Raw genomic sequence first — 138,714 nt, forward strand, 5'->3', positions numbered from 1 at the left:
CTGAATTGGAAATCCTGTACTTCAGCTTTCAGATAACCATTAAAACTTCCAGCTATAATTCCTCCTCTCTGTAGCTATACTACATTTAAATGAATACCTTGAATCAGTGGATCTCCTTTTGATGTAGTTATCAGGCACTTTTACAGGTCCAAGGCATAATCAGCAAGTTTGTTTCTGTCAGAAGGAAATGGTGTCCTTTTGAACAGAAGGGTCTTTCCTGTGCTGGGTCCTGCACTTGGGTCACCACAACCCCATGCAGTGCTCCAGGCTGGGGCAGAGTAGCTGGAAAGTTGCCAGTTAGGAAAGGCCCTGGGGGTGTTGGTCAACAGCAGCTGCACATGAGACCAGGTGTGCCCAGGTGAGCAAGAAGGCCAAGGGGACCTGGCCTGTACCCACAGTGGTGTGTCCAGCAGGACCAGGGCACTGATTGTCCCTCTGTACTGGGCACTGGTGAGGCACCTCCAGTCCTGGGGTCAGTTCTGGGCTCCTCACTACAAGGGCATTGAAGTGCTGGAGCACGTCCAGAGACGGCAACAGAGCTGGGGAAGGGTCTGGAGCACCAGGAGCAGCTGAGGGATCTGCAGGGCCTAAGCCTGGAGAAAAGGAGGCTCGGGGGGAACCTTCTCACTCTCCACAACTCCCTGACAGGACAGTCGAGCCAGGTGGGCTCCCAGGGAACAAGGGACAGGACAAGAGAAAATGGCCTCAAGTTTCCAACAGCACCAGGGGAGGTTTAGATGAGGTATTACGAAAAAAGGGTTGTCCAGCTTTGGAATAGGTTTCTCAGGGAAGTGGCCAAGTCAGTATTCCTGGAAGTGTTCAGTACCCACGTGGATACAGCATTTGAGGACATTGTTTAATAGTGAACAGGGAGGTGATGCTGGGTTGATGGTTGGACCAGAGGATCTTAGAGGTCTTTTCCAACCTTAACAGTTCCATGATTCAAGGCATGCTCTTACTGTCCTGAAATCTTCTGGGCAGTAGCGTGGTGACTGTATTCCCTTTTACAAGGAGGATACTACTATGGAGTAATCTAGATGAAGAGTACTCATCCATGAAAAGGTATTAAGGTATCTGCCTTCAGATCAGCCACTGACCTTGCAAAGAAGTAATATAGAATAACCAAAGTGATGAAACAGAGGCAATGCTGGAGTTTTAGGTAGCATCAATAACTATGAAACAATACAGCTTGTTCCCTACTGTCTTTTCAGTTAGACCTTTTCGATAACAGTTTTAAATCCCTTCCATTCTCTCCTACTCAAAAGCTCAAGGAATTTCTCCTCTCAAAGACCAGCATCACCTGTTAAAAATATAGACTTCAGTTATCAACAGCTAAAAATCTAAAAAAATAGCTGTTGAGGTACAGCCAGTTGAGCATGCTACAAACTCAGCATCTGAAAATTTATACTACTAATTTCTAAAAGTTTATCACACACAGGAAGAGACAGCAATCCAGAGACTTACAGAGATTGACAAAATTTATTTATTTATTCCCCACTTTTACTGACTTTTCAAAGAAACCCACCACAAATACCATCCAAGCTGGAATATACTAGTATGCTACCACTGTTAAAAAAAAAAAGGCATGAAAAAAATGTATAGTTGAAGGCTATTAAATTCTGATGCATCTGCATGTTCACTTAAGAGTCCTTATTATTCTAGGACAGTGGAAGTACAGTGGACATTCAGTGATAGCTATTTTGCCAGCTCATGAAGACAAACAAGGACTGATCAGTGTGTCTGCCTTCCCTTTAAAAGCCAATCAGCAATAAATAGATGGTGTCATTCAATGTCATGCAGGAATGATTGTAGTCTCTCTACTTAGTGAGGCTTCTGGGGTTTCATTATTTTAGGCTACTGGATGGTTGAGGAGTTTTGGGAAAAAGAAACTTTGAAAGGTGAAAATTCAGTTTATTACAACAGGCTATTTTTAAATTTTATGCTTTAACAGATTATCAGCATAGTTTCATGCCTTAATGTCTAACAGCAACAACATTCTTTTTTTCCCCCATAAAAGGGGCTATTATGAATGCATTATAATCAAAAATCTTTATACCACCTATGTTATACTCAGATGTCATATTAAGAGATATCATCTGGGTCAATTACATAACACCATGTTAGAATATGCCTAAAATAAGAGGTTTTAATCAACTATGCTGTGGCTTAAACACCACTTTCTAGACATAACTCTGCATTATTTCTGAAATTTTTAATATATCTTAAAAATATACCAATTAAAATAAATTATTGTTATATATTTCTTTATATCAAAGAAGAATCTTCAAACTTACAAAAAGCCAGTCCAGAGGTAAATATGTGTCATACTCCACTAGTGAAGAATTTAAAGTAACTGACATTATTTCCAAATAGTCTACTTCTTTCAACATACAGTTTATTGCCTGCTCTTTATTTGTTATTTAGCTCACAGAAAGAAGAAAGAGCATTTTGTTTCACAAGAATGTCTCTCGACAGAGCGGACAGGTGGATTTGTTGCTGGATGAAAACCATTTGTACTGAAAAAGAGAAATACAGCTGTTTAATATACAAAGGCAAGCTGAGTATCAGAAACACTGGCAGATCATCAATAATAACCATTATTGCCAGGGATCTGTGTCATTAAGCTGCACATGGGGAGGTTTATACTGGACATTAGGAAGAAGTTCTTCACAGAAGGAGTGATTGGGCATTGGACTGGGCTGCCCAGGGAGGTGGTCGAGTCACTGTCCCTGGAGATATTTAAGAAAAGACTGGATGTGGCACTTAGTGTCATGGTCTAGCTGACAGGGAGGTGTTAGGTCATAGGTAGGACTTGATGATCTCAAAGGTCTGTTCTGACCTAGTTAATTCTGTGATTCTGTGAATGTAACTATCAAAACATTAACTATACTTTAAAAAACCCAGCAAGAAACAGTAAAAAAACCCTTTTCACTTGTGCATGTATGCATGTGTATATGTACATATGTATTTGCATACACACATATTAGACACACATCGTGTAGCAGCTCCTCCCTCATTACCTGCCCTTATATCCTAGTACAAAATCGACAGAAATAATTTATGAGTTCAGATAATCCCAGATACTCCAATGACAAAGGGGAAAATTGTTGGTACTACAGTAGAAGTTTCTGGTTTAAACTATATGGACAGCCAGGCTGGATGGGGCTTGGAGCAACCTGGTCTAATGGAAGGTGCCCCTGCCCATAGCAGGGGGTGGGAACAGATCAGCTTTAAGGTTCCTTGCAATCCAAACTGCTCTACGATTCTATGATATTTTGCGTACTTAAAAAGATTTACTCCAGGTACTTACCAAGCAAGCTGAATGAAACTTCTTCTTGCATGTTCTGCAAGCTTTTTTGGGAAGAGAATAGTTTGAACCATGAATGACTGAAAAACAGATCATGCAATCTTCAACGCCTTCAAAACGTTTATCCACATTATTTTTCCACAAAGATAAGCCTTCCATAATACTTCCATTCTAACAGAGGAAAAAGAGCTGTTAATACCATAGAATTCCTTTGGACTATTCCTGTTGTAGTCATAAAAACATGAAGGAAACAAAGCCTGAAGGGTTTATAATCTGAAATTACATGCAATACATGCAGTGCATAATTCATAATACTCTGATCTATAGAAATGGAAGTATTCATCAGAGCAGGAAGAGTGTATTCAGGAGAACTTAAAAAGGGATTTTGAAATTTTCAATCACTGCTTTATTTTGTTCTAACCACAGATGATGCAATTTCAGCAATCATTAGTCTTTTAGAGAATTCTATGGACTGGGTTTTTGGTTTGACTTTTATTGGTGGTGGTGGTGGTTCTTTTTTTGAGTTTCTTTTCAAATTAGAGTTGACATGGTACTGCCACACAGGACAAACACTGGCCCACATCTTAAGAGATATAAATTTTCATCTTGGGCCCTGGATTTATCAGGACCTTATAGGCTGATCATTTTACCTCTGTTTATGTATCTGGAGAAAAGCAGATGATAAGAGTGACCCAATTCTATGAAGGCCTTTGCGATCTACTGATGAGGTCTGTTACACAGATCTATACAGTACTGCATTACTAGGAATATCTTTCTGCTATAAGGACTTTTTCAGTTTTCAAAACTAGGAGCTTTCTTTAAATTCACCTGATGTGTAAGATACGTGCTTAACTGTAGCATCCAATTGCGCCACTGCTGTACAGCCACACCAACCCTCTTTCCACTCTCAACTGTTATGGATCCCAGTGGATAATTTGATGGAAGCTGTATTATTAGTTCAATAAAGATATCATCAACGGAATAAGTTGCAATGACCTCTCGTGCTGCAGACCGAGCTTTTACCTTTGAAAAAAATACACGTATTAAAAAAATGCCACAGAGAGATACTCACCATCTCCAGTCTTTGTGTGTGTGTGTGTATATATATATATATATATATATAAACTATAAATACATTACTATACACATGAAATTATTTTCTTAGATCAGCGTTGGGGTTTTAATAGATCTAGTTTTTTTTTCTCTTAAAGGAATTTTCCCCCATTCTGTTACTAAGATACAAATCGCTGGGTGCTTAAGAGAAGACAAAAGACCTGGCTACTCTTTTGTTTCACCTGGGTGTGGGGTCAGTTCGCTCTCGGGGAGAGGAGCCTGGTTCTTTTCAGGCGTTTTTCTTTCTGCGGAGAAAGATCCCAGGACCCCCAGCCCACCTTCCCTGCCCCGCTGGAGGCCGGGCTGTGGCCGCCCTGCCCCGCTGCTGCTTCGAGCCTTCACTATGTTGTAGTCGTGCTCGCCCTGCCTGCCTAGACCTCCCGGGGGTTCCCCGCTTGGATACATCGCATCTGCCACCCGGGATTTGTGCTCATCCCTGCCGCTTCAGCTTGCCGCTCCAGCCCGCCATTCCAGCCTGCCGCTCCAGCCTGCTGTTCCCGAGGCTCCAGCCGGACACCGAGGCCAGCCGTCTGGGGTTTGTGAAGCCTTTGTTCCATCCTTCCCCGGGGTCCCGGGCCGCCGGTGCCGCGTGCTCCCCGAGCTTGCTCCGGAGCGCCCCCTGCGGCTGCGGGGGAACCATCGCACCTGCCCTGCTCACCGGGAGCCGCCAGCGCCCCTGCCGGCTGCGAGCGGAACTGCACCCGAGGGGAAAGGGCCTGACAGCCAAGAAGGCTGGGACTGGGTTTGTGATTGTTCACTGTTACTGCCATAGTTATTGTTGTTTGTTTGACTGGATATATATATAATAGTAAAGAACTGTTATTCCTATTTCCCACATCTTTGCCTAAAAGCCCTTGATTTCAAAACTATAATAACTCGGAGGGAAAGCGGTTACATCTGCCACTTCAAGGGAGGCTTCTGCCTTCCTTAGCAGACACCTGTCTTTCAAAACCAAGACAATCAGGTAAACATTTTTTCAAAGAAAACAAAAATCTACTCATATCTTGGCAAACTAAAAGAAATTACCAGCCAGTTTTCAATCTACTGATTACATTTTTTAATAAAACAAAAAAAATAGTATATTGATAGCAGTACCTTCCACTTCCTTCCTCAACTTCTCCAACATCTTAAAACCCATTCTTTCTGTTTTTTTCTAAGCAGAATATTAATAAACATCAATTTAATATATTGATACCAAGCAGAATTATGTTTAATCAGTCATTTAGAACAACAAATTTGCAATCGTATAAAACACTCAGAACTACAGTCCGGTTCTGAAAAGCAAAATTTCTTGAAACATTTGCAAAAAACCCAAGCAAATAAAAAGTAAGGACAAAAAGTCTTACTCACTGTCATGCCGTTAAATAACTGTGTGCTAGTCTGAACGGAAGATATTTCCTGGGAGGAGAGCACACTGCTGACATATTTGCTTGTGAATTTATCCACAACATTGAAGACACGCTTCTCACAGCTATTCCACCACAGCCTCACCATGGCTGGCAGGTCTTTCAGCGTTATATGGTACACAGAGCAGGCCAAGTGTGGGATCTGGGATGACAGCACCCCTGTCCCTGGGAGGGAAAGAAAAGGTGGTGAAATACTCTTAGTACATTAGTCACGGATGATGGTGCCTCCACACCACATACAAAAATTCTGATTCCAGTATAATTGTGGTAACTGGAATTTCATGTACATGTTCCTATTATTGCTATTCTAAGGGCTTGTTTGACTCAGCCCTTCTTCACCAGGCTGGGTTTTTTGCTCCTTAGCATGACAGTCCACACCTTGGAACTCACCTTCTAATTTAGAGACTTAACTCCAAATGGACACCAGAAATCAACCATAATTTTATATTGTAGAAATCAAAAAACATTCACTTTGGAGCACACAAACAATAAGATGTTTGGAGGACAGCTGAGCTTTGCAGGCATGTATAGAAATGGCCTCAAGCTCCCCTAATAGAGGTTCAGGTTGGATATTAGGAAAAAATTCTTTGCTGAAGGAGTGGAAAAGCACTGGAACAGACTTCCCAGGAAAGTGGTGGAGTCACCATCCCTGGAGGTGTTCAAAAAACAAGCAGACAGGGCACTTTGTGATATGGTTTAGAGGGCACAGTGGTGTTCAGTCAAAAGGTGAACTTGGATGATTCCATAGGTCTATTCCACCTTAATGATTCTATGATGAGACAAGGGAAATCTTTCCCTTGGGATGTCATGTTAGTAATTCTTTCTTACTGTTACGCAGATAAATTGTTCTGCAACATACAGTGATGTCCAAGAAAAAAATTAAGAAATGGAAACTCCATTTCCTTGCTTATACCTGCATAGCTACATTAAAAAAAAAAAATAATGAAGGGACTTTAAAAACATTCTTTTTTTTCATGTTTCTCAGCTAAAGAAAGCAGCATATCTTCTCTCATCATCACTGATTAACTGGGTCTTCTGAACAGCATGACAAAAACAACACACAATTTAACATCTCAAACATTTAAAAATATATACTAAAATATTTTCTAATATTTTGAATTTCTATATTGAAATACAAGAAAATACAGAAATTTTATTTAGTATTAAAAAATATATATAGAAGCAATGGTCCTAGAATAGATCCCACATTTTTAGTGTTTTGGAATCTTCACGTTCAGGATTCAATAGTAGTAATGTATTATCCCTGGGTTTTGTTTTTCTTGGTTTCTCTGACAAACATGTCAACTTTGGTTAAGTTTCATATCGGGAGTGTTAGCCAAAGATTTTTAAACACAGGTATGTATTTGTCTCTCTGTGTATTTGTTTTATAGGTAAGATTTTCTAAGTAAGTATTTTTAAGCAAAAAAGCGTATTTAAATATAACTCTCTCAAATGCACAAATATAACCTTTACTAACCTTTGACATCTAAATGAAGCTCTTCAGTAAAGAAGGTTTTTGTGTCCTTATTTGGAACTTCTGAAGTTGGCCCAGAAAAGACAGGGTTTTCAGGCATAAGCCTGAACAAGTGATAAAGTAGTTTATTCAAGCTTTTAGTTCTTCTAAGGTATTGTGAGTAGAGAACTCGCAGCTGGTAGCATTAAAAAAAAATCACAAAAAAACCACAACACAGTAAATACAGCTTACTCTGTAAATAATACAAATATATCCTTGCAGGGAGGAAGAACAACACTGTGATTCAGAACTAGTGTTTAGAAGAGAAGTTTAGTGCTCTGCACCATTTTGAATGATTAGAAGATTATAATATGTACCAAGCTTGTTTGAAAATGCAAAAAAGAGTCATCTTTTAATGAATCTTACTTCTTCATTGCTCTAATTTTACCATCCTCAACAACAGTGGTGCAGAAGTCTAAGTCTATTGATGCTTTCAGAATTCCACTAATTTCACAAAAACAAGGAATAAGAAGTTACATAATTAAAAGAATAAAAAGGCTGGATGAAACTTCAAAATTGAAACTAAGTAAGTAGGTTAAGAAATTCAGTTAAAAAGAAATTACTCTGAATATATACCTGAGAAGAAGCTGCTTTAAAGAAAGCTAATGTTAACTTCCAAGTGAGAAGATATCCTAGAACAAGGCAGAACTCATCGCTCAGGGGTTGAATAACTGCAAATTCTCCAACTGGAATGCATTCCAGGATGTTTTCTAGCAAGAGTTCTTGAGTGGCCAGGATAGACATAAGAGCTGCTGGAGGTGATCTGTGGAAAAATGTTATCTGGAATAGTAAACTCAAATCTTGTGCACAGCATGAACTGAATTTATGTTCATAGCCTTCCTAAAACATCATGAAAGTAAAGCCATGCACATAGAACATAAAATGAGCCTTTCACTACAGGAAAATTTACTCTTTTTAATTTTTTTTTTCCCCTGAAAGAGGTAGTTGGTGTTTTCACCTTCTTAGAAGACAAATTTAAACTGAATGCTGATCACTTCATCTGGAAGTGGTCTATGGCTGAGCTCATTTAACCTACACCATGGATAGCTGCTTTGCTTGTTTTTTCTGGAGTCACACCAACAAAGGAGCAACTGAACAATGATCTCCTAATCACTGTTGGCTCTGGGTTGAAAAGCCTTTTGCAGCTCTGCAGTTAGGAAAGGTATTAATCATTGGGCTGAGGTTAAAAAGGAATTTTAACCAATTACCACATTCCCTCTTCAAACTACAGGCTTCACTGGATTCAAGTTGTATAAAACACACAAGGTGATTTTGTTCAGTTTCAAGTAAGTGAAGTTAACTGTGCAGATGGACACATTCTGAATACAAGCAAAAATCTGCACTTGGTCCAGCAACTGCACCTAAACATAACTGCAAATACTGTCTCCAGTTTTAGTGCAAAGGCAGATAAAACCAAAATATTTAACATTTTAAGTATTTATAACCTTATTGTCATAGCCATGCAATTTTTTTTCTTTTAACATCTCCTGGCTGACAGCTACTCTGCTGCAAATTTCAATCTTAATAAAAACACATTTTAAAAATATGGAAAACAGTATTATAAAAAGTGAGGGGAAAAATACACACAGTGCCAACTCCTCCTCTTCATCACCATAGGACTTGAGATCTTCATCATCAAATTTAGGCAATTCAGGCATTAATCTGTAGAAATATGGAAAGGAAATCAGGTTTAATTTTTAAATAATTTTTAATAAACAATTTTAATATATGTGATGCATCGTTCTTTGCTTATCAATGTCAACATTACTGACAGGCAATAAAATAATGGCAGTTATTCTATAACAACACAGAATCTTTAAGACATATGTCACCATTGCAAAGATGGGTCATGAGTGACAGCCAACGAGCATGTATCTTTGCTCACTTCTCTTTCCAGACCTCTTACTTTTCCTGAGTCATGCTGAAATAAAATTCTCTATCAGAATAAAGTTATTGCAACTTTATGCCTCAGTGTAAGTGAAAGATAATGGTGGCTGGCTTAAGCCACCTGCCTTGCACTCTGCATTTTGGAGAGTCAAATGCACATACTATTTTTCAAATTCTGTATTGTCTCTTTAGGTATCAGAAATATGCAAGAAGTTCACAATGATATTACCTATTTATATTCACTTTCTTACCTAAATTAGTGAAAATAAAAACATCATACTAATTAATGGTAGTGCCAGGCCCAGATCAAACCTGGAATATTTCTGTTTACATTTTAGGATTCTATGAGTGCTAAAATAAGGGCTAAAAATAAACACCTTTATTAAGTCTACTAATACAATTAACTTTAGCATTCATAGTTTTATATAGTGTCCTCCAAAAAGAACACAAATTGTCCAGCTAAGGATTTTCTCCCATAATGGAACATGATTTTGCTACAAGTGCATATTCTACAATACATTTAAAAAAAAAAGAGGCAGGAAGGTTGAGAGGTGACAGGAGTGAGAAATGTGTTGCTTCTTACTTATGCAGCATATGGTAGACAGAAACCTGTACAGGTCGAGCCCGGAAAAGCAACAACGGACAGAGTGTGTTCAGCAGAGTCTGGAGTTTATCTGGAAGATTTGTCTTCTGGCCTGCAACAAACTTCGGTGGCAGCTTATGGTTTAACAACTGGTCCTTTGAGATGTAAGTTAGAGCTTCACCCAAAGATGTTAACACAGAGGTCTGAAAAGAGCCGCCTGATGCATTTTTGGTTTCTCCTATTTAAAAGAAGACAAGCTGTGATGCAGAACGTATGGATGATACCATAAACAAGCTCTGCTGGAAACAGCTCAAGATTGCACTTGGCAGGTTCCATCTTATCTTAACAATCTCTATGTTACATGCAATTACTTTACTAATTAGCATGTAAGTGTTAAAAAAACGGAGTTGTTATAAACTCCATTTACATAATATTCCTGTAAATTCAAAAATGTGGTCTGTTCAGTTCTATTTCAGAATAGCCTGGCTGTTATCCCCTTGTCATATACTTGCCTGTGATTTTCACCAACAAAGGTAGCAGCAAATTGTGAATTCCCTCAGAAAAGAATTCTTGCCACTCGCTGATCAAGTTCCTAGGAAGATTTGCAGCACTGTCAGGAGTTGCAGCCTCAAAGTAAGCGCTAAGGGCAGATGCCAAGTCACAACTGACACAAGCAAAAATCTGCACATGTGGGACATGGTAAAGCAAACGGCTTTCACTTGTTGTCTAGGAGGAAATAAACAAAGAGGAAGATTCCTTAGCCATAAATTTGCTTTAAAATATGTTTCACATTTCCATCTACACCAGTAAGCGTAATTTCAAAGACTATTCAATTGCAAGAACTATTTGAAAATTATTTGGGGCAGAGACATGTTTAAAAATAGGATTTGTACTTTAATAGGACTTCCTGAAATGAATTTCCAAGTGTCACCAATACTTAGAACCATGGATTGTTTCCTTACAATGACAAAAAGAAAATTCAATTGACAACATGCTACTCAAAACTGGAAATTATTGAAGTGGCTGTCAGGAGAACATTTCCTCTCCCCCAACATAGCTGCTTTCTTTTTATTTTTGTTCTAACTAGTTGCCTCAGAAAGGAGTATCATTATCAATTAAAAATATTCCCTACTTAGTCTACACAATAGGATTTTCTTAAAAGTTTGTTGGTTTTTTTGTTTTAAATAAAATACATAGTTCTGAGGCACATTAGGTAAGATTAATCCTGAGACCAAGAAAGGTCACATGAAGTTTCCAGCCTGCCCTTCTAAGTGCATAGGTGACAGAGAGTGAGAGATTCTGTATCTTTATTTGATTAATCAGGAAGTAGTCAGCTGACTACTGACACTACTGACCTATTTCCTAACAGCATTAGGATATAACTTTGATGTGATCAGTTAGATACTGAAATGCAGACACTGCTTTTTATTCAGTTAATTTTGATGTATCATGTTAGACTGTGTCTTGAAGGAATATAATTTTTCAACATAGAGACCTACAGCAGATATATTTCAGAATTATTCTCCAATTACCAGTGCCATTATTAAATATCATATTACTTGAAGAGTGAGCTGATTTTATCTCCAAACACAAAAAGAAACAGGACAGTATTATTGCTTGTGCTTTTAAACCACATTTGACCTTTCTCCAAAGTCCAACATAAACAGGATTTTGTGCAATTCTTTTTAACATTGTGTCAAGTATTTGGTATGCTGAGATTACTACAGTGTCCATGTGATATACAGGGAATAATCAAGAAGGTAAGTACATTAAAAGTGAAAATGCTTCCATATTACCTCTAACCAAGCCAGCATGGAGCACATCAGAAAGTCCCACTCGTTATCAGCCAAAGGAGCTGTGGAGTATTTCAGCAACAAGGGAAAGTAACGCATCATCTCAATGTTGAAACCAAGCAATTGAGCACTTGTTTCTTTCAGATTGCTGTAATAAAAATACAACCAAAGCTTATATAGCTAGATGTTGTAGACATGAGTATTTATATTCTTTCCTTCACTCCTCCTCACAGGACAAATTTGTCTGGAACCACCACGCTCTGCCCTATGCGCTTTTGATTTTCTGTCTTTCAAAGGCAGAGTTAGCTGCCAAGTTGAAGTAAGATTCCTAAACTATAGATTCATAAATTTGTACAACTTACACATTTGTTCGAGCAATATACTTACATAAACTACAAAATTTAGCAATTTTAATTAAATCAATGCAAGAAAAATAATCATTTTAAGTTAGTGATTTAGGAAAAAATATTAGCCCTCAAGTGTTCAAATATTATACATTATAGGTTTAGATTAGTAGGAAGAAATTCTTCCCTGTGAGGGAGGTGAGGCCTTGGCACAGGTTGCCAGAGGAGCTGTGGCTGCCCCAACCCTGGAAGCGTTGAAGGCCAAGCTGGATGGAACTCGGAGCAACTTCATCTAGTGGAAGGTGATCCTGCCCATGGCAGGGGGTGGAACTGGATGAGCTTTGAGGTCCCTTTCAACCCAGACCACTCTACAGTTTTATGATTATTTTGAAACTTTGTTGCCTGGATTTTTCTCACTATAGTCAAGACAAATAAATCTCAGTATATTTTCACTCCTTGCTCGAAGATTTACAAGTTACATTTTTAGGTCCAGAATTTTAAAAGACAGACGCTTAAGTTTGGTATGCAAGTTTTCTTCCTGCTGCCAAAATAAGCAATCAGAACTTGGAACTGAATATCCAGCAACAGCTACAAAAGTTGGTCTGTTCTGAATGCATTTGAAAACAGCTGACATCTTTCAAAAGCATTTATAAAGCTCCTTAGTTTCCCAGCCTTCAACCACCAGGTAATTTTCTGCAGCATGAGTTAGTAAATACCTAATAACAGAGATATTAAAACCATGGGTCCTACAAAAGCTTAAATATGTAATATTAGAGGAGTAGACAGCAGTTGTATAGATTGATTTTGTTTTAATGAATTACTAGTCTGTATTTTTTAAACTTTTGTCTTAGAAATTTAAAAAAAAGTCAAATTATCTCAAAGTTGCACCCACCAGCTAAAGAGAAAGCTGTCCTCATTATCATTTTTCCAAGATATTATGATTTTCAGTATTGCAGGTAGTAGATGATCACAATCAATACTTCTATCCTTCAAGCAGGAGTTCAAAATGGAAAGACACCCAAATGCTCCTATGACATAATAAAAACGTATACTTCATAGTCTTAATTATCAAGACAAAAGAAAATAGTAGAATGTGTGTCAACAGAACTTAACTTTAATATCATAGGACAGTTTGGATAATACCTAAGGTTTCTTCTTTGAACACTTAACCCACAGATGTCATTGTTAAAATATAATAATATATCAAATCCAAACTTTTAAAAAAAACCACCTAGTATAAGATAAAGTGATAGTTCATAAAATTTTAAAAAAGGAAAAATACCTGCTAAGATTGGAATTTCTTTGTGCTATTAAAAATACAGCATGCTAAGCAATAATTTGGACAGATAATTAAGACAATGCAACTGAAAGTTGTGAATTCTAATATTATTGGAATGTTAATTGGAGTCCTAGCTGGAATGTTAATTTTTACTTTTAGAGTGGAGTACAACTGTTGCATTAGTACTGTTTTCCATTTTTAAGAAGAACTGTATTTATCTAGATTTCTTGAAGAAAATGAACATTGCCAAACAAGCACATTGACAAAGAAATAAGGTAAAGTATCACATATGCATAGCAAAACCAACCGAAGCCCTGCTTCACTTAAACAACTTTAGCAGCATTTTCCCAACCTGAAAAGAAAGAGACCATTGGAATCGTAAGCCTACAACCTACATCCTACTTAATGTGAATTTGGACATACATATTCTGCTCAGGAATCCCTAGAAAACTGAGAAGTAGTAGAAGGGAAATGCCGATTACAAAGAAAAGGCCTCCACAACAGAGGAGGAGTGGGGATTCTTCCATTTTCTTCTGCTTAAAGTTTCAGAGACACATTTGTTTGCCTCACTGGTTCACTTAAAAAGCCAGGAGTTTCCATCTCTTTCAACTACGATGAAAGAGTAGGAAACTATCACAGTAGAGATTTTTAAGATTCCTCTCAATTGCCGCATGACACTAACACTGACAATTTTCATACCTGAAGAACACCCATTTGAAGAACTCATCTGAAATCCTGAGAACACTGCCAAGGGACAGATGCCCACAGTTTAAAGTAACCAAATATGGTCTTTTTCAATTTAAGTACACACAGTTCTGTTACAAAACCTACACTTCAGTTTTCATATAGACTGATCAATAAGAGTGTGTGCAAGAACATACAAAAGCAGTAAGAGACAAAAACAGAAACTACTTTCCTCTTAAATGGCATCTAATTCATACAGATAGAAGGACTGTGTGTGAGCATTTCCAAATAATTTTCTTGAAAAGCAGCAAGTTTGTGAAATTAAGTGGCTATAGTTAAAGTAATATTATCATACATCTCAATTACCTCTTAAGTAATTTTCCACAGCTGCAGACAGTTAATCTACTGCAGTTTTCAGTTGGAGGAGCTACTCAAAAATTATATGTAAACTGTGAAAGAATTCTTGGCAAGGCATCTAAAGACAATCATGAGCAGTTGACAATAGTAATATTTTTGCATGCTGTAGCCTAAATGGTTCATGGAAAACTTTCGTATTTACAGATGTGCTTATATAAGATAGATCAAACTAGAAGTAGAGCAACATCAAGATGCTTTTAATAATATCAGCCTAAATCTTTTAGTTCTAATTTTGTACCTGGCAGCAGAGCTTGTACTCTCTGAATGACACAGAAAACTACTATGCCAAACAGTCTAGAAGAAATAGGCAAACTGAGAAAGCATTTCTTTCTAGGAAAAGCAATATTTATAGTAAATATGTTTTATCTAAAAGCAAACATTATTACAAACAAATGTTCTTAAATTCTAATGAACTAGACTGACGTAAGAATATACTCACCATCAGTGCTGGAAAGCTCTGTCTGTGTACATGTCATAAGTTTGGCCACACAATGGAAGACAAGTTCTCTCTTTTCTTCCTCAATTAAGAAAGGTGATAAACACTGAAGTGTATGCAATCTGCCCTCTGTTAATGGAAGGAACCTATTCATGCAAGCAAAACATCAAGAATGAAAGGCACCCAAAAACTGAACTAGGAAACAAAGTATCAGTTAGTTCATAAAGATGTAATATCCTCTGACATAACTAATCCCACATGCTAAACTGAGTCTGACTTTCACATGCCTTAGGCATGTATCACTTCATTTTCAGCCTTCAGCTGTCATTGGTCAGAATCAGGATCATTTCACACTACCAACATTTGCAACAAACCGCACGTTTATAGGCAACAGTATTAAGATACCCTTCTGTTGTCTTGAAAAGTTCTTTCCTCTCCCAGGATACAGCATTCTCAGCACGAATCACTTTGGCCATGGTTAAGGACCAGAGTCTTCCATGTGCCTCTGATCTTCAAAGAAGAAGAAAGACTCTGGTTAATATACACAGATGCTCAGGGTTCACCACAAAAACATCTGGATGCATTCTGAATCAACACACAGATGGAAATACAGTGGCACTCTATACAATACAAACTGTGAAGACACAGCTAGGAGTTGTTTCGCTCATTCTCACATACCTGTCAAATACAGTTTGCTGCAGGCTAGCTGTACTACTCAGAGTACTGAACTCCTCATATGTGATGTGCATCTCTTCTAACATATGAAGATATTCCAGAAGCAAATAAGGAGGATTCTCCAATTCTTCAATCCATTGTAATGAGTACAGCAGTTCTGCAACTAATTAAACAATAGCTGTTGTTTATAAATGACTACTGACTTGCATAAGCAGGAAGTCTCAGGTCAAGTTTTTGTTGGGTTTTTTTAATATGTTTTTAATGCATTAAGGATATTATTTTTACATGAAATCTCAGGCGCTTCAGAGCATGAACTGCATATTTGCCATACAAGAAAAAAAAGGCTACAGTAATCTATTCTAGATATTCAAGAAATTTTAAAGCAAATTAAGCATGATATGACTCCTCTCTGTTCTCTCCCTTTTTTCAATATATATTTCTTGAAGACAAGGCAATCAATATCTAAGTCCAGAAGAAAACCAAGCAAATTTGTTAAGAGCTAGCATGCAGTTCCTTCATTAGCTTAAAAAGACCAACATTAAACAATTACACTTTTCATCATGGTGAGATTTTTGGAGATATAATTGTTAATTTGATAATGCTGCATTTAATTTGAGCATTCTAAAAATAAAAGGAAACTAGATTACACCTCATGGAGTTAAGAAAAATTGTTGTCCCAAACTATCTTTACATAATGGTTAAACCCTAAAGGGAGGGATACAGTTCTTATTGCTCACTCATGCCAGTGCACAGTCTGTTTTGGCAATGAACAAATCTGAAGTTCATCAAAAATTCATACTTCTCCCAGTTCAAAGTTCTGTTGTGATAGGATGTATATAACCAAAAGAGGTCCAGGAATAACACTACATTTGTGCACACTTTTAAAGGAGACCTGAACAAAAAAAAAATAAAGAGCAACAAAAGGTAAAAGAATAATTTCTCATACCTGTATGCCAAACTTTAACTATACATTTCTAATTTTCAATTCAGGTTACAACTACTACAAAATAAGATTCCTTTAAGTTTTACCATTGTAACTTACTTATATTATCAATTTTCTTTCTTTCAGCATCATCATTTCCATGGACTACACCATTTTTCAACTGAAGTAGTACCATTTTACTTAATAAGGCTGAAGTACACAGATGGCCTGGAAGTTTAGTTGTGCCACACAGCTTGACACTTGATCCCAGAGGTTCACAATTCATACTAAGCCTTCCTTCCAAAAGAGGCTTGTGCATCCACTGTAACATGTGCATAAAAAGAGTTTGAAAAAATACTTTTATCTGTTTAACCTTGAAAATTCAGAATTATTAAGAAATAAGCATGTGTCACGGGTTAGCATAGCTACAGAAGTGATTCTTTTGCAAAAAGGTGCTTACAGCCTCCTCTATGATCTGGCAGAACCTATCAACTGGCTAGTTTGAATATTGGCAACTTTTTAAGCCACTTAAAGAGCTTGACACGCCTCTGTGGTCCACATTTAAGAATGAACAAACCCTGGGAAAGCTCTCTCTTGCTTCCGGCCTTGGGACAGTTAACTGGGGGGGAGCCATGTGGCCCAGTGCAGCCGGGCCAGGTCAGCCATGGCGCGGCCCTGTTCCATCTGCGACCCTCCCCCCACAGCCCTGCTCTGTGCAGGCAGCCCCTGGTGCGGCCGGGGCTCATCTGAGACCGCTGCTCTGCTGTCCGGCAAAGATCATGTGACCAACAGCAATAAGTAAACTCCAGCTGCAGGGCCTAGGTGAGATTAAAACTTTTTTTAGTGCTGTAAGTTTCCTCCAGAACAGATGAAACCTGCAGACATTAATCCTCTTGCGAGTCTGAGGAAGAGGGAAGGTGAAGAAAACACCATAGAGACACCAAAGTCAGTGAAGAAGGAAGAGCTGAAACCCTGAGGGAGGAGAAAGAGCAGATGCTTAGAAGCTGAAATTCTGTTGTAATGCTATGGTGGTGATGGACTATGATATATCAGAGTACCAGTTGTAATTTCAAGAAAGCATGGGGGTTGGAGCATTCAAATGGTAATTGTGAGCAGAAGTACCTATGCTGAAACAAGCAAATGCTGAAGCAGCTGTAATTTGATGAGAAGTTTGAACAGGGAGAGATGGAAGTGATGAGGACTCTTGCTCCAAATCGGAAGGAGAAGACTTCTGTTCCTAGAGATGCTCCCAGAGACAGTCCTAGAGATGATGATGAGGACCCTTTTGCTCCCAGGGAAGGGGGAGGGCCTCTATTCCTAGAGATGAAGATGCTCCCAGAGATGGGTGAAGAGAACTTTTGTTTTTGAACAGCTCAACCTTAAAATGGTACTCCAGTAGCTCAAGATTGGACCCTCAAAAGAAGTTGTGGGAAAAGCTGTAAGTCGAGGGAAGGGACTTGCACATGCAAGCAGAGAACCAACCCGTGTGGCTGTCTCGTTGTGATACTGAATCCATGAGAGAACTTCTCGTGGAGATGTCTCCATAGCATGAGCAAGAGAGACTCTTCTCCCTAAGTGAACTGAACAAGGTTATTATAGAAGTGGTAAACTGACTGAAAATCTCAAGGGTTGTCTTTTTACATTGCCAGTGGGAGAAGGGAGAAAGGTGGGGGAAGGAGAAGAGTTCTGAAGGTTTGGTCTGATTTTTTTTTTCTTTCTTTTATGTCTGTTAATAAACTTCTTTATATTCTTTTAAGTTTTGTGCCTGCTTTGCATTCTCCTAATTCTTATCTCACAGAAAGTAAATAAGTAAGTAATGAGTATTTTGGACCAAACCACTACACCATGAAACATACACATTGACAACAAAAGCACAATGGTGAGGATGACCCACTCCAGTGTATTAAAAACCTGATTGCAAAGCAGCAATTTGGAACTGCACTGCTGCCTCAGAAACAAATACATTTCTTTACATATACATAACTCTACATATTTTACAAGAAATTCTAGGGCTACTGAAGATTGGTGGCTGGACAGGAAATTTATGTCGTTCCCCACTCTCTACTCTATGTATGTCAGTATTTTGTTGATAGTTAGTACAGCACATTCCTCTGCAGAAATTGGTGTCTTTCACAAAATTAATCTTTATGAAGAAATAACTTAGAGATAAGAACATCTTCATAATATAAACTCTGTCAGATAAAATTCCTGAATTGTAAAGCAAGTTGCTGGTGCTCCATGCAGAAGAGGTAATTTCATGGATTTTGAATTTTGGGTCCATAAATACAGAGATTTTGTCCTCTTTATGGACAGAGGCTGAAAAGAACCTCTGCACAAACGTGGTATTCATAAGTGCAGTCTTCCAGTCAAAAGGAAGACTGCTTACCACCCTAGGGGACAGAGGCTTGAGGAAAGATTGACCACCCTGTGCCATCCATTATCATTTCCATACCTCAGAGCACAGAGACTCGTGCAATTTCCCCCACTCAGTTTTGTTTGGTGTGACATGCTCATCATAAGCTCTCACAAGATATCCAGACTGTCCATCAGCTTCCATGAGCTTCAACAACAGATCACTGACTGCAGAAATCAAAACCTGAAGACTGAGAAAAGGAGAAAACGCTGCAAACAAGTTTGGCACTATTCATTAACAGCCACCTGTAAATTTTCCACTGATACAATGCTCCATACATGCTGTACCAGGGGTGGTTTTAAGTTCTGCTCTACCCACTGCCTCCAACAGGCTGAAAAGTCTCTCAGTAATACAGATGTCAATTAAGTAAAGGCTGGTATAGCACTGATCCTGGTTTGTTTTGGAGAATGACATATTATGGAACAGACATGTGCATCCTAATTACCTTTTAACGTCCAAGGAGGAAGACTGAACTTGGTTCTTGACCCACAGGGCAGCTTTAAGCAAAAAGGTGCTCTGTTTCTGAGTGCTCTGAAGCTGATGCACAAGTGAATTTACACCAGACATCCAAGTGTGTTTTAATTTGCATACAAGTAAATCTATTGTAGGGAAAAGAAAAAAGAAAACAAAACAACAACAAATGGACAAGCAAAACCACCACACACAGGTAAACTCTACTTACAACCTACAGCATACAGCAACAATCACATGTCTAAAGATCCTAGAGTAGGAAAACAATTCTCTTTTCTGTGGTTATATGCAAAACTTATCAGGGGCACACACACAGCTTTCTTGTTGCAGAGCAATTTTAAATGAACTCTGACACACAGGTAAGATTTAATTTAATTGAGAATAACAGTGATGTTCCTGTTTTCTGCTACCATATGTCCATACAGTCTTTAAAACCACAGATCTTTCTACCCAAATACTGAACATTCACAACATCAAGAGCCATTTATAAAGCAGCAGTGGTTTCCAAGCTAGTACTGTCTTACTTCACTTCTATGACAACACTAAAACATTGTATTTATTTGTATTAATGTCAATAAGTGCATGTACCAAATTAACACTCTCAAATTCTGCATTCGAAGAATATAAATCATGATCTCAGCCTGAACATGAGACACAATGTCTTGGGGTGACTTTATGATGTGTATCCCATATCGCTGCCCTATGCCCAGAAATTAATTTTTGTGCCTTTCTATGCCTTTAAACTGAGCCTGAGAGGGGGGAGGAAAAACTGAGCAAAATTTTTTCAAAGCAGTTTGCAGCTTGTTCAAGGTCACACAGAGATAGGGACTTTTTTCAACTGCAGCAGGAGAGCGAGATGGAAGGGAAGCACCCGGCTTGCTTTTCTTTCCAGCCAGCTTTCGGCAGCTTTTTTTCCCCAGCTCCTTTTCCTCCAGAGAGTTGAACTTTTGTCTTCCTGGGACTTCAGTTTTTTTTCCCTTTTCTCTGCTGGACAGTTTCAACATCAGAATACATTGGGAGGACTTTCCACCGAGGCCTTGGCCCTGGAGATGGGCCCACCATCTTGTCCCAGCTCCAAGGAGGGAGAGAGAGAGAGACTACAGAGGGACTCTGAAATTTCCCCAAGTTTCTCTCAGCAGAGCAAGAGGTTTTATTATTTAGCATCATAATCCCTTTTCCTGTGTGTTTGTTAAATAAATGGTTTTTATCTCTTTCACTTTCCTTTGAGGAAAATTTATTTTTTCCTGAACCTGGTGGGGGAGGGGTGGTTGTAGCCTGCCTTCTCTCAGAGGATATATTTCTAGATTTGGCCAAACTGGAACACACTGGTATAGAGAGGCATGGATCACAATTTGTCTGGGCAACTTGGCCAATAAAAATGGTTTCAGAATAAATACATGTTATCTGTAATGAAGCGATTGCACATATTTTTTCATAGACGCCCCAGACTGCAAAATGAACAAAATATGTTCATTTGTTTTATTTCATAGACTTTAAATAACTTCTGTAACACTCCCAAAAAGTGTGCAATATCACAGCCTCCAAGTTAGCTGATACTAATATCAAACTTCAAAATCCTCATAAAGATGCACAGGACTTGATGCTTAGCAGTAACTATGGGCATTGTAAATGGAAAGACAGATTTTTATGTCAGTTACAGCTGCAAATGCTTAATGTATGTGAACTCAGTATTCTATCACATGATTCTGTTTCATGAAAAGGAAGAATTTAGATGTAATCATCACCTACGAAAAAGCTCGGCTGAAGTTCTTTTTCCAGATTACCTGTCAAGTGTGTTCCATCCTGCCTCTGAGCACACAGCTGGAAGATGGTAAGGAGCAAGTCTTCTGAGGATGGCATCAGCAAACACCCTTTCACTGAGCTGAAAAAGCTTGAGGCCACATCGCAGATGAAAGATACTGATGGTTCAGTATTTCCAGCTTCAGAAAGATCCTTTGCTTTAGACAGAGCTGCTTGAAGTTTATCAATAATCCTTTCAACAAAAGTTTCACCAATCAGTGATTCTATTGGGCAGAGGAAAAAGACAGTATGCTTTGAATACTTGATGAACATGACCATGCAAAGATGTCATATTAATATGGACCAATTTGATTACTAATTTTGAATTCAAAATAAAGTGCAAAGCAGTTTCAGGCTAATGGATCACTAAATCTCTTATTTCACAGACACCAGCCAACGTTTCACACTGCCAAGCATCTTTTCTCCAAACCAGCTGAAGCAGCTTTGAAAAAGGTATATAAAATAGAGCAAGTGCAGAGTAATCCCTCCCCCTTTTATTCCTTCCTAGCTTCTGGCATCCAACTGTGAGCCCAAGATTTCACTGGACTATTGCATATAGCCATGAATATGCTTAGTTCCTTTTTCATGGGATACAAGCAAGCCAATTCCATTTATCCTCAAACTCCATAGTATCCTGTGGCAATGAGTTCCATTATTTAATTATAAACTGTATGAAGAAGTGTACTTTTCTCATCCCTCAAGACTGCTATCTAAGCATCTGTTAGAAACTCAGGTCCTTCCACTGAAAGAAACAATGATAAATTTCTCACTATTTGCATTTTCTATACAAATTATGATTTTATGGCTCTTAAGCACAACCCCATCCCCAATCACTTCCACTACAACCTGACAAATTCAAGTCTGTTTTCTTGCCCCTACAAGCAGAAGCCACTGTTTGTCTAACCATCCCTGCCAGATTTCTTTGGGCATATTCTAATTCTATTACACATTTTTCAAAAGCATATAGGTGAACAAGAATATTGCAGCGACCAAAACTACATGCAGTATTCCAGATACTGACTACATATTCAGTGTATTTACTACATGCTATAATAATTTTCATTTGTCCTCTGTTTTTTTTACAGCAGCTCCTAATAACCTGCATTACTCCTTTTTTACTGCTTTTTTACAAACTGTTGCTTACAGGGAAAAACCCCAATGACTGCAGATCTCTTTGGAGTTTTAACAGCTCAGAGCCTATCATTGAACTGATACAGTTACAACTGTGTTCTTCCCATGTATACTTGCAATACTTATTGGCTTTGTATTTCTTTTGTAATCTTTTGTAATCTTTTGTATCAGTTAAGCATTCAGTATCAAAACACACTGCTACGGGTCTGTGAAGTTTCAGGTCTGATGACCATTAATAATTTATCAGAAACAATTATCTTCCTCTCAGTATTTATCCTTTTTTCCCTTTAATTCCTATCATCATAGGCTACTGATCCATGAAAGGCTTGTCTATTTCCTCCGTGACAATTTACCTTAAAAAACTTGTAAGAGATCTCATTAAAAAAATCCTTTTGGAAGTTCACATACCCTATTTCAGCTTGAATGACTAAGTCAAGAACCACCATAGCTCCTTAAAATCTCTTAGGCTTTATCCAATATGAATTAAAAACAGGTCACTCAGCACCCAGCAGAAAATGAACTCAGGAGTGCCTCCAGCTCTAGAGTCAAAAAGCAAAGTCACTGGATGATCAGCCCTAGAACATTACTGACTCACAAGCACATTTGTTGGACTCTCTATGGAGAGAGGAGACAGGTTTTCCTGATGGTCCTTTACATCAAAAATTCCAGTAACAGAAAAAATAATCTTAGGACACCTTCAGGATGCCTTGTCTAAGAACATCCACCACGGTGAGTTGCCTGTGTGCATCTTTGAAACTTGAAAGCACCATTAATGTGCACAGCATCCACTGACACTGAAACATGTCACCTCAGGGATCAAAGCAAATGCTGAGTTTACGTGGAAAACATGAAGAAAGCTGAACTCCCCTAGAAGTCTATATCAGATACGAAAAATGCAAGGAATAAATTAAATAGGATGCTATTAATAAAAAAAATCAGATTACACACACAGCATAAGAGCACACACAGAGTTTTTAAAAGACATGAAACTAACTGGAAATGGCTCAAAACAATTCAAAGGTCCCGTAACAAGGCATTATTAAAACACACATGGGTCCATAACAATTGACTTTGTATTCTAGTTTTGAAGGTAAATTTCACACAGTATGGTTTAAAAATTCGTATTATTTTACAGCACATCAGCTAATAGATCAAGCTTACTTAAATTTTCTTCAATTTTTCAAAACTTGCAAATCTGAATCTTCTCTTTAAACACTGCCCGCATTTAGCAATGTGGACCAAAAAAATGGCAGTTGCTACAAGTTAGCGTTTATAAAATTAAATTGGATGTAGTAAACTGGCTCAGGTACAAAAAAAGCCCAAAACAAAGAAATAAAAACCCCAACAAAAACCAACTAATCAACAAAAAACTACCAGGAGAAAGCCTAAATGCTCTACATGAAGTATTTCGGAAGATCCCAAATTCCTTTCAACCTTACGCAAAGTCTAAGTGCAACATTTACACTTCACAAACTCCAAGGATTACTTATGCTCACCACTTTTAACATGCTGCGACAACACCAAGCTCAGGAGGGTCCACCTTTCTGAAGAGGCTGATTCTGATGAGGCTGCTCTAGGTTTTAAACCCAGGTGACACAGATCATCTGCCAGCATTACTAGTCTTTCTCCAAGCGTGTCTCCTTTCAGCCAGTCAGAGACTAAGGAAAGTTTCGTTGTGCTTGAGCATGCCTGGATCGTAAGAAAAAAATTCCAAGAACCTTTTGACGGTATAGAATAATAGAATGGTTTGGGTTGGAAGGGACCTTAAAGATCATCTTCCAAGTTCCAGTTTAAGTACCAACCCCCTGCCATGGGCAGGGACACTTTCCACTAGATCTGGTTGCTCCAAGCCCCAACCAACCTGGCCTTGAACACTTCCAGGGATGGGGCAGCCACAGCTTCTCTGGGTAACCTGTTATTAACTTTTATTACTAAGTGTAAGATTAATATGTCAAACTTGCACACACAGAGTGGGAACTATATCATCTGCCACAAACAGTCTTTAAATTTTATATCTGCAACAACACCCCCAACTTTCTTTTTGTCAGAGACAGCAACTTATGGCTGAGTCAGATCTCTACTGCAGAGTGAAATAAGTCACCTTCTCAAAATGCTTCCATTACCTTTGTCCTCCAACTATAGAGCCCAGGAAATTCCTACACAGGAATTAGAAAAATAACTTCTGGATGACCAAGTTGGCTGAAATAAAATCTATTTACAACATAAAAATACTGTTTACAGCACCTGAATTTCTTTAAGAAGAAATAGAAGGTCACAAGTTAAAAATGTTATTTTGCTGATGAGCTACTGTAAGTTACAAAATCATAAAAACTGAGTATTCCTAAATTATACAGCATATGTGAGAGAAGATCCTGAGGTCTGTGCACTGGACTGTAAGTCATGTGCTATGAGTTTTTGTCCAAAAATTTGTCATACACTTCGTATTTCATCCCATGCAATCACTTAAATGTCAGTTTGTCAACATTCAGTGTGAAAAAATGTAATACTACCTTTTCCTCATAAGCACCTTGTAAAGATGATGACATAAATAATCATTTCAATTATTGGTCTAACCCCCAGCTCCATTCTCTCCAGCTTAGAAGAGATGATCAACAAATCAGGAATCCCTCTGACTCAAAAAGCAAGCTGACCAAAACCAGAAGGGACAAATACTCTTTTGTTTTGGCATCATCATTTCATTTTTAAGATGGTTTCCAGATTTAAGTGCATTTAAAACAAACACTACTCTGAAACTGTAAGATTTTCAAACTATGGAAATTATCACTACAAACACATGTGAGTCTTAAAGCTAACATCAGAGGATTATTAAAAACATTGCATAACAGGAACAAAAAAAACCTTAAGAGGTACCTTTTGAATTATCTGGAGAAAAATAACCCATTTCAGGTCCATCTGAAAAGAAAAAACAAAATTCCCCAATATTTAATAAAAATCTTTGCTGAACAGGAAGCAATAATGCCATTTTAACAGTTCTGTAGGGTGTAAGTAGAAGCTGCTAAAATTCAGTAACAAAGTTATTGACTACACCATTTTTGTCTTCCAAATCTTTTTCTACAACAAAATAAGGGACTGTATTTATACAAAAGGCTACCAGTGACTACTATAAAAGTACACTGTATAAAGAAGCAAGAGCAGAGAAATTCTGATGTTACTTTTTAAAAATTATTTATACCCCACAGAAAGGGACAGAACCTTTCACCCCAACACTATCATGTCAAACTTTCCTAAAACTACCTTCCTTATGCTGAACTTAACCCAAATTCATGTAGAATTATCTTCCATGTGACAGTGCCAAAGGAAGATTATTAATGAACCACAGCCCACAAAAACAGTAATGACTTTGATAAAAATTAATAACATAATGTACAAGTCATACCTTTGCTAAATCATCAAGAATGACTTTCTTTTCATCATTATTGTTGCAACAATGAAGTACACTGTATAAAATATCAACCAGGAAATGGGTGTCTTTTCTCCAGTCTTCTTTCAGCCAAGCTATTAAATTCATATACAGAAATTGTACAGCTGGACTTCGGTTATGAGCTTTCATTTCATTTTGGGATTCAGCCTGAGCAGGGCTTACATCATTTCCCTGCTCTAAAAGTACTTGGAAAACTCTGTTTGAGGAAAAAGAGTTGAGCAGGGCAGAGAGAAATTTCAAATGCAGTTCTGACTTCTGTTCATTGACATACACAATGCTCAGCTCAGCAAGGTTGCAGACTAAGTTCTCTAGAGGTTCTTTCCTTAGACGTGAAGTTTGCTGCAATTCAGCCTGAATTTCAGAGTCACCATTTCTCATTTCCGTGAGCTTTCGATTCTCTGTGTTCCTTTCAGATTCATCTTCGTCTGTAAATCGGATTTTGAGAGATTTTCTATTGTTTGGTTTCGTAGCACTCTTTGGATTCTGAAGAATTTCTAGCATATCAGATATGGCAAACAATGATTTATCATCAGCATCCAACTTATCAACATGAAGTATACACATTTTTAAAAGATGGTCCCAAAATTCAGACAACAGTTTCTGGAAAAGTTCATCTGTGCCATCATCACTGGAGAGTTCTGCTTTAGCTTCCCAGGAACTCAGCATTTCTGCTATTTGATAAAATAATGGTCCACTCTGTAACTTGGACTCCTTAAGTACAGCACTGGTAAAAGGAATTAGCTATAAAGACAAAAAAACAGTATTAAAGAACAGTGATCCAATTTATAAAATCATTTTATTCTTTATAATGCCAAGAAATTATATAATCTGAAAAGCCTTCTGGAAGCAGTTCTGCAAATATCAGAATTACTTATGCTTGAACACATCACAAAAATATACAGGGTGGGAGGCACTTTTTTCCCTTAAATATAACTTAAATTGCACAGTAAAAGGATGATTTCATAGGAAGAAAAAAAAAAACTAAATTCAGTACCATTACTTTTGTTACATGTTGCTCTCTACAACTCCCTGAAAGGAGGTGAGGATGGGTCTCTTCTGCCATGTCTCAAGTGAAAGGATGAGAAGGAATGGCCTTAAATCGCAGCAGGGGAAATTCAGACCAGGCAGTAGAAAAAAAAAAAAATCACTGGAAGTGTGGTCAGGCATTGGAATAAGTTGCCCAGTGAGGTGGTGGAGCCACCACCTCTGGAAGTGCTTAAGAGATGCCTGGATGAGGCACTTGGGGACATGGTCTAGGGGCTATTTTTGTGGTGCTGGGCTGACAGTGGGACTGGATGATCTCAAAGGTCTTTTTCAACCTTGACAATTCTGTGTGATTTTTTTCATAAAGTCTAGAGAAACTCTCAACAGAGAAGTAAATCCTCACCTAAAACTCACATTTTTCTTTCATTTTGAATTATTAAATGTACATACAACAATATTCAGTATTTCTGATGAATACCTGGTCACATATAAGCATTTGATGAATTTGGTTTTGGTCGTCTTCTTCTCTTTTCTGTAGTACAGCAAAGCACAGACACTCCATAAATGCAGTTATAATTGCTGAACTTTCTGAAGGGCTGGCTATTGTCCTCTCACTTGACAACCTGTAAGAGGACACACAGTCAGCTGTGCTTCCAAGAAACCCAGTATGAATGTCATCAATGTACCCTCAGTTACGCTGTTCTGATCCAGACAACACCAGTATGAGAATACAGGATCATAGAATCATTTATAGGAGTCAGATCAAAATAAATTCAATTTAAAAAGTCAATAAACCCAGGCATTTAATAGAACCTACATCAAAATAACTTCTTTATCCAGTCTTAGCATTCAGAAAAAAAAGATCTATGTAAACAGAGAAACCATATACAGTCAAGCACACTGTCTCATGTTTCAGATGGCTGTCAAAACTCCTTTGCAATCTTACACACACACTACAGAGGTTCCGAAAGCGTCACTTTCTGTCATTACAGGGAAAAAAAAGAAAAAAAAGAAGGAAAAAAAAGAGAAAAAAAAGAAAAGAGCCACCTAAAGACAGTTTCACAAGTTCTGAGTCTGAAAAACTGCAATTTTTTTGCTTTTTAATAAATATTAGGTCACATAAACTATCATAGAAATATTACAATCATTTTACTACTTGTAATAAAATTCTATACACTTTTCAATCAAACCCCTACATAACTCTCTTCCCCAAGACCTCCGGTAATTGCCACACCAACATCAGTTGAGAACTGATTTTTGTTTAAATAAATGAAATTTCAGTATTTCATAAAATAATTTCTATATGCTTTTGAGTACACAATGCACAGGTGCACATTTAAATTACATTTGATAGAAAGTTGGCTTTGAGGTATTTTAAAGGCACACAGCAAAAGCAGTTTCAATCCTTTAAAAAGCAGTATCACAAGAATTACAGTTCCTGCGTAAAGGAAATGTCACTATCACAAGGCTAATCCCCTCTGTAAGAATTACCCACTGGTGAGAAGAACCTGATTCTTAAGAGTCACCCTTAATTATAATTGATTTTCCATTTTCAGACTGGTCATGGAATAAACACAAAGCTTGGACAAGGAAAGATAAGAATGCTTCATGTAAGGAAGATGTAATGAAATCAAAAGGAAAGCTGAAGATTTAAGACAACAGGAATAGCCACAAAGGACTGACTCCAGTTTTGGATATTGAAAACAATTTTTAAAGTATGATTCCCATTCATCTTTAAATTCTTAAAGATCAGTTTATTTCCAAATGTAAAATAGACTGATTCCGAATAAATAAATTTGTGGTCCATACCCTTGAACTATAGAGCTGAAAAAAACTCTGAAGTATTCCAGCTTCGGTTCCACAACGTCAGGAGGCACCTTGCTAATGAAGGGCAGGAGGTTTGGGTAGATAACAGTGGCTAATCCTCGCCCACCTTCTCGAAGCACTGTCCAGAGCTTTGGCAGAACTCCTTTTTTGGCATTTACATGACTCCAACAGCCCTACAGAAAGAAACTCACTTACTATAAATTAAACAACAATATGTTGCCTCAGAAGAACTCCCAAGCTAGCCATTTAACCCACCTCCCTGTATTGTAACTGAAACAAGTTATTGTGAAATTTAAATTCTGTTAAGTTACTCACTTGCCAGTATTCTTTAAAATCACTTTCTCCCTATTTCGGCTTGTGAATTTAAGAAGTTAACATGATAAAACTATTTATGCATTGTTTAAAATCGATTGACCTTCCTTGTTAGCCAACTGCAATTAAATTGCAGTTTCTCTTTAATAATGCTTTCATGATGCTTCATAGAAATCACTATTTAATTAGACCTGTATTTAATTTTAAGTTCTCATCATCAAGACCAACCAGTAACTGACTTTAGAAGTATCACTAACTTCAAAACTCTCTTCAAAAATTTTCTGATGGTTAGGAGATGCTTTGGCACTTTCCCCTCCCTAAAATTTTTTGTCACCTGATCTATTTTATTTCTTATAATATTTGTTATAGTTCAAGGTACCTATATTTATAACAAGCTGAACAAAGACTGTTTAGGGGCTTTTCTTCATGAAAACTTGTTACAGTTCATTCCAGCAGTTGCAAAAGGGATCTGCAGCATTAAACCCTCAAAGCATCCCAGTCTATGGCAACACCTCATCCTGCTAGTAAAAGCAAAGCTGGTGTTTCACTTAAAATTTTAAAAAAATAAAAAGCTCTAGAACCTTTACATTTGAAGGGGAAACAAACTAACCAAAAACACACTGCAGGTCATTTTTCTAACTGTCTTTAACAAAGAAAAAGGTTTTAAGCACTATTTGACTTACTAGTAACTACATTTAATGAAAGGGTTTCAGGTTAATTAAATTAAATTCATAACACAACTCTAATTTTCAGATATGCTAAACACGATATATTTGAAAGTTACACTGAAAGAAGGAGGATGCAGCCTTAAGGAGTTCCTGTTATTAATCATAAAGAGAACCCAGACAAGCCTGTCTTCCTAATTCTACACGGAGAACAACACCACTTAGTGAAAAGTTAAATTTCATGAAAGTATCTGCCCCTTAGGCTTCCCACATTACCTCAATAGTGGTGATAGTATAAAGCACTGCTTCCCAAAGAGCAGGACACACCACTGCATCACTGTCATCAATGCTGAGAAGAACAGCAGGGCAAACTCTTGGTGCTTCAGCTCTCACCACCTCAGGCAAATGCTGGCAAAAAGCAGAAATCAGCTCAAAGAAAGCTGAGCGAACCTGACAGAGGCCACAGAAGAAAAAACACAATTTGTCACTACATGTAGTTTATAAAACTCCTTTTAAAGTCAACAAAACCTTACAACATGCCATCCCCATATTTCATCCTATTAACAAAGGGTAAAATATTATTAAAAACGAAGAAAAACAAAGCAGTTATTCAACAGTCTTATCAAATATTTTAACATAATTTGTTTAGTGATAAAATGCTTATCAAAAGTTGTATTTTTACATACTTCTCAAAAGGCATTTTTTCCCAAAAGCAACTTAAAACTTTTAAACAAAATACTATTGCATGAATACATCACTCTATGCACTGCTGGTCTTGGCAGACTAAAGACCAGTAACATGGTTTAAAAAATGAAAATCCCAAGGCACTAAGAACACATGCTGTGAGCTGACAGAGTTTGTACCTTATACATGAATTTTTTTTTGGCAAATTGCCAAAAGGTAGATCATGATAATCTGAAAATAAAAATTTAGCTTACTGGACAAATTTTCAAGCAATATTGTCTATATTGAGTTTGGGGGTTTTTTAACATTGTCTGGTCAGATATTAGTCCTAGATCAAAAAGATTTATAATTATGTAAACTGAACAGCCTCTTTAGCCTTTCTGGAATCTACCTAGAAACCAGAAGGCTGTTTCAAACCTAAGCAAAGTACAAAGTTCATAGCTGTAGAATACAAGTAACTAATACTTCCTTAGGTGAAGTGCATTACCTTTTACAAAAACCAAGCAAAATAAAGAAGAAATTTAAAAGTTACCTGTGATACGCTGTGTTTGCTGTATTTCCAAAATTTGTTTTGGGACAGAAGTGACATTAACTTCTCCTCCAATGAATGCATCTCTTTCTTTGGCAACATGCTGAGCAACTTTTTTAAAGCTAACAAGGAACAGGTCAGAATCCGGAAAAATTTGGCTTCCCTTTCTTCTTCTGGTACAGTTCTCAGAAAGCAAATCAAACAAAAAAGTCAAAGTGAACTGCAAATAAACCAGCAGGCATCCCAAGCTTTTCTTAACTAAACTGTCTTCAATTCTTTTGTATTGTTCTTTTGATTTCAGGTGACAGCAATGTTCCATAGGTTCTAAATTACATTATAAAGTGTTAGAAAAGAAAGAGTTTCAAGTCATCTCATCTTCCAGCTACTCACAAATGCTATTCTTAAAAGAGGTGAAACAAGAATTAGACAACTGATAATACTTTCAAAACCATTTATACTTAAGTTCCAAACAAAGTTGCTGGGATCTGGACTCAAATAATTATTCTATCTCTTGAAACAAAACTAAAATCACTACCTCCAGGGACAGAGAACCCAATACAGACCAAAATTTAAGGACTTAAATATACATTAAAGCAGGCAGACATACTGAGGGTCACTGAGTGTATCAGCTGTTTCTTTCAGAAGGTGATCTTGAAGTACCTATGGGGGAAAAAACAATACATATAAACATGAAGAAATCTAATATTTATATGTGAACAATACAGTCCATACATTACTTAGACACAGCCCTACAATAAAATTCCACAACCTCTGAGTTGTCTTTCTAGTATTTTTAGACATGCTAGTAAACATGCTAGAAAAGAATTTGACTCATGCCGAACATAGTAGCTGTGGTACTGTTTGAATTAAGTCTTCATAATACTTAGTAAATTACAGCCCTATACCAATGTGCCCCAGCTAAAAAGAAGCCAAACTGAGGCAAATCAAAATAGTTAGGTTTGCATATGATCGGCCAGCAATGCAATATTTTACCTTTTTTTAATTCAGTCAATTCAGTATCATATCTGACTGGCAGAAGAGTATAAACCTTGGTGAGAACTAAACTTGTAGATGCTGAAACACTGCTCAGCATTCTTCATCCCTTGTTCACTGCAGCTAAACTACTCCAGCATTATTACTCCCTCTGTCAGCAACATTATGTGTTGACTGAGCATCATTACATGGGAATCCACACAAGGAAATTCACTAGTCATTCCTTTGGTTCCAGTCATTCTCATCTCAAGTCCAAAAAAACAGATGTATTTTTTTCTCTGCATTCTTTATTATTTTTCTTTTTTATATTTCCTTACAGAAGAAATTTTTCCCTGTGATGGTGATGGTGCCCTGGCACAGGCTGCCCAGAAAAGCTGTGGCTGCCCCATCCCTTGGAAGTGTTCAAGGCCAGGTTGGACAGGGCTTGGACGAACCCGGTCTAGTGGAAGGTGTCCCTGCCCATGGCAGGGGGTGGAACATGAACCTTTTGAAAGTCCCTTCCAATCCAAACCGTTCTATGATTCTCTTCACAGGAGCAAAGTTTCAGGTGAGAAAGAAATTTAACTGTGAAGAATAGATGGGGGAATAGAAGTTTACATATACAAAGCCTTAAAGAAATATAAAACTATAAACTCACATTGAGAATTTCATCCTTACAGAATACTAAGGCTTCAGGTTGTTTGCTTGAAGGAAAAGCTTTTTCAAAAGCTACTTTTGCAGCAGAAGCAGCAGGGGAGTAAGTGTCACACTGAGCAATCAGCCAGTAACCCATGATAGTTTTTAAGTAAGGAGCTAAGTGTTTTTTTACTTTAAGAATCAGTTGCTCAAAAGATTGCTGAGTTGCTTCTCGAACACGGCGATCATGATCCTGTTAAACAAAAAAAGAAAGAAGAGAAAGGTTTATTGGTTTAAGAAATGTACCTTTGATTTCAGGTACTTCAAAGCAAAAAGGGTGATTAAAAAGCCATGTTTGCAGTTAATTGGATTTGAAACATAAATTTGAGAATACACACCACCAACAAAAAAGTTTTGGTATCCCAAGGTATGGGGAGAGTCCTAATTTAGTAGCATCGTACTCCCAAAGTGTTGTACACTCAGAATTGCAACCTTTCTCTGATATCCCTAACTACAGTTTTTGTTTCCAATTTATACAAACATTTTACAGACAGAGAAGAGGCAGGAGAAACAGGAAGCCTTGAAGACATCTTTTGAATTAGAACTACCATAAAGCTGTGCATCATTATCCTTTATTTGCATATGAATTTACAACATCATGATTTTCCACACTCTTGACTCCAGAAAGAAATGTTAGGAATTACTCTAATGGGTAAGAATAGTGATTCATTTTGTCCCATATCATGTTTCCAACAGTAGCCATTCCAGAGAGCTTGGAAATACAGTAAATATATAAAAAAACGTATTGCTAATCTGACTACAATGGTCTTTCATATTTGGGTTTGGGGTTTTCTTTTAGTGTTAAGTCTAGTCAAGTATTAGCCTTAGATCAAGAAGATTAACTGAATGGACTCTCTAGCCTTTCTGGAGTCTTTCTGGAATCTGGAATAAAAGAACTTTTCCTAAGAAATATAGTACCATCTTTTAAACATAAAGTCTAACAGACCTATCAAGGAAGTACAGCCCAGACATCAACAGTTCAAGATTCCACCCACTGCCAATACTGAAATACATCCAAAAAAAAAAGAACAGTATTTTCCTTCAACTTGATGTTTGTCCTAGAACAAGTCAGTAATTCCAACAAAGGTAGATAGGTCAACAGTGACCACCTCAGAGGTAGTCACAGGAAGTACATGGTAAGTTTTTAATTTAAATACTTCAATACTTACTAGTGAAATTTTACAGTAAATTCTCGGCCAGTAAGGAAGAACGCCTTTAACAACTTCCGCTTCTCTTTCCTTGCACATTGTCCCAAACTCCTGCATAGCCTAAAATCAAAATATCAAGAGCATGACTTAAGAAGTCAGATAGATATGTTCTGCAATTTACCAGTCTATATCTGAAACTACAACTCCCTTTTCCAAAAATCAATTCATTTCTTGCAACTGAGCATCTATAGAGATAATTGCATCATGGAGATTGCTACAGGTTATCCAAGCTATCTTCTGGATTGCAGTTCTAGCAAATCCACCAAAGTGAAATTAGTGTTAGTTACATCCTCTTCCACCCTTAAGAAAACTGTATTATTCTCCAGATAAAAACAAATAAATTAGGGGGGGATAAAGGATACACCTACTTTTAACTTGGTTGTGATATCCCTTTTAGAAAGTTTTCGCAACACCATTCGGAAATCAGCATCCACAAGGCTGTCTATTTCCTCTGCTCCTTGAATTGCAGGAACATATCCTAGATCACTCTGAGATGTTCCAAAGCCGATAAACCCAGGCACTGTTCCACGTTCTTTGGCAAGGAGCTCTGCAGCTCGGCCACTGCTAGAAGGCTGACAAAAAACAGGGACAGGAGTCAATGACCTATTTCATTTTATTTTGCACATATCATGCATTTGAAGATATGATCCTATTTATATTGTATAATTAACCTTCTAATTAAAAGAAGGTCTCAGAAAGAGAAGTCCACCTGTGCTTTAAACATAGAAATTTGACCTAGAAAATGATTCTTCTCTTTAGGATCAGGCTGAGAAAGTTCGGACTGATCAGCCTGGAAAAGAAAAGGTTCCAGGGAGCCCTCAGTATCCTTCCACGGAGCCTAAAAGGAAGCTGGAGAGAACACTTCATCAGGAACTGTAGTGATAGGACAAAGAGGAATGACTTCAAACTGAAACAAAGTAGGTTTAGATTAAATATGAAATTCTTGCCTGTGAGGGAGGAGAATTCCTGGTACAGGCTGCCCAGAGAAGCTGTGGCTGCCCCATCCCTGGAAGTGTTCAAAGCCAGGTTGGATGGGGCTTGAAGCAGCCTGATCTAGCAGAAGGCATCCCCACCCATGGCAGGGGGTGGGACTGGATGAGCTTTAAAGTCCCTTCCAACCCCAACATTTCTGAGTCTATTCTATGATTCTGCAAATCAGCATTCTCTTTTCTCATAACGCATAAATACTTACGGAAAATTTTACTGATTTTATTGCTTTTATTGCTTCTTATTGCTTTTTTTGCTATACAAAAAGCCTAATAGAAAACTCCTTCTGCAAGCAAACAATTTATTAAGAAACTATTTATCCTCCTTCGCTACTTCTGGTTTTCCTGGTTCTTATCATGGGCCAATACAGCTCCCAGGGAATGCTCCTTGTATCTCTGAACAAATAAAAACACACAGACAAAACAAAGGATTCTCCCACCAACCAAATGGCCAAAAATTATTTAGAGGAATGGAGCAAAAACATGCATATGTAACAAGTATAACAAATACCATCACACAGTTGTGTTTTGGAGCTCAGCACCTCTTCTAGTTCACCCCATTTGCTAGTCGTATCATTGGCTCAGGTTTGTTTCAACCACTCTCTTTTGGAAAGACTGCCCCAAAACCGACTGATGTTTTAATGTCCTCTGGGACATTTTCTAATTTCTAATTAGAAAGCTAATCTTTTATTTTCTAATGACAGCAGCAATTTTGTGAGCTTGTGGGGTTTAAATCACCTTTTCTGCATGTGAGCTGTTACTGACACGCTGCTTTGCGTTCCCTAGTCTTCCCTAAATCCAGGGAGGAAATAGGGAACCTGAACACCAGACTTCTCCCACATCTTGAGTGATAGGACAGATGTCACATCACCTCTGGCCTTGTGGCAAGAGTATTCTAAGACTCTGCACAGAAAAACACACCAAATGTACCACCGGTACCTTGCTGAATCTACACCCGCGGTGATTTCGCTGCCCCTCTCCGTACAAATACCACAGCAGCAGCAGTCAAACTCGCCTAAAGTAAGACTCAGGCCAAGAGGCGCCAGATACCACAACCGGGCGGAAGATCGCGCTGCCCCGCCGTGGGAGCCGGGCTCCGGCGGCCCGCAGCCCCCCGCCCAGGGCACCCGGAGGTGCCGGAACCGCGAGGCCCCGAGGCCTGGGCCCGGCCCCGCCACCCTCCTCGGCCCCGCGGGCCGCGCTCACCCGCAGGTTGCCCTTGGTTCGCTGCTTGTTCTTGCCCCCCATGGCGGCGGCGGCGGCGGCACCGGGGCCCGGCCGCAGCCACCGCGGGCAGCGCGACAGTTCCGGGGCGGGGCCCGGCGGCCGCGAGCACCGAGGCGCCGCCAGGGGGCGCGCGGCGCGGGAGGGAACCCGCTTGGTGAGGCCTTAAGCTCAACCCCATCCTTAGAAGAAAAAAAATAAAATCCATCGATCTTCAACTTCGAGCGGCCTTATGGAGCCGCGGCGCTCTTGTACACTTACAAGGACTTTGGATTTGGGAAAGTTTCACCCGCACTTGTCCAATGACATCGCTGTGAAGTATCCCTACAAAAGATGTTCCAAGTCCATACTAGAGATCTGAATGTTAGCGATTTTACTGGATGTGTACAGAAACATTAATACAGTATTTAATAAAAATATTTAATCCAAAGAAACCAATGTCTGGTTTTTTTACCATGGGGTTTAGATACAATATCCACAAAATTAGCATTCACTGATACAACTTTGTTGAAACCCAACTCAAAAACACAGGCGGATAATGCATTTCATATTACAGGACTGAAAATTTGTGAACTCAGAAGGTTGAGGATCGTTTCAGAGTTTTGGAGCATGCTATAAGGGAGCCCTATCCTTGCTAAACTGCTGCTTTTTCTCAAACCAAAATAACACATAGTGGAGCCACCATGGTATCTCTCTAGTAAAAAGTGTATAAAGAAGTGTATAAAGCATTCATATAGTCATTTTCATTATTCGGGATTTCACTGGATATTTGTTTTCATTGAAAACTGGATTCATCACATAAATCATGAAATATTAATTCCTTCCCTGGTCAACTGTTGCAGAAAAGCTAAGGAATCTGTTATGAGGATTAAATTAGAAATGTAGGTGCTGGGGCCTGTGCTGATCTTCAACCCCTTCAATGCCCTTCAACCCCAAAGTACATTTGAAATATGTCAGCACATCCTTTTTCTTCTAAAAAATGATATAGTTGCCCCAAATCCATATGATTTCCCCTGGCACCATGTGCATCAAAACATTTTTCTTCCAAAGTGGGGAACTTTCGTTGCTTCTGTATCTCAGCATGTCCTCCACCTTCCAAAGAAACATCTTCTCTGTGCCGAATAAGAATTCTTTTCCATGTTAATCTTCTTACCCTGAAAGCAATTGGAGAAATATTAATCTACCTATAAAATGAAGTCTGTTTTAGGAAATACTATGGAATAACTACTATCACAAAAGTCAATAAATTCTATTTGTGTATATATATGGACAGAGATAATGGTTCATGACCCGGTGATAGAAATACTACCTATTCACATGCAAACACCTTCATAAGCAGGAGCTTGGTTTTTTATATCTCAGGACTGAAAAACTTTAATGTTATTCCTCACAACATAATTAATGAAGATGTGGTTTCCATTTCAGAGCTCACTTCTGCCTTCCCCGTGCTAAGAATTCTCACACACTCTTAGCTGATACAATTGAATTACAATGCTTATTTAGTCTGCACCACCCAGAAGGATAAATGATGGGAGCAGAATAAAACACAAATGTAAAGTGATATAACAGCACACATATCTAACACAACTGGGGTACTGCAGTCCATCTCTGTAAAAGTGAAACAGAGGAAAATAAAACAGAAATAAATGTGCACCATGCAGTACTGGTTGTTTTGACTGTTGCAACCAACAGTACAGTGGATATTCCGAGCTGTACATGCATTATAAACACAAATACTTTGCAGATCTTCACAGGCTGGCAGGCGGTTGGATTTCCCACCTTCTGGCCACACGTACAACATGACAACATGCAATATTCTAACTGCTAATGGCATTTAAGTACAAAGAAAAACTAACCTTGACCAGAACTCTTCACAACTACTTTGTAAACCTTCTACACAAACAACACCTGGTTTCCCTGGCATGCAAAACCCTGACAGAGAGAGCTCCTTGGCCCAGTCAATAATATTCTTTCTTTTTTGCTTGTTGTAAATGTGATGACTGTAGATCCACAATCGAGTGAACGTGGTGACTTGTGGCTGCGTGGCATCTGAGGCTGTCATTGAGGAAGATGAAAGATCTTTGTCGATGTAAGCAGCTGCGTGGTCCTTAACCCATTCTCTCGCATTCAGCATGCAGGGCTCGCCACTGAAGTTTTGCATCAAATATGTTTTTAGATCAGAGTTCAGGAGAATCTGCTGAGAGCGGCTTAGTAATGATGACCTAAAGAAAAATATAAATGTGTATAAATATATATGTGTTTACAATTTAGCATGGTTTTAGAAAGACATAATAACAGAATCCTTAGGATTGGGAAAGACCTCCAAGATCATGTCCAACTTTTGAGCGATGATCACCTTGTCAACCAAACCAGTGCACTGAGTGCCACATCCAGTCGTGCACTGAGCACCTCCAGGGAGGGAACTCCAACACCTCCCTGGGCAGCTCCTTTCAATGACTGACCACCCTTTCCATGAAGAAATTCTTCCTGATGTCCAACCTGAACCTCCCCTGGCACAGCTTAAGGCCATTTCCTCTCTTGTCCTGTCACTGGTTCCCTGGGAGAAGAGGCCAATCTCCACCTGTCTAAAACCTCCTTTCAGATAGTTCTGGAGAGTGGTAAGGTCTCCCCTGAGTCCCCTTTTCTCCAGGCTAAACAACCCCAGCTCCCTCAGCTGCTTGTCATAGAACTCCAGACCCTTCCCCAGCTTCATAACTCTTCAAATGTTTTGCTTCAAGCTGCCAAGAAAATCAGGCATAGTTAGATAATATGCACTTGCTATTGCTCTTCAAGTCATATTAGGTATGAAGACATCTTAATTAGTATTTAATTGGTGTGCTAACTCTTGAATTCACAAACAGGACTACCAATCTGTAAAACAAAATCAAGAAAAAGGTACTTGAAAAGTAAGTATGGTGGAGAACTAATTTTGTAATACACAAGCCTACTTCTTTAAACAGAAATAAAAAATATCAGAAGGCTGGAAGAAATAGGATTGTGACAAGGGAAAAATAAGACCTTTGACTATCTTTTCACCCCTTTAGTTAGTGGTAAGCTTTATCAAAACAGAGAAGTGTCTCTTCTTGAGCATCAGACCTATGAACAGTATCTACATGTAACCCTTCTGTAAAGGCGATGGCTCCTTCACACTTTTTCCCTTTTCCTCACTTATTTGCTGTGCACACCAGAGAAATCATAAGCTTGTATATTTGTTTTTCCTTCAGCACTGTTGTCCACCTGGCTTAATTTGGCAGTAAATCATAAAAAAAAGAACTGTTTTCTCTGATCATAACTGTACTTGTGCAACACACTCTAACTTATAGATGTTTTTATTAGCAGTCGTACCTCACAGTAATTTCTGGGAGAACAGTCGGATATTTAAATGGTAAAGCACAGGCCATAGAGAATTCCACCTAAAAATAAATAAGCAAATGTTTAGTTCAAGTAAGCGGTAAAATCCCACAAAGTAATAAAATAATTTTTTAAAAAAAAAAGTGTTCACAGTACCATAGAGGCATTAGGCACCTCTGCCTTTATGTTCAGTATGAACTGAACTTTTGACGACGGCACCTCTGCAGACTCATTTTCAACATAGTGTTTCAGTTCAGCTAGAGCCAGTTGGTCTGTCACAGCAAACTCTTCCTCATAAGGAAACATGCTAGAGAGTAAATCTATCTCTGAAATTTGTATCTCTGCTTCTTCTTGGTTGGCCATTTCTGTTGTTCCCTGAGCAAAGAAAAAATCACGGAAGAAAAACACGGCTTGAATAGGGGACAAAGTCCATTAACTACTCCTATGCAAATCAAGTTATAGAATCATAGAATAAGCTGAGTTGGAAGGGACTCACAAGGATCATCGACTCCGCCTCCTGGCCCTGCACAAGACAATCTCAAGAGTCACACCCTGTGCCTGAAAGCATTGTCCAAACGCTTCTTGGGCTCTGTGAGGCCGGTGCTATGGCCACTTTCCCGGGGAGGCTGTTCCAGTTCCCAACCACCCTCTGCGGAGAACCTTTTTTTTTAATACCCAACCTAAACCTCCCCCGACACAGTTTCATGTCCTGCTCTCGGATCCTGTCACTGGTCGCCAGAGAGTGCCTGCTCCTCCACGTCCCCTCATGAGGAAGTTGGAGACTTTATGTATATTAATAGTTATGAACAAGCCCATCATAACCGGTTCGTGTCTGCCGGGGAGCCTGGATCACGCACATACAAATAGCCCACGCGGTTTCCATTGCCCTGAGATGGGACAGGACCCACTGGTGTGTCGCCAAACCAACGTCTGCCACAGACGGCTGCTGTGGTGGCCGCTCTCAAGTGTCGTGAGAGCGGGGAGCCTCCGCTGCCCCTCGAACACACCGCTCCCGCTCCCGCCCCCCTCGCCCGGCGCTTCCACGCTCCCGTCAGACTACAGGGGAGCAAAAAGTGACGCGGCCTAGCGACCGCGCATGCGCGTATACGTCCCTGTCCCCACCCCCCGCGACGGCCCCACAATGCAGCGCGCCGGAAGCGCGCATGGCAGCCGGTGACCGCCGCCCCGCCACCCACCCGTGATTGAGGTGAGAGGTTGCCGCCTGCCCTGCCTGGTGGAGTCATGCGCCACCAAGTTGTTCGCCTCGCCGCATTGGCAGGTGAGGGACGGGAGCCCCCCGGGGCTGCTGCCGCATTCCTACCGCCGTAGCCGCTCTCCTCCCAGTCCGGGGCTCGCTCCGCCGGCGCGCTGCAGCCGCCGCTCCGGCCGGCACACGCGGAGCTTCTGATTGGCTGCGGTAGCTGTCAGTCATGGTGCCCGCCAATCGGAAGCAGGCGGGGTCGGGGCACGGGGGTGGCCCAGCCGCGGGACGGGCGGAGCGGGCCGAGCTAGCCGGGGGGCTGCGGGCCGGGCGCCGCTCGGCTCGGCTCGGCTCGGCTCGGCTCGGCTCGGCTCGGCTCGGCTCGGGGCTCACCTGCTGCGCACGGGACGGGAAGTGCTGGCTGGCGACAGGGTCCGGCCTGCTGCCCGCCGCGCCTCCGGGGGTTCCTCAGGCGAGCCTCTGAGCGCATTTTTCCAGGGTGTCTGTCAAACGCAGGTGCACGTTTGGTCGTTGAAACACCGCTTTATCTTATCTTAAAAACCATAAAATGCTTCGGTCGTTTAGGTTATGCATTTCCTCGTGAGGGCTGCGCCGTGGAAAGGCTGCTGCAGAGCCTGTCGGACAAGTCTGCCCAGGCACAGCGTGGGTTAAGTTAGCAACCCCACATGTTGATGCTGTCCTGCCTTCCCGGCAGGAGCAAGGACAGTTTGGAAACGGTTTTATCAATTAAAAGTTGTTCGTACAAGATCAAGTCTTGTAGCTTTTTGCAGAAAAATGTGCTGCAGAGGAAGGTTGTTGGATGAACAGTTATTTCTTACTCTGAACAAATTGAATGCTAAGTTGCAAAAGTTGATAATTTTGCTCTCGATGAAGTGGCTGCCAACCAGCCATCAACAACTGGGTCATCTGCTCTACGAGTATGCTCATGCAAACTTGCTCTTGTTTGTAAATGGCTTTTCATACAAAACGTGGTCTGTGAGTATCATGCCTAAGCACTCCCCAGCTTAAGTTTTCTCTCTAGTTCTCTTGGTCCGGCTTAATTTTTTGGCTGTGACAGCTCCAAGCAGGCAGTTGTGCTCTGGGGCTGGTGTGCTGCCATGTACAAGCAAAGAAATGGATTTGGAAATGTGGATCGATACAGGTCAGATTTAGTGCTGGTTGTGTTTACATGAAGGGTGGGCAGCAGGGTTAAGCTAGCCTGCAAAGATTGCAGAGACTCGATTTTGAACCATTTTTGCTTCCTTGTTTTCATTGTATAGCATATAGAGTTTCATTGTATAGCATAGTTTTAAGTTTATCTGAGGTTTTTGGATGATCTTTTGTCAGGTAAGGCACAGGGGCTACAGACTAGAAACTAAAAATGTTCTATCACATCTGCAGTAGCCACCTATCTGAAGCCAAGCAATTGGCTTAAGACTCTGTAGTGGTAGATCACTCTTGTCAAGAAGGATCCACAGGTATAGTGAGTAACAGACCCATCTGAATTATTTGATTGATATGTGGGGAAGGTGATGATAAATTTTCCCCAGTAAAGAAATTGAAAAATCAGAATTCCGATTGTCTGTATATTTTCAAGTATGTTAAGAGTATCTTACCTGTGTCAGACTTCATCAAAAACACAGGGAATTTACAGTAAACAAAACAAAAAGGTTGCAAATGCAAATAACTTCAAGTTTTAATTGGGACAAAACCAATTCTTTTTCATAAAATCCCTGTGGTGTTAGTTAAAGTCCTTAAGGTTTATAGGAATTTTTGATACTAGAGTTTTCAGTTTTGTTATTTTGTGCAATGCTTTTGATTTAACATTTTAAATCATTTGGGTTGTGTAATTCACACTGTGATCTTGTCTATATAACAGTTACAATTGTTTCATGTTAAAATATTATTAATATTTTTTTGGTTTGAAAATGTCAAAACAAGTTAATTCACCTCAAGGGACACAGCTTGGTCACTCCAATAATTCTTGTAGCAATGAACAAGGAAAACCAAGACTACCTTCTAATTTTACTGTTTTTCTTTGTTAGGTCACTGTTCCTTTTAGGAAAAATTACAGAGTACAAGTATGGGAAAGAAACGCATCAAAGGCAAAACTGCACAGTCTGATGAGTCTCCGGATATACTGAGTATGTTTCCTTGGAGAAGTTTGTGGACCTAATGTTTCTTTTAACCTCAAAGAAGGCTTGGAAGCTGATTAACATTAGAAGGCCTTTACACTAGTCACTGGCTTGAAGTCTCATTTACAAAATCTGGATTTTTTTAATTGAAACTCAAGTCTAGCAAGAAATATTGGTGTCGTGACTTTTCTAACTACGCTAGAAAATAATAATCCTGTCTTGAAAACTGAGATTAGTTTCCGGTTTTCAGGAAACTCAGGCACACAGTTCTTTACTGATACAGATTGTGTAAAATTACTCAGAATATAAAGGGTTTGTGGAGTCAGCTGCTAAGCTTAAGTTGCATTTTCCTAGTGAAAATTTTGTTGCAGAAGATTCTTGCTTTAACAGTAAAAGCTGTGATTAAAATACTTTTTGTGAAGCAATTTGCCTTTATTCTAGCTGCTAATTTGGTTCTGACCCTGGGCATTTCAGCTCTCATAGTGTATTTTGGTTAAAACCTCTTCTTTCTGTTCTTCTGATCCTAATAGTTCCTAATCCCAAATACTAAATTTTATTCTCCTAGCTCCACTGGATCTCACCTCTGCTGAATTTTTTTTTTTTTTTAATCTTGTTTACCCTGGTTATTGTAGTTTTAGTTTTTACTTGTATTGTGTAGCATTCTCTCCTACCACCTTATCTGCCAGGTCACAGATTGTGTCTTTCCCATCTTTTTTGTTGATCGCAGCTGGGGAAGTGAGTTGAACCAGGTTAATTTAGTTGGGAGAGAGAGCACTTAGAGTTTGAGGAGGCTTGGTGGGATGGCCTGTTTAAGTCTACTCTACTTTCGTTTCCTGATTGTCCTGGTCTTCTTGTGTTAGCTTCTGTCTCTAATGGATGCCTTTTTTAGCTGCTTTTGTCTGGTTTGGTTGTTGGGGGTGTTGGGGGCTTTTTTGTTTCCTGGAGTCAGGGTCAATGTCTGCTGTAACTGTTCCTCTTTTTCTCCTGCAAAGAGATCAGTTATGTTCTAGCTGCTGGTGGCATCTCACTTTTTTGCCTATACAATGACAAATTCTTATAAAGCCACAAATGAAACTAAGACTGATCATGGTGAATAAGTCCACTGTAACAGTAGTTGCTAATGTACAAAATTTTTTTGTTTGTTTTTTAAATGACAATTTTGAGGTTGTAGATGAAGCTCATGTTTTTCAGAAAGTTAAAAGAATGCTTCTGAATATCTCTGTTTGCACTTTGATAAAATCCTGGAATCTTGGACAGGAACAGAACTGTAGGTACAAAAATTTGCACTGGTTTCAGCTTATGCCAATAGAAGTTTGCAATCTCAGGGCTATAATCTTGCCTCAACAAAGATGGATTCAGAGCTGTCATACTATCTGAGCAATAAAAACACCTCAAAGTAAAGTTTAGGATGCAGCAACAGTATACCCAGATTGTAAATGGTGGTAACAATAGGTTTCTTTCTGATGCTCTTATAAATTGTCAGTGTTTCCTTGGCTCTAGAAAGACTATCTTAGCTTCTGGATTGCTGCCTGTGTCTTCAATACTTGCATTCATTATGCTGCCTACATCCTTCTTGTGCTTCTTAATTTGTAGAACCTGTGTGCAAGCATATTCGTAAAGGACTGGACCAAGGGCATCTGAGAAAAGCACTGCAGAGTGTGGAATGGCATGTTTGTCAGGACTGCAAGGCAGACAGTAAGACACAAGAGAAGGCTGAGGAGGAGGAGACTGATGAAGGCACTTCGATATGGTTATGCCTAAAATGTGGCCATAGGGTATCTTTTTTGTTGTTAATTTGTCTTAATACCTTTCAGTATCTCATAGTGGAACAAGAGAGTTTCTAATTAAACTCTTATAGTGCGTCTTTTTTTATTGTAAAGGTGGTGCTACCTAGATGACTTTATATACTGTAGAGTGTGATTTTAAAATGCTTGCTCTGAATGTCAAATGAAGTACTTGGAAGATGGCCCAAAGGCATTTAGCAGGCTTAAGGCCAAAACATCATCTTGAGGACTTGTTTCCTAGAAAGTTTGAATTATTTTGCTGAGAAAATAAAAATGCTCCTAATCTATGATTTTTTCAGGATTTAATGCTCATGTTAGTTCATGAAACTTGGAACTCTGCGTGCTGAAGAGGTTTTTGTTCTGTTTCGTTCTTTCAGGTGTTCAAACTGGAATTTGTTCATTAAACGTTCAGTCCCAGAGCACCTTTATTCTGCACCCAGTAAATTATCTATCTGCAGAACTAAGTATTTTGAAATAGATAGCTATCTGTTGATTCCAATTAGTTGAATGTGATTGAACAGTTTTCATTTTAATACTTTGTGATCTGACTTTATGTATGTTTCACTGACAGTCAAGTGGATTTTGTGACACTTGTGGTTATCGATATTGTAGGGCTGTGACAGAAATTCTCCAGACCAGCATGCTTTAAAGCATTATGAAACACCAAGATCAGATCCCCACTGTTTGGTTCTCAGTTTGGACAACTGGAGAGTGTGGTGAGTTTGTCAGGCAACACAAGACAGGAGCTGGAGAGCAACAGAGGCTGATATAATTTGTCCTTTTTCTGTGAATTCTGAGATTTCTCTCTAGGCATATATTAAAATGTTACATTAACATGTTACATTTCTCTCTAGGCATATATTAAAATATTACATTAACATGTAATTCCCAGCAGTCTTTGCTGAGATTTGCAGAATAAGTATTATTTTCTTGTAAAATTTATGATCAGAATATTTTAATAATTAAGGTTGAACTTGACCAACTAGTAAATGTGGTTGACTTCATATTTTACTGCTTTTAGTTGGTCAGAATAGTGACACATGAAAACAAATGTTGATCTGTAGCTCTAAATCTTAAGTTTCGACCTTGGGAGAAGGTTCTTTCTGATGTGCACTTAGTGGCAACCTTACCTTTATCTTTATGGTAAATATAATTCTTCAATACCACATGTAGACAGGAAGCGCAGCTAGAATTACAAGATGCTACTGGATCAAGCAATACAAAATCCATGTCCCTGCTAGTTTTTGCTTCTCTCAAAAGTAATTACACACTTCTGTATATAAGGGGGAACCCTAATTTTCTAAACTATGATATACAGCAATACTGTACTTGGCATAAAGTTTTTGTTTTGCTTAGTAATAGTGTTTTGTAACTTAGTGTCTGTCATTATGTTCATTATATATAACAGTATCTATTTACTTGATCATACTTAGCACTTACGTGTAATGACCACTACTTTTAATGAATTCTAGAATGGAAATGGACATTATTAATAACATTATTACTAATGAACTAGTGAACTTCTCTTTGTGAATTTAAATTAGTGTTAAAATTGTGGGTTTGAAGTGCTTTATATTCCCTGGTTTTTAATCAAAATATTTGCAAATGAGAGGAAGTTGTCAAAGTAAGATGTTTTGGCTTCCTTCTAGAATTTCTAGAATTCAATTGCCCAATAAGTTAACCAAAGATTGATATATTGGCTATAAATGAGTTATAAATCAAAACCCACAGTCAAGAACCGTACTTCACAGTGGGCCTAGTACAAAAATTCTGATCAAAACTGCTTTTGCTTTTATTAATTATATGAATGTGCGACTAAATCTCTTTATGGTGTGCATGCAAAAGTGGTTCAAATTGGATATAAGTAATAACTGTGAACAGTTTAAAGACATGTTTTGGAGAGGAAACAATTCTAGGAATTCACTAAGTTCTGCTCTTTTGAGTTTACAGGTGCTGTTGTACACATTTTCAGTGCTGGTCAAACAGCCATCCCTAACAAAACTTTTTCCAATCCCTTGATTCTTTCAAGGTTGTCTACGATTTTTTTCACATGTAGAAGGTTCTGGTGTTAAAACACACCATGGAAGTAACTACCCTTTGTTATTCCAGGAGTGAGATGCCTATTTTTATGATTAACCAGATAGACAATAGATAAACAATCAGGGATCCAAAAGCTGAGCCAGTTTTTCTAATGAGATGCGAAGAAATGTGATGATTATAGCTAATGCCAGGGATGCTAGAGTTTTGGGGAAACATTTTACTGCAGACTTCTTCTGCTTTTAATATCCGAAAGTTGAGTCTGACTTATGGTAATCCTGAAGTCTGCCTGAGAACTGTAATTGGTGTTTTCCAAAATGCAGAAGTATCAGTACCTTTTGCCACTTCTTCAAGGAGTTGATTGGGTGAAACTACAAAATTGGTACGTGTAAAACTCTTTCTGCTGTGTATGTTCTGTCAGCACTTTACCTTTCTTGAGCCTTTATGACTGCAGCTTCTCCCACAATTTTGTCTAAAGCAGATTACTGGTATAACCATACACTTCTTTACTCACAAAGAGACAAATAGAGTTTGTATCAGCAGTAGAAGAGCAAATAAAAGTCAGCAGGTTTAATGGTGAACCCTTGAATTATTTCTTATGCAACTTAAATACAATTAAGTATTTGCTTGGCTAGAATATTGAAAATATTTTTCCATGCCATAATATTCATGAGTCATTTCCTTTAGGGCCTGATATCTTAAATCTTCTTGATTTTTGGCAAAAACTTCCCAGCTTTTATTTTTCTTGCAGCAAGGTTTCTAAGCGTGTCTGTTAAGAGTCTAATTTATATTTGTAAATTGCAGCTGCCAGTCACTAAAATAATTTACTAAAGAAAATTTTTAAGTGTTTTATTTTTGTGATAAGTAGATTGGATTCTTCCCTAAGATTTCTAAATCTTACACTAAACCTTGTAATTTTATAACTTTGTGTAATGAATTGCATCAAGCAAGCAAATAGTTTAGGATTTTTAAATAATAGAAAAAAAATAGGATTAATTGTTTTCTTTTGGGGGCGGCGGAGACAGGTGCTACCTATGTGATAATGAAGTTCCATATAAAACTTCAACCCTTTTGGGCCAGACTGTGGATTTTGTTAGAAAACAAGTTGGTATTGACTCATCACATGCAGGTAAGTAATTATAGTATAGACACAGTAAATCAGAAGGTCTCCTAAGTGTTGGAGACAGTACTTTAAATCCAGAATTTACACTAAATTGGATTTAGCACCTTATGGTAAAGGGAAAAACTAATTTCTCCCCTTTTTTTATCTTTTTTTGTCACAAATCTGATAGCATAAGTAATGTTCTAGCCTGTTGATCTAATTAGATCAGGATTTTGCTCACCATCCCCTAAACTTATACAGACAAGACAAACAAGAACAGGAGAAAAAAAAGACAGTTTTACTGTGACTTTTTAAAAAATGTGACATTCAGTTTTTCTGCAAATAGGCAATTGACTTTCAGTACTTAGGGTGCTGTGTTTATTCATCAGTGTTGCTCAGTCTGTCTTGAGATCTAAAGAAAAATTGTCATTGCTTAAGGATAATTTGATTTGATTTTTTTAAAGTATTTTTGTGGGTGTTTGTGAATGTATCAGGAATGACTAAATCTCCAGTAATGGAAGGAGTATACAGAGGTTTTGTCACTGGGTCTGTACACTTAGTATAGGCAGCTGCAGTGCTCTTAGAACTCTAAAATACTGTGTTCAGCCTGCAGTCTGTCTGTAAAATATGATTGTTTAAAAGAAAACAAACGCAGCAAAACCACCTAGTTTCCACAATAGCAAAACTGGTTTTGTACAAGGCATTTCCACTAGAAAAATTGGAAGAATTTGCATATAAAAATAAATGCTATAACAAATGACTGTCAGAAATTGCAACCCTTGAGTGAAATCACAGGCCCTGCGGGAAATGGAACACAAACATACAGCAATGCCACGTGGCTGTCTCTGAATTCAATTTGTTCAGAAAGCAGCTGAGGTTTTCCCATGGAGAGCAGAGTGTTCTGAGTGGTCAGTCTTTCCCAGATACACAGTTACTCTACATCTAATATTTGAACTTCATATCAGTTGCCAAAATTTTCTTCTCAGTTTTGAACTGGAAAACCAATGAATACCTGTGTGCAGTTGTTGCCTATTTCATGTGCTCTGTTGTGTTGTTGTCCATCCATCTGTTTCTTGTCCAAAGATTGTCTGTTTTCTTTGCTTTCTTTGAACTGGTGTTACTTGATTTTAAAGTTAGTATTAGCTCACAGCCCTATTTACCAGAAGCCTAATCAATAGCTGACTGCCAAACTGGCAGAATAAGTGTGGGTGTTATTTTGAAAACTGCCTGTAACTCCCTTATGGCTTTATTAAACAGGTCATTGAAATTTTCAGCAATACGCCAAAATAATTTGGGGGAAAATATTATTAACTTGTCTTGAAGACTATAAACCTTTCAGTATCCTCTGTTTAGGTACATGAAATGAATATGAGAATGCTTTGACGGTGGGAGCCTGTTGGATGTTGTAGAAAGCCCTCACATAGGTGATTTTGACACAGCAATAAAATTAGAGATAACACTTGAAGAATTTCAGAGGATGTTAGCATGAATGACTTGTGGGCCAAGAGATGTTTAATTTACATGCTGATTTGAAATGCTATTTCAGGGGGTTCTTAATTTGTTGTTTTTGTTGTTTTATTCTGTTTATCTTTTAACTTCTGTTACCTAGACAATTTAAGAACCTAAACCAGTAGTTTTATATTTAAAAATTAAAGAATTAATTATCATATGTATAATATCTAAACATCATAGATTGCTGCTGACTGTAATAATCTTTCCTAGCCTATACCCTGTTACTATGTTAATATGTGGTATGTTTTTATTATTTCAGTAGAAAAACAACAAGAGAACAAAGAAGTTGAAAATAAAAAAGTAGAAAAAGACAGCAAAAATGAACAAGAAAAAGAAGTTTCACTTAAAGAAGAAAATTCTCATTCAGCTGCTAATGGAGAAGTCACTGTGAAAGGACTTAGTAACTTGGGGAATACATGTTTCTTTAATGCAGTGATGCAGGTACAGGACTTGTTGCTGTTTTTAGAAAAACTTTGAATAAGAAAGAAGCCACAAACAAAATGAAAAACAGCCCACAACAGCCTTGCCCCCAGCATTTTACAGTGACACAATTAGAACGTGATTTGTTTATCTGCCAGGAATGATGGCTTCTTTCTAAAAATAGTGTGTTGGCCCAGAGAAATCCGAAGAAATGGAGCTGCAGGTTCAGACTTGCTCTAAGGGGAAATACAATAAACTGCCTTGTCCTTGAGGGAGGGCATTTTTCACTGACATAAAATTAGCATGCCAACTTCTAGTTATTTTTTAAAAATATGAAATAGTCTGACACATCACCCTTTTGGCTTCTTAGACTGTAAGAGATGAGTACTCAAAGACTATGGGTGTTTATTGCAATAAAAATGTCTCAGCTACAGAAAGTCAAAAGTTAATATTGGATGAAAAAAACAGGATGAGCATGTTGCAGCCATTGCCATCTGGTGTGACTTCTTCACCTGAGAAGCGTAGAATAAACTTGTTCTTTCATGTGTATTGAAACTGACATGTGATCTTGTTCTCTGTGGCACTTGATACTGAGGTTTTTACTCAAACAAAATTCCCACTGTACTTGCAGATTTTAGTAAACTGCTTTTGATTTACTTATAAACACTTTTTAAACCAAGCAAATACCCACACTGCATTTTATCTTTTGATGTTTTTGAAACAGACCCTAGTAAATACACTTGTCAAAAGATCAGTCTGTTGAAGAATAATATATTTAGGGTTTCTGCAATCTGAAGTAATGTTTATAGAGGGCATTGGAAGTCCCCATTAGCTGTATGAAATTCACCTTTAAGTCTTAAACACAGATGGAGATTCTAGAGTGGTAGTTAACCACGTTAGTTCTGTGTTTGGGAAAATAAATTGCTGCTAAACTGGCTGCTACAAATTCCATGACTAGCAGAGTTCCGCTGCCCTTCCTGTTGTCCCCATTTTCCAATCTCTTTGTCTTTTATATTCTACAGAATTTATCACAAACTCCAGTCCTGAGGGAGCTGCTTAAAGAAGCTAAAATGCCTGGCACAACAGTTAAAATTGAGTCACCTGAGATATGCATGGTAATATGCTTTGACCTCTGTAGTGTGTGCTCACCTTCCAGTTAAGGAAACAAGCAATATTTATCTCTCGATTTTAAAGCTGTTCCAGCTAAATACTAACAAGATTAAGATGCAAAAGTCAGCAGGAACTTCACCACTGATTTCCATAAAGCTGCTTCTGAAGTCAGTGGAGGTATTTTGTTCACAATGTAAGAGCAGTGATTCAATACTCTGTTGTAGAAGGAGTGCTTGCATTATGATGATGTTATATAAAGGATGAAAATGTGTAACTCTTGCTATAGTATCACTTGTCTAAATGCAAAATAGGAAACTAGAGGATGTCTGTAGCACTAACTTAAATAACACACCTGTCACTACAGTGAGAGATTTGGATGCACAATTCCTTTATCAGAAATCGGGGTTTTTTCCTAGTAAAGGCTAAAAATCCAGACTTTGAACTGAACAATAAATAACTGAGTTTTGCTGTCATTTCATGATAAGCCATGCATTGTTTTTGTCAGGTTAACTTACTGCCATTTTGGAATTTTGTGTATTCTATTTGACAATAATGTTTTCAGGAACTGAAAAGGAAAAACTTACTGCTGAAGAATCTGTCACTGAATTAAGGCAAAACAGCTCTGTTGCTTTTCTTTCAAACAGGAACCTCAGCTAATAAAACTAGATCAGCCAGGTCCTTTAACACTAGCCATGCATCAGTTCATGACAGAAATGCAAGAGACAAAAAAAGGGGTAGTGACTCCTAAGGAACTTTTTGCTCAGGTTTGTAAAAAGTGAGTATCTGTACAATTGTATGTCATAGTGAGTATGAAAAACTTTATTGTTGGAAAGACTGTCAGTTTTTCCTCTTTTTTTTATCTCTAGCTCAGAACACAGCATATAAAATTTGTAGAATACTTGACAATTTTTGAAAGAAGAGTAAAATATAAATGAATAGCAGTAAAATGAAAGATACTTAGTGACATACTGATGAGCTGGCTTCATATTTTTAGAAAATAGTATATGTAGACACGTGTTGCTTTTGTATACATACATTCTGGAGACTTTGTCCATGTGTGTTTGGTGTGAGTTGTTTTTGCTGTGTTTATCTCTGAGTTCAGTTATACCTTACAATTTCATTTAACAGAGCAATACGATTTAAAGGTTATCAGCCGCAAGACAGTCATGAATTGCTTCGTTACTTACTTGATGGAATGAGAACAGAAGAAATTCAGGTGAGTGCTAAAGTCATAGTTGTGCATACCTTTCTTCTTCGTACCCCAGACCCAGCCTCTTTCTCCTGCTGAGGGGAGAAAAAGCATACTTTCTGAGATATGTCAGCCTCCGTAGAGTGGTTGTGCTGCCCATAGCACTTAACTTGAAGCATATTAGCAAAGAGAACCTGCAGAAAAAGTGGGTGTGGAGTATATGTAGTCACCCTAAAGAATGTCCTTATGTCTTCATTTCTGAATGCACTTGTAGAAATTCCATGGGCTTTTTTTGCCAGTTTTAATTTGGGCAATCCTTAGACTGATTTTCTTACATACTAATTGGAACATTATGGTTGCACCTTGTTTCCAGTTGATTTTTTTTCTGTTATCTACAGGAACTATTGTGTAGTTCTACAGGTATTTGTGTTGTTTGTATTGATTCTCTTAATTGATGAAGATTATACTTTTTCCTCCATCTGAAACACATTGTAAAATGAAGTCGTTAAGTGAATTAGTTAGGAAATTTTACGGAGTGTATTTGTTTTGAAAATTTCAGCAAATAAGTGTTGGAATACTAAAGGCGATGAGTGACTCTAACAAAGAAAATGAAGAAGAACTTAAAAAGAAAATTAAAGGTAAAATAAATCATCACAGCATCAGTAACTTGTAAAATCTCGCTTTTGTTGAAGTATATAAAGTAACATTAATAGAATCAACTAAAAGATACATGTCTAATTGTACAACTTTTTGCCACCTCTTGAACATGTGTGCATCTAGAATAAGAGGCTCAATAGTTTTAGTCTATATTTAAATGTCTTGCTGAATGCCACTTGGTGGCATTTCCTTCTTAACAGAATAAGAGAGAGTTGATTCTGTAGACATCATACATTAAAATATGTTTGGGCAGTGATTGATCATTCAAACATGTAAGAAGTTAAAATACCAGCATGTGAATATAATTTATGCAGCTGCTAATAGTCCATTGTTACTTAAAAGTGGTATAAAAAAATTTAAATAATGAACAGAGAAATTTTTAAACTTTTCAATGTGACTTAGGAGGTGAGTTGCCAATTTAAATTCAGACTACGTGTTATTCTGAAATTACAACTTGAGGAAATTGGTTTTGTTTGTCAGACAAAAGTTGGTGCTTGTTTTTTTAAGTTCAGATAGTTGTTTTAGTCCTGAGAGAAAACGAGTTCTTACTGAGATGCAGTACTTCTGAGAAAATAGGGAAATGCATTTGAGCAGAGAAAGTGGTAGGGTATCGTTTAACCAAGCTGTCTTCTGCAAATGTGTTTTCTCCCCACTCTTTTGATACACAAAAGATTCTTAATTTAAGAGTCTTGCTGTACTTGCTATCCTGAGGAAACCAGAACAGGCCAACATGTTCCATCATACATCTTGCATGTTATATTCTCCTTTTTTTATTTGTTTTGCGGTAATGATATTGGTTGCTAGTGTATTGTATGTAATATTATTAATTTTACTATGTGCTTTTTGAATTCTCAGAATATGAAAAGAAAAATGGAATACGAAGTTTTGTAGATCGAATCTTTGGTGGAGAATTAACCAGCACAATTATGTGTGAGGAATGCAGAACTGTAAGTAAACTGCCTGCTCTGAATAACCTAGAGTGTAATGTCCTGTAATCTGCAGGAGAACCCCAAAGCGACTGTATGTAGAAATAAGACTTGACTAGCTGCGTGCTTTTCAAAAAGCAGCATTATTTGGCTGGAATCTTACTTCCCTTGTTAATCTTTCAGTTCCTTTCAAAAGCCTTCCAGAAAAACAGGTCAGCAGCAAGCTGCCTCTGCCAGAATTCCCTCCTAGATTCTCAGTGAACACCTTCCAGTGGTACAGATCGTAGAGCAAATTAATTGTTATGGGGCCCTTTCCTTTTTTATTCAGGGGGTTACATTGTCCCCTTTCCCACAATGAAAAGACCATGGAATTGCCAGGAGGACAGTGAAGAAAGCACTGCTGCTGGGATAATATATCCTGAGAATGAAGTAATTGAGTGTATTAGCAAGTGGGCTAGTTGGATATCATGATAGATTACAGCTATGAGTCTCTTAGGCCTTAAGGTGCAGTATCACTAGATAACTAAAATTCATAAAAATATTTCCTGCTCATTTCTATGGTAATGGGACTGCTGGATTTTAGTCAGTGGAAGCTATTTGTGGAGGTAAATGAGCTGTGTTTTACAGTTGTGGGCACAAGTGAAAGCAGGCCTTGAATGTAAACATGCAAATACACCTATTGACAGCAAGCCAGCTGCTTCCAAACAAACTTAAATCGGACTCTTGATAATTCATTTAAAGGTATCCTTGGTCCATGAGCCTTTCCTTGATTTGTCACTTCCCATACTAGATGTTCAGGTAAGAAATAGTACTTTATGGCCTATATTTTTTTTGTTTATATGGAAACACTTATTATACAATCATTAGGAACAGCATTTAAGCATCTTTCTAAAAGTCTCTTTTGCAAATCAAAATTGCACAGAAAGATAAAGAATAAGATTTTTCATGAGAGTCATTCCTGTAAGTTGTGGTTCATAAATTGTCTCTGGAAAATCACACAGGTTGTTTGAGTTCTTTGGGGGTTTTTTGTCACTTTTTTCGTCCATTTTCCTGCACTGAGTCCAAGAACACTTCTAATATTCAGGGTATGGAATAAAGTTAAGAAATGTTGATAGGATAGTATGTGAATACTTATTTGATCGATCTCCAGACACTCAAAGTATGTGATTTGCTTTGTGTTTTGTATTGATAATCTGTATATGTAATATTTCACATTTGTGTAGTAGCACTGCTTACTCATAAATAAGCCAAAAGGATCACGACTTCTGCCACAAACAAGTTTCATTTTAGCAGAAGCAAAAAAATTCTGTGGCAGGACATTCAACTGAAAATGTCTCTGCTTGTGTAAAACATGACTCTTCAATGCATTTAATGAGATCGGTTAGAGGCAAAGGTGATGTTGCCCCTTTACACGTTCAGAATTTGGCCATCAATAGCCTTGCTCTTACAGGCTGTTTCATTCCACAAGTCCTTGTTTCATACGGACTCTGTGGAGTGAGACACTCCTTCCATTAACACCAGGGTGTGAGTTAGTTGCATGTTACATCATTAAAATGTTATATTTGAGCTGAAAACTCAGATAACATCTCTATTTCTGTGGTTGTTCTGTGGCTTTTTGGGTTTTGTAGAAAGTGAAAATTACAAAGAGAGAAAACATTAAAGAAAACAAAGAAAAGGAATCCGAAGATGAAGAGGATAAAATCAATGACCATTACCTTAAGCAGAAAGATGAGCCCCCTGGTATAAGTAAGCACCTTCAGAAGAAAGTGAAGAAGCAGGCCAGAAAACAAGCCAAGGTTGGTTTGGATAGGTATTTCACTTTGTGCTTGCTATTTCTGTTAAAATATATTGGTTTTGTTTCCTTAGTTTACATGAAGGAGGAGACAGCTTAAAATTTCTCCTCCTTCAAATGCACAACTGAAAAGACTTAATTACACCCATGTCTTTGCTGTTAAGATGTTCTGTTGAGCATTGGTTTGTAGGAATAATATAGTATCCAGCAGAATTTGTTGCTTGTCTGAAGTAGCCTTAATCTGTATCAGACTGTTTTCCAGTCATTGATTGCAAGAATATTCACAAAACTTTAGAATGCAGACATAAGAAAGGATCAGGAAGATAGCAAGGGAACAATTAGCTGTATTTTGATGATACTGCTTAACAAGGAGCAACAGGAACTATGTCTGAGTGAGGGTAAGTTCCGTATTAGTGGAACTGATCACCTCTGATCATTAAATCATAGATTATTCTTCCCTCTCTTGCCTTATGCATCTGCATCTATGGTATGCAACAAACATTCTGATAAAGAAGTGGTAAGAAATGCTGAATATAATTCATACTTACTTTGTGTTTTGTACTCTTGTTTCTATGTATTCAAATGTGCAGAGCCAGCGCCGGCAGCAAAAACTTCAAGGAAAGATGCTTCACTTGTCAGATCTCTGTGCAACTGAACAGCCAGAGATAGATGCTGAGTACAAGCAAGAATCAGAGACTGAAATGAGCTCTGAAACTCTTGATAAGAAGCAAGAAGAGGAATCATCACATGAGTGCCAAGATCACTGCTTAACTCAGAAAGACTTGAGTATACAGGGAAATAGTACAGAAATTCAGAGCAGGCATGAAAATACAGGAAAGCCGGAACAAGAGTGTGAAGAAAACGAGTCTCTCACAGATCTCTCTATGGAAGGCTTAGATTCTCCTATGAAGTTTGTCAATGGCCTTGACAACCTGTCTTTGAAAGAGGAGGATGATGACAATGAAGATGAGGAAGAGCTTGCTATGGACTTTTCAAAACTCCACTTGAGTGCCAGTGAATCAGACATGAGTACCATGGATGGCCTTCAGCCTGTTCCTAGCAAGACGTGTGAAGTATCTACAGATGACCCTGAAACAGCATTTTGTACTCTGGCGAACAGGGAAGAGCTGAACCCAGAGGAAGGTTCAATCCATCACTGTTTGTATCAATTTACCCGTAATGAAACACTTACCGAGACCAATAAACTACTGTGTGATGTGTGTACACAAAGGCGTTGTGGACCAAAGAACAACATAAAAAGTATGACAAACTTTTTTAAAAGAAAACTTTAAATATATCCCTATGTGCTTCTTGAGTGGGTAAAGGTGGGGGGATTATCCCTGAAGTGGTATTTGTATAACTTTGCCTACTTTCATTCATCATATTAAAGGGAAATGCTCAGCTTCTCAGTTCTTGTAGTAGATGACATTGTAACAGTTTAAATAGTGAAAATAAATTCCTGCTGTAACATTTGTTTTGATATAAAACACTTGTTTTAATCTTGCTGGTTTTTCTTTTCTGCAGGTGAAAAGAAGTTTATTTATACTAATGCCAAAAAGCAGATGCTCATCTCTCTAGCTCCTCCAATTTTAACCCTTCACTTAAAGAGGTTTCAGCATGTAAGTAGCAAGCTGATACATGTATATAGCCTCAAGTGAATATGTATATATGTGTACATATGCATGTTGTACTAGCTTAACTTGAAAACATGCTAACGTTACTTTTTTTTCCTATAAAACTAGTTTGGTTTTCTTTCCCAAAGTTTGGCAGGCATTTGTGTGCGGCATTGTGTTTTGTGTTCTTCGAGGCATTGAGGAGTGTTTTTCTGAAAGAATATTCCCTTAATTAACTGGAAAACACTGTTTTGTGAGCATATTCACAACATATTCCCTCATTATTCTTACTGTTTACTGTATTAAGTGGAATCTTAGCATTAATGGTTTCCTACTATTACAGCTGTTCATGGGCTCATGCGTTTCAGTAAGTACAGGTAAATAGGATCCCTTACGAGTAACAAATAAGTAACAATTTAGCAGAAGTGGAAAAGAGGATTCTGAGCCTTGTGGGGGAGAAGGAAGCATGAAAGGAAAGCAAAGTAATTTAAGTTTTATTTACAGACACTGACGTAAAGTCACTCACCTCTTTATTCCCAAATTGTAGAAAAATTTTTAACTCAGGCCTTTAGCTTTTCAAGAGAGAAGGAGGAAAGGAAAGGGAGGCAGTACTGCCTCTTCTAAATTTAAACCCATTTGGTGTTTAGGTCAAGATACTTGAAAAATAAGGGAGGCAACTTTAATTAGATGAAAACCAATTTCATATAGAAAATGGAAATATGTAGCCTATTCCAAGAGACTGAAATATGAAGAAAATAACTTCTACCATCATCTCCTTTTGTTTTTATGTGATTATTACAATTATGTGATTATGGTGGGAGCACAATTTGCATCAGTTTGGATGCTCTAAGATCAGATCCTCAGGCATGTTCCAGTATCTGGGAAGCTAAGAGTTGTCCTCATAGTTACTGAAGTGCATTAGAGATGATTCTTTTTCCACTTTTGCTACCATTACGTTAATGTACGAGTGAGCTGAAGAGCCATCTTAACTTGTGCTCCAGTGCAGCATGTGGGAACAAGGAAATAATGCTGGAATACTGGACATCAGAGAAAAAAAAGTTTGCTTTTTCCCGGTTTTGCGTAATGTAAAACTAATTTTGTATTGTTGAAACTTTAACCTGAAACATAGAGTAACTAAGCATGGTTTTAATATGCTCCATTTTAATATTATGGGGTTTTCCTCTACTTTGGTTGTTTAAGGCTGGATTTAATCTGCGGAAGGTTAACAGGCATATCAAGTTCCCAGAAGTGATAGACTTGGCTCCTTTCTGTACAGCTAAATGTAAAGTAAGTGGGAAAACAATCAGATTCTCCTTTCCCATGTTCTAATGTGCTTTCATAATAAAGCTGCATAGCAAAATCTTTGTAGAACGCTTATCAAGCCTGTTACTTTGTGTGATAACTTGTACTTCACTGCTCATAACTGTATTGCTTGCATGAATTTCTAATAACCGGTTTCCATTTCATCAGCAAACAAATCAAAGAGTTTACATTCTTCAAAACTCAGCACCTGGCTGACATAACCTGACAAACTTGTGGTTTTCTAGAATGTGGCTGAAGGGAATACAAAGGTCTTGTACTCTCTCTATGGAGTTGTCGAACACAGCGGAACAATGAGGTTTGGGCACTACACTGCCTATGTTAAAATGAGAGCTATGAACAGCCACCTCTCTGATCTTGTCCTTCGAGGACAATCTCAAGGTAAGTCATTAGAAATATTTTACAAATTATCACAAAATGGTTTGGGTTGGAAAAGGCCTTAAAGATCATGTAGTTCCAACATCCTGCCATGGCAGATAAGTTCTCTGAGAAGGGCAATGAAGCTGGTGAAATCCTATAAGGAGCAGCTGAGAGAGCTGGGAGGGCTCAGCCTGGAGAAAAGGAGGCTCAGGGGAGACCTTACCAGTTTCCAAAACTGCCTGAAAGGAGGGTGGAGCCAGGTGGGGGTCAGGCTCTGCTCCCAGGTAACAAGTGACAGGACAAGAGGAAATGGCCTCAAGCTGGGCCAGGGAAGGTTCAGGTTGGACATTAGGAAGACATGAAGACAAAATGGTGGTTAAGCATTGGAAGGGGCTGCCCAAGGATGTGGTGACATCCCCATCCCTGGAGGTGTTCGGGGAACAACCAGATGTAGCATTCAGTGCTGTGGTCTGGTTGACAAGGCAGCGATCAGTCACAGGTTGGACTCGATCTTGGAGGTCTTTTCCAACTCAGTGATTCTATGATTGTACTCCATGATTCTTACTGAAGAGCACTAATAGAACTGATTGCTTCAATTCTTTGTAATAACTTTTACTCCTAAATTTTTCCTTTCACAGCTTTAGAAACTGAGCCAGTCAAAGGTCAGTGGTTTCACATCAGCGATACACACGTACAACCTGTCTCTGTGTCCAAAGTGCTGAGCTCCCAAGCCTATCTTCTGTTCTATGAGCGGCTGCTGTAACTCTTCAGAAGAGCCTTCTTGTGTGTGCAGCCACCTTCTTCAGAGGTGTGAGAGAAGCAGACTTGCAAATCATGTTAACATGTTGGAGCTACTGTATAACAGGAATTCACTTTATGCATTTTAGACACACTGACAAGCAGTTAACTTATACTTTTTCCAGTGTTTCCACTACTTTTCAATAAAAAGTTTTTTTCAAAATTACAGCTTGGAGTTTTTGGTGAGTAATTTGGGTAGATATAGATCTTGAGCAGCAGCTTTTTCACTTTAAAGCAACCAGCTCTACTTTTGAACTATAGTTAATCTTGGCTATCATGCGTTCCCATGTGTTTTTTAGACCTGGGTTCCAAGCATAAGAAGCTGTTTCTTCCTCCACAAGAGCCAAGACAATTGCAGCTTCAGCTCTCTTTCCACTATTGGTTTATGTCCAATAGAAGAGCCCTCAAGTTTCAAAATGTTCCAGGAATTCTTCTGCTGGTGCTTTGGCAAGGCTGAGTGCTTGGCTCACTCTTATTACAGGTAGTCCCACGTAGTCTTTCCACACAACAGGCATAAGACCAGTAGTCCTGCAGTGACTTGTAACTTTGAAGTTCTCCACAAGCTTCATGTTGACTTTCATGTAAATAAAATCTTGGCTCTGCCATGCTAGAGCAGCAGCTGCTTACATTCAGTGCATTTTTTGCTACAACCTTACTAAGAAAATGGGCATCTTGTTCTTGTAACCCTTAGAGCCATCAGCGGTAGCCCTCGTGCAGCTGACTAAAGCAGTACGCCAACCCTTCTGAAAACGTGCTGAGTTTATTTTTCAGCCTCACCAACAACTGACTATTAAGCCAGCATTAATAGAGCAGCCTTATTTAGGCATAAGATAGTTCCAGACTTGATTTAGCCTTCCACTCCCTTCTGGTTGTGAGATAAGAGTAGTGCTGGCAAGAGTAGTAAAAGGATTAATTATTGAAGTGGCTTGGATTTCAAGCGCAGTTCTCCTTTCAAGCTACTTGGAGACACATAAGCTGTTTACTTCCCAAGATTAATCTTAACAGGGGGCTTCAGCTGAAAGATTCCAGCACTCTGCATCATGCTGGCTAGTGCTGCTCAGCATTTATTTTTAAGGTCATTAGAATGTGATGCAGTTCACTGCTGTCAGGCTGCCCTTTTGAGAGCATGGGGACTTAAAAGGGTGAGGAGAGAGATGTATGTAAAAAAAAAAAAGAATCATAGAATCATAGAATGGTTTGTGTTATAAAGGACCTTAAAGCTCATCCAGTTCCAACCCCTGCCATGCCCTCCCACTAGATGAGGTTTTTCAGAGCCCTGTACAACCTGGTCTTAAACACTTCCAGGGATGGGCCAGCCACAGCTTCTCTGGGCAACCTGTGTCATGGCCTCACCACTCTCACAGGGGAGGAGTTCTGTGTACCTACCGTAAATTTCCCCTATTTGAGTTTGAAGGCATTCCCCTTTGTCCTGTCACTGTATTTCCTCATGCAGAGTCCCTCTCCAGCTTCCCTGTAGCCCCTTCAGACACTGGAAGGTGCTGTGAGGTCTCCACCCAACCTTCTCCAAGCAGAACAGCCCCAACTTTGCCCATCTCCATAGGGCAGGTGCTCGGTCCCCTTATCAACTTGGTAACCCTCCTCTGGACTCGCTCTTAACAGTTCTTTGTCTTTCTTATGTTTGGGGCACCACATCTGTACACAGTGCTCCAAGTGGGGTCTCAGGAGAGGGGCTACTGAATGCAGGGACCACAGACCTGCTGCCAACACTTAATTATTTCGACATTCATTTGACTGTTTACACTCAAGTACTGGCCAAGGAGCACAAATAAGAGCACAAAGAGCCACAACAATTGTGGATTATGAGCTCCCTGTAGCAGGCTCATGGTCAGCCTCCCTGCACATTAAGTCTGTTGTGCCTGCAACAGGAATTGGTATGTGATCTCCCCCTCTTTATCTCAGCCCCTGAGAAGTTCTGCTTCCTTCCTCACCAGGAGAGTGTCAGGCAGCCAGCCAAGGGTCAGCCCATCACACCCACACAGTGTCATTTATCCCTACACATTCACAGATTGGGAACAACCATGTCATGCTGGCTCCAAATGAAGTAAGTCCACGCTTTAACAGTGAGTACGTTTATTGAGGTGTCTGAAGTTCTGCACTCCATTGGACACTGTTCATAATTTAAAGGCAAGAGCAAAACATTGTGACAGGCTCCAACTGGGATATTAAAAAACACACAAAGTCATGTCACTTAAGAAATAGTTAAACTGTTCAATCATTTTGGTCTTCATCCCAGTCTTTCTTTCCTGATGGAGGTTTTGGGCCACCAGCTGGTTTTGCCATAATGATCTTGAAGAAAACAGAGAAATAAAAAAAGCTGATGTTAAAATCAGGCTCGTACCCTACTCTTAACAGCCACATGATGCTGACTGCTAGCATTCACTACATTCATGCAGTTTCCCCACTCTGAACCTAAGCCAGTAAATATTACTATGCATCTAACTGAGATATTAACAACTTTCTTTTTTTTCTTTAGAATGGTAGAAGCTGACCCCGATACAGTAAAAAAAGTATTTTACTTCATTTTTGCATGCAAAGTAAGACTTCAGTTAGTCTACAGAAAGTGAGTGCTTAAACAGACCAACAGCAGACTAGTTTACAGAGCGCACACTACAGAAAGGAGGATTATCAAAGCTACTGTTCTCAATTATTGTCTCTAAGTATCACACTTTAGAACCATGAAGTCCGTGTTAAAGCACATTCTCTGCACTGCCTATATGGACAAGTAAGGTAAAACTGAACCTGCACTTGTCATCCCTTCCATGAAAATTTGGATTTAGGAGCAGAATTCGTTTGCGAAGGCACAAATACAAGATGTAGCAATCAGCACACAGCAAACAACAGCAGTGTTATGTGTTCTCAAGGAGAATACAATCTGCCATGTGCTTGTCAATGAACTCATGCATGCACTCACACAGATACCTCTCTGCTAGAAAAACAGAGCTTACTGCACACTAGTTTTCAGGCTCATCTTTCCAGTGATCCTTATCCCAATGTCCTTGTTGCTTAGGGGCTTTTGGACCGCCTGCTGTTTTTGCCATAATGATCTACAGAAATTTTACATGCAAATTCATTTTTGCTGAAGCTTCACAAAATAATAAAAGATTTCTATCAGACGGTAATCTCTATCTTTCCTAAAAATGGGATTTTCATGTAACAATATATGACATAGGCTTCTTCTATTGAAGCTTGTTCCTACAGAAGTTAGGGTTAACTCTCTGGATACAAATATCAGCTGTCTTTAAAATATCAACAAAATCTTTTTTAAAAAATCCTAAACCCAACAAACATTAATAGTACTGCTATAGTAAAGCAGCCACATTCCAGATTACAAGGTCTTGAACAAATGATTTCCTGGCTTTCAGAAATGAACAAACCACATTCTCAAGTAGCATTATTTTTATGTCTTCCATTTCCAGGAGATTCCACCTATTTGCATGAGGGTTCTGCCAGGTTTTAACTCAGCACCCAAATGACACATAAGCTTACCTGATCAACCCTTAGGACAGTTACTGCTGCATTTGTAGCTAGCTTGATACCCCAGAATTTTCCAAGATAGGTGTCTAACACACCAGCTTCCAACATGTCCTTCACTGCAGCAGCTTCAGCCTGTCAGATGGGCAAAAAACATTATTGAAAACTTTCTCATGCTTTTACCCAGCAAGGTGGTATCACTTTTCTGATCTCCTCTCTTTGGAAAACCTTCATTCCTAACCCATTAGCAGGAAGACAAAGTCAGTAATTACTGAAGACTTACTCCCTGTCGCATTAGTTCAGTATCCCACTCCACCTCTGACCTAAGGCCACTATACTATACTGAATAGAACTGCTTGCTGATAAAAAAAGAACATTTAACTATTTCAATTCCAATAAATTATTATTCTAGGCTGTGCAAAACAGAGCTTCCAACAATTTAAAATAATCTATAAATACTTCATACTGATAGAAGTACTATTAGGTATAACCCTGCACTGCAGGGCAACAAGTAACATGAAAGACTATTTACCTCAATATCAAATCCAACATTTTTCTTCCCTTCCTGATGCACGGCATAAAGTTTGGAGATGACCTCATTAGCCTTTACTCCAGAGTTTTCTGCCAGTGCTCTAGGAATGGCTTCAAATGCCTCAGCAAACTTCTTGATGGCATATTGGTCAAGTCCAGGACAAGTCTAAAGTGAAGTTGAAAAACCATGTCAGCATTTCAAAAACGTAAGATAGGGAAGCATTTCCTCCCACACTTGTTTTTAATACACAACTATATATGTTGGTATAAAATAGTATTTGTGGTTTTTTGTAAGATGTGTGTGAAGACAAAAAACCAAGAAGCCTGTTTGCTGTACCTCTCCATACGATGTGATCTGCTTGGCTAATTCAATCTCTGTTGCACCACCTCCAGGAACAAGACGTTTATCCTGTGGAAAGACCACACCAAAACACAGTGTTTTGCTTAAAGCATCTATTACTTTTTATTGGTTTTGGATTTTTCTAGTATATCAAGAATGCAGCAGAAATTTATTCCACACAGACTTAGTAAGAATCGGAACAAACACGCATTATAAGGGAAATCTGCTAGAATTTTCTCATTCATTCCAATGTCTTTGAAGAAAAACAGCTTCTTTTGTAAAAAGCAAAATAATAATGCAGTGGGGGTTTTCTGTCTGGGATTTTTTGGCTTTTTTGTAAAAACTTCAATTCATGGCTAACTGTAACAGTATTCCTAAATTTTCTCATCTTTTCTATTATTTTGGTGGGAACTATCATACAGGAAACCAATCTACTGTACACTAAGTTTAATATGTCAACAGGTACCACAAAGTGTTGGGAGTTTTTGTTTTGTTTTCTTTCACTTTAAATTAAGCATTTTGTACATCCTTTGGCAAACCAGAATTTTCTTAATAACTCTGGTCTTTTAACCCACAAAGTAACCATCATAAATCTTAAAACAGGATAACTCCTGGAGATAATCATAAATGCACAGCATTTCTGTACTCTAAATCAATATCCATGTCTTGGTATGTAGAAGAGATTAACAGTTTTAACAATTTTTGCATGCCGTTTTCCAAGTAAATACAAGAACATTTCCTTTTGTATAAAAAGAGGAAAAATGAAATAATAATATTTAAGACCACACAAGCTGCTCACAAAAAAAAATCCTCTGTAAGACTGAGTTCTTCCATCCATAAAAACCTATCTGTGTTATGTGGAGGAAGCATGAGTTACCACCAATGAACTAGAAATTGAGTCTCCAACCTATCAGTTTCTCCTGATCCCAAGTGACAAAGCTATCTAGCTTTTCTTCTGTGCCTGGTTTCCAAAGAACATTACAAAACTTCTACAGAGTAAGTCAAGAAAGAGCTGGCTGTCTTTAGAAAGTAGTAAAGCTAATCTGCTTTCAAGAACTCACTCATTACTGGAAAATTGAGTGAAGTCCATGTTGAGCACCACCTTTCTTGTACCCTATGTTCACAATGGCAATCTTCTCTACACAGCCCTCCACATCTCAGTATTACACAGCCATCTCCCCAACTCCAGAAGGCACCTAAGCAGATTAATATCTACAGCCTTTGTAGCAACGAGCACAGGGCAGGCTCAAGTCTTGCCTCAAACTGATCCACTTCTCACTTTGATAACTCAAGTGTTCTTATTACTCACCCTCGTGAGTACTTTGAAAGTATTGACACCATCATCCACTGCTCTCTCTATGTCATCCATCAGATTGTCTGTAGATCCACGAATGAGAATAGTAGAAATGGCACCATCCTCCTTTTCTGTTCAGAGACATGCATTACTGAATTAATTCATTAATCTTATATCTAAAACACATACAAACACACAAACACAACAGCAATGTCAGAAGTTCTACAGAACATACATACCATGCTTAAACACCACAACCTGTGTATCCCCAACCTCTGATAAATACACGCTATTGCAGTGACCCATTTCTTCAAGAGTAGGGGGAGTCTGGAAAGAAAAACATGAGTTAAGAATTGAACCTGCTCATCAGTTCTCACCCTCCTGGCACCTCATTTGGGAGGTACATACCAGTCTGGGTAGGGCTGTTGCACCAACAGTTTTGCACAGTCTTCTCAGGTCCCACTTGGAGTTCAGCCTTTAAAAACAAGTTTCCATAACAATGTTAACACATACAAGAGTATTCTCTTAATTTGGCAGCATTTTGTAAACCACTGGCAAGATCAAAATTTACTGCATCAAGTATCAAGCATCCACTCAATTATTTTTTTGCGTTATAAGTATCAGTTTTCAAGGATAGTGTGCAAATTTTAAAACAAATAAAGAGTTTCAAACACGTGGAATCACCAAACTTCATCCACTATTGCAAAAGATTTGAATTGATCTTTAAAATGCCTCTGTAATAATAATCCTTCTTTGTTATACAACATTACAGTATCACACTCCATTTCCAGAAGTACAGACTTTTTGGACAGCACCAATAAATTTACAGCTTTCAACAAAGGACCACTTATCTGTGTGAGATGGTGAGAGCTGCTGCTAAGTATATCTGACTTTATGTGATGCAGGATATATTCTGAAGATGTACAAACATGATTTATAGGAAAAAAGACAAACAGAGCAGAAAAATGACAGAAAAGTGTTAAGAATTTCCATCTATAAATACATTAGTGATACACGGAGGCATCTCATCATTTCTAAATCATCACATGAGGACTGTGAAGAGGGAAAACCATTGTGGAATAGTCTCACATGCCTTTGAGACCATATCCCTCTTTACCAGAGCCACAAATTTTGATATTCTGGATTTTGACTGTGCTGTAGAAACACTTAAACCAAAATAACAGTATATACACTACACTGTAGATATAACCAATATACAGAAGTTACTCCCCAGTTAGCTGTCAGAAGTGAAATTCTATCAAGAAACTTAAGATATGAAACAACCAAGTTGAAGGTCAGATTTTGGCTTACTAGAAGAACACATAATCTGCAGGATTTTGCTGGTAATTAATTTAAGAGCTAAGAGACAAGATGGCAAGTCCATTTCATAAATCTGGTAGACCAAATGTTTTCGTGCTCTCCTAGTACTTACCTGACTAACATAAGATTGTATTTGTTGGCATAATGAAGAGCCATATCTGCCACTTTGCCACCTGTTACTACTACGTTTGCACCACTATCAGCAATAGCTTTGACTTGCAAATCCATTAGATTTTCTTCTCCTTTACTGAAATTCATCAATTCTTCAGCATTCTTTATTAGGACGGTGCCCTAGTAAAACATATACACTGTTACAGTTTACCATTAAACCACATGCCTACAAGTTTCTGACAAACCATTTTGTCTCCCAACCTAACTATAACCCTCAAGTCATTCTATTTTGCAATACTGACACCCTCCCCAGGCAACAGGGTAAAATAAGAGGAAAAAAATAGGAAACCACCAGGGAATTCTAGACAACCTTGAGGTTCAGAAATTCAAGCTGTAGTTTGGCTCACATAACCCAACAAAACCAACGCCATTTCCCATATCTCAAAAACCCTGTGAAGCAATCAAGGTTCAAAACTTTTCTATTAACTTTTTTAAACTAACAAAATCAATATTCAAAATATCTCAATCACCAAGTGTTGAGAATATTTATAGCCAAGTCTAAAAATAAGAGCACATAAGCATAAACAGAGATGTAACTTATTTTGAGCTTTAACATACCTTAGTTTCAGTTATCATACCATCAAAAGGGCAGGAATACACAGCTATTTTTGCATCTTTGACAGAAGTAACATCTCCTTCAGTTTCTTTTTTAAAAACCATGCCATGCAGTACTGAGGAAGCAGAAATACCAGCACCCTGAAAGGAAATAAATGGAATCTGAGACTTTTTACAAGGGCAGTAGTGATGGGACAAGGGAGAATGGCTTCCCACTGAAAGAAACTAAGTCTAGATTAAATACCAGGAAAAAATTCTTCCGTGTGAGGGTGGTGAGGCCCTGGCACAGGTTGCCCAGAGAAACTGTGGCTGGCCCTATACCTGGAAGTGTTCAAGGCCAGGTTGGACAGGGTTTGGAGCAGCCTGGTCTAGTGGAAGGTGTCCCTGCCCATGGTAGGGGGCTGGAACTGAGGGATCTTTAAGACACATTCCAACCCAAACCACTCTTTGGTTCTATGAATGGGGGAACATCATATTACTGACCTTTTATTGTCAGAAAGCTGCACTACTCTGCCTGAAAAGCAGACCTTACAATCATTTGGATGGAACGCCCTAAATGTAAGACTTTAGCTTATTCAGCAACAAAAACATTGTCTAACAAGTTCCCATTTTAGATTACTTTCAGTATTAATGATTTTTGTTTCTGACTGTTTCTACTGGCCACTAAACAAGAGAAGTAAAGACTAATTTCCAAAATTTACTACACATGCCACAACAAAATTAGGAAAGACTCTTTGGAAGTTCAAAGATTAACCTTCATTACACTGTTTACCTTAATAATCACAGCAAAGACAGCTACTTCAAACTTACCACAATTTTGCACACTCTGATATTATCAACGTTGAAATGACCAGAATCAGGAAGAATAGAAACTGGCAAAAAAGAAAAAAAAAAAAAAAAAAATTAGTATGTTTTGCCTAGTGAATAAAGTAGAACAATGACATGACAGCATAAATAATGCCTGCAATTTTTCTGAACTACTAAATTTCAGTGGTTTGAAATACCTGCTTAAATTCAAGACAATTATAACCTGCTAATAACTGGCATAAAGAGAAACAGAAATTTTGTTTTTATAAAGTAATAATCAGAAAGAAATATTTATTCAGACTGCTTAGTTAATTAAGTTTAAATATGCACTCATACAGGTAGAGTCAAGAGACAAGTCTGACCCAGAGTATTTAGAGCAAACACTGGAACTAAAAATGAAGGTTTTTTCCTGGAAATCTAAAGGGAGAACAACTCAACAGAACTACAGTCTTGCTTCCATTGTTCTGTGGCTGCAACTAATATCCGCTTATGTGAAGCGCAATATGTCCTCCTAATGATATAAAAAGAGGGAAAAAGATGGGTTTCTAAAACGGGCACTAAAGACTTGAAAGCTATTTCTAGGAATGCTTAGTAGGAAAGGCAAACCTTTTCTGAGCCACAATGCCAATACAGAGTTCAACATGAGGAAGAGTACCGTCATTTCAGAGATAAAGCGTTCCATCCAATCCAACCTGCTAAACTAACCATACTTTCCATCTTACATGATGTAACAATCATAAGCAAACCTACTCAGTTTTTTAGCTGCATACCCACACCTATTCCTGCCCACTTACCACAGGCCTGAGCAATAAGCTTTGCCAAGAACTGTTCATTGCCATATTGTTTGCTCATCACTGACGTGTGCAACAAAGATGCCACTTCTTCAACATCTCGAAGGTTCTTTGCAGAACAGCACACCAAGTCTGGAAGAATTTCTAGGGCTTTCTTGCAAGCCTTTTCATATCCTTCTATCACCTGTGCAGTAAACAGTAAATATTCACTACAACATTTCATACTGTTTTTATCTGCTTTTCGAACTGCCATAAAACATTAATAGATGCAAAAGTTTTATTATAAGGGAAGCAAGCAATCACAAGCAGCAGAACATATGATTCTCCTTCCAACATCTTTATCTAAAAAATTAGTTGAGAAGAAAGCAGATGATTCACAGTATTATGACCCAAGAATACTGGCCAGTGGCAATCTGGATTCAAGCTGTGTGAACTGTACTGAGACTATAACTTGCCTCTGAGACAGATAACCCCATCCTCAGAAGGTCTTCTGCTAACTCCAGAAGAACTCCAGCAAAAACAAGGACAAAGTTTGTTCCATCTCCAACTTCTTGTTCTTGCATGTGTGAAGCCATCACAAGCATTTTTGCAGCAGGATGCTGAACCTATAAAAGACATTACACATCTTGGTTACCTACATCCCACCTAAGATTGTGGCTTCAGGCTTTTCTACGTATCTTTCTAAGCTCTCTTATTTGAAATTGTACCTAGAGATACTAATAATGCACAAAATTGGAAAAGAAAGCAGCATAGATAATCCTGATTGACTAACTTCCTTAGTAAGAAAAAGGACAAATATATATTAAAAAAAAAAAAATCAGAGAACTGAGCATTGCCCCTACAAGATGCATTAGACATCCTTGACATTGGTTCTGAACTACTTTTACAGGATGCAGTGGCTTCACAACTCAGTTCTGCAACAGGAAAACAGTCTGGAGTTTAGATCTTCAAACTGAATTCATGTGTAACATACAAAGTACATGTCTAAATAACAGTTTAATTTTAATAGGGGTGAGTGGGGAGGCTCTGCTTAAAGATTGCGCTGCTTCACTTTTCTTTCAAATAAATGCAATAAAACACTATATTCCTGAATACTTATACCTAACATTTTATACCAGAAAGTAACATGCAAAACTCATGAGAGTAGGTCCCTAGTATGCAGACTATATTTTTTAAAAACACAACTGAGACTTCCACAGTCATTCTACTCATATGGAACACCAACACAATGCATTCAGTAAGGAACTAGTTCATACTTACATTATTTCTATCACCAAGTATAAAATTCAGTAAAATATTATTCATGTTGTTCAAGTATCAATTTGAAGTCAGAGAAAGAATTAAGAGAGGATAGCCTTTTCATGCCTTTACAGTTTTTACAGAAGGATGCTGCCAGAGCCTCAGATTCTTAAATTCAATTTATGGATTCTAAGCAGTCAGGAGAACAGGGCAACCAACAACACTGGGATGTTAACAGCTATGTCATGCAGACTTTTCCAAACCACTGCACTTCTAGACATATCCCCTTCTAAACCTACAGGTTTGGCGGAAAGTAGGGAATTATTAAGCATCTCCTATAACTATTAATGCTCCTTCACAGAAGAATTATATTCTTCACTGTGGACCTCAAATTCAGTGAAAAAAGTAAATGATTTCCAAAGTGACATATGGAAATCATCTGGCAAAGTGACATTTCCTTACTGACAGTCAGAACCATAGCAGCCCATGAGCAGAAACACTGGCTCACAACTGACATCTTCTGAAGCAAGAAAATTTACCTCTAGCTCTCTCAGGATAGTAGCAGCATCATTTGTAACAAAAAGCTTCTCCAGGTGATTGATAACCATTTTGTTCATTCCTAAATGGGAAAACAAAACAATTTTTAAAAGTCATTCATTATGCACACAATATCCTGTACACATACACTGTTTCGTAACTTTCAGGTGTATCTTGCACATGAAAGTGTTAGTTCTGTTTATAATTTAAGAACTTTAAAAGATTTTTGTGAAATAACACTTGAAGTGTGTGACATTAAGGAGAAATCAGTAGTTTCTGAGTAAGTAGTTTTCTTTCCAGAAATATCAGCACATTATTTAATTAAACAATACAGGGGAATGTCTTTTGTTTCCATATATCTGACTGAACAAGATTATGTTCGCTGTGACTACTACCATGTTATCATGTTTCCTTTAATTTTTGTGCTTTTTCGTGTATTTTATACCATGTCTCAAAGCGAAAACAGTAACTGCGACAAAAACCTGGCAAAAGCAGACACTGAGCATAACTCAAAAGCTATCAAAATAAAATCTGATTTCTACAGTCACAAAGAACATGTTTACAGTTTTAGAGCAAGTCCAATGTGTTTCCCCCAGAAACAAACAGCTGCTCCTTTGTCAAGGTTATGTTTAGCCTCCAAACATAGCATTTGTCTCAAAAATGCAGCAATAATTTTAGGATTTATTTACCATTTGGTCCATAAGCTGTACGGGTGGTTTGAGCAAGTTCTTTGCATGCCTGAATGTTTCTATAGACAGCTTCTTCTAGTCCTGAATAATGCTAAAGAGAAAAATGACAGATCAGAATTAGGCTAACAAAAAAAAAAAAAAAAAGATTAACTAGTAACTTCTCATCAAAGCAGTGTCAATCTAGTGAGTCCCTCAAAGCTTTTTATTAATATACATTTGGTATTTCACTTACAGTTTAAACAGACACCAAACCTTACCCAAAGACAGTGAGAACTACCGTGTACATCTTCTCAACAGCTCAGTAGGCACAAAAAGCTTCTAAACAAAATCTGAACTGTGACTCGACTTGCAATACAGTTTGCATCCCCTCAGTCTTCCAAAAAAGTTTTGTGACATGCCAAAGAGAAACAGAAAACAACTGAAACCCAGTTGGAGAGGGGCAAGGGCTTTTGTATGTGCTTCTTTACTCGCACCTTTGTATGCTACAAAAATAATTTAACTCAGTTCTACATTCAAAACATTTGTGATTTGAAAATACAGAAACAGAATGATTAAGCAAAATATTTGTGCTTGAGAAGGTGATCAGCCTGGCTTCAGTTTGGAAACCTTAAGACAAGATGGGATCCCCAGAAAGGGCCTTAAGAAAGAAGAAAAAGCAGGATAAAAAGTACTGTGCAGCCCCTAAGAGAAGGGAGAAAAGTAGCAATAATGTTTGCTCTCTAAATACAAACCAAACATCTCAGATTGCCAGCTGTCTCCTTGTTTTGCAGAAGACAACTCTTGCTGTTCTGGCCTTGAATTGTCTAACAGTGAACCAGCAGTCAGGCCATTCTGCTTCCCTGTTTTGCCCCTACCCTAGACATATGCCATTATTTGGCTCCAAGAAGGATTCTAAAAAGAAACAGAGGGCTTTCAGAGCTGCTACCTCCACTCTTCTTTCTATTAAGTAGAAGCAAACAGAAATTTTCCTATTTTCCCTCGTTCTTGGAGAGAGGGGCTTTGGACAAGGGCCTGGACAGACAGGACAAGGAGGAATGGCTTAACATTGAAAGAGAGTAGGTTTAAATTAAGTATTAGGAAGAAATTCTTCCCTGTGAGGGCGATGAGGCTCTGGCACAGATTTCCCAGAAGAATTGTGGATGCACAACCCTGGAAGCATCCAAGACTAGGCTGGATGGGGCTTAGAGCTAAATGATCTTTAAGGTCCCTTTTAATCCAAACCCTTCTGTTGATTCTATGAAAAAGAAAGAAAAATCCCACACCTGCTTGCTTTCTTTCCACTTTTCAAAGAAAAGTTCTTCTTTATTAAGGCATAGTCCTTCAACTCTACCAAATCTTTATTACGTTAACGTTAAATATAATGAAACCGGACTTATGGCAAGAAAACATACAGGAAATACTACATTGTTCTGCATCGCTGACAAAGGTAAGAGAAAAAGTCAAGCACAAGTGCACAGAACGACCCGGACACGTCTGAACAGCTTCAACTACAGGCCCCGGCTGACTGCTGCTGTCCAGCCCCTGTGAGAGCTCCCCGAACAGCGTGGGCACGAGTCGGACCCCGGCGCATCCCCGGGGCGGCGGGATGAAGCGGCAGGGCCCGGCCCGAGGGAAGGGCAGGGAGCGGGATCCCGGCCCCGCAGAGACTTCTCGAAGGCCGCGTGTGCCGGGCGCCGCCCTGCAGGGCCGGGCAGGCACGGATCCCCGCAGCCCAAAGGCCGCGGAGGGGCCCCGGGCCGGGAGAGGGACAGTGCGCGAACCCCCCGGGCCCCCGCCCTGCGGGACACGTGGTGCCGCCTGGCCCTGCCGGCCTTCCGGGGCTTTCCCCGCACCGCCACCCTGAGACTCCTCCCGCATCCATCTATCCATTTATCCGCGCATACATCCAAAGGCGGTCTCACCTTCGCCCCTTCCTTGAGCATCTGGGCGAAGCCCGGGGCCTTGGGGACGTGCAACGCCATCTCCGCTCCGCTCCGTGCCGTGCCGGGGCTGCGGCGGCGGGAGCGCGCGGGGCACGGCGGGAGTGCGGGGCCGCGCAGGCGCGGGGCGGGCCGGGCTCGGCCGGGTCTGTGGGGGGCGCGGGCAGCGGGGCTCGTCACGCTTAGGCCTGGCCGGGTTGGCAGCTGGCAGAGCGTCGGGAAAGGAGGTTGGCTCCCTCTGAGGCTTTCTTTCGCTGTTGAATTTAGTAGACCGTCCCTCAGGCGTTTCTCGGTACGCTTTGCGATGGAATTTTCAGGAACAGTGCAGAGCTTTTATGGCTGCCGATGATAAACGCTCATCATAAAACTGAGTAGACTCCAGTCAATTGTTTCGCTTAGTACATACTTGTCCAAATGGAAGCACAATGCACAGACAGGAAAACTAAGTGTCACAGAACTACAGAGTGGTTAGGGTCGAAAGGGATCTCAAAGCTCATCCAGTTCCACCCCCTGCCATGGGCAGGGACACCTTCCACTAGACCGGGCTGCTCCGAGCATTGTCCAAACTGGCCTTCAACACTTCCAGGGTTGAGGCAGCCACAGCTTCTCTGGGCAACCTGTGCCAGGCCCTCACCACCCTCACAGGGAGGAATTTCTTCCTAATACCCAATCTAAACCTGCTTGCTTTCAGTTTGAAGCCATTTCCCTTTGTCCTGTTATTGTCCACAAAAATCAGATTCATTACCTGGTGTGCATCGTGCCAATAATTAAACATTCAAGAGAGTCATTGATGATTTATTTCAGAGTTGCACAAGCCTGGGTGCTCAGTGGACTTCCACAAATAATGCATGCCAATTATGAAAATGTTTTACTATTAATACATTTTAGCAAACAAAGGAGTTAGTGTTCATTGGCTGCAAGTTACATAGTTCTCTTATTAATTAGTATTCTATTTGCTGTTTTTTAATGATTCTTGTTTCTCATGCCAATTAGTCTTTTGAGTCAGTGGGTTTATTGAGTTGGTGGTCCATGAGTCAGTGGTAATGATCTCCCCTGCCAGAATTACCCTTTACCCAGTTCAAGCTGAGTTCAGCATGATTGCTGAGTTGGTTTTATTAGGTTTTCTTCTGCCAGATATCCTTGTGGCCCATAAATTCTGCATACTATGTGTCCACTATCAGTGGGTATCCTTCTTCCCTTTGTTATCCTTCCCCTGCATCTGAGATCATTAAAGCATGTCAAGCCCTAAACCTTAACAAGGCAATTCTACCAACAAGTAATTTTCTTTTCTAACACCTGGACATCACTTAGAACTTGCTTGTTAGCTTCTATCTATTTCAGGGATTAAATCTCCCTTCTTGTTGATTCAACTTGAAAGTATACAAGGACCAAACATTAAGGAATATCCTTTCTTATGAGAATTTTATATATTCCACATTTCCCAAAACTTTCACTGCATGCCCTTATAAATAGTCTCTTTCCATCTTCCTTGTGGACTCCCTTCAAGTTCTGTAAGGCTGCAATTAGGTCACTCCAAACCCTTTTCTTCTCCAGGCTGAATCCCAGTTCTCTCAGCCTTTCCTCACAGCAGAGGTGCTCCATCCCTCTAATCATCTTGTTGGCCTCCTCTGGACTCACTCCAACAGGTCCATATCCTTCCTGTGCTGGGGACCCCAGAGCTGGATGCAGCACAGTCAAGTCCTTGTTATCCAGGGTAATGCCAAGTAGTCTGCTCACTACAAAACATGCTGAAGAGCACTTTGGAGGCCCACCTTGACATTTCTCCTGCCAGGAGACAGTGGATCTGCTTTAAGTTTGACAAGTTTTATTAACTTTGCTTCTGTGCCACACAAAATCAAATACACTGTTTAAAGACAAGAAGTTCAAGGCCTCAGAAATAATATTGCAGTACCTGACTGAGCCTGTAAGCCAACAGGGACTATTACCCACCTCTGCAGCAGGCTGCCTGCAAGGTTGATTAAATCACTTGATATGTGTTCCTTAAGTAACCTCAGGACAACACAGTTTAGTTTTACTGTCCTATGATTCTTAAAATTAAATCAGTTTTACCCTGTAAAACAGGGTAACAGGGTAACAGTTTTGTACACTGCCCCTGGCTGTATAAAAAAAAAATTAACGATAGAGGAAAACTATGAATTTGCCCCACAAATGAACTTCAAAAATTCTGTATGCAGTTTTGCCAGAAGTATTTGGAAGTAGATGCCACTTGAAGCAGAAGAGGGAACTTACTCAGCCATGTCTATCATGACCTAGCAGTGTGGGCATTTCTAAAAAGCCTTTCTGGGAGTTGGTACAAGGGGCATAACCCCATTTATCCCTCTCTTCTTTTTTCCAGTGTATCTTGCACCACACTGAAGCAAGGGAAGAAGGAAATATCCATCTAGGGTCAAGATACCAAAAACTGTACTTTGTAAAGCAACTTCCGTAATCTAATGTTAGCCGTGGAGATCAGAAGAGATGCTTACTCCTAAGTCAGCACAGAAAACTTTAGATTCTATGAATTGATGGATGTCTGCTAGTGATACAGCTTTAATAACTCCTTGTACTTTGCCCTAATTCTACAAGTCTTTGTACAAATTTTTCTCATTATAATCTACAGTCTCTCTGTGCCAGTGCTGTCTTCTGCTGCCTCCAGGTATTTGTAAGGAGTTTAACAAAGACAAGTGCCAGATTCTGCACCTGGGATGGGGCAGCCCCAGAGGTATGGACAGATTGGGGAACAAGACGCTGGAGAGCAGCGCCGGGGAAAGGGACCTGGGGATCCTGGTCTACAGAAAGTTGGATATGAGTCACAGGAGGGCCACGTGTGTCCTAGCATCACCAGCCAGGCCAGGGAGGGAATTGTCCCACCCTGCTCTGCACTGGGGCAGCCTCACCTTGAGTGCTGGGGGGCAGTTCTGGGCACCCCAATGTCAGAAGGGTAAAAAGCTATTAGAGAACATCCAAAGGAAAGCTACAAAGATGGTGTAGGATCTTGAGAAGAAGCCCTGCAAGGAGTGGCTGAGGTAATTTGTCTTGTCCAGCCTGGCAGAGAGGTGACTGAGATGTGTTGTCATTTAGGAATGGTACTCTCCAGTTTATTGCTTCCACTGAAACCGTGACTACTCACTGCCCCTCCTTCCCACCCTACCCCACCACACTGTGGGCTAGAGAGGAGAACAGGCAGCACAAAAGGTAAAGATCATGGGTTGAGGTAAGAACAATTTACTGGAAACAGCAATGAGTTTAGAAAACAGACACTAACAGCAACAACACTTCTGACAGAGGAAATCAGCAATCCACACAGAAACCCCCCAACGGGACAATACCTGCTCCCTCAGCAGCACTTATACTTCATTGGACTTCTGTGATCCTTGTGGGCCCCTTCCAACTCAGGATATTCTATGATGCTGTGATTTTTGAGCTGCCCTCTTGGTACAGTGCTTTTATCAAAGCTTGTTCTACCTACATTTTAAAGCCAGAGTACCACTAAAATCAAAATATGTATGTTTGTGACTATGAATATAGACTATATATATATGCATTAAGCTGTATTAAATTATCACTAAAACATCTCTTTGTGTTACAACCAGGAGTTCTTTGGGACTCACTGTCTGATCATGACTTTGACTTGGCCTTGATCTTTTTTTAGCTATGCATCTACACCATTTATATTCTGCACAGACATTGCCATGCTAAAGGACCATGCAAAGGTCAGGGGGTTGGCTATTGGCTGTTGGCTGCGCTTTCACCACCCAAAATCTATAACTGTGCACATGGAAATCCCCAGCTTATCTGTAGGCACTTGTTTGTCAAATTCTGGGATGGTAAAATTTTAACAAGATCTTGGGAAGTTCATAAAAAGGACAGAGTGTTAATTTTTGTTTGGTTATTTAGCTGTGGGAACCTGAGCAGTGGAAAAGGAGGGATTGAAAAGCATCTACTGAAGTGTGAGTAGAACAATTGTGTTTCACCAATAATACTGACACCTGGCCAGTGAAAAAAATGTGAGTGGCATCTTGAGAGAAGGTTAAGGGTCATGCTGAGTTTGCAGAGAATCATGCTTAAACCTGAAACAGAAAATTGTGACCCACATAGTGCTAAACATTCAGAATAATTCTCTTAGTAACAGTAGCAGCAGTTACTTTAGCTTTTCCCAGACTGTACTTACATCACTTGTGACATAATGGGAAGGTGTGGGATATGCCCAGCCCTTGCCCTGGAGGGATCTCTGCTGAGACAAGAGATTTCGTAATCGCCCAGCAGGACTCCCTGGAAAGGCAACCACTTCTTGGGTCATGGTGAGGAAAGGTGGACCCACAATCCTTTGAGAGACACTATGCAGATCTTTCTGTAACCCACTGGTCTGTCCCAGACCCTCTGTAACCCATTGGTCCCCCACTGATCCCCTGTATCCCTATAAAAGGAAGCCCCCTGGCTTTGTGGGAGAGAGAGCTCGTCCCTGGCTTTCCCCTTCGCCAGAGGGGACCAACAATAAAGCTACCTCTGTGCGGAACCAGCCACACGGGCCTTCTCGTCTCTCTCTGGTCTGATTTGGCCTGGAGGTGCCCTGCAGAGCTGAGCTGGAATCACAAGCTGAATCACTAAAGAGCTGATAGCCTCTGCAAGGGTCCTCCTGCCAGCAGCTGAGAGGAAGACACTGGGCTCAGGAAGGCGATCCCTTTCAGGACCATCTCCCCGGACCGGTCACCTCTTCCTGGGTCAGAGCCGCTGACCCCACCACCAGCTGTAATAGGAAGGAACACAGCAATCAACTAGAGTATGTCTAATCAGCTAAGTACTACTTAGGTCATTGCTCCGCAGGTCCTGGGTTAAACACTACACTCATCCTGGGCTTCTCTTGCTTGTGCAGAGGATTGCAAGCTAAACAGGAAAGCAAAATTTCCTTACCATTTGGTATTCTTACCTCAGTGTGTGCTCTCTGCTATAGCTAATCCAGTTAGTTTGAGTCACTGGAAAGCATTTCTGGGGATTTTAGAGGAGTATTGCCGTTGCATGGAAGTGTTCAAAAGACTTTTAGATGAGGCACTGAGGGACATGGTTTAGTGGTAGGTTTGGCAGTGCTGGGGGAACAGTTGGACTCAGTGGTATTAGAGGTCTTTTGAAACCTAAACAATTCTGTGATTCTACCTGCACGAGTGACAAGAATTCAGAAGTTCCTCAAAACAAACAAATTGGAAAGCATGATAGTCTCAGAAAGGAATCAATACTATTTATATTGAGTTTGTATTGCAGGTACAAGCAAGACAAGTGTTGTGACAATGGTACAGTACTCAAAAAAATACAATCCAAGAGCCTTTATTTCATCAGAGAAAGCAAAATTGTTGAGATCCTTGTTTTGTTGCCATAAGAAAGAAACGTAACTGGGCAAAAATGACACATCTTCTAGATGGTGAGTTCTGTTTTGCCTGAGAAAATGAAATGCAGGATCAGGTAAGGGCTAGAGAAACACCTCTCTTCAGTTTTCAGCTTGGTCATATGGGAACTCTTATCCAGTGGAGTGCACAGGAGCCTGGGAATACCTGGAAATACAAGCCAAGTGCTATTGAAAGTTCAGCTGTTCTTGTTGGGTGTGAAGGACTTACCAGTACCTATGTGGTGGTGGAAACTTGGAGAATGCCAAACTGAGGAGTGAGGGAAATAGGACTTTAAGGCTGTAATTGGAAAAGATAGGAAACAGTGGAAGAGAGGGACAAACTCAGTATTGAATAAATGAAGACGTCTGCAGAAATAATACCCAAATGAAGTAATGAAGAGTAGAATAAACAACATCTATCTGCATCCTCCTAGAAACAAGCTACTACCACACCTGATTTACATTTCTTTCAGCTCTGCAATCACTAAGCAGAAAAAGATGTAGCGAAAAAGGCAGGATTCTGAGATCAAGACCACAACTTATGCTGGCTAGTGCCTGAGCCACTGAGATCTGTGGTCTTCTTTCTTCACTCTGTCATATCATGATTTTGATGCCATATCAATTTTGATATCATGACTTTGTCATGATGATCATGACAATTTGGAATTTTCTAAGGATGGTCTAAACCAGTACTAAATCTTCAGGACAGAGACAGAGGCTTTTCCAATTTTTAATATTTTGTTTCTCTGCCTAAATAATTTTAAAGACCTTCCCTAAGTAACTACAAATTTTGTTTCTCATATCGCCCCCATTATTATTTGAGGATAAATTTTAGGGTTGTTCATCATGTGTCCTCTGAATATACCTGTTGAGAAATTCATTCATTCTCCAGAACTCAGGTCAGTGGGAGTCTTCTGGCCCAGGGTCTGCAAGGGCACTGTCCTTCTTGCTGCCAGCGTGGAGTGTGACCCACCAGCATGACCTGGGGAACTTCAGTGTGTCCCGTTATTTCCTGGCTACTCTGTCAGCCCCATGTATCTGCCAGCAGCTCAGAAATTGGCCTGAATCTGTGCCTGGTTGTGAATCAAAAGAACTCTAAAGACACCCATGCAGCCCTCCTTTCTGCACTGCAAAGCCTGCCCAGCTGTAACTAAGAACCATAGCTCGCACTATGGATTATGCATAGTCTTTCCTACATGGTTCTTGAAGTGTTTAAAAAAATGTTAATGAATAAATGCTGTGCACTTAGGCAAAGCAGGAGATACTACAGCACATTGCCCAAATAAGTTAATCATGCCATAATGTAGTACGGGCCAAAAGCCACAGAATGGATTCATACCAAAAGTTGAGACTATCACATTGGACTTGTTCTCAGTCTTGCACACTAAATCCCCAAAGTGTGATCTTGTGTTTGAACAGTAGATACACACTGCCTAAAAAACCTGTTATGTTGAAGAGTGTACTATTTATTTTTAAAAATAAAGTGGCATACATATATATATATAAATAAAATCTTTACAGACCATTAACCAAGGTATCATTTAAGTAGTGCAACACAGTTTACATATAAGGAATGAGCAGAGAACCTTTTCTAACAAGCCTTCAAAACAGGTCATTATGAATGTACCAGTGTTGTAATACGTACTATAAAAAAAAAAAGTAACTTCGTGCTGTTAAGTCCCAAGCTCCCTGATATTAGCTAAAGGATGTCACCAGACATTGAAGTTCCAAGGTGAAGGTAACATGGTGGTGTTCAGTCAAATGTTGGACTCAATGATCTTGGAGGTCTTTTCCAACCTTAATGATTCCATGAACACCACGTCCATAACTCAGTAGTATCAGGCAGATTTCATTTCAACCCTGTATTGGGGTTAAGATTCTTGAAACAGTAATCAAGCTGTAAAGAAATCTCTGCCTTTTTTGCTTTTGAAGGATAATTGTCCAAACTCTTTTCCGTCATCAGTATTGCTTATCTTAGTAACTCTGCAGGCTAGGTGTTCATTGCTTATCAAAAATAGATTTTATCCATGATGTATTTGGGTTTTTTTTTCCTTTTTTTTTAACATAGTGCAGTAAAGTGAATGTCTAAATGTTTATTATGCATCTTTATGGTCCAGGTTCTTAGTTCTATTGACTAAAATATGGGCATAAAAGAGGATACTGAGGGGAAACTCCATCACAGACTTCAACTTCCTCAAATCAAGGGGAGATGGAGGGGCAGCATCAGTCTCTTGATTCTGGTGATTGGTGAGAGGACCTGAGGGAATGGCATGAAGATGCGTCAGGGAAGGCTTAGGCTGGACATTAGAAAGTTGTCTTTTCCCTGAAGTTGTGCCTCCCTGATTCCAATTGTCTACAATACAGTGTAACCAGCAATATGTCTTTGATATTGAATTTCTATTACTACTGGCATGTACTAAAGAACTACAAAAGAAAATGCTCTGTTCTGATGAGGCTTATAAAGGATTATGAATTTGAGAGCTAATAGTTGATATTACATAACTAGAATCACACTCCAAGCTGAAATAGTGGAAGAGTGCCATGTACAATATTTTCACTGTTAAAAAAATTTTTATGGTTTTACCTAATGATAATGTAGGTTAAGTTACTAATAAAAGTGTGGCATATTCAGTTAATCTATTGTCAGATTTAGGAGTTATAATAAACTATCCCAGACCATCAGTAGGGTAAAAATAAGGGAAATCTTAGAACAAGTGGGATTACCAGTTGTATGACAAGGTTGTATGATATATGGTTCCAAAAGGTTGAAAATGTCCTGAAGACTTCTCAGTAGCTCTAAAGAATAGATTATTTTCAGTTGGGCATGTATCTCTACTTACCCGTGTTAGAGGATTCCAGATACATGCTTTCAATGTTTCTCCCTGAAATCTAGAATAAAACAATGAGTCTTCTGCACAACATCTAACAGTCTCATAGAAACCTGCTGCTTTAACTTTTTGTGTCTATTTCTTGTTTTAAGGAGGCTTAAGTGAGATTATGGTGATATTTGTGAATGGTGGTGTGAAGAGGAATAGCAAAGCCTTCTAATATGTGGGTATCCAGAACTTAAAAGGGGTTCATCAGCAAGAAATTAGAAAATGTTTCCTAATTTTCACTTTTTTGTAATCATTAATGGCAAATTATGGCTTGTAAAAATTTTGTAAAAGGAAAAATATTTGAAACTGTTTTCTTCTACTTATTTTTTTGCATTTTTAAAATTCAAAACCAGTCTGTCATGTCTGTTTGCCACGGTTTTTGTAACTTTTGAAAGTAAAGCTTTAAAATTCAAATACCATCAACTGCTAAACTGTGGAAATACAAACTGTCAGTTCTCTGTGCAAACAGCACTCTATAACTTTTCAAGAATTGTGAGCTTTATTAATAGCTGGCTTAGCTCATTTTAAACCACTTTGATTTTATTTATGGCTGTAAAACTCAAAGAACTAGGTGAATGGGGTGGGAGTAATTTCTCTTTTAGCTAGTTCAATAGTAATTTTCTAATTCTGCATTGTGTTTGAAGACTTGAAATTCTCAAGTAACAGACAATTTGATCATCCAAATTGTAACCTGGAACATACAACTTTTCCCAAAAAATTTATGTGCACACATTTTTTTTCGAATCAGGGTTTAGATGCCTCAAGCAGGAACTGCAGCAGCCTGTGTCTAGTTCGTGGTGCTAAAACAATTAGCTGGTACTGCCAATGGAGCTTATAAAAAATTATTACATGTTTCATTTGAAGATTTAATTTTGCTTTTGGATTATTATGGATGATAATATGAAGAAAATCATAAAATCAAAACAAGAATGTCACTAAGGGCTAGCATGAATTTGGAAAGGGGGAATCAAGGTTCTTTTTTAGAAAAAAATTGCTGTAGCAAAAGCAATTTCTTAAAGCGATTAAGGAGTTTTACATTATTATGCCATATTAGCGAACAATCAGTAGCAACATAGTCAATAGGCTTCAAATGCATGAGAGGAACATGGACCTGTTGGAGCGAGTCCAGAGGAGGCTGCCAAGATGATCAGAGGGATGGAGCACCTTTGCTGTGAGGAAAAGCTGAGACAATTGGGAGTGTTCAGCTTAAAAAAACAGAAGGTTCCAGGGTGACCTAATTGCAGCCTTCCAATACCTGAAGGGAACCTACAGGAAAGATGGAGAGAGACTATTTACAAGGGCCTGGAGTGACAGGACAAGGGGAAATGGCTTCCCACTGACAGAGAGGAGGTTTAGATTGGATATTGGGAAGAAATTCCTCCCTGTGAGGGTGGTGAGGCCCTGGCACAGGTTGCCCAGAGCAGTGGTGGCTGTGCCATCCCTGGAAGTGTTCAAGGCCAATTTGGATGGGGCTCGGAACAACCTGGTCTAGTGGAAGGTGTCCCTGCCCGTGGCCTGGTTTGAGACCAGAGGATCTTTAAGATCATTTCCAACCCTGGCCATTCTGTGATACTGTGAATTTCTAGAATGTGCCCTCTGAGGGGCAGCATTGAAGAGCAGGTTTCTGTAAACAGCTACTTCTAGTTATACTATGGATTAGGTGTAAAGAAAGGATTAAAAAACTAGAGTTTATTCTCTGTTGTCTGGAATTACTAGTTTTCAAAGGTAACTCATACGTTTGAGAGTATTAATGCCAATCTGTCAAAAACCCTGTAGCAAACATGTTTCAGTTTAAGTGATAAAACCATCAGAATTCTTTCCTGTGGACTACTCGAAATCAAACAAAAACGGTGGGCATTTTGTTAATTTTGGATTTTCTTTGCTTAGGTTTTGGTGGAAAACTGATGGCAGAGCCAATTAGCATTTCTTTATTGTGAGAAATATCAATATCACGTCATTTGAAGATGCAATATGTCATCTTGATTGATTAATTAAATGTTGAGTCTTTCATGTCAGTATTGCACTTAGACAGTATTGTGTGGGTGTGGTGACCCACTTTTAAGGGGAAAGAAATACATGATATTCATAAATGTTCATTGGTCAAAAGGAATGACAAAAATCTGAGGATCTGCAAACAGTTAGAAAGTTTTATTAGTGAGTTACACACTTGGCATGGAGATTGGTGTTAGTCCCTGACCTACTATATAAGCACACAGAAGTGGGGTTTGGCTAAAATGGTAGGGTGAAAGAGGGGAATTAAAGGGGGGGGGGGGGAGGCAGGAAAGCAGGAAGGCAGGGAAGGCAGGAAGGAAGGAAAGAAGGAAGAAGAAGAGAGAAAAAGAGATCACCAGTCCTGATGCCGGCGTTGATCCAGCAGAGGGGATGCTGATCCTGGTTTCAGTGGTGATCCAGCTAATAAGTGGTGATCCAGCTGTGTTGATCTGGCCCATGAGATGTCCAGGGTCCTGGGGCACCACCCAGGCTTGAGGGGGTATCTTTCTAAGAACACATTTCTCCACCCTGAAGACAGGTTTCTCACTTTCTGTGTTAGTTGGTTATCATGCCCAGTCTGTTCTTTCAGGCCTTTCTGGAAATGGGTTGGAGGGCTTCAGGGGTCTTTTGTGGTCCTTATTCCACCCCACAGTCCATGCCCATTCTTGCCTCTATGCCATACTCTGTGTGGTTCTTTCTCATGGAAAAGTGCTGCTGCATCTCCACCTTGGCCCGCTTCTCCAGCCACATCTTGTTCTTTCTCATGACGTGTTAATACCAACAGTCCTTGTTTATTACTGACAGTCCTTGGTTGTTTCAACAGCCATCCAATATCTATGTTTGAGACATACACATTAGCTCCCTTATTTTCTGGGAGTAGAGAGCTCGAGGGGTCTCACTTTGGACTGGAGTTTATAGAGTGTCTTGGTTTGAAAGACAGGTGCCTGCCAAGGAAGGCAGGAGCCTCCCTTGGAATGGAAAATATGACACCCCCCTCCCCCAAATTATTATAACTTTGAAGTTATGGGGCTTTCAGGCAAAGATATGGGAAAAGGAATAACAGTTCTTTACTAGAGTATAAATAACAAGAAAAACAAACAACAGCACCACCAGCAGCAACAACAAACAGAACCAGGAACCCAGTGCCAGCCTCTCTCGGCTGTCAGGCCCTTTCCCCTTCGGTGCAGTTCCGCTCACAGCCGGCAGGGGCGCTGGTGGCTCCCGGCCGGGCAGGGCGGGCGCGATGGTTCCCCCACGCCTGCAGGGGGCGCTGTGGCGCGAGCTCGGTCACCTCTCTCCACACGGTTAATGGCACCTCAGGCCAGAGGAGAGAGAGAGAAGGAAAGCAAACTAATGGAGGGCAGCTGGTTCCGGTGCCCCTCCAGACGGTGAAATGGGCTGCAGCAGTAACCGCAGAGCAGCAGGCTGGAGCAGCAGAGGCAAGCGCACCTGGGATGGCAAAACAAAGTGTAGCAAAAACTCTGGAGCTGTGCCAGGAACCACAGGGTGTGTGGGTGGGCAGGAGCTGTCAGGTTAAAGTGTAGCAAAAAGCCCGAAGCAGCAACAGGAAACAGCGGGGCTGGGTGGTGGCAGATGGGCTGCTGCGGGCAGCTGCCACAAGCAGTGGGAGATGCTACCTCTGGAGTGGGGAGGGGGTCGGGGTCCCAGATTTTCCCCTGGGGCACCCAAGCAGATGGTGAGGGTCCTTCCCAGTGAGGTTGGATGTTGAAAAGGTCCCAGTACAATGGCCACTCTTACCAGCAAAGGCTCACCCACAATAGGAGAAGCAGTAAAGGGCTGAACTCTGTGGTGGCAACAAATTCTTCCTCGCAGTGGCACCAACCTAACCGTTCCCCTTCGGTCCCGAGAGTGAGAGAGAGTGAGGAGTTGACCCCAGTCCCTCACCCCCCAGCCAAAATCTTGTGGTATGTCTGCATGTCTCAAGAGGAAGCTCCCCAGCCAAGAGATGGCAGCAAACCGCACCCTTCCCCCTCCTCCTTCTCCCAGCCGCATCTTTTGTCTCCCAAGTATCATCGTTCCCATCTCTTAGGCAACAAATGGGAGAAAATTCCCTGAGAGAAAGAAAAAAAAAGGAAAAATCCTAACCTCCAACATAGAATCAATAGAGAGCGGGCATCAGTATGCATTAGCCCCTTATAATTGCAGGCTCCAAACAACTCACTTTGAACAACTGTTTATAGAGTTCAAAGTGAGTGGGCCTTAGTCATAGCAGTTTTTCATCCTGGCTGCAATTCAGGTCAATACGTTTTTTGAAGGTTCAGTAACAAAAATATTATTCCATTTGGGCTGTTATTCGGGCAAGAAAAATAAATTTCCAAGGCTGTGTGTTAAAAAAATAGGTGCTCACTAGGCACCACTGTTTCCTGGGAATAATGTTTCTGATAAGCTCAAGAGGGGCTTGGCCCAGGTACAGTTCATCAAGGTTGATATCTAATGAGCATTAGATCATAGTCAAGCCTGGGGAGGAGGATGCACCAGCACAATCCATCCCATGACTAAAGTCAGCTTCTCTGGGCCTCTGCAGGGGGTCAGTTAATACTGGAATATTCTGGAGTCTTAATATGACTGACTGGTTTAGTCCTGTACATTAGAACACAAGAATACCTGCTTCTTCTTTATTAAATTCCTGTGACAAGAGGAAAAGTGTGGTATTACTAATGACACAATGGTATTGCTTAGCCCTTCACTTGCCATCAGCTTCAGGGTGATCATTTATGAAAAGCAAAGTTCAAGGGCTATTTTAACCCCCTCTGAAAAAGCAGCCCTTTACTGTCCTTACCCAACTTTTTCTTGTTAGTATCCTTGAAGAAAATTGGCAGTCTTTTTTTTTCTGGACAGGAGCTGTGCCTCGGTACGATAGTCTTTGAAATTGTCTAATTTATCTTGGCAGACTAAATATGATTTCTTGTCTAATGTAGTTCATTCTATGGAACAAGATAAATTCACATACCCATATCCTGTCATTGTATGATAGTCACATGCCTGATACATCTATCATACTGCTCTTTCTGGTTATAATATTGTAACTTTTCAGGGAGAGAAGATCATAGTCATAGAATGGTTTGGTTTGGAAGGGACCTTAAAGCTCATCTCATTCCGACACCCTTGACACCTTCTACTAGACCAGCTTGCTTCAAGCCTCATCCAAATTGGCCTTGAACACTTCCAGGGATGGCACAGCCACCACTGCTCTGGGCAACCTGTGCCAGGGCCTCACCACCCTCACAGGGAGGAATTTCTTCCCAATATCCAATCTAAACCTCCTCTCTGTCAGTGGGAAGCCATTTCCCCTTGTCCTGTCACTCCAGGCCCTTGTAAATAGTCTCTCTCCATCTTTCCTGTAGGTTCCCTTCAGGTATTGGAAGGCTGCAATTAGGTCACCCTGGAACCTTCTGTTTTTTTAAGCTGAACACTCCCAATTGTCTCAGCTTTTCCTCACAGCAAAGGTGCTCCATCCCTCTGATCATCTTGGCAGCCTCCTCTGGACTCGCTCCAGCAGCTCCATGTCCTTCTGATGCTGGCTGCCCCAGAGCTGGAGACTCCATTCCAGGCGGAGTTTCGTGACAGCAGAGCAGGTGGGGAGGATCACTTCCCTCAACCTGTTGGTCATATCTCTTTTGATATAATCCAGGATACAGTTGGCTCTCTGGACTGAAAGTGCAGATAAATATCTAGAGAAGGTGTGAGGACTTCCTGGACTATTATGAGCTGCATTTGCTAATGAATTCTTTTTGCTAATAAATATTATAGGTTTTGTTGTTTCTAAACTTCTCTGTGTCTGCAGCTGGCAGTATTACCAAAGATGGTTTCAGTGCTGAATCAGTAGTGAGGTTTCGAGTATTGCCAGAATACCAGCTGCTGTTTGGGATTTTGCCACATTCTTCTGCATACTGATTTCTTCCTTAGAGCGCCAAAGCTTCATGAAAGAGTGTGGTTGCCTTGAAAGTCTTGTGCATGTACCCATGACAGCATGATGACCTCAACTATCATCAACAAGTGAGGCTGTAATATCTTGTAGTGTCCTATTCAGGTGAGCTCTTAAAAAAAGGTAAGCTAAGCATTTCCTTCAGGAACAGCAAGTCCAGTTGCAATGGAGTGATTACTCCATTTTACATGGATGTGAGAGAACTATCCTTCTCTTCTAGGACCAAGCTGAATGTAATTTAGCTGTACAATTGGTAAGCAAAATTAATGCATTTTTGTTTAAATGCTGGTGTTTCCAATCAGCCAGTGCTAGCCAATACTGGCTCTGAACATTCAGCTGCTGACCTCCCAGTGAATTGCTGCATACTGTCTATCTGTATCTTCAGCGTTCCCTGCTGAGATGAGCCACCATCATTTTTCCCAAAATTAGTTTCTAAAGGTTATTTTCATCTCTATGCTGATGTGAGGGAAGTGTGTAAATTCGCACCTGTTGATTTCTGAAAGTAGTGAACTTTTTCCAGTAATATTTCTAACTACAGTTTTCATCTTGTTTTCCATGCAGAGTTATGCAACGGTCTTCAGTAGCATCATATCTCAAAGGCTTCAGTTTTCTTCCTTTCAGCAGAATTAGCTTTTCACAATTTCTGCCTGGAGTTTGCTGTGGAAGTGATGGAGTTTTTCACCAGTCAGGTTTTCAAATAGTTCACAATGTAGTTATTTGCAGATGATCTTAAGGCAGGTGTAAAAATTGCTGGGTCAGCTCCTGTAAATCTGCATTACCTTGATTAAGCCAATCTCTAATTTCTCTGCAGCAATCTCCTTTATTAGACCTGTGTGATCCTATGTAAGTTAATTCAGCTATTGCATATCAATTTGCCATTAATTATAGCTTATGTCCTCTTTTGTAAGTCGGTGCACAATGTATTTTTCCTGCTGGTGTTAATGCTTTAATTTAATCTGATGGGGTTCAGCCATTTATGAGAGTAGAGCTTTGGGGAAAGTACATTATTTTACCTGTGTTAAAATACTACCTAGGCAAGGAGACCAGAGGTAATACCTAAGAACACTAATGCTCTGTCAGTTGCTCCAGCTGTCAGGATATGGGATGTTGGATTGTGAGTGATTTTGCTCTGTGTGCAATTTCAGGCAATACTTTTTTTTTTTTCATTTCTTCTTGGAACATCTTCCATATGCTAGAATATTTAAAGTGTATTTTTAAATAGTGACCGGTAATCTGTGAAACACCATTTTAGCATGAATGAGGTCATATGCTACTAAAATACTACTTTTAGTAGGACACTGAGAGGAATTGAAAGTAGCACGCTAAAAAAGTGAAGGCAACAGGTGTTTTATTAGATTGCAGATATTGGCTTTTTTTAACATCTTTAGAATAACTGATACTTCATCCCAAAACTTTTTGCAAATTTGCATGTTTCCACTACTGAATATCAGTAAGTCCCAGTGTTCCTAATTTAGAGTATATTCCTTTAAGGTGTTTTTGACTAATAAAACATGATATCCTCTTCTATCACATCACCAGTTTCATAATGTGATGCAGGACTGAAAGAATTTTGCTTGGATACCAGGCACCTGATGACTAAGAGTATACTGAAAAAGGAACAGGGCAGGCTATGCTCCTACACAAAAAACCCCTGGAGTTATCAGCATTCTGTAATTTTCACAGAGATGACTGTAAGGTGTATGTGCAGCCTGTCAGGGAGAAGTATTTTTTGTGTTGCAAGAAATTGGAGAGTAACTTGCTTTGGTGCAATTATTTTAATCACCTCTTTAGTAAGTAAGAAATGTGGGATTTATCTCTACCCAAATGCCTTGGACTATTAATTTGAGCAAGTCAAGGAAGTGAAGCATCCTAGACTTCAATTTCCCTATTGTTTAAAATTGAGTTCTTCCCTATTTACTCTTATTAAAGTAATTCAAAGAACTTTTTAAAATATGCTGTTTGAGTCCATGCTGTTGAGAGTTTTAGCACAATCACCCCAAGAATAGATAGATGATAAAACAATTACAGTCAAATCATTCATCCTGATGCTTCAACTTCTGCATTCTGTATGCAGAATGCTATAATAGTCTCACATTTTAAAAATATGCCACCTCCCATAAAGTAGTAGTTTCAGGTGACTAATCATTGTGTAAAGCACAGAGCTGATACTTAAATGCAAATCGGGGGCTTTTTGGTCTGTGCAGTTTTGGATCTTAGCCCACAATTCACAGTTTTCAGAGGCAGCACGCTTCACAGAAGCATGTAACTGTGTCCTGTTCTGGGCTCCTCAGGACAAGAAAGACATGGAGATACTGGACAGGGTGCAGCAGAGGCCACAAAGGTGATGAGGGTTCTGGAGCATCTCTTATGAGGAGAGACTGTGGGAGCTGGGCTTGTTTAATCTGGAGAAGAGAAGACTGAGATGGGATCTCAATAATCCATCCAAGTATTTCCAAGGAGGGTGCCAAGAGGATGGTGCCAGACTCTTGTCAGTGGTGCCCAGTGACAGGACAAGGAGCAATGGCTATAAACTGAAACCCAAGAAGTTTCACCACAACATGAGGAAGAACTTCTTTCCATGGAGGGGAGCAGAGCACTGGAACAGGCAGCCCAGGGGGCTTGTGACGTCTCCCTCTCTGGAGACAGTCCAAACCCACCTGGACACTTTCCTGTGTCACCTGCTCCAGGTGACCCTGCCTTGGCAGGAGCAGTTGGACAGGGTGATCTCCAGAGGTCCCTTCCAGCCCTAAAAACTCTGCGATTCCATGAGTCTGTGAAAAATACAGATGTAACTAGAAACAGTGAAATTTAAAAAAACATGGATACAGTGGCTACAAGACATAAAATGATGATGTACTTAATTTGCAAAGGCACATGCTATTTAAACTGAGTGCAACTGAAGTGTCAGGCTGGAAATGTGGAGTGCCAGAGCCATCTGGAAAAAAACACCCTGTGCTATTCAGTCTACATTTCTGTCCAAGACCCTTGCTGTCATGGCTACTGGAAATTCTGCCTGTCAAGATTTTATGTAGAGAACCTTTCTTAGGCTTTACTGTAATGGCATGTAACGAAGGCACTCATCCCATCTGAATACCACCTGTCCATACAAAGAAGTATCTTATGATTTGGGGAAAACCCTGGCTCCATGAAAACTGATGCAGAATATTTTTTGTGGCTCCACTGGAGCCGGGATTTTCTGTATCTTCCAACAAATACTTTCACAGTAATTCGATGTGGAGCTGGAGATCAATACCAACTGCTGGTAATATTGAGCTGTAGAATGTTATTTGCAGTAATGGTTGTGATCAGAGGCAAATCTGTCTTCTGCCCCTTCTGAAGGAGAGATTTAGGGAGGAACCCTCAATCTCTTCAGAAACACATAGAGAAAAGAGAAAATGGTCAGTGTAGTCATAGGTGCAGTCCAGCTTTCCACTAGCTGTTTGGGCCAGAGCTCTGAAATCCCACTGCAGTTAAAGACCATCTCAAGAGATACCCGACTAATGGTGTAGCTGTCTGAAGCCTTCCCGGGTCATTGCTGGGGCAAAGGTAGTGTGGGTAGGATATTTTTGCAGTTTAGTAGTTTTGAAGTATAAAAAAGGTCTTTTGAGGCCACAAGGGCAACTGCTAGCTTCCAGAGTTTTGCCCTGGTGAGATCACTCCTGGACTAGGGCCAGAAGGTGAGAGAGTGAGGAAGGATGAAAATTTGACTTCAGACCTCTATGTCTTAATTTGTCCTGCAACCTCTCTATAGCTCAGCTGAGCCAAGGGAATCTAGGAATGTGTCTGTAGAGATCTGGGTTAGATAAACTCTTTCCATTTGGAATTTAGAGATGAAATATAGCTTCACACACATTTTGAAGGAGACCTCCTTTTCAAGCACTAAACAATAAAGATATTCTGTAAAATCATTCTGTAATTGTTCTCCAGTTTTCTCCATTTGTTCTAGTGACAGTGGTAGCACTCAATCAAAGAAGTCATGTAGGCAGTACATGTGCATGACAGGGATTAAACTTTTCTTGTCTGGCAACAGAAAATAAAACTTTAAGCTGAAGAAATTAATCTCTTGTAATACTTCAAGATTTATCTATTAAATTGCTTGCCAGTGGTTTGAAAAAAAAAGCTACCTGAAATCACACTAGGAAATCCTCCGACTTCAGTCAAATCTCTGATTGAGTCAGCTTCATTTATCACCACCATCACCAGCTGATCCATAAATACATCTGCTTTTACAGCCTACGCTGAGATTTGCCTGTTATCTCCTCAGAAGAGCAAGGCTAGTGGCTTCTCTTAAACAAGCGTGGCTTAGCCAAAGCCAACATGAACCTGACTAAGCCTAAGAGGCCAAGCCCATCGGTTGTTGTTAGCTTTGATAGCCACTGCTATCATTTGAGAGTGTGCTTGTAGCCAGTCCAAGTTGGCAGTGTCAGCCCAAGCTGATTGGAGCTGCAGACATTTTTGCTGACTGGAGTCATGCTATCTTTGCCAGTTTGCTGGAATAGACACAGACACTGATTGGGTCATGCTGAAAACATTCCTGTCCTATGAAGCAAGTCTGTTTGTATTTCAGGTTTGCCAGGACTAATGAATTAAAAATCTTGGGCTCACCACAGTTTGCTGCTTAATAATGCCTGTGACAGAAGGATTTTTTCCTCCCTGAAGTGTGACAGCATCATAATCCCTCATCCCTGGCAAGGAGAGGAAGGAAAAGCAGAGTTGTGGAGAAAAGTGGAAAAGGGTTATCTTTTGGGTCAGCAAAGCCTATGGGAAGTGCAGGTAGCAGCATGTTGCCCTGACAGCTGTCTCAGCTTCTCAGACCTTGTCAGTTTGTTGCTATGCAGCAGGTGCAGCCTTTTCTTTTATTGAAGCTTTACTCCATAAAGGCAACGACAAGCCAAGGCAGTGGCTGGCCCTGGATTACACAAGTGCAGACACTCCGCTAAGTGAGGTAAGGCAACAGGTGTGAAAAAAATCCATAAAGCTATAACAGCATTTAATCTGAGTTCTGCTGCAGGTTTTTTTACAGAGGAACAGCAGCCAGCCAGCTCTATAGGCAATTGTTGGGAAGAAAAGAGCTGCTCATTAAATTTCATTAAATTCCAGATTGCCCACTCACTCTCATCTCTGTCTACAGAGATACTATTCTTCATTCATGGAGAAAGCATGTGGGGAATTGGGGGTAGTTGGTCTGCATGTTTCCTAAAATCACCTTATTTGCACACAGGCTTCTTCCATCCCTCTCTGTTCTTTGTGATTGCTTTTTGTGATGAAGAGCTTGAGGATTTCTCAAAAAAAGGAGTGAAGGCATAAATGCAATATAAAAAAATTGCTAACAGGGTAATTGCTGTGTATAAAGATGAGTTTTCTTTTTCTGAATTAGAATAAAATGAAAACTTTCTTTTGTGTTTTGATAGAATTCACCATTTCTTACTGAGAGGTTATTGATTTTTGCCCTCACAGAGTAGATGGTTAAAAGAGTTAACTTAAAAACATTGAACACCACAGAGTATGTGATTGGGATAAAATAACAGTCTTGTAGCAATATTGTTATGGCAACTTTAAAAACTCTAGCAGAATGCATCCTTTTTCATTTCTTAGGCTATGATGTGAAATGTGAAGTATACTCTTGTGTGCAAGACCACTTGAGATAGTCAGTCAGTGTCAGGGAAAGTGTACCAACAGCACAGAGTGATGAACAGCCTTGTTTTAAGGATTTGCTTATCACTTAAAATCTCTTCATTCTGAGGGTTTTTTTCTTTATCTTGTGTGGGGAAGTAAGGAAGGGAAATATGTTAAAGAATTTTGCATTGGTAATTCTGTTGTTTTTTAAAAACAATGAGATGTCTCAGATGTTTCTTATGAAGTGAGGGTGGGGAAGAGATCAACAATGCTCAGAAGGTAAAAATCATTTACTCTGATACTATGCACTTCAAAATAAAATATTTCTGTTGACTCCAAGAGTCTTTTCCTGAATCTAAAAACATACATGGCTGCAATTTATTTGGCTTTTCTTTGCCTCTGCTCCATAGATAATAGTTCAATTTTTGTGGGTCTTGAATACTAGTAATGGGGAATTAAGAGCAGTCCCTAATATCCTTTGTATACTAGCAGAAGGAGACTCTTTCAGCTTCAAATAAAATTTATTTGAAATAAGGAATTTAGATTATTTGTTGTTATTATAAGAAAAGATTATGCACTTCAAATAACAAGTAACCGTATCACTCTGCTAGCTAAATATCAAGAGAGACAAAACAAATAAACAAGAAATGGTGAAATTAATGGACCCAATGCAAATTTGATCCTCTTCTGAGGATCTGATTGCATGGCAGTGATGCCAGAGAAGTGTTTGATTCACTTGTGTATCACCAAGGAAGATGATACTCCTGAAATAGTGTTCTCTTCTATTGACTGTTTGAGATTGCCAAATAATTCAGTATGAATTAGAACAACTTGGTAGAATTTTCATGCAATACAATAGCTGCTTTACTGAAAAACTGCAAGGCTATTGGCTTAGGAAACTGGCTTTTGTTTTCACTAGCTAAATACTCTGTTGTCTGCTGACAATGAATTAGTAAATTCATTGTATTTTCCTGATGAATTTTTTTTCTAATTCCCTGAGAAGTTTTAATGGTAATTTAAAAGCATAATTGTTCACATATTTGGTATGAATACAATGCGTGCTGGATAGCAGTCCAGAGTCCTAAAATAATTTCTTTATGGGTAGATCTTTTGCATGCATGAAGTCCCACTGACTTCACGTTCTCCACACATAGTGCTAAACAGAAGATTAGTATCTTCGAATTTTAGCAGCTTTGTACTAGATAATCAAGGAGATTGTTTGCATTCAGGTGTTCAATAGAGTTTAACCAAAACTATTCATTCGAAAGGTTAAATATACATAGTAGAGCTCAGAGTACAACTTTTCAGGGCACAGAGATGTTTTAATTACATTATTAGAGATCAAAAGTAGCTAATTCTTTTGTTGCTCAACAATTCTTTAGCGCCATATTTGAAATGAACTAGCAGTTTTCTTAATGGACAGGGTTTCATCACAGTAAAATCACTTTTTGGAATTGATGGTCTCAGAAGAATAGACGGAGGGCTGAGTAAGGTCCTGACCCAGGAGCCAAACCCATGCAGACAGACCCCTACACCTGCACAGGCTTCCACTGAAGAATCACCACCAAGGTTTGGAGACCCCATGAATTTTTGGTCATGAAGTGCGTGACTTGCAGGCACAGTTGGACTGGGGGGGTATGGGTGGAAGGTAGGAGGATGAGTGCCTCCTCATTGACACCACGTGGAGTGGTGTGCACGGTTCCAATCACAGGGCAGGCTTGGGGTCATGTTACTCTCAACTCCCCACCCCTTCTTCCTTCTTCACCTTCAGAACCAGGCAGCATTGCCACGAGTCAAGGCTTGCTGAAGGGGCAATGGCGGGGAGCAAGCAGGTGAGAAGAGAGGCAGCTTCCTTTGCCATCATTCTTTCTAATCTATAAATAGCAAAAATAAAAGCAGTCTCTGCACTGAATTTCACTTAAATTCTTTTTAAATGAAAAAGTGAAATGGCGCTCCCTTGACTTTGATTCTAAACATTGCTTAGCTAGAATGGGAAAGGCAGCTGTGAGTGCATGAAAAGCATTAAAACTCATTTGTTGAATGATGTCACATGCTCTGTAATAAATATATTTTTTGTATTATTGCAGCTGGAACAAACAAGTAAAAGCATTGACTCAAGTGCCCACATGATCACCACTGCCAGGGTACCTGCTGATAAGCCAATACGAATTGCCTTCAGCCTCAATGATTCCCCAGGTACAGTTTAATTTATGGAGTAAACCACAATGCTTTTATTAAACCACAACTGCTTTTAAATTTTACATTAACTTACCAGTGTTTACAATATCAAACCTAGTCCAGTGTAATGGATGGATTTTTTTCCCTGAGTGGTAGCATGTGATCAGTTTCCCTGTCTGATACCTTTTAATGTTTCCATTAACAATTTCATTAGACTAAACCCACTAGATTGACAGGTTCAATCTTAACTTTCTTTCAGTGGTTTGTGGAATGCAATTAGGACTGTAATTAACTATCAAATTTACCTGCATGAGCAGTGTGTCTGATTTTGTGAAATTGTAAAACAAGAAAAGTAAAAGGACAAATTTAAATGAGCCTAGAACAGGAAGAGATTTTTTCGAGGAGGAAGGTTGGAAAGTGCCACACATGCCCAGCTTGGTGAAAGGTTTCAAGGAAACAGGTGCCCCACATGGCATGTTCTCTGAGACAGCAGCAGAAATTTCATTGATGTTTATCCTATCAGCTAGTGCTGAGGGAGTATTAATTTCCCCAAACACACCCTGTACACACACGGACCCTTTGGAGTAGATAAATATTATTAGTTTGCACCTTCAATATTGCTAAGGACCAGAGAGCTGTTGCCGAACAGTGAAAGCCAGAATGAAATAAGTCCAAGGGGAAGCTGAAAAGCATCACATAAAAATTGTCTGTTGCTTTTGCTAAAGGTGAGTGCCTTGGAGTCAGGGCTGAGATGTATTTATGGCATGAGGTACACGGACGACTGAAACCTATTGATGTCAAGTGCTTTATGGGACTCTATGCATTGTAGGATAATGTGTGAGGTCGCTGCCTGAGGTTTGTGTGAACAGAATCTCAATTTGAATGCAATTTTCTATTTTAAAAATATTTTAGAATATGCATTATCTTTCCTAGCTAATTGTTGTGTACTATTAATTTTCAGCTACAATACTAAAATACAATCTCATCCCCTAAGCAAGGGAATTAAAAACCAAAAGTCTTCATATATTATTGAACCTAACTTTCAATTCGTAAAGATGAGTGACAAAGAAAGATTGGGACAAGGAATATAAAGAAACACGTGATAATCTATGTGCCCTTTTTCATAAATTAAAATAACCCGGTAATTACATTTTCATTACAGAAAGCAGTAAGGAATCATTCACATCTCTCAAGATACAGTCACATGGTAAATTGCTTGCAGGAATTATGGCACAAATAGGTATTGAAGAGAGATGTAAAAGAAAGGGGAGTGCTCTTACAAATTATGGAAAAAGAATGCTAATGTGAGACACTGAAACCAAGTCAGGGAAAGCTGAGACCATGGGAAAATCAAAGAGAGCAGAGTGGTTTGTGACAAGAGATGGCAGTAGGAAATGACAAGGTTCTGAATAGCTTGGAAGAAGGGGACATGAAAGGCAGGAAGCCTAGCTTCCTTAACATTGCATCATATTTTATTTTTTACTTTTTTATCCTGCTAATAATTCCAGCCTCTCTCTTAATGTTTACAAAAATAAACTCAATTAGAGAAACGTAATCTTTTTCTTCTAAATATTGTTAAATTGTTCCAAATGTTAAAATTGGTAACATTTTGAATCCTTTATTGTATATATACAAATGTTCCTGCAGTATACAGTCTGGAATCTTCATGAGTACTCATAAAAAAGTAGCAACCAGTAGAGTGAGTACCATGTTCCCATCTGCATCACATCCCTTTGGGGATACCAGGAGGTCTAAACTTACATTATTGTTTTACTATGTTATAAGAATTTCAAGCATTTTCATGTTCGATATATTTCAAGAAGGCAAAGGAAATAAGCTTTTTATAGGTGTGAAAATTTCCAGCAAACCATAGTTGAATCAAGAGACTACAAACAAGTATTTAACTTTTTTTTTTTTTTTTTAAGATGAGCTACAAAAACATTCAACAGATAGACCTTTAGGTATTCCTTAGCAGGTGCTTTTTTTTCCCCCTTACTCTTTTATATTTTTTCACCTTTTTTTCTCCTTGACAAGGATATTTGTTTTCAGTGCAAACAAGAGTTACATGATGTGTGATAGTAAAGCATCAGCTGAAGCTCATGCACTGCTAGGATACAGTAAGCTCTTCACAAGGGCTAAGTGGTGAGGAAATCTCTCAGACTTAAGCTTTTCCTTAAATTCTACCTCACTTGAAAGGCACAGTGACACATTTAGCCAAGAAAGGCTGCATCCTCCTTCCGGGGGCTGTGCAACTGATTACTAGGAGGAACTGACAGCATAACTGGATATAAAAAGAGGAAATGGAATGCTTCTTCTGGGTGGTGATTATCTCACTGGCTAGGATTGTAACCAAGCAGTGGGTGTGAGGAGCAGTGAAAGGAAAAACTACTCTCAGCTCATGAGAAGAAATTACTTTGTGTTAACTGACCTACAAGATCAGAGCTGGCTTATCCTGAGTGTACAAGAAATAATTTGTGTTACATTATTTGTCAGTCAACACCTGATGACTGAATTTCTGGCCAGCTTTGTGAGGTATTTTTAATGTGAGAGTAGGGTAACCAGTTCCCTAAAAGTCTTAGGAGCAGCCCATCAGCAGGTGCTATATACGAAGACAGTTTTATTGTGTATCTCTTATTCCTGTATATATAAATGTTTATGTTTGGCTCTTTCACTCAAGTTCACTAACACACGTTTCCCAGGGTGGGTCTGCACACTGTATTGCAACAGTTTGACTTAAGCTACCATTTTAAAGTAATGAATTGGAAACATGTTATTTCAACCAACTTTACATCACTTGGAAACTAATGCAGCTTGAACTGAATGTGGTGTTACAAGATTCAAATAAGTGTTCCAAAGCTGAAAATTCCTTGTAGTTTGTCAGCATCAATTTCATTTAACCAGTGAAATTCAGTGTGTCGTAATTTTTTATCAATCTTACTTACAAATATATGAACTTCATGGAATTTAGACAGCTGGATTTGTTTTGTGTAATAGTTCAAAGGGAAGGTTTATAGGTTCCTATCTCCTTGCCTCCTAGAATAAAAGCTTGAATCTAGCTGAGAAGTTTTGCTCATGGTATGCAGTTATAAATGACAGGATATAAAATTGTTAGTGAGTTCTTTAATTTGAAATTAGTCTACCTCTGACTTTCCAGGAAAATCACTAACAACAAAGGCAAAACATACATCTTCTGATGAACCTGACAGACAGTGGAACAGTGCCATATTTTTGTAAGCATAGCAAAATTACTTATTTTACTCCTCTTTATGCTTATTATCCTAGTGACTACAAGGAATTTTTTGCTTTTCTAGTTGATCATGCAAGACTGTTTTGTATTGGTTGCTTCTTCAAAAGCAACTTTCAAATTTCTACCCCAGTGTCATATTGGTTGTAATGGCAACAGAGGCTTTCCAGCACATTGATTGAAAACCAGTGAGGATGGCTAAAATTTATAGAGCTAATTTCCTAAATCTACACCCAGCCTACAGGGCTCGGTCCTTGGGGAATTAGATGGGAAATCAGGTGATATACCGTCAAAGGGACATTCATCTGAGGATGCTTAGGCTTGAGTGAAATTCTATGAAGTAGAAGGATTTTGCTCTTACCTCTTCTGTTATGGACTGTTTCTATTTTTGGGAGGTCCACAACTCTTATTATTGAGCAAGCCTTCACATCCTATTCCTGGGTGGGGCAGTGACCGTTCCCCACTATTTTATGAGTGAGGTAACTGCGAGGTTGTGTAAGGTCATGTCAGGCAGGGCTGTGAATAGAAGCCCTGGAGCTCCACAAAGCAGTGCCAAGTCGCAGTCACTTAGCCACACAGCCTTCCAGGATGAATCTGATGAGTCTATGCTTGTCTGTCAGTACCCAGCCCCAGAGCTGCTGGATCCCACAGCCCTCCCAGGACCAAGATTGGACCCTGACATGCAGTTTGCCTCTGTTGTTGGTGCAAGTTGTGGTGCTTGCAGTTCAGTTTGAGCACTTTTCCTGTGCAAGGGGTGATCCACTTACAGGGTCGCAACCTACTTATGTTACCAATTTAATTCTTTAATTTAGAAGGAAGAGATCTGAATACATTGGCCCACACATGTAGCAGAAAAAAAATAGTACCTGACTGTATAATTAAATACTGGATCATAACTCAGTTACTCAAGGAAGCAGAGCTGTGATTGGCATTTCCTAAGTTTCAAGTGCTTGATATAGCAACCTTAATGTGCTTTCAACACATTTAAATTTTTATATTCTATTTCTGTCTTTTTGAAGATCATAGAGAAACTAACTTGCAAGATTATACTGCAAGTGAATCAGATGTTGTTTTTAAAGGATTTACAGCCTTTAGCTCACAGTTCAGTTAAATGGAACAGCCATATAGGAAAAGATTTGGGTATTACACTTCATTGTGCCAAACATGGTGTCAGTCAGACAGCAACATGTGAAGGATTTCTCTCATTTGACTACATGATGGAGGTCTGTGATACTGGAATCTCCAGGAGACCAGAACATGATTAAATAAGTGATGCTTTCTGGAAATCAAGATTCATTTTTAAATGTGCAACATTAGCATATATCAGCTGCCTCAGGGCAAGTAGTGAGCCTTTTGTACAAAGATAATGTTAGTAGAGTTCAGATGCTCTCTGTTACAAATGACAGTTGTCAGCAGCAAACCAAGTGAGCACATGAACCTGATGAAACAGACATGAAAATCACACTATTTCATGCACATGAACTGAATCTTTGGTTAAAAATACATGGGTTTTAATCAGGGTATAGGTCTTTAGGGCATTTTTAAATATAGAACTTCAAAATTAGATTTGGGATCTATGGGAAATAAGGAAATGCTACTCACTTAGAAATCATGTTACAGATACATTAACTTAGGTGGCTGTAATGAAGTCCCTGATCTGATTCTTTTGCATCACAGGATAGTGCTGTTGAGTTTTCTGGGGTGGCCATAATATACACACGTATGTTTTTTGTCCTTTCTTGTTTCCTTTTGACCAAAATCTTGACCCATTTTCAGGTGCAGTGAGTTTCTGTCTCTGATTTTTTAAAATATTTTTATTTTGAACAAAATAGGTTTTCAACATCCAGCTTGAATTATAAATAATTTTTCTTTATGTCTTTCTTTGTAATGACTATAGGGATGAGATGCTGTTCGTAGCTGGTGAAGAATCAGCCTAGATATTTTCAGGGCTTTGTGGTACAGAAAAGACGCTAACTTTATTATAAAAGGGCTCTTTAATTATACCAATGATTCCTTATACTAATCTAGATACTCATTAAAAATGGATAATTAATTGAGAAAAGGGGAAAAGAGAGGTATTTCAGAGTTTTGTTTTCTAGTTAAGGAGAGGTAGAGCAGAAGATAAACACAGATCAGGAGATAGTTTTGAGAATGTTTTGATCTTCAGAATATTTTCATTCGCATTTCAGACATTTCTTGTATCTGATTTTCAGAGTCAATAGATTTTTAAGGCTAGAAGTCAATGTGATTTTGACTGGTTTTCTGCATAACGCCCAGTATTCTGCCTTGTAAGGGCAATAGCAATTCTTTGGAAAAAAATGCAAGAGTTTATGTCTTTCCCCTTGACTTTCTGAAAACATCCTCAAAAAATTTTAGGAGGTGAATGACTGCTTTCATTTGCTTTCCCCTTGTGTGAAATTACAGTGTTTCATTATTACCAAGTGATTTTTATTGTTATTGTGGTTGTTACTTTGACAACAGTGAAATAAGGACTGATCTGAGGCAATAATTTATTTCACTGAAAGCTGTGGGGAAAGCCTTTTGTTGTTCTTTTTGTGGAAAACAAGATTGCAGTTCGCTATGAGGATTTCTGTTAATTTTTGTAATCTAAATACTTCAGCCGAAATACTCAAAAGAGCCTAAGAGAATTAGGAACTCAGGATAATTTCAAAGCACTGAAGTCTGTAGCATTTCTTGATGATGTTCTGCACATCAGATGATGATTTAAACAAGTCTTAAACTAGTATAACTAAAAAAAACCCCTAGCAGCTGTTCAATAGATGCTGGGGCAGGCCCATTATAAAATGTACTATGGTATGTCATAATGGTTAGGATACCAGTACATTCTATTTTTAGTACCATTGACTCAGTCACTTGAGTTCAAAAAATAAGCAGGGAACATCTGTTTATTGAAAGGATTTCCTCTACACTAATTTCTCTCTCTATTCCATCCTTTATAAAGTACTTCCAAAATTTTTAACTGATTCTTTTCAGAGTATAATCCAATTTATTTTCCAATATTCTGACACTGCATTAATTTTATTTTCTTATTAATAACTGATGCTGTGAAAAAGTAATTACTGTCTGCTGTTTCTTCAAATTTTTTTTTTAATAATTTGGAGTGTTGCTTTTGCTATGTTTTTCTGAATTTTAAAGATGCTCAAGATCCCTCCATAAAGCTACTGTACCAAAGATCATACTGCTGGATTGTCAAAACAAATAGCAGTTTTAACTGCCATCCATGACTCTGGTCCAGTATCTCTGTCAGAATATTTATCAGCTATTCAGCCAAATACTCGTAGAGCAGCTGTAGCCCTAGTCAGACTGAGTCTTATTCTGTCCTTCCTTTTAGCCTTGCCATATGATTCATCTATCTCCTTTTAGAATATTAGTCTATTTATATGTTCTAGAAGAAAGCAATAGCAAATTAAAGGTAAACACATGCATATTAGCATGATACAATTCTATACAATTAAAGCAATTTAAGTATTTTCCAGAATGGACATGCTTGGCATATGGTGTGAAAAAAGGAGGGGGACACTCACATGACATGGGTATGGCTTTTTGATAGTGCTACCAAGACAACTACTCCACAAAAATACAGGAACTTCACTTTGTTTACTGAGGAAGTTCAAGAGCTTTTGCTTTTGTATGACTATATTTTTTTTTCTTCTCTGAGCATCTCTTCCCAGAGGCCACCCAGCTCTAGCTATTTTATTGAGTAAGGCTCTGACCATGTGTTAGCCAGTATGTTTATTCTTCATAGGATAAGGTGACTTATTTTACTTTTTCCCCCCTAAGCTCCTCTGCTGTATAACCACAGAGGCTAGGAGAAAGAGGTATCAAATATTTGACAAATAATTCAGATCCTAGTCTGTACTCTTTTAGAATCCTGCTTTGATACGAGGGCCTCTTGATCTTGTTGGGGTTTTGTTGCTGTGTTCAAGTCTACAAGTACACAGCAGGTTGAAGGATCTGAACTGTGTTAGCAATTTTCTCCTGTAAGAGCCATTCTTATTTAATTTTGACACATTACAAATAACTGACTGTAAGCTAATAGTAACACTCTCTTCACCTCCCATAACCTGTAGTAAGATAAATAAACAGTCATCACAATCCAATGCAAAACTGAGAGTGTGAAAGTCACTGAGAAAGAAATACTGCAGCAGCGCTACCAAGTGTGATTCATATTTCTGATCTCAGTCCAGCTAGTGGGCAGGTGTCCACATCACAACTCTGACATAACTGGCACAATCTGTCCCACCTTTGCTGGAAGCCTGTACTAAAAAGAAAGAAAGAAACAAACAAACAAATAAAAACACAGCTTGGTTTGTTGTCGTGATTGAACTAACTCTAGCCCATAAGGATTGTAATAGATAGGTTAAAGTCCTTTAAGACAGTCCTTTACTTAGCAGTGTAATGGAGAGAGCTCAGAAAGAAAGACAGTTTAGATTTATTTGTTTTATTAAAATATCACATGTTCTACTGGACTAACTGCTTTGTTTCTTAATCACTGCAATGCAAAATAAACTTTCTGTATTTCCAAAATAAACTTTTCTTATTACCAACCCACTAGTGTTTTCAAGGATTCTAGTCAGGCATCTCAAGTGTAAAAGATAAGATGGAGGTGTTTTCAGGAGCCAGATATTACTGTCCATATTTGCAATATAGAACTTCATCAAACAGATTACTTTAAATCCCCTCTTTGGTACACAATAACTGTTAACATCATGTTTACCTTTTAGATGATGCTTCCCCTGAAAACTTCTCTTTGGCTTTTCCAGAACTAGATCAGCAACTGCAGGTAAACTTTTATTTTGTTATGACAGTTCTACTTCACATTCACTATATTTGTTGTTATAAATAGCCTCTAGTTGTTATACTAAGGTGGAAGTTTTTAGTGGTGCTTTTCTAGCCTATAAGCATTTAATAAGACCGTATATATCCATAGAAGAAAACATTGTCTTTTCAAGATCTACAGAAAATTTAATTTAACATTTTTAGTCCAACTGCAGGGAAATTACTATTTTAACAATCTTGCCTGCTTTTAAGATTTTCTATACAATTCCTGCAGTGCTGCTGCAGTGCAATGAAGAGAGTTCTCGTTCATTTGATGGGAGAAGGAATGAGACAGGCATTATATATTCTAATGCCTGCAGGCTGCACTATGATATCATCAGTTTTCTCAGAAGCATTCCAAGAGAACAGTTTTGTGACCAGTCTGATTTGTCAGCATAGGATGATGGGCCCCTAATATACTGGACAGTGAGCAGTTGATGGCAGCTCCATGGTTCACCAGGCGCAAAGCCTGTTCTGCATCCAGGGATTATTTTTTCCTCTGTGGTGGTTCTGGAGTGTTTGCTGGCTTTTGTAGACTACTTCAGATCATCTGTTTTCCCAGGAGCATTTCAACTTCCTCTGATATTTCACTATGAAGGCATTTGTTTCCTGACTGTAACTTGAGAAAGGTATTAGTAGACCATTCGTTGTCCAATAATGTCATCTTTCCTGTACACATCAACTCGTGAGACAACACAGGAGGGCTGCTGACTTCAAGGGCTGATGCTTCTGTCCTGCTGCTCTCATCAAAAGGATGACTGAGAAAGGAATGGAGGATGACAGAGACTCTTCTTGCTCTATCCCTCTCATCCTGAGGATATGTGCAGGTTCTTCAGGCATAAGTAGGAATTAATAACTGCTTAAGATTTGGGACAAAAGGAACAGGGTAGGATGCTAACCTCTTTATTCCACTAACCTTCCAGCCCAGCGAACATGATCAGTACTTCTTTTTCCTCAGAAGAACTGAATTTGAGAAAAGCAATCATATTTCATGGCTGAAGCACTGAATTGAAAGTAAAGAACCTGCATTTTGCTTCCAACTCCATCAGTGACACATTGCCTAATCCTGGAGTTTCTTCATCGCTCTGTTCATCTCTGAAATTAAGTTAATAAATTTTACCTTTTTTGTTAAAGACCATTAAGATCACTGGGTGAACGTTGCTCTAAAAAGAAAAGTATGATTATTGTTGCTGCTATTGATACATAAAAACAAAATTACTAGCATAGATATAAGTACTCTTCCGGGCAAGTGATGATTTTTTTATTAGGACTTTTATGACCCATATTTCTGGAACCTATAATATACTCTAAATATGGAATTTCATGATAGACTGAAAATGCTCCTCTGGAAACATTCAAGTGTGCTGGATAAATAATAGCTCTTCAATAGAAGTTTTTAAGTACAAACTAACACAATCCCACTAAGTGTACCCTATTGGTCTGTTAAGTACTTGACTTTTTTTTCAAGAAAACCTTCCTTTACTCTCATGATCTCAATGTGATAACAAAATCAAAGAAACAATCAAAGGCTTTGATTCATATAATGTTCTTTTTATTGTCTTTCATAAACTCTCTTGGTAATATCAGGGTAGCTGAAAGGATAACTTATGAGAACTACCTGTCTGACTCAACCACTTAAAAGTATAACATTTGTGGTAGCACTTCATCCTTTAGCTTTTCAAGCTTATGTGAATATTTATATTTCAATGCCTTTATGTTCAAGGGCAGTTAAGTCAACACAGGGTTCTGAGCTGATGGAGAGGTAACATTGCATTCAAATTTAGCAATAAAAACTTGAATTTCCTTGCTTTTGCCAACCTGCATCACAGCTTCATGTGATACCTATTTTATGTAATTACAATATTTATGATCGCTTTAAAATGTCAAACAAATTTTGATACAAAGTAATCATTTACCTCATTACATTTCTTATTAATTGTGGTTTTTTTCAATTGCTACAATCCAGATTGCTGAGGGTTTGTCAGAACTGTATGGCATGTGCTTGCGATTCATGCCAGCTTTGAAACAGGTAGCTCCTGTATTACAGAAACAAGTAAACATGGGCTTCCCTAGGACCTACAGAAGTAGTGAATGGTGGTATCCCTTGTCATTCCATCCATGCTTTTTTCTGTCCCAAAGTGCATTAATATAGAGCACACACATGAAGGGTCATGTAAATGAACCTTTCAATCAACTGTAGCAATAGCAGCCTGAAATGCTTGAATTTGTAACAATGCTGGTACATATGTTCATAATAAAAATATATCTTAGAACCACAAGATTTTCATTACTGTGCCATAAATACAGTCAAAAACATTTGAATTTTATTTAAAGAAGCAAACTATAAATCCAGGTTAGGTGGCTATATTGTAATAAGCACCTTAAAAAAAAAGTAATAACTTTTCAGGTTTCAAGCATACAAAGGAAAATTTTGAAACCTATTTTAAAAACAAACAAACAAAAAGCCTAAATTAGCTGATCCTTAAGCTGGATTTTGAAAGCAGCTTGAAAGCTATGTAAGTTCACCGAGTCACTTGGAAAATCAGAGCCTTAGAATTCTATGCATGCAGGCAGTGGACCACAGCCTGAGTACCAAGCAATTTGCACCTCTGTTTTAGGCTTCAAGCCCTCGTCTTCCTATGTTAGGCCCTGGCAGACAACTTGGCTATTTGAGCAGAATTACCTAGTGGTCCCACTTTTCCTCCCACAATCCTTCCATACCTATTCCCTGGGCAGCAGTATCAGATGGCAGGGCAAAGTTCAGTGCAGCCTTCCCTTGGCAGGGTAACAAACCCTGCTGTCCAAGCACCCAGCTCTACAGAGGTAGAGGTGGGATTGCCTGGAGACAAGGTCTTTCTAGGAGACTTAGTAAAAAAGCTAATTCTCTATAAGAACTCTTACTAAAGGGTAGTTGTATTTGCAGCTTCTTTCTGAAGAACAAAAATGACCAGTATGTGTATTCTGATGTACGAGCTAGCTTCAGACTAACATGTTTTATTTTCAAATTACTTTTTTGAATGTTACATTTTTCTACATGTTCCAAGAAGCAATTTGTAAGAAAATAACTCAACTACTCTAAATCAAAACTGATATGTGGTCAACCAGACATGAAAGCCCTACATATGAGGACAGAGCAGCTTAAGCTATATTTGCAGCTTTATTCTTAAAAAAAACCCCCACAACCAAAATAACCTCCTGCTAAGTTATCAGTGAAACAAAACTCGTATTAATTAACTTCTTGCTTTCCATTCCTTTTGTTTGCAATATTGGAAATTATTCTCTTCCCACTGACGAGCATTACCTGCTTATTTGGGCTTTGGTGTCTTTTCCCCTCTCCTGTGTGTGAGCCATTTGGTGGGTAGTGCAGCAAGGTTAGGCTGGTTACACTTGTCACTCTGTCACTGGGAAACTTTAACCTTTGCCTTGTGTAAAACCTGGACAGGTCCTTGGAAGGCACTTCCTTGATTAGCTGCATAGTGGCCCCTCTGACAGACACTTTACTGCGGGTTATCTGCAGTATTTAGAAACATACATCAGCATGAAAGGCCTTGTTTAGGTCACTGAATGGAGAGGAGGGTATCTAGTGTTAAGTACCTGCATTGCTATGCCCATTGCATTGTCTGTCCCGTCCCAACCCTTCCTGTGACTTGCTCAGTTCATCTCTCTGTTCTCCATGGAAGTCTTTATTCTAGCTGAGAGCTGGATCCTGAAGAGGGAAGAACACAAGTCACATATGGATACACAGGGTGTTCTATAATTCTTTATCTTTCAAAACCAGGTTGGATGGGGCTCTGAACAACCTGGTCTAGTGGAAGGTGTCCCTGTCCGTGGCTGGGAGTTTGAACAAGGTGATCTTTAAAGTCCTTTCCAACACAAAACAATTACATGGTTCTGTGGACTCTTCTCATGAAATTGTGAGCTTGAGAAACATTTATGTCACATTTTGTATTACAAATCTGTGTAGTTAGATGACTATAAAATTGCTGCAACAGAGAAAAAGCTCCAACCATTTATAACATCAGTTTTTAAGTCAAAGGATAGTTTTTCTTGCTTTAGTGGAGAATGCCCATATAACAGATGTAATGAAAAAGTTATGAAAGTGGCAGTGTGTTGTGTGTGATATAAGCATTTAGCAGAAACCTTGTTTAGTCTGGAACTTTAATTGCTTCTACTGAATGCCAGGATTCTTGTTAGACACATAAATTAATTTCAGAAAGTTTAAAAGTATACTGTGTTTTTAAAGAGGATGCTATATTTTTTTGAAATATATATTGATTCCCATGAGAATTCCTAGAGCACTGTGGTGCTCTATAATTAGATTTGATTGCCTATGAACTTGACAAGTCTCCTGTAATGCTGCTGTGATAACTTTGGTCTTAGATTATGTAAGACCATGTTATGCATGTATGTTAACATGTATGCATGTTCACCAAGTCAGAGCATCATACTAAGGTTAGAAAAGAATGGAAAATCTCCCAGGAAGGAGAGCGAAACTCACAATTGCTCTCATCCAGTTGACCTGAATTATTTGGAGGAAAGAGAACTGCTTACTTTCATAGTAAAACTAGACTAGACTAGATGTATCCTAAAATAGGTATCTGAAACTGGTGGAAGAGCTCCAGTTGCACAACAAAAAGTAGCTGCAATGTGCTATTTTTGCTTGGCACAATGTGTTTTTTTCCATCATAGAGGAGTGCACAAGGCCATATAAGGAACATAGGCCACATTCAAAACATTGGCATTGGATTTTCCAGTTTTCCAGAAGAGTTTAGCTGAAAGTTACCAAATTTGCAAAAAGCAAGACACCACTCTTTAATTAGACCAGTGCTGAAGACTTCTAGACAAGTTCACATGAGCTGGAAAAACTGCCTGATACATTTTTTTCTTGAAACTTCAACTTTTTCAGGAGAAAGTTTTAATTTTTTTTCACAGTTAAACAAACATGTAAATGCAAATAAACTTCAGTGAATTAGAAAATCAACTGTCTTAAAGTTTTTGAACGCTTGAGTGGCACTGTCAACTCTACAGCTTTTGTGGATATGGAATGCTGATACTCATATGGCAAGGCAAAAGAATTTGTCACGAGTGAAGCAAAAAAAAAAAATCAAACCTGAAAACTGTCATTCTGTGTCCCCCCAGCAAAGATTTTATTTAGAATACCTCCTTCAACCTGCCTTAAAAAGCAGGCAGAGAGGAGGTCAACCAGATGATTAGAGGAATGGAGCACCTCTCCTACAAGGAAAGCAGGTCCATTCCAACCCAAACCATTCTGTGATTTCCTATTTCTTCATGAACTGCCTTTGCATGTCATCTTCCAACACCTTTCATATCTGGATTCTGAACAAAAGTCTAAATAAACAGTGCATATGTCTGGTAAAGGTCTACATATATATGTGCAGTTACAGGATGGTCTATAAGAGGATGTCTTAGTGTCTACCTGCTGGATTCTGTAGAACATTTATCAATATTACAGTGAGTTACTCAACAAAATACAAGGAAAAATCAGACCTTGTTGAAAATCAGGCATAATAGGTTAGACCACCAGTATAACTTACAGCTGTAGCTTTTGTACTAGCTTTGTGAGCAAAATGAGAGATGCTGCATGTGCATATTTTGCCCACACAGGAAAATGAGGGTGGATGACACTGAAGCCTGAAATGAACAGGATGAAAAGTAGCAACTGTTGCCATTTAATGCAACTTACTTTGGCAGGGTTTTTTTTGCTTGTCTAGCAGGTATACTTTTATTTATATTAATTTATGGACAGGCAAGGTACTTCATGAAGTAGCAAGCTCAGGCTGTCCTAAGAGGAAGTTAAAGTATGGCTGTTTGTTTCTGAGTAAATAAAAACCCATACTGCAACTTGAATTTTATTAAGGCCTTCTGAAATTAGTCACCTCGGTAAACTAGCCATCTCTTAACATAAAAATATTATACAGACTTCATGGAATGCCATTGGATAGTATGTGCAATACTTCCCATTGCCTGGCCTCAGACATTTAGAAAAGTCCTTCCTGGTGGAATGGAGGTTTGTATCTCTCCTTTTCCCATGTTATTGCAGTAGAAGGTGTTTGCTAAATAAGCCTGTTTCATATCCTACTGACCAGAAATTACTCACGGATGCTGTAGATACTATCTCTGAAACCTTTCTTAGAAGTCTTCAAATTACAGAGGAGCAAACCAAATTCTCCAGTTCCAGCTGCCCCATGCCTGGAAGTGTTCAAGGCCAGGTTGGACGGGGCTTGGAGCAACCTGGTTGAGTGGAAAGTGTCCCTGCCCATGGCAAAGGGGCTAGAACTAGATACTCTTGAAGGTCCTTTCCAACCCAAACCACTCTATGATATGATCCAATGATACTAGTCATTTGAAAACATAATCACATTTATGTTTAAAAGAAAAATACACTAATAATTTAAAGGTTCTTGATATAGTGCTTAATACCATCAGACAAATTGAAAATAATTTTATGAACAGAAATTAGTAAACTGATTGTACAATTTGTTTTAAGTTTAATTTAAGTGCTAAAATATCAGTGTAAGAAAAAACGTCACTGAAGAGGAAACAATAATAGGAAGGGGTTTAAAAGTCAGCAACTGGTTCTAAGTGAGACTTAGATACTAAGTTTCAGCATGACTAGATAATTTTTAGCTCTCTATATATATCTTTTGAGTGGGAAGCTGGAATATAGAAACTGAACACTGTTTTAATTTTTAAACTGATTTAAACCAGCTAGATTAGCAGAAACTAAATTGGAAGCAAATCCAAGGTGGTTTTTGCTTTGTTTTTGCTGTGTTTTTCTTTTGAAGTATCACTGTTTGGGGACTTTCCCCTTGGTACTGTTCAAAATTGTTTTATTGTGACGCACTTGTTGGTGGCTGATCTCTGGTAGATAGCAGAGATGCTGCTTTGGCTCATCCCTGCATTCTTGGATTAGAGCACTGAGACTTCTATATTCAGTCTTGTTAAATTTATGCTTATTATTTGGGTAGCTATATGAATGGTGCTATTGCTCATCCACATTGAAATGCAATTAAAAGCCCTTTTCTAGGGATTAGATTCATCAAGTAATGAGCTGTCTTTTTCCTTGGGTTTCCAAAATCTCCAAGATCAAGGAGGATGAAACAATGTGTTGCAAAACAATTCTGCTGCAACAGTTTCACATTTAGAACATGGAACATCTGTGTTAAAATTTCAGTGAGGAATCACATACCATCTACAAGTACTTGCAAGGTCCATATATTACTTACATCTGTGCTTTGGGTTATGTCTGAAGCCAGCTTACCCTGTCTCCTGAACAAAAATGTTTTTAATCTTTGACTCTGAATATGCTTAGTAAAATTTAAATTTCCAGTTTAGATAAAACAAAGGATTAGAAGATCATAAATAGAAAAGTCCGACTACTTGTGCTTTTATTTTCCTAATAATGTCATTAAGGGAATATTATACTACACGGAAGAGTCAGGGTAGGACAGAAAAAAATGCAAAATAATCTACTAACTAATAATCTAATAACTCAATTGGATATTATTTAACTGGGCAGTAAAGGAACTATTTTAAGTGTTTCCTTTTACTTCAAACATGTGGCTCAAGCGTGCTATTTCGAGTTCATTTACAGTCAATAGATTCATGGTGAATAACTTAAAAATACTTCCTGAAAGTGTTATAACCAAAATGTGACAGTCAAGCCTGAAGCCTGAATTAAGATGCATTCTTTTTTAAGGAGCAAAAAGCGCCTACATTTAACTAAAATGTATTTTCAAGAACTTTGATGAAATTCACATGAGGAGTCCTAGGACAGATTGGTTTTATTTGCCATACTTATCACATTCAGTGTGCATTGAAAAAAGGCTGATCTTGCTGCAACGATATCATTTCCTGCAGTGAAAAGATGTATGTGGTAGGTCTGACCAATGCATCAGCTTTAGCATTTACATATCACTCTAGCTGAAAAAGAGGGAGGTAAGGGAGAAATCCTTATTTGAAAAATCTTCAGAGATATGTTGCAAAGCTGACAAGGAGAGTTCTGAAAATTCTTACAATGTTTGAAGTTTTACACATATTCTTATGCAGGGAACTATTCTGGGCTTTTTCCTTCCATGAAAGGCCATCACTAGGAGTAGCTGGCCATTTCCTGCAGTTAAGGGAACAAATTCTTTAGGTATTCTCACAGGAATTTAGATAAATACTGTATCTTTCAAAATATGTGGGGTTTTAACAAATATTTCATTCAAAAAACAGTGGGGTTTTTTTCTTCTTCTTTTTTTTCTTAAAGCCTCTGCCACCTTGCCATGACTCTAAGGAATCTATGCAGGTGTATAAACAGCACTGCAAAATAGCAGAAGAGTACAATGAGGTCAAGAAAGAAATTGCCCTGCTGGAAGAAAGAAAGTGAGTAACTTTCCCAAAGGATTTATTATTGTATATTCTCTTTGTAAAACCATGTTTGAAACATGAAGGTTTAACACTGTATTTTCTGACCTTATATACATATACACTTATATATGTATATACTTATTTATACATACCTTATAATTGTGGCTTTCCAGTATCTGAAGGAAGCCTACAAGAAAGATGGAGAGAGACTACTTATTAGGGCCTGGAGTGACTGGACAAGGGGAAATGGCTTCCCACTGCCAGAGGGCAGGGCTAGATGGGATATTGGGAAGAAATTCTTCCCTGTGAGGGTGGTGAAGCCCTGGCACATGTTGCCCAGAGAAGCTGTGGCTGTGCCATCCTTGGAAGTATTCAAGGTCAGGTTGGACAGGGCTTGGAACAATCTGGCCTAGTGGAAGGTGTTCCCTGTCTGTGACAGGGGGTTGGAACTGGATTATCTTTGGGGTCCCTTCTAACCCAAGCCATTCTATGATTCTATGATTTCATGCCTCTGCCTGATGGTCACAGTAGAGCACAAGTTGTCCATTGCTCTGTAGGATCAACTGAGGCCACTAAGGGCTCTGGGCCCTCAGCTTTGTGGATGTCCCTTAAATCCTTCACTGACAGCCTCTAGGTCATATAACAATCCAGTTCAGCTGGTACAGGTCCCCTTTTCAATTTTAGGTTTTTTTCAATAAACTTTGCATGCTTTAATGAAGAACATAATGGATCCTCATTTAGGCTTCGAATACTTGACAATGTTAGTAAACATGTTTCTGTGAGGTGCTTTGTTTTTGTGTACGCTGGTTCAATATACATTGGCATTTCAGGCGTTCATACCCAAAGTGAATAAGCTGGAGACTTTTTTCTTGTCTATGGCCTGTAGTCATAGCCCTGTCATCTTTTGCCTGACTATTTAATGGCAAAGTGCACTCTGTGGCTGTTGGTCCCTTTCCCCAAGAAACCTGAAAAAGAAATTCAGAGAGAGGAAAGAAGGTGAGTAATGAAATCTCTGCCCAGCTGACCTTGCAGTTCAGCCAAGTTTGCATCCATGGGAATCTTCAGCTGCAGAAACAAGATGATGGGAGGGAAAATATTAAAATCCTGTAGTCTTACAAGACAGCCAAAGAACTCCCTGAATCCAAACTATGCAGGGTAAGAAAGTGAGATGTCTTTATCCAGGTTGATGGCTATAGGCACAATATAGTTACTTTTTGCCTGAAGCGTCAAAGCTAGTTGAAGTTTCCCACTGCAAATCCCCTTCCACTGAAGGACCTGGTATGGCACTCAGATGCTGACAGACTGGAACAAAAGCTAAAAAAGAAGATGTCGAATGTCATGGGAAAATGCATTTTGCATTTGATTCATCATTTTGCAGTGTTTCCATTTGATCCATCATGAATTGAACTAGACCAATCAAAAGTAATTGGTATTTTAAAAAATATTGGAAGATAATTAATTATTAAAAATTTGCAATGATTTTTCAAATTTGGTTGTCTAATATAAGCTGCTCACATATGTATTTGGCAATCAATTCAGTGGAAACCACATGTCTTTGTCTACTCTGGAAATCCAAGCAAAGTATAAAATATTAAATGGTTGTTTAAGTGCTTGACTTTAGTTGTATAAACACCAAAGGTAGCCTTAAATCATTTGGGGTTTAGAGTCTAATATAAATCCACTATTACTATTATTATTATTATTATTATTATTATTAGCACATCCCTGAATCAGTTATGCCTATTTATGAAGAATGCTTGGAGCCATGAAAATGAGACATTCATGTATATTTTTGCATTTTCTGGAATTAAAAAAACATTGCTGTTTGAATGAAAATTTTTTAATCGATAAATCTGTGGTACTAGCTAACTTAGAAATGGTTTGCTTCTTGAGAACAGCAGGTACATACACAAAATTGTTAACCTGAACTCACAACTATCCTAATCAACTTCTGAGCCCAGAGGTCAGCCTCTCAGTGGTGCTTATCCTGGATGAATTAAAGGGCTTCAGGCTGGCATTTTCCTTCATTCCACCAATGGATGTCAACAGTGGAACAATGTCAGGAAGCTTCCACCACTGCTATCTTTGCTGAACCTGTTCTGTGAATTCCATGCTCCCATAAACATATGTTAAGAATGGCTGAATAAGGCAACAAATGGAATTATATTATTGTGAGTCTTGTGTACCTTCTAATTACATATTTGCTGCCTTGTGTTCACATGCTGTATAGCTGTGAAGTGCCTAAACATGACAAATATCATGGCAGCACTTTTCACACCTCTCATGTGTTTCAATCTGAAAAAGTGATCCTACCGCACTGGGATCAAAGATGTTTAATTTCCTACAGACTGGTGCACTGTGGTTGCCTGATTTTGAGGTTTAACAAGCTGCAAGTACCAGCTGAAGGTGTTTTTTCTCCAGATGTGTACTGTTTATAACTCTTCCATCCAGGCAGATTATCCATTTTGTAGTATTTTGGAGCAGGTCTCATGAGACTGCCTTTTCCCCATGGGCTATCTTTCCTTTCTGTAGCAATCTGTTTTTATTAAACCCTCCAGAAACTAACTGGGACCTCTTTACCACATGAAGTTTGGTTGAAATTGAAAGGTGGATTAGAAAGTTATTAGGACACGTGTAACTTTACATACATGTAAGCAAACAAACCTGAACACGTTAGCCTTGATTTTTATCTAAAGCTAGATAGAAAGGGAGTATAAGTGTGGAGGCAATGGAGTAAGTGAGAAGTAAAAGAGTTTTGCTCTAGTGTTCACTGATTGATGTCTAAAAACATTATCAGCACTTACAGTTTGAGAGTTAAAAGTAGTTTAGGGGGTAGCATATACTGAATGAAGAGTGGATTAGAATGGCTGGGGTGGCATGCATGTTTTGGACTGTGTGTGTGTATATATATATATATATGCATGTATATACTTAGACGTGTATATACTTATATATACACCTTGTAACTGTGGCCTTTCACTACCTGAAAGGAGCCTGCAAGAAAGATGGAGAGAGACTATTTACAAGGGCATGTAGAGATAGGACAAGGCAAAATGGTTTTACACCAATAGAGAGTAGGTTTGGATTGGATATTAGGAAGAAATTCTTCCCTGTGAGGATGTTGGGGCACTGGAAATGGTTTCCCAGAGAGCCCTGGCTGCCCTATCGCTGGAAGTATTGAGTATTCCATTTTTAGAAGGGAAGGATGCTTTAACTTATCTAAAAAGTCTGATGAGATGCACAAGCTTTTAGCCTAAAAATCAATTATAATCAAATTGAAAACATGGAGTTTACAGTTTTCTAAAATTTGCCCCTGCTGTGGGCATCTTCTTCTACATTTGAATTTGAATGTATGGAAATGAAGATTCCCAATTGCCTACTACACCTGCTATCTATTGTCTATTTCTCTTAAATATTATTTTGATAAAATGGACAGTGATCAAGTTTCATCCCTTTTAATGGGAACAAACAGCTTTTATAGTGTTTTTCAGTGTACATTTTTACCAAAGGCAATCACAAGTGCTGTTGGATGGTACCCTTGCCAGTGCTCCCAACTTCTCTCCACAGATCAATTCACTTGTGTCATTCCAATGACAAGTCCCACCTGGCAGCTTCTGTACCTGTGGTGCCTGCTGATAGTACACACAGAATGCTGAAGGCTGTGACTGACAGGAAAAAAGCAGAAAATTGATTGCGCAAATATTTTTTATTTGTTGGCTAGGAGGAAGAAATAATATTAACCTGACATAAATATCTGTACAAGTATTAGAGCTTTTTAGCAAAAAAAAAAAAGGAATAGAGATAATTCTACTTTAAACAATTTTTGTTCCAACCACCAAAGTTCAGTGTAACCTTTCACACATGAAATAATATATGCAGGTATATTTTATATATATATATGGGGTTTTTTTTAAGAAATAGAAAGTTGAAAAGTATTGTTTTATAAATAGTGAAAAGCATTGAATCTTTTACAAATTTTCAAAGGCTTTTACTTCTGCTTAGCTTGACTTGTAATGTGAACATCAAGTATGGCCAAAGTAAAAAGTCAGTGAAGTGAAATGACAAGGGTTGCTTTTCATCAAGGCAAGAACAAAGCTTACTTAGTTTTTCTTTTGTGCAATATAGATGGCAAGAGAATGTACTAGGCTGGCAGTGGGAGAGAAGATGACAAGTATTTCACAGGAAAATGGGAAATGCCAAAGAGAAAAAGAGGTTGCAGTTTCAAAAAAGGGAAAATCAAAGGACAAAGCAAATAAGGAAAGGAAAAGAAGTTACTCAAGAACAAAAAAGGAAGAAAGAATTTGAAAGTACATTGGGTAGATTTTTTTGCTAATTTAATCATAGCTTTGTTTGCTATCTTCACTCAAACTCTTCACATTTATGCCAGCAATACGTAGTACAAGGGAAAAAAACACTCTGGAATGGGAGACATGCTTGAAAAGAAAAGAAAAGGGTGTGGAAGCGAGAACACACCAGATTTAGGGCACAGAATGTAATTTAATTTATGTCCCAGAAACACACACGTATTTCCATAACAGATGGTTTTGGGTATCTAACTTTGGGTGAAAGGGATGGGATGGCTGGTTATTTTGAGCACTTGTTATATTGCTATTACTAGATAATGACCCTGGATTATGTAGTTAAATATTAGAGTTGCCATGGTTGCTAGCTCTATCTTATATTCTTAGCACTGGCTGATTATCTCTTTTTCCTCCCCCAGACAATTCTAATATAACTCTACAGAAAATATCATTTGATCACCACCTGGTTTAGGATCATTCATTTTCTTGGCCATGGATATGATTTCTTTTCCTTCTTTTACACATTACAGTAGACATAGAATCATAGAATTGTTAAGGTTGGAAAAGACCTTTAGGATCATCAAGTCCAACCACCAACCCAGCACCGCCTCTCTGTTCACCATTAAACTGTGTCCTCAAGTGCCACCTCCACGTGTTTTTTTAACACCTCCAGGGATGATGACTCCACCAGTTCCCTGAGCAGCTCATTACAGTGCTTGACAAACCTTTCAATTAAAAAGTTTTTTCCCGATATCTAATCGGAACCTCCCCTGGCACAACTTTAGGCCATTTCCTCTCACCCTGTCCCTTGTTCTCTGGGAACAGAGCCTGACCCCCACCTGGCTCCACCCTCCTGTCAGGGAGTTGTGGAGAGTGAGAAGGTCCCCCTGAGCCTCCTTTTCGCCAGGCTGAGCCCCCCCCCAGCTCCTTCAGCTGCTGCTGGTGCTCCAGACCCTTCCCCATCTCCATTCCCTTCTCTGGACATCCTCCAGCCCCTCAATGTCTCTCTGGTAGTCAGAGGCCCAGAACTGGACTCAGGACTTGAGGTGCAGCCTCAGCAGTGCCCAGCACAGGGGAACAGTCACTGCCTTGGTCCAGCTGAACACGCTATTTCTGATAAAATCCAGGATCCCAGTGGCTCTCTTGGCAAATGACATACAGTGGAGATGTCTGCTTAATTTTGTGGGAGCCTTTCTTATGTTTTAGCTTGCTCTCATGACCGTAGGACTGTTTCTAAGCTTTTTAGTCAAGAGGATTTCTCCAGGTACACTGTTTCTTGAGTGTCTTTCTCGACACTGTGAAGACAAGTTGTTTTCAGACTTCCAGGTACTTCAGAAAAAGACTGGCATAAACCTTAAAGGCAACCTTTTAACTCAGTAATTTTTTGCATTCTAGACCTGTTTTTTCATCATCTCACATGTATGCAAAATATATGTTACTTGCCAAATACCAGAAATTAAATTACAGCTTTTCTAATACGGAGACCTCCTCTTCTAAAGGAAGTGTTCTTGCCTTTGGAAGGTCCTTTCCAACTCAAACTTTTCTGTCATTCTCTGACCTTTTATGTGTTGGCATCTGAGACATGTTTTCATTTACATTAAAGCAAACTTTAATGTCTTTAGTGATGTTGTTTTTACATTAATTAGTAGACTCTGAACATGCAAGGACAATCTCCTCAGACAGCAGTTACCTTACAATGTGTTATAATTCCCCATTATGTGAAAGCCATGCCAAATATGGGAAGAGAAAATGACCTTATGGCCACCAGTACACACCAGTTGTTGGGGAAGATACTGTACTGCCACAGATGCATGATCCTGGATACCTTGTTCACAATGGGGGAAAGACAAATCTGATTTTTTGTATTCTGGAAACTGTTTTCCTTGTGTCCAGTCCATCTCTAAATACACTCATCTGCAGACAGTTATCTGCTGTCTGTCACTTTTCTTTGTATTTATTCCTTGTGAATATGAGTGTTAAGGAACTCTGTTCTCTGCATGTTCAGTCATTAAGGCCAGAACAAGAGAAACAATTTCGCTAAGACCATGCGTGCTTTTCTCCTGCTTTGGCATGGCTTATGGTTTATTGGTTTATGATGCAAATCACTAATGTTGCCTCCCAAACCCCTCCCCAAAAAAGAACACTTCAAGTGCAAGTTACAGATTGTCTCAAAGCTTTGAGTACCTCAGCACTAGTTTAGAAAATACCTTATCAATACTGTTAATATTTAAGCTTGGGGTAACCATTAACAGAAAACACAGATTACACAGTGCAACATCTATTTATTAAGCATCCACAACAAAGTCTAGATGGTGCAAGAGCTTAGTATGGTGTTCTCTAACCTCTCTGAAAGCTAAGTTCAAATCTTGGATTAGATCAGATGTAAATGTTAGTTACTGTCCTCATCCTTTTGTGAGCTCCGTAAACTACACCATTCATAACATTTAGCAATTCCCTGGTACTCTAATTTTAGATCTGTGGCAAGCTGACAGTATTAGCCTGAAACATCACCCTATCCCACAAACAGGTGTTGATCCTGATGGGAAGGGAGTAAGTAGGTTCTGCTGACTCAGAAGTGGACAATTTTACTACCTCAGTGCAAGGAAATTGCTTTCTGTGAGGGAGGTACAAGAGTGTGGACTACAGCAATAAGTATATTTTGATTTTAATGCACTTAGAGTTTGTTTGCTAGCAAAGCTAAATCCTGGGGAGGGGGGAGGGAAGTTATCTGTGCTACTTGAGTATTACTGGAAAGCAGCATGAAAGCCATGCCTGCACAGAATGTCATCAAATCAGGACTGACATTCATTAATAGAGCTGTCTGAGTTTACACGTTGTCTTTCTGTGCCTCTCCTGGCTCAAGTCCAGAGTAGTCAGTACCATTCCTTTTCAAGTACTGAAAGTCCCCACCTGCTTTTAAGATGCTGATTACCTATTAGTGTGTTCACTGCATCTCCCTTTTAAGAAGCTCATGAGTGTAAGAAAAGTAAGGAAGAATGATTCTGAATTCATTTGTTTGGACACTTCTGATTTAACAATCTGTAATTTGAAAGAGCTTAATTTAGCCCTTCAGTCCAACATTGCACCAGAGACTAACTGCAAAGAAATATCGCAGAAGTTCTGATTTGCTCTCCAGAGACAAAAGTCTTCCAGAGAAAGTCCAGAGAGACTGGGAAAAAAAAAAAAAAAAAAAAAGGCAACTGGAGTTGTAAAACCTCATTGTCCCTGAATGTATTTCTCACATGAAATCATTCCTCCATGGCCTTTGGCCCATGAATAAGAGCTGTCTAGCAAGATTGTCTTGCCCTCTATGAAAATTGGTTGATCTAGAATGGCGCAGCCACAGAGAAATGAAACTCTTAGTGGCTTGCTGTGTTTAAAACTTGTACAGCTATGTTGTGTTAAATGTAAACAGAATGCTACTGAGCAAAAATACCCTTTTGATGTTTTCTCTCAAAAGCCTAATTGAATGCACCTGTCATCTGGTGAAAGGAAAAAGAAGAGGCTTTGCTGCAGCATAGCTGCTCTGCATTACCTCAGTAGTATAAAACAAAGACATATAGGAGGGTGCCTATATGCTGCCTCTTTGAGATGAATTAAAATTTCTGTAACAGTTGCTAACTCTTCTCTCTTTTTTTCCTTTTATTTTTTATCTAAGGGAAGCACAGTTGGTAGAAATGGCTGTGCCAAGGGTCTCTTCTAACTTGTGACTCTTTGACCTGCGGTAACTGTGACTGTAAACAGTCAACTAAACCATGGGCACACATGCTATCACTGAAAGCTGCAGTAAAGACAGAGGAAGGTCAAACTGATCCTAAAAGAAGGCTAGACAGAAGTGTTTTTCAAAAGCCAGATTTACATTTTTCCTGCTCTAAGTGGTGCCTTTGCAGCTACAAGTAACATAAGTGATCAGCAAACACAGAAATGTTCTTTTTTCATGAATACTCTGACCTGTGGGAATAGAATTCCTGATCTGTAGGAATTTCCTGTCTGAAAGCATTGGTCTAGGCTGACAAGAGGGCTCCTTTAAGGACTGCAGTGAAATCTATCCACTATGAAGGCATTAACAACTTCCCACTGATGATCTACAAGCATTGTTTTGACATGACTGAGAAATAAAGTCACAGGACTATGAACAGTTAAAAGATTAACTAATCTCTGAGATAGAATGATCAAAAGAACTTTTCAGAAGGGACTTCCTGTAACGGAGTTTTCGACTTAAAGGGAAAAAAAACCCCAGAAACCAGGCTAGCCTAGTGGGTGACTAAGGGGAGAGCAATTAGATACTCAGTGAATTACTCATGCCTTCAGTGTGTTTTAAGACCTCTTTTATCTTAACTTGTGCTGAGGTAATTTCAGTTGATACTATACAGGAAACTCCAGCTCCTGGCCAGCTCTGGAGGGCACTGTGTGACTCCATCCAAAAGAAGCCACAGCTTAAATCCTCCTGTGTCTCCACTTAAGAGGACCAGGAAGGGTCAAGTTTGCAGCTGTATCACTCTTCCTCAGCAGCAGGGCTAAGGTCTGAGCCTAAACACAGTATAGAAACAATAGATGTAGTTCAGATTCAGTGCCTAGTACTTACTGACTGGATTTGTCTGTAGTAGAGAAAAGGAAACCAGGCAGACTTCACAGAATTTACTGATAAATCTAACAACCAAACAAAAACACCTCGCTCTCTTTCAATGATATGTGGTATCGAGAGAAAAATAAATTGTTATTCTTCTGGCAAAGTATTAGCAAGACATCTCCAGGAACTTGATTCTCCACCATGAACTGCGTGTTCAGCTCTTACTGACGTTAGAAATCACAGAATTGTGGGGTATGCCCAGCCCCTGCCCTGGCGGGACCTCTGCTGAGATAAGAGATTTTGCAATCGCCCAGCAGGACTCCCTGGAAAGGCAACCACTTCTTTGGTCACGGCGAGAAAAGACAGACCCACAATCCTTTAGGAGACCCTGTGCAGATCCTTTGTAACCCATTGGCCTTCACCCATCCCCTGTATCCCTATAAAAGCTAAGGCCTCTGCTCCTGTGGGGGTCAGAGAGAGTTCTCATCCCTGGCTTTCCCCTTCGCCGGAGGGGACCAACAATAAAGCTACCTTCTGTGCGGAACCAGCCACACAAGCCTCTCGTCTCTCTCTCTGGTCTGGCTTGGCCTGGAGGATGCCCTGCAGAACTGAGCTGGAATCACGAGCTGATAATCACTAAAGAGCTGACAGTCTCTGCAAGGGCCCCCCTGCCAGCAGCTGAGGGAAGACACTGGGCCTTGGGAAGGTGATTCCTTTCGGGACCATCTCCCTGGACCGGTCACCTCTTCCTGGGTGAGAGCCACTGACCCCATCTCCAGCTGTAATACAGAATCATGCAATCAATAGAATGGTTTGGATTGGGAGGGACCTCAAAGCTCATCCAGTTCCACTCCCTGCCATGGGCAGGGACACTTGCCACTAGACTGGTTGCTCCAAGCCCCATCCAACCTGGCCTTGAACAATTCCAGGGATAGGGCAACCACAGATTTTGGGCAACCTCTGCCAGGGCCTCACCACACTCACAGGGAAGAATTTCTTCCCAATATCCCATTTCACCCTGTTTTCTTTCAGTTTAAAGCCATTCCCATGTCTTGACACCTGTGTGAGGAGTCCCTCTCCAGCTCTGTTGGAGCCCCTTTTGGTACGGGAAGGGGCTCTAAGGTCTCCCCAAAGCCTTCTCTTCTGCTGAGCAGTCCCAAATACAGACACATGAACACAGCATTTTTCAGGTTTGGTCACTGAACAGCAAACCTATCAGAGATTTTGGAAGCTTCATCTTTTAAAGGGAAAAAACAGGACTCTAAAAAATTAATTTTCTAGGTCCTTGTTTCACACAAGTTCAAGTAATACAAAGTAAGTTAACAACCCACAGCCCATCTTTGACCTAACACATGACAACAAATTTTTGCCTACTGCTATTTTTAATATTTGGGTTTTTTTTCATAATTATCAGAAAAGAGCTGATTGCCAGACTGGAACAAGTGGAAAAAGAAAGCATGGATGCTGCTCAGCTGGCTAAGGAGTATGCAGAACTGACAGAGGAGAACCGAACACTGAAGCTGGCCCAGACGCAGTGCGTGGAGCAACTGGAAAAGCTCAGAATACAGTACCAAAAAAGACAGGGTTCCTCATAACTCCCAACTAGCTCATGTGAGGCAGTTCATACAGGATTGTTCCTGTGCTGGAAAGAGATTTAAAAATAAAGATCTGTTTAATATGTTACAACACTTTACTACAGATACAGAGTATGTAGAAGTCTATATTTGATTTAATGCTTGCCACCCAGTAGCTTAATATAATGGATATTTCATCCATTATATAATGGATGTTTTATTTCAAGTAATGTAATTGAAGTTAATCTATCCCCATTATATGTTCTAGTGGATCAGGTTTCTTTTCTAAACATATTTCTTCCAATTTAAGAAGATATGGACACACTAGAAAATTATATAAATAGTCTCTGTGCTGGAAATTTGGATCATACTAAGGCATACAGCAGGGAAAATATAATATATGGAATAGAAGCATGTTAATTTTAGTTTGGTGAACTCTTTTAAAATTATTTTCCTCATGCCTAAAGTGTTTGGAAGTTATCTTGAAGCAGATCTCCTCACTGGTAAAAATTATATTTCATGTCACTGTTGTATAAAATCTGAGAAATTTCACATTTAAAGTTGAAGTAACAAAATCATGTTTTATCAAATAAATGCACTGCCAGTGATAATTTGCAAGTTATAAAATTAAAAGCAAACAGATGAGATCCAACTTACCTTCCTCAAGTGTAAAGATTACTTGAGAGCCTTTTTATTGTACTTTTGGCATGCAAGGAATGAAAAATTATTGTAAGAATTATAGTTTCATCATAGTTTCAACTGAGACTATGTCAGTAAAATTGTTATGAGGATCTTTTGTTCTTATTTTCTGGTCTGTTTTGAAGCATAAGTGGCCGTTAAGTATGGACAGGAGTTCCATGATACACAAATAACCAGGAAGTAAAGTGTCAGTTTTACTTGCTCTATTTATCTCTGTATTTTCTTAGATCAACTGAAAAATCTTTGTTATACTTCAATTTCTATTCATACAGCAGTTTTTCATTAAAAGTTGACGTAGAAAAGCCCTTTTATGTTCTGAATGTTCTCAGAATACCTTGTATTTTAAACTCTGCTTGACAGATGCAGCTTGTCACATCTTCATGAGCTTGGAATTCAACTTAATGTGTTATTAGTACTGAAATGTGTCTTAGTAATTGAAAACTATGAACTTAAGATTTCCACCAGAACTTTAGCTTTGATTGTTATCACTGATCTATTATGAAAATGGAATTTCATGTTAATCAGAACAATTCCTGGCAGCAAAGGGGACAAAAAAAGAATGACAAGCTGCCCGAGATTGTTCTGTGCTAATTGCCTATAGTATTCCCTGCAGCACAGGTGTGAAAACCTGCTCTGCGTTACTCCAAGCACCTGGCACTGCAGCAGGAGAGCATGAAGAGGTAGCTGGAGAGGACAACCTTGTTTCCACTTCTCCTCCTGAGCCACCAGGGCAGCGTCACCATCCAAACCTGGCACTGCTTCCTGCTGTACCTGGGAAATCACCATTCTTGAGGCACTCACTTCCTGCTGGGATGCTCCCTGAGCCATATAACACTGTATTTATTCCTCTTTCCTTATTATCTGAGGATCCAATTTTCCCTGTACCTTGTGGAAGTTGAAGAGGAAAAAAACATAATAAAAACCACTTGGAATATTGGGCCTGGAAGTGTTGGAAAAGCCTTGTTTGAGTTTTCCACTGATGGGAAACATAACCTGAAGAGGAATCAGAGTTTTGCTTTGACCACAGAATATAGAAAGTACTTTTTTGGCCTGTGTTTGTGTCTTTTGAGCAAGAGAATTCTCATTTTAAAATAGTTTGTCATTTTAGTCAAAGGTTTTTCTATCTAGCCTTGAAAACATCATCCAGTCAGATTATTTCAGTGAATTCAAGGAAAACCATATAAAGTACATAAAATCAGTTTATTGACAAACTGGCTTTGGATGCAAATGAATCACACAGCAGATCTTTACTTACAAATAACTGTGTTCGCCTTGAAATTTTCTATTTAAGTGCAGCCACTATGCTTTAGAGATTAGAAAAATAACAGATCATATGCTGGGAGAAAAACCTGAGGGAGAGCCACAGTCAGGTGGAGAAGGAAAGCTTGGGCCTCATTTGTGACAATCAGCACTTTGAGACTAGTCAGGGAGCATGTTTTTCCTAACCTGTAGGTACTGACCAGTCTGGAAGAATTCAGGAAATATTTTACAGATGTGCAGACACCGAATTTTTGGTGTGGTCCAGCCTACCAGCCTGGATAAATATAAAATTCTTAAACCATCCCAAACTAATTCAAGTCAGATTTCTATTCAACTTGGACTGTAGCTATGTGCAATCAAATTTTCCTCCTGCTTTTAGTTGTGGTGAAAGTAAAAAATTAACAGCCCTGTATGAATGAATTTGCCTGCATGCATGCTCATGTGCCTCAGAGCAGTGACTCCGAGAAATTGTATCACAATACAAATGAGTAAAATTGATATAGAAGTACTAAGGAAGAAAAATTAAAGTATCTCTTGAAAACTATTCTTAAAAGAAAAAATAGTTGGGGAAGTGGGATTCAAAGGCAGGAAGGCAGGGAAATGGAATTTTCCAAAAATATTCACAGGCAAGTTAAATTAAAATGTAGCATAGTCGACATAACCCAGAAAATCATCCAGGTGTTCAAAAGAGTAAAGGTAGCTGGAACTACCTTCTGTGTCTATCATCCATCTCCTGATTTGTTTATTAAGAGCATAATAGTGAGAAATATTTCATTCAGTAAGTCTCCAATTTTGACATGCTGAGTATTTCTCTAGATACAGTGGAGCTCTGCTGACTAAATAGCTGAAATTAAGCTTTTTTAAAAAGCATTTATCATATTGATCCTGTATTTTCCAAGTAGGCAATATGATTTGTGCCCTGGTTGAAGTGGCCTGCACATTGGGTGCTGTTGTATGTATCATGCTATAAAAACAAGTTTTATACAATTATTTCAAAGATGGTTTTACATTGTATTTCACCCAAGAATTTAGAAACCTGTTTCAGCTTTTGAAATCACGTGCCAATGAAAGGTTCAATTTTATAACGTGACCACAGGCTGTGAGAACTGCAGTTATATTACAAAGTGTATTTCTTGTTGTTATCTAGGTTATTCAGGTTAGCAAAAGTAAGCATGCCACTACCATGGTAAATGCATTTGCTTCAAACCACTTAAGAAACAGTGAAGTACACGAGTTTAAAATAAAAACAAGACCTGTGCTTTCCATTTTCTATCATTGCTAACTAACTTCCTTCCATCATAAAGAATGCTGAACAAACTCCGTTTAAGGCTTCCAGTTAGCAAGGATATGACTCATGCGGTCTTGAAACAGCCAGAGCCAAGGGTGACACTTGGAAAGTCTGGAAGATGAGGACCTGTGAGTCTGAGTTCAGTGCCTTTTTCTTTTTTTCCCCAAATGTTTCCTTTTCCAGGACTACCTCTATTCTGTCTGTTTTGTGAATTAATGATCTTTGGAAGTCTGTCACCTTCCCCCAGAGGCTTTATTGCCATCTGGGCCTTTGTGAGGATTACATGCTGCTAATAGTGGGAACAAATAGGCACAGGTGGGACAGAAAGGTGTTCTCAGCCTTCCTTTGGGTTGTGTGGTTGGGGAGCTCTGCCATGTGACCCTTTGCAGCTTCATCTCCAACCACAGAAAACCTTGCAGAAATGAGCTAGTCACAGTCTTAATTGTGAAGCCACTTGGTGGTTTTCCCTACCTAAAATTCCTTTCTTGATCAATGCACAATGCAGAAGTGTCTAAAGGAACAAGGAAAACTTGTCTGGAGGAGTCTTGCCTCTCTTTCTGTGGGGGGTACAAGATGTGCAATGGTGGAAAAAAATGGGCTGCAGGGAAAGGAAGTTCAGTCCAGGCAGTGATGACACAGAAAGAGCACTGGCCCTATCCAGCAGGACTGTGAGGAGAATTGACAAACCTGGGTGCTGGCATGACTTTTCTCACCCATCCTCATACTTCCACAGACATACCTGAGCACCCACAGCTCTGAGGGTCTTCTCCCTCCTGGTGGAATGTCGTGGCATGCACATGCATGGATGATATGGTGATACATATCCTTGGATAACCCACAATGAAACTACTGTCTTCATGACAGGCCTGGAAGGTGTGCAGCAATGAAAGACTACGGCTGAACAAGTACCAAAAAAGCTGGGGCCCTGTTGTCCATCTTGATGGACTTCTCTGGCACACTACCAGACACTGACTGCATGACTGCACGACAGCGCACATTATGGAGGGAGGGAGGGAGGGAAGGTAGCAAAGTGGAGTTGGAGGGGCAACCTCAACCTCACCATTTCCTTCACAGAGTCACTTGGTTTTGCAATGTTAAACTGGGAGTTATCAAGATGGTCTTTCACGTGCACACCAAAACTGTCAGGCTGACACTTTAAATTCAAAGTAGATTACTTTATAAGAATCTGCCTTGCTTGGGACAGTGCCAGTCACCTCTAGGTTCTTCAGTGCTCCTTACAAGTAATGTCATATGTTACTCATACCCATATGAATGAAAGATGACAACCATTCACAAATCACTGTTATCCTCAACCCAGGCTTCCTCCACTGCATGTGGTTTATTCTGTAGAAAGCACAAGATTTAGCATATGAGTCACTCTGTTTTTCTACACACCAATTATCAGTTCCCTGTTCTAAACCTCAGTTCCTTTAATCCCCCCTGACCACAATCCATCCCCACTGAGTAAGCAGCGTCAGCCTAGAGCTCAGATCCAGTTGGCTGGCAATCTTATGACATGGTCTGATGATCACCATGTGCTCAAGGTGGTTTCCAAATGCTACGTGGGACGTTTTGTGGTTCGGTGCTGGTATGTGGCAGCAAGGAATTCTACCAGCATGCAGGTGCCTGCTGTGACACATGCTTGGTTTCCTTGAACTGGTTAGAAAATATGAGGGTAGGTGGTCTGTGGATTTAGTTATTTGTCTGAATCTTATCTAAATATTAACACAGGAATTAGGGAAATGAAATGAGGATGTGTGTGCTGATGTAACAATTGTGCAGCCAGATGCCAAAGTGTGCTTTGGGTGCTTAGAATGAGTTAAGTGATATGAGAACTGTAAGTGACGGAAAGGAAGTAGGTACAGCTAGGAAGAGGAACTGGTGAGTGAGCTGTTGCCTTAACTGCTTGCTTTCTGGCTGCTTATGGCTTGCACCAATAGAATGTATAGGCTGTTGTCCCAAGCTCAACATTAAGAAGCTTTTGTTTGGATGTTTCCCAAAGCTTTTCCAAGCCTAGTTTACACAAACATTTTATACTGGAATATTTACTTCATTAAGGTTATGTTTTTGTCAACTACATTTAGGATTAACAGAGTTATGCTGCGATACAGATGCCAGAGCATTGCAGATGGTTCTTCTACAGAAAGAGGAATAACCAGTATCAGGATATGACTGTATTCCGCTAATCATAGAATCATAGAAAACCTTGAGTTGGGAGGATCCCATAAGGGTCATTGAGCCCAATTCTACATCAACTGCTGTATTTGCATTAAAGATAAATAAAGCCTTGATAAATAGCCTATGTAGAGTAAAAACTGCACTGAAGCCAGAGCATTTCAGTACTGAAACAATTGCATCCTCAGTAATGGGCTTTTGCTGCTTTCACTGCACAAGTAGAGTTTGGTACTTCTATGAACTAGGTCCCCAGTTTCCCACATGAAGGGAGAGCAGTGTGATGTTCCGTGATTGAAAAACTTTCACCTCTGTCTTGTAACTTTCTTACAAGTGTATGACAAATCTCAGTGCACAGCCCAGATTGCCTTGTGGCCACAGACTTCTCCACAGCCATTTCATCACAGTGCTCTCCCCCAGCTTGGGCCTTTGACTCTCACATTCCTCTGCTATGTGTGGACAGCTGAATTAAGTTAACCACTCTGAACTTTTTAAGAGCAGTCAGAAGCAAATACATCATTTAACATTACCTTGACTGTCTTGTGGTCAGACCTTTTTGTACTCTTGGTCTGCAAGTATTTCAGTATATATGTTTACTGATTAGATGTCAGTACAAAAAAATACAAATGGAAGACAGAGGCACATTCAGACGTACTCCTATAAATGCTGTTCTAAACAATAGACTTATTCAGGGTGTACCCTCCATGGCTGTGAAAATAAAAGCCAGCTACTCACGTATGAAGAAGTACCTCCTGACGAATTATCTGTGCCAAGAATGCAAACACTTCTTTTTGAAATAATTTCAGAAAAGGAGTATTCTTTCAAGCAAAAAAAAACCAAACCACCTACATTACAGTTCCCAGCTAATATAGATTACATCCAGCTAGGCACTAACTGCTAAAAATGTGCTTAAATCTATTTATAACCATTCAAATAGCTCTCACTAATTTACATTGGTGGAACAGGCCCTTACATTTGACTGAGCTCCCTCTGGTGGGTAGCGAGACATTATTATGACAGAGCAGAGATACCTAAGAAAATGTACAATTACATTTGTCCAAGTGGAGCTTTATTTATTTGTTTATAGCAAATAATTTTTCATATAACTAGGTAAAGGTCAGTGTACAAATTTATCACTATCTGATCACATCTGAAACTACCCAAAGAGTGATATCCAGTATTTTTAAGATACTAGAGATACTTCAATGGAGGTGTAGTTTTCAACAAGACCTAACACTGAACAGTACCTAACATGAGCACCTGAGTTAAATGAGTTCTGGCATCCTACAGAAGCTGAGAGAGCTCATAATTAAAAATTATTACTGAAACAGAAAGAGGGAGGTTTAGGTTAGATATTTGGAAAATATTCTTCCCTGTGATGGTGGTGAGGCCCCGGCACAGGTTGCCCAGAGAAGCTGTGGCTGCCTCATCCCTGGAAACAGTCAAGGAAAGGTTGGACAGAGCTTAGAGCAACTTGGTCTAGTGAAAGGTGCCCCTGCACATGGCAAGGAGAATGGAATTGGGTGACCTTTAAGGTCCCTTCCAACCCAAATCATTCTATGATTCTATCAATTATATCATAAAATCTCTGTTTGTCTAAACTACTTTTGGAGTTCAGCTGGATTTATGTGCCTGGAAATCTGGCCTGTATGGCTTCAGACAGTACTGACTGACTGCAGGCACTTTGCAGTGCTTATTTAATGGTACAATAACTAAAAGTGAAATATGCTTTAAATAACACAGTACAGGACAACTGACTAACGTGCCTCTTTTTTGCTGGTAAAATTTAATATGCCTTAAATCTCATAAACCCTAGTATTAATGAGTGACCCATTTCTAAAAGAAAGCACAAGTGTTCTCTTCCTATTTTTCTCTTTGTATTTAGGTTAAGTAATCTAAATAGGGGAAGTGTCAGGCTTTGGAAGAGTATCCTAATGCATGGGCAATGTTCCAACCACAGTTTGAGTTTCAACGACCCAAAGTGGTTGTGCTGGAATATTAGGATTGTTTTACCAGTAATGAATTTAGTGGCTCTTTCACATCGCACAGTCTATTTGAACAAACTTGGTCTTGAAAAATTTGGGTTCCTAGAACATTCTGGAAGGAAAAAGAGCAGAAAAAGTGTGCTACTAAGGTTGGTCTTCTACTTTAGCTGCTTCAGAATTCACCTTCAATTAATAAAAATACGTTTATGTTTTGTCATTCGGCTGAAACGTGGTAACAGGCAAAATTCTAGTTACGCTGTATTTAAAGGTGAGACATGGAGATGAAACATAAGGAGGATTTTACCAAAGACACCATTTTTACTGGCAGTTTTTGAGATCTTTGTATCTCCTGAGTATGACTGACTGTATGTGCAGTGGTTTTAGATGTTTACGATATTCTTCTAATCCTGTAAATTCTGTTCAAGGGAATTTCAACTCATAGTTTTTTATAGAGTAAATCTACCACTATATTACTGTCCAAAAGGAAATCATCACTGAAATTTTATCATGAGAAAGTGGCATTTAAAGGTGCTTAACATTGCTTTTGAAATGAAGGTGTCCAAGTCTAAATGAGCAAGACTGCCGGGTAAGAAATCAGCAATGCCAAAAAGGCACCACATGGTAAACTGGATTTAGGCTCTGGTTCAAGACAGCACTTACTGTGGGGCCCTGTGGCCACATCAAACAAGTCTCTTGAACCTATACCTAACTGGAAGCAATGAGTAGTTCCCACTGATTTGCCAATAGGACTATTCAAAGTAGGTTTATTCACGCACTGAAGTGTTTTGCTGATTGAGGCCAGAGAGACCAGTGCCTCAGCTTGAACCTTGACTGTTTTGGGATTCACTGGAATTTAATTACGTGCTTGGAGTTTTCATACACTGCACTGCAACAGGGCCTTTCCATTGAGCTGTCTCTGAGGGGGCTAAAAAGATCTGCACAGCATCTAATAGCAGTGAGAACCTTCTTGTGGTAAGGTGCATACAAAACCATCTTGCTGCAGCACCGGGAGCTGGGTCTAGATCCAGCTGCAGCTGCCATGCAAGCCAGCTGCTTGTAATGCAGAAGTAGTGAACAAAACGTTCTCTTTGTCATTCCTGGTAAGCACATTTGTTCCCACTCACACATCTGAAGTGACTCTGTAGGGCCATTATTTGAAACTATATGAGTATAAAAAGAAAAAAAAGCAAGCAAACACAGAAAGAAGGTCAAGTATTTACAAAGCACTATAAAATACATTCAGAAATTGCTCTTGACTAGAAGACTAACAGCATAATACTATTAAAAATTTTAGAAATGCTCCTTTTGCTTTGCTTTTTTTTTTTAAATGTAGCAGAAATACTGGACTAGGACAAAAGTGCCATGGGTGTCTGTCAGGTGCCATCCCTCCCTGTTCTTCCAGCAAGAAGAGACCTCAGCTGCTTCAAAGATGAGATAGAGAAATAAAATGTTTCCCAGAGCTGTGGTTGTGGCACCCTTTTGTTGGAGAACGTACCTTCTGCTTTTGATGCAGGAACTGGGCAGAGGAGGAGTGCTTGGATTAAAGGTGGGTCCTCTGCTCTCCACATGAATTGCTGCTCGAATTTCGATGTGTGATAAGCAAATGAAACTTTCAGTTTGCATGTGGTAAGTAAAGATGTAAAGCTAAAATATTTCCCAGCTGAACTTACTCTGTGACCCAAGAACTTTGATGCATTGGCAACAATTCAGCACACAGATCTCTCTCCTCACAAATGCACACTTCACACAGGCATATGTGGCCACAGACAATGCTGCTTGTGATTTCATCTCAAAATTTGATTTTCCCATGCTGTCAGCTATTCCTTTGGTCTTCGTAAATTGTGAAGGAAGAATATCAAGTTCAAATACAAAATAATCAAGTATCTGGACCTAGGAAGGAAGAAGACTCTCCCTTTAAATTTGGCTTGAACCTGTTACTACTTTTCTGATTTGCTAATCAGAATCACTGATCAATACTAATCAAAATGAAAGCTTTCCTTTCCCTTTCCTTTAACAGCAACAGCTGCATGCTAGTTCAAAGAGAGCCCGGAAGTCGAGCACGGTCCCGTCCACTCTACGGCAGTGACACTGGAACACACAAGTACACGCCAGCAGACGGAGTCGAGCTCCTCAGCCGAGGGAGCTTCTCTCTAAGCTGATTGAGAAAGCACGCTAGCAGAGGCGAAAAAGTAAAGAGAGGGGACTCTCCGTTTGTGCTCCACGCAAAGGTCTATCCACACGGACTGACACAGACAACGAGCCAAGGAGCTGAGGGTTTCCACGGGTTTTATAGTGGGGGTGGGAAAGGCTGGGAAAGGGATCTCAGCCAATGGGATAGGGGCGAGTAGGCAGGGTTGACAGCAAGGGAACCAATGGGAACAACACATAGGAGGGACTTAGGGAAGGATCCAATGGGGCGTCAAGGAACAAAGAACTTTCTAGAATTGATACACATTAAAGAAGGGAAATGAATATACATGATTTCATACATAAAACAGGGAGGGGGGAAACATTACCCAATTGGGAGAAAACATGCAAAAGGCAGAACAAGGGACTCATGGGTTCTCACCATGACTGCAAAATGATATACTAAACTTGGGTTGCTGACCACCACAGCAAATTGTTTGGGTTCTCATCAGGAGACAGTGTTTAAGGCTACTTGCACTACCACATCCCTTCCCTTCCTTTCCTTTTTTTTTTTTTTTTTCTTCCACCCAGTCAGTAGTATTAAAAGATATGCCTGCAAAAGATAAGGAACTTTGAGTGCCTTTATAAGATGTCACATAGCAGTGAGCTCAGACCTATCATGACATGTACAACTAGACAAACAAAATTACTATTTCAGCAGTTGGAGATTTTTGTCTGATGATGCACTTTCCTGTTTCAAGAGAAGGATTTATTTAACATCCCTCTGCAGCAAGCAAAGGATTTATGAAGCACATCATCTTCAGCTAGTCTCAGCCTTACTGATGCATCATTGAGGACTTCTATTTCAAAGCAAATAAAGACTTCCAGCCACATTTAAGTATTTATTAAACACATTTCTAAATACCATTTTAGTTAAAAGAATCAGTGCCAGCTAAAGGATGAAGTTAGAAGAAGAGGAGTAGTACATTGTGGGCTTAGATTGCTCGCTGCAAAGTCTGAGTTTTCAAAACTAAGTACTATTTGGGTAAGCAGCATGCCATGTCTCTTGGGACTTCATTCTCACAAACTGGGTAATAATAGGGCTTCCTGAGTATCTTATTTTTCTGAAATAAACAAAAATTGACATGTTACATCACACCAGACTTCACCTTTGAAATTCAAGACTGTATAAAGATCTTCTCTGACATCTGACATGAACTTGAACACCACAGAAAATGTCCCAGTGAGATATGAGCAGCTCAGATCACATGTTAACTGTGCTGATGCTGCCCTGGGAACGGTGTCTAGACCAGGCAGTAAATGTTTGTTCAAACTTTAAGTGCCTGGGATAGAGGTCTTTTACTTCTGCAGTGACTGTTTAGGGATGTAGGGGTCTAGTCACCCACCAGCTGAGTCTCCATGGCCCTCTTCCTTTGCTGTCAGAGTGGTGAGGCCCTTGCACAGGTTGACCACAGAAGCTGCAGCTGCCCCTTCCCTGAAAGTGTTCAAGGCCAGGCTGGACAAGGCTTGGACAAACCTGGTCTAGTGGAAGCTGTCCCTGCCCATGGAAGGGGCATTGGAACAAGATGAGCTCTAAGGTCCCTTCTAACCCAAACCATTCTATGGTTCTATGATTCAATTAAAACTTGGCTCTCTGCACTCAAATGCCTTCTGGGACTGCTGTTAAGACTGAGACTCCTGGTATTCCAAGTCACGTTATGTGGATATAAAAAGTACCTAAAACTCAGTTTCTGATTAGCATTAGCACCATATTGTTCTGGCTTCTCTTGAAACAACCATTCGAAACCAACTACTTATCAACAAATTATTCTGCCAACCACACAAAGGTGGATATGGCACAAGCACAAACACAACACAGGACAGGAAACTTCAAATCCTTATGTTATGTCTGTGAAGCTGCAGTCATCGCACTCTTGAAGCTGGGGGTCTGATGTAAAGCCCCACTGTGGGCCACACACAGCACAGCAGGTTTGTGTGACCTCTGTTCCTTATGGAGTCACCTCCAACATTTGCAGGGCAAAGCAGAGCAAAAGCTGCTCCACAACTTGCTCTGCTGATTCTGCCTGTTGCTCTTCATGTAGCTGGGAAAATGCAGCAAAGTTTTTAGAGAATAGAAAATGTAGCCCTTTGTCACCAGGGCTCCAGAGGTGCTATCAAAGAAGAAGCAAAAAGAAGCAAAGAAGAAGCCCAAAAGATTTAAAACATGCAGGGCAAGTGCTCCTGCAGCTCCAGAGAGCTCTAAAAAAAAAATAATAACCACCACACTAAAACGAAGCAACAATTTTAAGAAATATATTACTGTGTGGCTGCAATGAAGTAGTATGAGACACAAACTGACAGTTGTCTATACTGTATGGACAAGGATATTCAAGAAGAGCTTGAGCTTTTTCACGGTTCAACTTGCAGCTTCTTCCAGTAAGTAGAAGTCCTGGAGAAAGACAGCTGATCAGGGGCAGGACACTGCTTTCACAACATGCTGAAAGAATGTTATTGTTTGGTGATCTGAGCTCAGAAATGTAGGAAATGTACCCTACAAACAAGTTTGCTCTTCTTCACTCTTTGACCTCCAGAAGGTTTTGATGATGTCTCAGCTTAAGAACAGACTTAGCAGAGTAATAAAGATCTGGAAAGATGTGAACTATAAACTTTGTGACAGTGTACGTGGGTCTTTTGGAACTTCCTTGGAAAACTGTTTGGCACCATTTCATTCATGTGCAGAGAACAGGAGGAGAAAAGCATGCAGTGATTTCCTACCAATCTTCCTCTGCAGAACCAATCTGTAGGGTCAAAACCCCCAGGACACACCTGCTGATTCATCTCTGGTGCTGCAGGAGCTCCTGGGGACTCCAAGCAGGAACAGACCCTCAAGAGAGGGAGGGAGGAAGGAAGGGAAGGAGAGATGCAGGCAGGCATAGTGCCTGGGCTACCTGGCATCCTTTGCTGTGCCCACTTTGCCCATTAACTCTGGACAGCTTATCTGGATTACTATTTTTTTCAGTTGCTATTCCAGGTGATTCTTTCCTTGTTCTTGTTACTAATTTTCTTTAAAGCTGGGCTATGCACTCCGTGAAGTCAGCTCCAGTTTCACCTTTCCTTCTGCCTAATTATTTCTGGAAACCCTGTGAGCAGTTTAACCATGCATCAGGTCTGAGCAGTTTAACCATGCATCAGGTCTTTTTTTTGATAAAGCTGAAATGTTTAATTTTAATGCTGTTTATTAACACTCTCAGGGCTGAACTTTTCTGTTACCTGTTCTCTGCTAGAATTTTTGTTTCTCATTTCCTTTTTTGAATTGAACCATTTCATTCTGTTTTGCTTTAGAACTGCTCCTACCTTCTGTCAGATGGCTCTTTCTATAGGAAAATTAACTTAATACCCACACCAGTGTTTTTATTCAAAGAAAAAAAGAATTTGTTGGTAGCAACACAACTGTCTTAATTTATTAACAGTCAATTAACTTCCTTAATGGGCATCTTTTCCCCCAATTGTACAAGTCTGTAGCAATTAACTACTTGTTTTATAATTACTCTGCTTTCCAATCTCTTACTGACTGGTTGATTTATTTTTCCTCAATGCTCTTTCGAATGCCTTTTTTTTTTTTAACTAACAGCAACAGGTTTTCTCCCTAGTATAAGCTGATTTTTCTCTCTCACTGCCTGTAGGGTAGGGAGAGGACTCTGTCTCTGGTATGTCTGCTTTGACATAGGAAAGGTGCCTCCAGACTATCATTCTAGAATTCATTTTCCTAGAAGTTTGTTTTCTGCTTTTATCTGATAATGCAAAGATATTTTGTACTTCAACAGCTTCTATAAGCATGCTGACTTTAAATTCAACAGACAACAGCACAACCTTTCTCAGCACTTCTCATTCTTTTTCTGGATAAGTTTTTGGTTAACTAATTCAAATTCATTCCATCAGTGGTTAAACTTTATGTTTTCACTGTAAGGATATTCCAGGACTTTATCTACCTAAATACCTTTTTTTTTCCCTGAAAAAGCTTCATTATTATATACACACACATACCCTCCCCCCCCATAATACTTGCTCAACTATGATGCCCATGTAGCCAATGAATCAAGGACATCTTGGATCTGAAAGTTAGCTAGCACAGTTGACAATATGTTGTATTTTGCTGTTTGAAACTCCAACATCTGAAAAAGCTCAGTTTAATCCAAGCTAATTATCACATTTTTAATGGCCTGCTGCCTGTATTTATAACTCATGAATTCCAAGCTTAAAATAATGCACATGGATTAAAATGAAATCCAGGTAATGTGTTCAGAAGAGCAGTGTTTGATCAACATAAACGGACTAATGTCTGAAGAAATAATGATCAGAAGTAGATGAGAAGAGTTACGGAAAACTGGCGATGGCAGTTTTGTTATTTGTGACTTTTTAGTAATTTCTACCAAAATTATTCAAAGAATGCTCAGAGGAAAGTAATGGAAAGTCTTGTCAGCTTCAAAGACAGTGTCCCACCACCAGAAAATAGGCTGAGGAAGTCAAAGGATACAGGCAGAGGATGAACCCTGATCCTGTCCTGTTGCAAATGGGTCCTTTCCCAGTAACTTTTGCAAAATCTGTGAGCGGGCGGAGAGCGAACAGGAATCAGAACACTAATGTTTGGGTACTGGAGCTCTCCACCTAAATTTTATACTTTTATTTTTGAAATATAATTCACAGCACTGAGGTGAGGGGCCAAGTCCTTTCTGTTTCCAGCGAGGTGCCCCAGTTGGAAGGCAAAGGGCTGCATTTCATCAAAGGCTGGGCTTCACCTGTGCTCACAGACTGAGGAGATTGGAAATGCCACTCCTGCACCTTGAAACTCAAGCACTGCACTTAATCAGGGACGAGGCAACAGCTTTCCTGGGCTGTGGCTGGTCTGTGAGTGCACAGCTGGGGACACTGAGAAGATGCTCAGGTCAAACAGGGAAGGATGGAGCAAATCGAGCTGTGCTCAGGAGAAACACAGAACATACTGCATAGTTCTGCATTTTGGAGGTCAGTTTCAGAAAACCAGGTGTATTTGTAGACCTACATACACCCAGGCATATTTCCAAACTTCTCCCACAGAGCAGTATTTGCAGTTGTGCTACTCCGTCACCAGCTCAGGGCTGCTGTTTGAACTGCTTTATCAAATGCAGTGTTTCAAACACACCAGCTATTATGAAGTTGCCTCCCTGCCCTTTCAGCCCAGTTAATATTTTACTTCTTCTAGCTCCCCAGAAGAATCACTGAAGAGCAATACTGGCAAATAAAATGTACACTCTTCGTTTTGCAACACAAGTTTTTACTAATGTCTTTGCCAATTATTTAGCTAGAGGCCCTACCTAACCCTAGGGTAGGAGTGAAGGTGGGTCCCCAGGCCCTGATTAATACAGTGACCCCCGCGAGGACAGACACTGAGCACAGCAGGTCCCCCCAAGGCTGAGCTGTGCAACCCCCTGGAAAGTTCCTGGGATGTGGGTGTGCTTTGCTTTCCCAGGGGCACTTGCTTTCAGATTAAGACTAAGAGCCTGTAAGAACAGGCTCCCCAGGGCAGTGGTCGTATCACCAAGCCTGACAAAGCTCAAGGAGCATTTAGACAACTCTCTCAGGCACAGGATGGGATTCTTGGGGCTGCCCTGTGCAGAGTCAGGAGCTGGAATTCAAAGATCTTTGTGGGTCCCTTCCAGCTAAGGATACTCTGTGATTGATTCTATGAGTATATGACCATGCTTTCTTTGTCAGAGACCACCATCACAGGCTTTATCTGATGAAAATGCTGTCTTTCTTGATTGAGAGAAATGTATTCTTTACTATCATTCATCAGGGGATTTATAGTACCAGTGGAGTTCTGTCCCCTTGCACATTAACTCACGACCTTCTGGTTGTCCACCTGTTCTGGTAAATCACAGCTTTCTGCAGCAGCAGCAGCAGCAGCAGCAGCAGCAGCAGACTGCTCTCCAATACACTTTATTCTTTACACTACTCTTAAGATATGTTGTAATTTAAGAAAGGTCATGAAAATGAGACATTTAATTTAAATATAATTTTTAATTTAATATTGAAAATAACAAGATAGGAGTTAAGAAGTTGCTTCTAATGTTGATTTCTCTATTCTGACCAGCATCAACAGTGAAAAAACTTGGCAGCAGTTGAGTTCAAACAACTGCAGCACTTGTAATAATCAATAGTGTTATTTCAAAACCAGAAAGTACCTAGAAAATACAACTGACTCTTCAGCAGTTTTTTTCTGCTGCATCATTTCCACTGCAATTGGCAAGTAACAAAAAAACCCAAGCAGGCTGCTCATGTCCTGACAGAAAAAAGTTTTCCTTTGCCTTGTGCAACTGAGAACCTTTAAACCCAAATCTATACCCAAATGTACATTTGAGAAGTTTCTAGAAATTTTTAAGTGGTTATCAAAAGTATTTCTCACTTTAGCAACAGCAAGTATTGACATCAATGACAGCCAACTTTATATTAATAGAAACATGTGAAGCTTAGTCATCATGTCCTTACAAATACAACTGCTGGCAACATAAAAACAGTTAAAAGTTTCTTGTTGGTAGAAGAACAGCTATTAATCCCAATCAGCATGGCTGTGATGACACATGACCTCTCTCAGTCAAACAGGCAATGGACAATGAGAGACCGAACGGGCAGAACCTCAAACTGTGTTTTATCTAAATATCACTTTAAATTTCAGCTAATGTCTTAGTCTTAGCAGAAGAGGGACTCAGCCCATACTATATTCCATTTTATTGTCCCTTTGGAGTATTTAACTCACAACTCTAGAGTTGTATAATTTTGCATCAACACTATTTACATAGGCTATAAGTGCCAGTCCCAAAGCCTACATTCCCAGCTGCAGTGGCAGTTCATTTGCATTCCCAAATGCTTCTGTTTCATTTGTTATTTAACTTCAGAAGCACTGTTAAAAATGCTCCTGTACTGTTCACCCTCATCCACACCTCATGAGCTATTAATAAGGCAGGAGTCACTACTGCGTATTTACATGCAATTTCTGCATGTATTTATTAAATTCATGTTCAGAGAAAAACATCTAATTCTGATTCATCTAAGGCATGTGAGGGAGCACTCAGAGCTGAAGGCTTGTGCCTTATCAGGTCCAAACCTTACTGTGCTCTGCTGTGTCTGCAAGCAGAGATGTAAACAAGTTGACCCTAACTTGCAAAACTCCACCTGAACTCCAGAATCCCAAACCTTCCAAGTCATTCTGAGGTGGAGGGACATGAGGAGAAGTAGGTGATATGCACAGGTACAACACACTATGGAGAACATCACTGGCCCAGGGCATTTTGAGAGGTTAGTCAGCAGCAGGCGGCTCTGCCAAGCACTTCCTCTGGAAGCCCCAAGAGTAGCAGTGTGCTTGGCATAAGCAGGTAGAGAAGATTGCTCTGCAGGTCCTGTAAATGGTCACATCCTTTTAGAAAGGCTCCTGGGGAGTACACCCACCCCTAGACAGCAGTCTTACACAAAGCCTTACTACAACCAGCTACCCAGTAGGACAGTCCTTGAGTCAATACAGCTGGAATTTGCTAGATAGATAAAAAGAGGAGGATTTTGTACTGGAGA

At 39.4% G+C, this 138,714-nt stretch overlaps 5 protein-coding genes across 25 annotated transcripts; 2 read left to right on the forward strand and 3 right to left on the reverse strand.

Annotated features, from left to right (window-relative positions):
* Positions 1-1,460: 1,460 nt before the first annotated feature.
* On the reverse strand, positions 1,461-35,774 carry LTN1 (listerin E3 ubiquitin protein ligase 1). The gene is made up of 30 exons (XM_069023213.1): positions 35,686-35,774; positions 33,862-34,065; positions 33,455-33,553; positions 32,248-32,478; positions 31,225-31,277; positions 30,621-30,801; positions 29,681-29,854; positions 28,410-28,600; positions 27,079-27,223; positions 25,572-26,357; positions 25,046-25,087; positions 23,671-23,863; positions 21,028-21,267; positions 19,218-19,371; positions 18,812-18,962; positions 16,480-16,681; positions 15,441-15,600; positions 15,168-15,272; positions 14,766-14,908; positions 12,839-12,974; positions 11,606-11,750; positions 10,322-10,535; positions 9,810-10,047; positions 8,927-9,001; positions 7,916-8,102; positions 7,304-7,475; positions 5,771-5,991; positions 4,136-4,330; positions 3,311-3,478; positions 1,461-2,516 (listed from the first exon to the last, which is right to left on the reverse strand). Exons 1-30 carry the CDS (start codon positions 35,725-35,727, stop codon positions 2,454-2,456), a joined length of 5,310 nt encoding a protein of 1,769 aa, XP_068879314.1. The 5' UTR covers positions 35,728-35,774; the 3' UTR covers positions 1,461-2,453.
* Positions 35,775-36,109: 335 nt separating this feature from the next.
* RWDD2B (RWD domain containing 2B) lies at positions 36,110-40,330 on the reverse strand. Of its 4 annotated transcripts, none has more exons than XM_069023314.1 (5): positions 40,251-40,330; positions 39,211-39,429; positions 39,049-39,116; positions 37,560-37,925; positions 36,110-36,857 (listed from the first exon to the last, which is right to left on the reverse strand). In XM_069023314.1, the coding sequence occupies exons 1-5, from the start codon at positions 40,296-40,298 to the stop codon at positions 36,620-36,622; spliced, it is 939 nt and encodes a 312-aa protein (XP_068879415.1). In that variant the 5' UTR covers positions 40,299-40,330; the 3' UTR covers positions 36,110-36,619. The 4 variants fall into 4 exon arrangements, with proteins under 4 accessions (XP_068879415.1, XP_068879439.1, XP_068879430.1 ...); XM_069023338.1 differs by lacking the exon at positions 40,251-40,330 and adding an exon at positions 39,916-40,113; XM_069023329.1 differs by lacking the exon at positions 40,251-40,330 and adding an exon at positions 39,912-40,113.
* USP16 (ubiquitin specific peptidase 16) lies at positions 40,201-59,176 on the forward strand. 12 transcript variants are annotated; one of them, XM_069023240.1, is made up of 18 exons: positions 40,201-40,261; positions 42,301-42,399; positions 43,984-44,165; positions 44,787-44,890; positions 47,237-47,340; positions 49,085-49,266; positions 50,268-50,360; positions 51,000-51,130; positions 51,484-51,571; positions 52,104-52,182; positions 53,057-53,148; positions 53,869-53,925; positions 54,756-54,923; positions 55,510-56,179; positions 56,444-56,538; positions 57,733-57,819; positions 58,080-58,233; positions 58,851-59,176. In XM_069023240.1, exons 2-18 carry the CDS (start codon positions 42,339-42,341, stop codon positions 58,973-58,975), a joined length of 2,472 nt encoding a protein of 823 aa, XP_068879341.1. In that variant the 5' UTR covers positions 40,201-40,261; positions 42,301-42,338; the 3' UTR covers positions 58,976-59,176. The 12 variants fall into 12 exon arrangements, with proteins under 12 accessions (XP_068879341.1, XP_068879325.1, XP_068879359.1 ...); XM_069023224.1 differs by having other exon boundaries at positions 40,246-40,333; XM_069023258.1 differs by having other exon boundaries at positions 40,246-40,333; positions 49,088-49,266.
* A 1,908-nt stretch (positions 59,177-61,084) lies between these two features.
* CCT8 (chaperonin containing TCP1 subunit 8) lies at positions 61,085-72,801 on the reverse strand. Its single transcript, XM_069023346.1, has 15 exons — positions 72,678-72,801; positions 70,777-70,867; positions 70,090-70,169; positions 68,767-68,916; positions 68,315-68,495; positions 67,524-67,585; positions 66,717-66,854; positions 66,100-66,278; positions 65,076-65,142; positions 64,907-64,994; positions 64,683-64,798; positions 63,371-63,442; positions 63,035-63,199; positions 62,518-62,637; positions 61,085-61,317 (listed from the first exon to the last, which is right to left on the reverse strand). The coding sequence occupies exons 1-15, from the start codon at positions 72,735-72,737 to the stop codon at positions 61,240-61,242; spliced, it is 1,647 nt and encodes a 548-aa protein (XP_068879447.1). The 5' UTR covers positions 72,738-72,801; the 3' UTR covers positions 61,085-61,239.
* An 18,943-nt stretch (positions 72,802-91,744) lies between these two features.
* On the forward strand, positions 91,745-131,249 carry MAP3K7CL (MAP3K7 C-terminal like). 7 transcript variants are annotated; one of them, XR_011152542.1, is made up of 8 exons: positions 91,751-91,831; positions 93,926-94,071; positions 94,274-94,334; positions 94,590-94,698; positions 102,670-102,728; positions 111,036-111,151; positions 130,319-130,531; positions 131,003-131,249. XR_011152542.1 is itself a non-coding variant. In XM_069023442.1 (7 exons), exons 3-7 carry the CDS (start codon positions 94,317-94,319, stop codon positions 130,416-130,418), a joined length of 402 nt encoding a protein of 133 aa, XP_068879543.1. In that variant the 5' UTR covers positions 91,751-91,831; positions 93,926-94,071; positions 94,274-94,316; the 3' UTR covers positions 130,419-131,249. The 7 variants fall into 7 exon arrangements, 6 of the variants coding, with proteins under 6 accessions (XP_068879519.1, XP_068879543.1, XP_068879503.1 ...); XM_069023442.1 differs by having other exon boundaries at positions 130,319-131,249; XM_069023402.1 differs by lacking the exons at positions 130,319-130,531; positions 131,003-131,249 and adding an exon at positions 122,894-123,445.
* Positions 131,250-138,714: the final 7,465 nt, after the last annotated feature.

Source organism: Aphelocoma coerulescens, chromosome 1 (assembly GCF_041296385.1).
Source record: "Aphelocoma coerulescens isolate FSJ_1873_10779 chromosome 1, UR_Acoe_1.0, whole genome shotgun sequence".
Taxonomy (NCBI): domain Eukaryota; kingdom Metazoa; phylum Chordata; class Aves; order Passeriformes; family Corvidae; genus Aphelocoma; species Aphelocoma coerulescens.

Bases quoted from the DNA above. Each gene is read 5' to 3' on its own strand.
- LTN1 (XM_069023213.1), bottom strand. From the start codon at position 35,727: ATGGGGGGCAAGAACAAGCAGCGAACCAAGGGCAACCTGCGG. The intron at 28,601-29,680 runs GTAATGTGGGAA...TTCTTTCTGTAG, and splicing joins ATACTATCACCACTATTGAG to GGCTGTTGGAGTCATGTAAA. The intron at 10,536-11,605 runs GTAATATGGAAG...ATTTCCTCCTAG, and splicing joins CCATGCTGGCTTGGTTAGAG to ACAACAAGTGAAAGCCGTTT.
- RWDD2B (XM_069023314.1), bottom strand. From the start codon at position 40,298: ATGACTCCACCAGGCAGGGCAGGCGGCAACCTCTCACCTCAATCACGG. The intron at 39,117-39,210 runs GTACTGTGAACA...ATTTATTTTTAG, and splicing joins AGGTGCCTAATGCCTCTATG to GTGGAATTCTCTATGGCCTG. The intron at 37,926-39,048 runs GTACGACTGCTA...ATTTTTCTTTAG, and splicing joins CTCCCAGAAATTACTGTGAG to GTCATCATTACTAAGCCGCT.
- USP16 (XM_069023240.1), top strand. From the start codon at position 42,339: ATGGGAAAGAAACGCATCAAAGGCAAAACTGCACAGTCTGATGAGTCT. The intron at 52,183-53,056 runs GTAAAATAAATC...TTGAATTCTCAG, and splicing joins ACTTAAAAAGAAAATTAAAG to AATATGAAAAGAAAAATGGA. The intron at 54,924-55,509 runs GTTGGTTTGGAT...TCAAATGTGCAG, and splicing joins AGGCCAGAAAACAAGCCAAG to AGCCAGCGCCGGCAGCAAAA.
- CCT8 (XM_069023346.1), bottom strand. From the start codon at position 72,737: ATGGCGTTGCACGTCCCCAAGGCCCCGGGCTTCGCCCAGATGCTCAAG. The intron at 64,799-64,906 runs GTATGTATGTTC...GTCTCTGAACAG, and splicing joins GGTTGTGGTGTTTAAGCATG to AAAAGGAGGATGGTGCCATT. The intron at 63,443-64,682 runs GTGAGTAATAAG...GTCTTTCCACAG, and splicing joins CTTTCAAAGTACTCACGAGG to GATAAACGTCTTGTTCCTGG.
- MAP3K7CL (XM_069023402.1), top strand. The intron at 94,699-102,669 runs GTACAGTTTAAT...TTTACCTTTTAG, and splicing joins CAGCCTCAATGATTCCCCAG to ATGATGCTTCCCCTGAAAAC. The intron at 111,152-122,893 runs GTGAGTAACTTT...TATTCCCTGCAG, and splicing joins GCCCTGCTGGAAGAAAGAAA to CACAGGTGTGAAAACCTGCT.